At 41.0% G+C, this 144,179-nt stretch overlaps 2 protein-coding genes across 3 annotated transcripts; one reads left to right on the top strand and one right to left on the bottom strand.

Annotated features, from left to right (window-relative positions):
• Positions 1-28,992: 28,992 nt before the first annotated feature.
• On the top strand, positions 28,993-131,220 carry WDPCP (WD repeat containing planar cell polarity effector). Of its 2 annotated transcripts, none has more exons than XM_086630973.1 (17): positions 28,993-29,053; positions 30,781-30,825; positions 31,742-31,792; positions 34,325-34,395; positions 34,636-34,695; positions 41,802-41,916; positions 44,805-44,938; positions 49,313-49,504; positions 58,142-58,751; positions 62,948-63,136; positions 65,695-65,818; positions 84,070-84,133; positions 89,983-90,085; positions 115,631-115,766; positions 123,284-123,384; positions 124,943-124,971; positions 131,170-131,220. In XM_086630973.1, the coding sequence occupies exons 1-17, from the start codon at positions 28,993-28,995 to the stop codon at positions 131,218-131,220; spliced, it is 2,136 nt and encodes a 711-aa protein (XP_086487099.1). The 2 variants fall into 2 exon arrangements, with proteins under 2 accessions (XP_086487099.1, XP_086487091.1); XM_086630965.1 differs by lacking the exon at positions 131,170-131,220 and adding an exon at positions 129,066-129,150 and having other exon boundaries at positions 124,943-124,970.
• Positions 131,221-137,657: 6,437 nt separating this feature from the next.
• OTX1 (orthodenticle homeobox 1) lies at positions 137,658-139,931 on the bottom strand. The gene is made up of 3 exons (XM_086630956.1): positions 139,835-139,931; positions 139,095-139,246; positions 137,658-138,416 (listed from the first exon to the last, which is right to left on the bottom strand). Exons 1-3 carry the CDS (start codon positions 139,929-139,931, stop codon positions 137,658-137,660), a joined length of 1,008 nt encoding a protein of 335 aa, XP_086487082.1.
• Positions 139,932-144,179: the final 4,248 nt, after the last annotated feature.

Raw genomic sequence — 144,179 nt, 5'->3', positions numbered from 1 at the left:
TGGCTTTCAAGATTTTTAAAGTGTTTTTAAGGGTTTTTTAAGTCTTGGAAAGTAGAGAAAATGACCATTGTCTTATAATGGACATTGTGATCTTCTCCTCCACATCCCTGTTTGCACTCAACCTAAATTATTATGTGCATGGCTCTGGGAGATTGGGAATAACTTGCAAAATCCCAATGACAGCTGCTATGGAAGCACACAAGTGCATGGGAACATTGTAATGCACTTAAGAATTATTTTTTTAAATCCATAAAAAATGTCACAAGTTTCCTAAGTACAGTGTTAAGAAATTCCCTGAAGTGGTGGTGTTTGTTTTTTAAATGGCAGGTATTAACTCAGGTTGAGCAAAAACAGTGGCCTGGAGGAGAAAATTACAAAGTTCTTTGCAATGTCATGGATATTTTTTCTATTTTCCAACATAAATTCTAACTATTCTTGTCTTGTTAGGATTGTCTTGATAACAAATAAGCTGTACTGTTCCTGGTCGATTTTTTTCAATGCTGTTCTCTTGCACTTCTATTGCTTCATGCAGTCCCTCTGTTACTCTTGTGAAAGAATGACTGTGATAGGTTTTAGTAAAGTTTATAAAGCTGGTTCTTAAGGTAAAAGCCACCATTTATTGCAAGTCCATCATTTGGAACATCCTCTTCAGGACACTGCTTACTAAGTACAATCCTAATTCTTGGTCTTTAAAATAACAAACCATCCACAAAAGTCTTTGTTCTCCTAATGTTGCCACATTAGAAGCCTTCCCAAACATAGTGCTATGCCTTTTCCACCAAAGTGGATTTTTGATGGGCTTTCCCTCTTCCATCTGCTGGTCTTCACAATGTTTTCCCCCTGTTGCACACACGATTAATAAGAAAAAGGAAGAGTTGAGCCCTACAGAGAGGGAGTTGGGTTGAACTGACTGGAATTAAAAAGAGGCATATGCATTTACAATGTGTGTTGGCTGACTTGGGACAACATCCTGGAAGTTTCCCATATCCACATGTTTGGTATATGTACCGAATTTGCTTGAAAAATAATAATAAAATAAAACTTTCTTAGGCAGTTCCTTTCACTTAAGGTAAGTTTCAGAGACATCTGTATTCACACTCTTGTGATGATGGCAACAATATTAATATCGATGTCATTAATAGCAATGGCTACTGAATATTGATTGTATTGGAATAAATTTTGAAGTTGTCTTTGTGTTGTGAAAAAATTTCTATTTAAGTTGCATAAAAGTCAGTCTTTATTGTAACTTGAAGACAGAAAAAGAAGAAGAATGTTGTTATAGCAATATTGAATTTGAGCTTTTATCTCTTTGTTCTCATTGGGCAAATAATTATCTTAGCAGATTTGAAAATGGGAATTTCACCCCACAACTTTGTTTTATATAAATATAAAAGCATGCATGTATTTACAGTCAAGAGAATAGGTACTACTTGGTCTCCAAATAAAATACTGGTTTCTGAGAGACAGATCAAGAACTGAGTAGCACGGACGGGTGCTTTGCGGCTTAAATTGAAACTAAGCACAAAAAATGTGCAGCTTGCCTCTTTTGCCCATAATAGGGTCAACATTGGGATCCATGATCCCTTTGATCTTTACATAAAACAGATGAAAATGCATAAATTGCTTCTAATCAGAGATGAATTAAAGGAAAATAGCCTCCCGGAGGACAAAGCACCCCAGGCACCCATCAACAGCCTTACCAAATGACAGACCTGGAGGAGACTTCAAAGCTGCAAACACAACTGCCAATGAAATCCACCAAGAATCTAGATGCCATTTAAAAAAAAAATAAAATAACCATTTTCACAGTTTACAAGTGCCCAGAACTCTCTCTTCAAGAAAAATGACAGAAACAAACTACACGGACTTGCTTTTTAAGCTGCTAAATTTTCTTTTAGAAGAGTTGATAAAGGCAAGACTCACTTGTTTAATTTAGTCCAAAAATGTGTTCAGACATGACAAACATTGGTAATTTTTGTGTCAGATAGGGTTTACTCGATTTGAGTGGCGTATTGTTTTGAAGCTGAAGTATATGTTTTTAATGGAGGCAGATCAGACATTTATTGTAATTGCTTCCTTGGTTGTCATCTGTATGTGTCACTGTGAACACAAGCACAGTTAACATTCCTCGAACTGCAGAAGAAGGAGTAAATGTAATGGAATATCAGGCTTGATTTTGGAAATGAGGGAAGATTTGAGGCAATAATTTTATCGTGACCAGTTTTCTCTTTGTGGAAAAAAGAATAATTGTATCCTGAGTTAAATCAGAATTCAGATCCTCTTCTAGGTCAGGTTAGTCATTTAAATACTGTTTAGATATAAATATTGGTAATGTTAAATATAAGAAACAGCCTTGAATAAAAAATACTAATTGCTGGGTTGTTTCAAGAGAGAGGTAACCTAAACATAAAATTTTTACTGTTTTTTTGGTACCAAAACTACATTTAGCATTTTTAAGGACAGAGAATAAGCACAATTTTATGGAGTACTAAAATACCACTTTTGATAGAGACTGATGTGGTCCCTTCAAAATAAATATTGTTTTAGGAGGGATTTTAGCTGCTGCCAATTGTATATTTTGCTTAGGTGTTGTGTACAGCGTAACATTTGTATCCAAGCCCACATAAATTTTAGAGTCACTTAGACACACATAAAGAACAAATGACACTTCCAAATATGTAACTGCATATGAAATTATTCACTGAACTGAACGATTTGCTGTAGGTGAGGTCAGAAAGGTTGCCTAATTCTGTGTTCTAAGAACTTATTTTCAGTTGCTTATGACTTTAATTGCTGTAACTGAAGTATGTGTTGTGTATTTGTCTAGGGCTGTTGGTTTTTGGAAGAAGGAAGGAAAAAGATTTTGACAGTCTGTCTAAGGATGAAGCTATGAAAAATTGCTGAGGGCTTTCTTTTAAATTTTTTTGAGGTTTTTCCCACATCCCAAAGTCAAAAAATATCTCTGTTTTTGGAGCAGACATTTTAAATTAGGTTTTGAAAAACTGGAGTTTGCCTATGTCTTGTGAGACCTTCGAGGTCAACAGTTGGCTTTCCAAAGCTTACATCTTCGCTGAATGCACTTGTCTTACTCCTGGGCCACTGACCAGACTGCACGTGAGCCTTCCTCACGGAGAGAATGAGCAGAGATTGACTCCTGGCACAAGGGACACAGCTGGACTTTCTTCATAAAGACTGATCCTGACTGATCCTTTCAATATCTGGACTGACATGGCATAAGGCTGTAAGGCAGAGCAGGAAGATTGCCTTGTTCTGTCAGGTGGGATGAGAGCTACAAAGAGAAGAGAGAAAGTGAAGTCTAAAAAAGAAGAAAAATCAAATGTCTTGAATGTAGTAGTGCCGAGCAAGAGCCTGCCTGATTATGGACTTTTTCCTAGCGTCAAAAAAGAGTTCTGTGCTTACACAGAGAATCATCCCCATTCCCATAGCTTTCGCTCTGACAGTTTTTCTGCCTAACAGCAAAACCTAATACTGAGTCATGGACTGATCAGTATATAAAGCCTAAAAACAAAGTCAGTCACTCTTTCCTTCTGTGAGTACCGGGAAAGTTGTTGCAGATAGCATGCTTCAGCATCATTGTTTGGTTCTCCTTTCTTAAACTTTTTATCACTGTGGATCCTGTGATTCAGGCTGGGCCTCATGTTGTGGGGACTTCAGTGTGTGTCACAGCCTTGGCCAAGAGAAATCTCACTTCACTGTGAGTGAAAGTGGGTGGTGGAATGCAGCAGTAATGTCTTCCTTCTATACCATACTGAGTAGCACAGGTACAAATCGATACCGCTAGGCAATACAACAGCTTAGCATGCCTTTTTTTTTTTTTTTTTTGAGAAGCTTGTTTTCTCAAATCCCCTTTCTAGATGCAAGGAAATTTTTGCTATTTACTTCATATTGGCTATGTAAATCTACTTGGAAAGGAAAGATGATGTCTGACCATCTGCATTAAGCAATGAGCAAGATGGACTTGTCAAACTCTTAGCAATATCTTCAGGCTTCCCTTGAGATGGGAGTATGTGTTAATCAACCAGGTAGAGTGCCAAGCGCTGCTACTTCTAAACTGGGGCTCAGGGATCTGATTCACAGTCCCTGTGATGGTTGTTCTGGTTAGTGCTCTGCCTCTGCTTCGGGGACAATTCAGTTGCTTATGTAGCATCTCCACAAATTACAGGTTGGCGAATTAAGAAAAAATGAAATTGGTGCTAGCGTACTGTTGGCACTGAGCTGTACCTTGCATCAGTTCAGAACTGTGAAATACTCATTTCACAACTAGCTGAGCCACCCGGCAACAGGGTGAGAACTGCTTCGTCCCCAAGAAGAAGAGAATTAGAACAACTGGAATGAAAGCTATTGGATCTGTTCTGTGATACTCTGCCCTGTTCAAGAATTGGCACCCTGAACTAGAGCAATTGTATCCTTTGTCTTCTTGCTCAGTCTTTCAGTGTCCACATTCAAAAGCGATGTAGATTAAAACCAAACAATTCAGTGCCTTGCGTACTGCAATACTTAGCTGTCCGGAGATGTCCAGTTCACCTTCTGGATACACTGTCCAGCACCAAAGATATTTTTTAAGAGATTTATTTACAGGATTCCTCTACCTGCATGGAAATCAAAGTTTTTGCAATTGGGATTTTTCTACTTAAAAGAACCCAAACAAGGACTTAAACAGTTCTCAAAAACTTTTAAACTTCTTCAGATCTAGTAGATTGCGTTGAACTGGAGTCGTAGCTCTGACACGTGCATGCAAATTCAATTGCATTTTGCACGCAATCAATGACAATTCTCTCCAATGATGATAATTTGATCAGGAATATGTATTCAGTTGTTCTGCTGATTCATATTTACTTTAGGAATTGGGTAGTGGCAGTCTCATGTGAAAGGCATTCATCCTAGTGGAGATTTCTGTGGAGTCCCTGCCATGCTTCCATTGTACAAGCCCAATCTTGAAGAGCTTGTAGTGTATCTGCTTGTGAAAATACCATTCTTTTTTTTCATCATTGTCTTTGTCATCATCATCACCTTTGTTCGCATTTTGTCATCTTTATGGCCTTTCAGTCCACAGAGATGGAGTTACTGGGTTAACTTGTGCTCATTTCTGCCTAAATTTGCCTTTCGATTTTCATCTGACACAGTACACCTCATTTTTCTAGGCTATGACCAAACAGTGCAGTGAATTTAAATTTTCAGATTACCTATGATCCCATTTTATTTAGAAAGGACAAAAACATTTGTCACAGTCTTCAGTTTGTTTACTCCTTTGCCTTCAGCAGGTGAACTGATAACCTTCATCGCTCTGTTTCCAGCTTCCTTTTCTTCAGAAAGAAAAAAAGAGGAGAAAATTCTTCTGTTTACCTGCCTATAACTCGGTGCAAGATACTTGGGGCTTGCTGATGCACTGCTGCTGTCTTGACCTCCCAGAGCAGCTTACATACAGAAGGTTGTTTCCCCTTGTGGAGAACGGAGAATGGACAGAACACGAGAATAAAAGTGTGCAAGCATGGCTCAGTTTTTGAGGAACATCTCACTGTGAGATGTTTCTAGTTGTTCTAGACTCTGCTGATTATAAAACCAAATTGAATAATCTCAGGTTATAGTCTGTCATTAATGTAAACTGGCTGGTTTTGGGTTCTCTTAATGTGTGGGTTGTTCAGACGCTCTTACGCAATGCCTGTGGTATTGCAGTCCATGGGGATGAACAACAGGGAAAAGAATGAGCGTAGATGTCTCGGAGTAAACCATCTCTGCCCAGTCAAAGCTTTTAGATAGTCAATAGAAGATGGGCTTACTTGGCAACACTGCCCACTCAACCTCTACTGCTCTACTGGGGAGAAACAGGAGGACTGTTTCAGTCACCTTCTGAGGTGTCCTCTCCTCGTGGAAGAGTGTCTCCTCCTGTTATGTCCAACTGTGTCCATCTGAAAACACCGTACAGATATCAGTGGTTCACATTGTATCTCTCCTGCAACTGTAAAAGAGGCATCTCTTTGGCAGCCCTGCCAGCTGACACAACTCTTGATCTATTCTTGCATTGCTACCATAATTGCACTGGTGAACTATCGTAGAGTTACCTGATGAGCTTGTTCAGAGAACTGAACAAGTTTTAAATTGAAGATTTTTTTTCATGTGGCCTTATAAACAGTTGTATTAGCACAACTGAAGGAAGATCAACAGCTTTGGCTTTTCTTAAAGAGGGTCCATTCTCAGGACCCTCTGTGCTGGCGATCTGGATGTTGCAGCACAGTTGCTGACAATCACTTTTGTGCTATCTCGTAGTGAACAAGGTGATGTTATTCTTAAGGTTGAGAAGGTTTTGCAATCTAAAGAACAAGTTGGGGTACTGGGTATCTAACTAACCAAACTGTTTTTATTAAGAATCTATTCTGGAATTTTGGAGATGCCTGTTATGAAGCCCATTACCACCTGGCATCATCTTTTAAGAGTAATATGACGTCGTGTCCTCCTGTATATAAAACACACCCCTGGTTTCCCCCTTTGCCGTGCCTCCCTTAATCCACTGACTTGAATTCCTGGAGCTCCCTTGAAAGTATAATGCTAAAAAATTTTGGCAAAATGTTTATAAAGAATGTGCACAAAAAGACTGCACAAAAAAGGGTTCAAGAAAACTGTTTTCCTAATATTGGTGACTCAAGGGAATGTGGGACCACTAAATCAGGGACCTCAAATATTATGCAGTGGAATTCTCTGTAAATATCTGAGAAAAAGTGTAGGTATTTTTTGATAAAATTTGACTTTATAAATTTTGTCTTTTATTTACATTGAGCAAATGTGACTTGAATATAGCCAGCAGTTTAAAAGAGATCTGTTTTTTGAAAGTAAATTACATGAAGGCTTGCAGAAGATAAAGAAGAAATTAGGAGGTGGAAAAGTAGAATAGAGAAGAGGATTACATCTGAAGCAAAGGTTAGGTTCATGAGGAGGAGCATATGAGATGGAGGAGAAATATTAATCATTCAGATTAGGAAAAGTAGGTGAGATTAATGAGATGGGAATGTTTCTGCAGTGCAAGTCCTTCAGTACTACAAGAAGGGCAAAGAATTTCTGCACTATATGTTGCAGGCGAGGTGTTGAAGAAGTCTTTCTCATGTGGCTTAGGTTGCTTTAACCACCATGGAATTAAGCAAAGATTCAGAGATAGAAAACATACCTGTGCTTTCTTTCATTAGCACTAAGCATTTCAAAATGTACCTGTTACCTAAAACACTCAGTATGAGAACTGTACTTGGGATCAGCTGTGCCTATAATAATGGAGAGAAAGTGCTTGTTCGGCTTGGGAACTCTGATTGGGGTCCTTGTTCTGCCTCCAACTCAAAGCAAGCGAGTTGGGAAGGTTATTCCAAATTCCTGTATCCGGTGTGCATTGGACTAAGTCTGTATGGGAATAATAGGATGGTTTTATTTGAAATGCCGGAGACCGAAGAACATGATGCACATTGCCTTAGGAGGGGGCTGAAAGGGTCAGGTACTGCCTAATCAGCATGGAGAACAGGGAGACTGGAGCATCCTAAGCAGGAATGAAACAAGTAGGAATGAAACTTTTGTGGACCTTGTTTGCTAAAACTGTTGGTTTGTTTTGTTTTTTTTTTTTTCTACTGAGCAGTTGTGAACAAAGTGGTGTTTTTTTCCACCAAAGGCCAGAGATTTACTTTTTTTAAGGTCCAGCCTAGTTATGTTAGCAGATGTGTTTCAAAGATGAAGATCCACCCTGCAAAATCTGGAATTGTTTTAAAGAAAAAATTAATAAGAGTTTTAAGCAACTGAACCATTATTTTTGCTGCGAGGTTACCTCACTTTCCACCTCCAGGAAGAAAAAAATGTCAACCTGGTGAATGTTTGTTTGTATTTCAGCTCACACAGATGAAATTTTTCATAGATTCATAGATTTCTAGGTTGGAAAAGACCTTAGAGATCATCGAGACTAATTGTCCCTAATCCCCATTAAACCATATCCCCAAGTAGATCATCCACCCTATTCTTAAACACATCCATGGATGGGGACTCGACCACCTCCCTGGGCAGCCTATTCCAGTGGCTGACAAGCCTTTCAGAGAAGAAATACTTTCTAACATCCAACCTGAATCTCCCCTGACTAAGCTTATACCCATTTCCTCTTGTTCTGTCACCCATCACTAATGTAAAGAGCCCTTCCCCCACCTCCCCACCATCCCTTCTCAACTATTTGTAGGCTGTAATCACGTCTCCCCTCAGCCTCCTCTTCTGCAGGCTAAACAGCCCCAACTCCCTCAGCCGCTCCTCATAAGTTTTATTTTCCAGACCCTTGACCAGTTTAGTCGCCCTTCTTTAGACCCACTCCAGGAGCTCAATCTCTCTCTTAAAGCGAGGGGCCCAAAACTGGACACAATATTCCAGGTGTGGCCTCACCAGTGCCGAGTACAGGGGCAGGATCACTTCCCTATTCCTGCTGGTTACACTATTCTTGATACACGCCAGTATCCCATTGGCCTTTTTGGCCACCTGGGCACACTGCTGGCTCATATCAAGCTGGTAGTCAACCAACACCCCCAGGTCCTTCTCCGCCAGGCAGCTCTCCAGCCACTCTTCCCCGAGCCTATAGTGATGCTTGGGGTTTTTATACCCAGTGATTTCAAAATTATTCACAACTTTAAGTGCACTTGTAAAAGGTGTAAGGTGGTTTGACGCTTCTAAATGGCAAGGCTGCCAGCCTGCCCGTAACAATAACAGACAAGCTTGGGCACTGGATGACACATTTTTTTTTAAATGATAATGCCTGCCTTTAATCTGCAAAGTAAGCATTTTTTCAACACTTACGTTTTTTCAGGAAGTTTACTTTCTTGGATAATGGTTTAAGAGACATATATGTGTAGTTTGATTTGCACTTCAGCAAATGCTTAAATTCTGCTTTAGAGACAATTGTATTGGCTTTGATCACAAAACAGGTCTTTCATCGGTACCTAAGCGTATCTTCTGAGTGAAAACCAACTGGTGACTAAGCTAAGGGTATGCTGGCAGATATTGTGTTGTAGGTGATTTTGGGTGCGAAAGACACAAAGGCAAACCTGCAGAAAATGAGATGAGTCTCGTTTGAAAGAAATGTGCTCTCATTTGAATCGTTACATTTTTCATCAGCTGTGAGTGCAAGGAAAGAAGTCGAGGTCAGTGTAAGGATTGAAAATTGGTATTTTAAACACTAGGTGGTGCCATTGTGTAAAGTTGTGTTTCTGTTCAGTTCCCGAAGTCAGAGAGGGTGAAAACGGTGTTTAAAAACTTGTGAGAAATGTGTACAGAGAAGTTAGCAGTTGCAAACGGAAGAATTGTAACGCAGGATGAATGAGAGGGTGCCTGCGGTTCTGGTTTTGTGATATGCAGGAGGAAAAGGAATATCTCAGGAAAGAGCTGTGTGATAAATTGTTATTTTAAGTCTGCTTGCAAGTATTTGCCTTTTTTGATTTCGGAGGGGGAGAGAGAACTTAACTGGCACTGTGTGAATCTAGGAGCCATCTCCTAGCAGCTTTGTATTGTTAGTTTATCAAAACAAGCTTCCCTTGTGTTGCTTCAAATGCACCCTAAAATGCCTTAGGATTAAAGCAATCATCTGTAATACAATATCTGTGTCTTATCGTTGATTGGCTCAAAACATGAAATACAGCTTTTTTTTTTTCTTGGAACAGTCAATGTGTTTCCTTCGTTGTCTGCTTTACCAAAATTCTGCATTCCTTGCCTAATCCTGAGATATTAAAATAATTAAGTGGGATAGTCACAGTTTCACTAATGAAGCGTAATTGAGCTTTGGAATACTTTGACATTAAAATTGAAAAGAAAACATAAAAATGGCTTTGCTGAGCATATGCACATTATTTCTATGTATTGCTACCTGTTTTAAGCAGTAAATGGGGAGCTTGCTTGCCTAAGGACGGTTGGACTGTCCTGCTAACAGCTTTATTAGCTGCAAATCTTTATCACAGAGTGTGTGCAACTCTGTTTATTGGATCTGTGAAAAGAGTTAACTCCAAATGAAATAATCATTATAACTTTAAGGTGCAAAAATTTGATTGCATCAATGTTTATTCTTTTAGGTAAAGTGGTCAAAAGCAAATCAAAGTTTTGCAATAGCCATTCCAATCTGGTTGTTGTATGTAAATGATACATTTTTAATTAACTTGTTGGAAGAAATGTGTTTGACTTTATTCAGTAAATGCTATAGAATTGTTCCTATTGAGTCAGATAAAATGTGATTTCATGTGCTTCGTTATTTAAATATCAGGTTCTAATAACAATTTATGTGACCTAGAAAACACCAAAGTGCTGGCATCAATTTTTAAATTACTTCTTTCTTTCAGACCAAGAACCCTGTTCTGTAATAATATCTTACACGCAGGGTTGCTTATTATAGATGTTGCGTGTACTTTAACTGCTGTGCGAAGCACCTCTCCCATGTAATTACACAAACATATTCTTAATTAATATGACTTGTGTTAGCGTGATCGAGCAATGGAATATTTTTAAGTGCGTGTTTTGCAATCCTGAAAGAAGGCTGACAAATGAGGAATGTAGTTAACTAAATATCGCAAATCTCATGAAAAAATCCTTGGAAAGGACAAAGGCCAGGACAGCTATGAGACTTCATCGCAATGAATTGCCTTAAAAAGCCCTAATATGTGTATTGATGCAGGAATTGCAGTATCCCAGGCTCTTCTTGATCCTGAAGGATCTATATAGAAAGGTTGTTGTCAGATATGAAGAGCACTTGGGGAAACCGGAATAGTTTGTTTGCTCCATGTGGAGCAACTTGACAATATCAAGCCTCCTTATAACTTCAGAATGCTAGAGTAACATATTTTGTGTTCCCTAACCACTGACTATCCTGGATGGAGGACCTATAGTGCAATGTTATGCTGCTCAGTTCCATGCTATGGATCAATTTCTTTTTCACATGTTTATGCAGTTTTTTCGTATGTTATTGCCCGGAATGCTGGCAGAAATGTTAAGACTGGGAATGAGCTGGAAAACACATGTAGTTCCTCTCCCTATGTCCGTTAATTTTGCCGTTCTATTTTGAACTGCTGTAAGGCAGCACAGAGTAAGAGTATATGTATCATAGATCATGATAATCATTAATGCAAATAAGACTGTGCACGTGCGTGTGTAGTCATGTAAAGAGATGTTTTTGGCTCTGTGATCTCATAAAGTTTTTGAAGTTGTGGTCATACAGCTAATGAAGGAGGAGGAGTGGGTAGATGAATAGAGTAGTTACTTCCTGAGGAGGTTTATCTGAAGCAGCTTTATTTGGTGGAGCGCTGCCTTAGGGCTAGATTAGCTTGTTGCTGATATCTGTATGGGGAAGCAGTGTAATGGTGCACAATTTGGATGACCAGTGGTGTAAGCCAAAGTTCAGCATAACATAGGTCACTATCTGTCTCTGAACTCACTCCAGAGCTGCTGCAGATAGACAGGAGAGTTCTTGGCAGCGCCAACAGGTGTTTTGCCATTACTACCCAAAAGCTCGTTACACTTGCTTGATGCCAGTTGGTTGCAAACTAGTTGAATATTGGGAAATCAACTGTTGTGGAAATTTCCGATGCTTTTAGGGAGGAGGCTACTGTGAAACAGAGCAGCAGCAGGATGTTTCATAAATAGAGTGCTCAACATATTTAAGTGGTATTGATAAGACAAAAGTGCCTATCCTCTCTCCCCTTCTCTCATTGCCCTATGCAAACACAAATTTTGATAGGAAAGAATACATTATGGGATGCCACAAGCAGACAGCATCAAGTAAGGACAAATATGCTTAAGCCCCTCCAGCTGATACTGCCATGTGTATCAACAGGGGAGCAGGTCAGAGGAGAACAGGTGTCAGCCATTTAGTCACTATGGATAAACCTTACAAGGTGTCTTGATGCTGGAGTATGTTGTCCTGAGGCAAATTTCCAGGAGATCTTGAAGACTGTGTTCAGAAAACCACTGGACAAACCCAAAAGAGATAGCACTGCTGCTGTTTACCAGGATAGGGTCCCTCTCTGGGGATGCAGCAGTGGAAAAGGAACACCAACTGTGAACCATTGGGAAGGAAATGCTGGACGTGGCAGAAGGCATGCCCAAGTCTTTGCCTTTTATTTTCTCGTGATCTGTGGATGCAAGAAAGGCCTGGCTGCCCTAATGTCTGTGTTTCTCGTGGTACTGAAAAGAGGCATTCCTGGTTGCTGTATTACAGCACTTTAAAGAGAGAGATTTTAGCTGGCCCACAAAGTCTTGGAGCTGTGGAGGGTGCACAGGTATGGATACAAGACCCGCTCAGATGTGAAGCAGCGCAGTAAGGGATGAAACGTGACAGGCTGCCTGAGGAATAAGTAGGAATGTGTTTGTAAAACCATAAAACCAACAAACATTCTCTATAAAGTTACTCCTTTTCATTTAGAGTGACATAAAACATCAAAAATTCAGCTCAATTAAAGTATGAGGACATCACTTTGGGGAGGTCAGCTTAAGTGCCCTATCTATCTGTTTGAATGTCTTTTTTTTAAACAAACCCTGTGTTCTGGTGATTGCCCTTCCTCCTAGATGTATGGCTTCACTAGAGCCACACTCATTTGGCTGAGTTTTCCCATGACTGCTCAATAATAGTACAGAGGGAAACCCACAGAGAATTAATCCAGTCATGGTTGTGCTAATTTCCAAAGAAGCAAGTGAAAATAAGGGGAGTTTGTAATAAATGCAATATAAAACCTGTTTACATGACTGGTTCTCCTCCCCACCCCCATCAGCCTGACCTTACCTCATTCCAGATTCCCCAGTTCTAGCTGAAAGCATTTTTGTGAAGAATGCTACCAGGAAAATTCCCTTTTTTTATCTTGGCTATAAAAGACTTGTATGAAAGACCTTTCAATGGAAAGAGGGAATCTGTCTAAATGTGTTGCTATTGAAAGACGGTTTCTGTTTATAGTGACATAGTTTGATATTCTCAGGAAGACTATACATGTAATCTTTGATCTAGAAATGATTTTAGAAAAGAGTGCATATAAGCTAAAAGAAGTTCTATCTAAATGCACCTTCTTCAGCTGTAGATATTACCTGAAGGATTGTGGTTTTTCTGAGTGAATTTTCTCAAATATTGTTTCATCGCATAATGTCAGGGGGTTTCCTCTGTCTTCAGTTAGCTGGTATATTATTTTCAGATAAAACACTTTGCACCTGCTCCATGTAAATGATTTTTCAGTTCTGTATTCAGGGAGGAAGTGGACTGTCCTCTTTGAGGCTGAAATGCTAACACTCTAATAAACTATTTCTGGGGAAGATGCAGACAATTGGACATTATACCTGACCTATTCCAGTCTGATCTCCAAGAACAGTCAGAATCTTGAAGGAGTCTCAGTGTAGTAATAGGTCAACACCATTTTATGTCTTTATGGGTAGTTGCAGCCCTCAGATAAATAAAGCACTTATGCATGTACTTTAATACCAGTGAAGCCAAAAATTTATAAACATGAATTTCAGTGCTTTGCCAAAGCAAAGCATAGCTTTGGCAAAAAAGTTGTTTTGGCACTTTTTTTTTTTAAGCCGTCATGGAGCTTGAAATGATGTGCTCATCTAGGCAAGTAAGTTTCTAAATTAAAATGGTAAAAATAGCAAGGGTATATTCTTGCAAGTGGGAGTTGAAAAGATGGCAGAAATATGCCCCCCTCTACTCTTCAAAAACAGAGGGCAGCTTCTGGTTTTGATCCTGGAAGCCCTTCCCAGCTTCATATTTTCCTAGTTGATGTAAAAAAAATTATCCTCCACCAACTTTAAACAGTGACTCAGCCACTGCTTGCAGAGGCTTATATTGCCCTAGTTGTATTTTGTCTTTCTGTAGGGATATAGGATGCTTTCCAATTCTTTCAGACTAATGACTTTCCTAAATACTGTCTTTTCTTCAGAAATGTAAGTACAAATACACCCTGTTCTTAACGATACTGAATATTGTTCAAACTGTGCATTGTGTATTTAACTATGAGACAAATACAACTCTCTCTATATTATTTTTTTTAAATATACAATTAACTAAACTCAACCTTTATGCAGTAAACATGCACTTTGGATTATCTTTTCAATGAGAATAATACAGACATTACACCTATTCTGATATGTAGAAGATGATCCATGGGGGAAAAAGATACATGTGTATAAGTCAATTATTTGAGAATAGAGTCTTTAATTTCTTCAGGCTCTATAAAAAGAATTTTGGCATCTGCACGTATTTATTTTAGAGATATAGGGGTAAATCTTCAGCACAGAGCATGGGGAGTTAACCATGGAACATTCATTAACGTTAATGGGATTTCTATGGCTAATTCCCCACACACTGGCTGAAAATTTAGCCCAAAGAGATTTGAAAAGTGATGTTGAGAAGCAAGTTGGTCGGTTAGCCTCATTACTTTCATGTTATTAACTGCTCTATCTGCCACTGGCTTTGTATGAACACTGAGATATTATACTTAACAGTTAATAATAAACGACTGTATGCTAAATACAGATTCTAGTGTGGAGGTAAAATAATGCAGTTATGTGAGCAAATTTGGGGTATTTTCAGAAAAAATAACCTGCAAAGCCATAGAATAGAAGGAAAAAAAAAAAAGGTATTAAGGCATATATTTAGACAGCCCAGGTAGTTTACGTTTCCAGTATCTCTAGTACAGCTTTAGCATGAAAAGAAAGTACAACTTTTTTTTTTTTTTTTACCTTAGTGTTCCACTAGTGGGATGTAAATTCAGACCTGGCTAACTCTGAGCTGGGGGTTGAACCCAATGACTTCCAAGTTCCTTCCAGCCTAAATTATTGTATGATTTGGACTTAGTGTAGCATTTTTCTTAAAGCCTTTTTGGGCTAGTTTTCTTTTGTAAAAGTTAATCGAGATAAGATTGGAAGGTCAGTTTCTGTTTGTCTTAAAATTTGGAAGAATGGTTGAAACCTGGGCAAACACAAAAAGCTATTTCATCTACTAAATTGAGAATATTGCTTTAAAAGGAAATACAAGCTCTAATTTTAAAAGTTCACCAGATTTATGCTGCTCTTTTTTTTTGTGTTAAGTATATGCAACAGAGAATGTGTGTGAAATGTGAGTATGTCTGTGCATGCGTTTGTATACTGACATTTCTATTTCTCTTGTATCTTAGCAGTTTCCCTTCCTTTTTAGGGGATCTATGAATTTGCTTTTCCAGTTATTATTCAGAGCAGTCAGTAGCCAGCCATTAGAGGGTGCTTCTGCACCAAGGAGCTCTCTTTTCTTAAAACCTGATTTACTTTAAAGAAAGCGTGTGTAGATTTAATGAAGAATCATTTTGTATTTCCTAGAATTACCCAATTTCTTCTTTAATTTGCATTACTTAGGGGAGTACTATTCTTGGAATTCAGAGGATTAAAATGCAGATAACTAAAGGTGATTTAGAGAGGGTGGAATCATTCAAAGCAGCAAAATTATTACATTTCATAATTGTTAATGTAAAAAACAAAGAAAATATACATAGACCCCATACAAGTCAAAAATGGGCTGGTCTCTTACCTAATTAATGACAGAGCTGAGCATCTGTACTTTATAACACTTGCTCACAATATTACTGCCTCTTTTAGAAGTAGATTCATTCATTATAACTCCATAGATTTTCAGCAAGAATAGTAAAATAGATGCAGTTTGTAAATTTCTGCCATTTCCAGTAAAGATTTAAAAATAAAAGTCTCAGTAAAATAAAGGTTGTTTTTTTTCTCTACAAATAGTAAATAATGGTATATATTTGCTGTAAGAATGTGCAGACAGCAGAGTAGGGAACTAGTTTTATAGCCATTTAGCCCAAGAATACCATTTTAAAGTCTGCGTTTCTGACCCAGGACATTGGTGCAAGGTGAGTGAAGGAGAATGGAAATAGGAAGATTTCTAAGAGAAAATTCTGCTTTTATGGAATCAATTCCTAAGACTGATTGAATAAAAGCCATTAAATTTCAAAAGTGGCGCATAGTACAATGCAGTACATCTCGGTTATAGGCCCAGTAATGTCTAGGTCGTGAGTGCTCAGCAAAGCAATCTGCCACCTGTAAATCTTTGTCAAAGCCAGCCCATGGAGATGCTGATTCTGAAAATACTCCTCCTGGAGAAGTTGGAACATCTTTGCGCAAATTTTCAGATTCAGGCTAAGAATTTCTGATATGCAGCTGCTTTTGAAAGCTGCCAAAATTTCCAAAGACCTTCTCCAGTAAAATGTCGATTGATAGGTAGAGGAATTGGCACTGAGCTGAGAAAGGGGAGGGATAAAAATCTTCTTCAGGAGCTTCTTAAGAAGCCATGTAGCCTCCAAAGCCTTAAACAAAAAAGGTAGAAAATGTCCCTTCAGACACAAGTGTCCACATTTTTATTGCACCTGTGTATATTGATATGCTCATAGTAGTACATTTGTATCAAGGGCTGCTGGTACTGCTGTCTCCAATTTTACATATATATCACTTAGATATCTTTTCTGAGGTTGTAAGGGCTCTTCTTCTCAAAAGGCGATGTTTATGTTGCAAGAACACATGAAATTACAATCGGTGAATCTCTCTAACATCATATTCCCTAACAACTTGGTAATTTAGTATTTGCATGTATGTTTAAGTAAAATAAATTTCAACATCAGTGGGTGTTCTTTGTGAAGCTAACATGCATTGTTGTATAACTAATTTGATTCTAATTCTTCCAAGAGATCGTACGATACTTATTCATGGGTTTTTTAGCTGTTAAAAGGTGTACATTTTTTCTTTAGTACATGGCCTGTCTTGTTCTGACTCAAGTAATTTTTTTCTAATTTGGGAGTAGAATCCAGGCAAAAGTAAGACGTCTTTCTTATGCATATCCAACAACAGAATAATTGGATGTTGTAAACATCTTGTTCTTTCTATATAAAATTTGGAGCTTCTGAATGAATACGCAGAATGGCTTGGTAGCATGTGATTTCTTTGAAGATATTAGGCATTGAAGGTTATGCCATGTGTCGTTTTGAAGGTAATTGTTCATAGATTTTCAAAGATATTTTTAGATTAGACCTATGACAACAATGTAACAGAGTACTAAGAAATTCTATAATATATCAGTTTATACAATGCCTAGCAAACTTTAGCCCTAATCTGATAAGTGTTTGCTATTATTCTTGTGCGAATCGTAATAGTACCATAATTTGGAACAAAATATTAGTGTATGCACTCTGCTCTCTAGGTGCTTGGACCAATTGACCCAGTAGTAGTTTTTTCTCGGAGCTGAATGATAACAGGATTCAATTTTAAGTTACAAACTTTTTTAAAATTAGCTAGGTGAATTTTTCTGTTGGTAGTGTATTTGAGTAGGTGTTACAAATCACTGGTTGAATTTACAGCTGGTATTTTAAAATTAGAACCAGACAAGTAACAATGACTGCATAAATGAAAACAGGGAGTATGCCTAATCTTATACTTTAGTAAGATAATTACTCCTTCTGGTATTATACTTTATAATTTTAACAGATTTTGGAGGGCTTATTCCTTCAGTAAACATTTCTTATGTTAGCAAAAGCTGCTTTGTATTACTTTTTTTCAACAAGTACCGTAAATCCGTCAGCTAATGATGGGAGTAGAGCTAATAAACATTGTCATGAAAAGAAAGGATAGATGATCAAATATACAGATATGCTAACTCATGACTAAAGATAGTAAGGATGCACATATTTTGATTGTTAATCTCGTCTCCTTCAAATCTGTCCAGTAGGAAAACAAACTCAATATACAGCTGGACAAGTAAGACAGTAAGACTGAAGCCAGATAGAATATCACCAGTATTATATAAAAAAATTGATGGTCATTTCTATGGACAACCAATTCACATTTCTTTCCGTAGTTCAGCTACATGTTGGGAAGATGCTGCAAGATAACTGGTTGTTTCTGAAGTATTAAGAGTAGACTAGAAGTCCAATTTACATTTAAAGAAACATAGCAAACGTACAAATTATTTCACAGAAATTAAGACAGACTACCAGCCTATGCCAACCAAAAATTAGAGCAATTGCATGTATTCTTTCAAGACATGAAACTGGAGTTGGTGAATGAAATTGCTCCTACATCAGTGTCGATATCTAGCTTATCAAATAAAGATACTGTAATTTTCCACTTTTTGAGGCAGAGGAAGCGGATCATAAAGTGGCACCTAACAGTTTTCATCCAGTGGTGATGGTATTATTAGCAGGAGGAAAGTCTTTCTTAAGAAGTGTTGGATGATACCCATTATCTATGTGATCTTTTGCAGATCCTGAAACTCAGTTTATCTTTACTATGGATACTCAAATTTAAAGGGATGGTGCTGGCAGCTACTAAATCTGTTGTCTTTCTGTTGTAGGACAGGTTTGAGAGCAAAAGCGTTCTAAATACTGGTCAAAGGCAACTGCAGGTATCTTACTGTCTTACTTGTCTTACTCTGCTCGTGGAATAGGTAGAATGAGGCTGGACTGAGCTTTTCACTCTTGAAATGCTTTTATTAGAACTGTAGTCAGTTTGGGTCACCAACACAGTCAATTGAAAGAGATTCAGCTCATCAAATTTTTCTTTTATGTGTATGTTCTTGGACAGCACTTAACCACCATGGTAGTCAAACACTGTCATGTGGCTGTCTGTTTTACAGACAGCAGACTGGCAACTCAGACAAGAGGCAGGATTACCTTGGATTCAGAAAGACCACATCCCATTTGGCCACATTCAGATCAGTATCACTGCCAGAGGCAGGAATGCTTAAAACCAGAAGCTTATGTTGTGAGTCAACTGGTGAATTAACTGACCATCTCGAGTTAATTCTGTTTGGCAGGAAAAGTTTCTTTCAGTTTCGGTAACTGAATTGCTTAAATCATCATTTTTTGTTGTAAAAAATACTCAGTTTTGGCTTTATCTGTCTCCTTTCTTTCTTCCTGTCTCTTTCCATATCCTCTCCCCAACTTGCTGTTTGTCTCATACCATGGACTGAACCTATTTTGTTTGCAATTTTTAATTAATTCAGGTAGGTTTCTGAAACTAGCTGTACTTACAGACCAAATGTTTTATTCTCATGGCTCTCCTAAGAGTAGTAGAGTAGTTTGTAGTTCAATATTAAAATCTGTGTACATTTTGTTTTATATATGACCCCACCGCTCAACAGTTTCAAACGTGATTATGAAAATGTAAAACAAATACATTTTTTTCTTCAAAGTTATTTTCCCTAATGCATATCTGCATAATTAGAACATAACATAAACTATACTGTAGTGTTACAATCAGGAATTAATTATTGTAACATGAAATTTTCATTTTTTGTCTTTCCTAACTGCAAAGGTGAATATGGCTTAAAATTGAAAAAATATTAGTCCTTTTCATAGAAACTTGTTTGAAGATCATAAAGGAGTACAAAAGAAGAAAAGCTTTTTGTTTGTGTTTGCAATCAAATCTTTCTTAAAAGGAAGTCTGACACACAGGCATTGTAAGGTTTTTTAATATTACATTGAAGAAAGCAAGATACAAGTCTCACTGGATTAACTGGAATTCAAGTATAGCAGAAAAAAAAACATTTAAAAATAAATACTCGCAAACAAGGAGCTCAATGAGCCTTGGAAATGGCTATTCAAAGGTGATTTTCAAATAATTTCTTGCCTACATCAAACCAAACCAGAAGAAAATAGGTCAACATAAAAAAGCTACTGAAAATTATTTAAATGGTAAAGCATTCTGAAAAAGAATGCAAAAAAAATACATTTAAAGATGTTGTAGATCTAAAAATAACCATTTGTCCTAGTAAATTTATTCAGCTCATACAATGTACTCAGAAACATATTTCTGTTTTTGAAAACAGCTTGCAAATTTGCAAGATTTGTAAATCAACTCAAGTACGTGTTTGCCAATGTGCTTTTGAAAATTCTTTAAACAAGTTCTCAGTTAACATGCGTGGTATAAAATGTTAAAGGCAAGAGCTGTATGGTTCAGTGAGAAATTTGTTGGTACAGCACACAAACAAAAGGAAAACTAAATAGATGTTCATGCTATATTTCTGTGCTGCACTTAAAAAATGAACTGACATCCTTACAGATCGGGTTAGTAGTTTGGTAGATAAATCTGAAATACTGCAGAAAAATATAGAAGAATCTTACTTGTTTAGGTGCAAGTATAGTTAAAATTCAGATTGAGCTATGGTTAGCCCATTGCTTTGGACTGAACTGTTGTTCTGGTTGCTGCTTATTTAATAGTAGCAGCCCATGTTGCAAGGCCACTTGATGAACTAAAATGCTCATGCGTAGAAGTGGAAGTGGAAAGAAACAATTCTGATCTGTTGCTGTCAATAGTACTGCTGTAAACCCACACATTTGCATGATTAATTTCCAGTGTGAACTGGTGTTCTCAGTTTAAAGACCCGCTGATGCAAACCTCCTTCCTTGCAAACAGGAGCTGCAACAACAGCAGGGCAAAAGAGCATGGACTGCCTGTGCTTGAATAATTCGCGGATCCTTTCACCTTTCATTGCTTGTTTATGCTTAGCTTAAAAAAGAGAAATTTTGTTGTTTTCTCTTTTTGCTGACGGTGAGATCTCTGTTAGGAAATTTTATGACCTACTGACCTTTAGTATTGAAAAATTCGTTTATTTACAGCAACAATCACTATCTAAAAGAACAACGTAAAACATTTTGACATTTAGTACTTCTGTACTTGTGTCATGTGTAAGCACTGGCTATCTGTAGTTTGGATCACTTATCTGCCATCTGGTTTATATAAAAGCCTTCAGGGTCTTTATCAAAATGTGTATATGAACTTTTCACTCTGTGAAGTAAAAACCTGCGTCAATTATATCTATTTTCTGTGACCTTCTTAACTTTTCACACCCACTCTGCCAGAGAGCTGTTACAGATGTCATACTTGCCTGCAGTATCAATTGGAGAATGATTAGGAATTAGGAATCTAGCTTCATTAATGTTGTCAGAGGTGTGACTGATACATAAACTAAGTATCTTCTTGACAAACGGCATTACCTCCCTTAAATTAACTCTGCTTCACTGTTGTTAATCTGATTATCTGTTCAGTGACTCAATAGCTGTCTTTCAAAAGAACATACCAATAATACATATTGGAAGTGTGTTTCCGAAGGTAGCGGAGGCGGCAGCGTGGTTTGGGGAGTAGGCAAGAATTTTGTTTCTGATCCTGCCATCGTCTACTCTGGTGACAACTCAGCAAAAATAGTGCCTCAGTTTTGGTCCGTGAATAAGCAGCTAGGTGGCAACAAGTTTTCTCCATGTAGGTTTCCTCTAGTATTTCTGCATGTGTCCTTGAACTTTAGCACCCTCTGTCTAGTAGAGTTTTAGTTTAGAGCTCGGAAGATGAACTGGGCAGCTGTTCCTCAGCCTACAATCCACATCCTGAGCAACGGTCTGCATGGCTTTTTGCCCACATACAACCAATTTGCTTTAAAATAATAATATCTCAAACACCGGTGCTTAATATTAATATGAGTTAAGTCTGGTGGCAGTTTTTTGTGGTTACTGTTTGATGAGATGATCCTACTATAAGCTTTGCCATGGTGGTGAAAGCGACCACTGCAGAACCAGTTGCAAGATCAGGGCTTCAGCATTTTGAATGCAGTTAAAATAGCGGAGTGTAGATGTATTAAGTGCAAGATAATTGTGCAAGAAATAATCTTAATTGATACCGACTGGAGATAAAATGTTTGTTCTGTTTTACAGCATTTACAGAATTTCAGTGTTCTTAGTATGTGTCAAATAGGCTTAATGTTCTTAAGGAGCTATATGTATATTTTGCAGTTAAATATGTAAAAATCGTAAAGTATGAAAACTCAGAAAATATAACTGTCTTTTCAAAAAAGGGCATTGTTTTCAGACTCACAAAACAATAAAACAAACCTCACAAAAATTAATTCAATGGGGCATGATACAACTTCACAGCATATGGGAATAAATTTACAACGTATAATTTTCATGCCAGAATTCTTGAGTTATCAGATAATGTATTTCCTTTCAATGATTATTCTGCAAGCCATATTTAGGCCTTTCTTACAATAGAAGCTTCACTGTGTATTTCAATACAGAGTGCTCTTGTATGTTGTTCACCCGTCTACAAAATAGTTTTTCTATTTAGGTTGGGGAAGTTAGAATAAGGAAAAGAATTTGCTTCATTCATGTGTTTGGCAAAAATATTCTGAGTCATTGAGTTTGAAGAGAAAGAAAGTAGCAACAGAAATAGTTGCCTAGAATAAATGTAGCAACAGTAAACATTTGCCTAGAACTTATTGAACAACTTATTTATGTTTGCTGAAAATGTTTTTAAACCAGTATTATAATATAAATTATTATGCACTGAGTAGATTTATAAGAGCATGCCTGTATTTCTACTTCTTAAAATCAGAGGTTGGTCTCACAGACAGGGGACCTGATTTTCATTTCTACTACAAAATCTACACTTCTTTTCTCAGTGGAAAAGGGATTTAAAGGAGAAGTAAATAAATATAAGAGTAAAGCCCACTGTGGTACTAAAGATAGCAAAGATCTCAGGCAAGGAGCTTCAGTCTTAGGAGCAGAAGTTGTGAGGAGGGGCTGACCTAGGCTCAGAAGAAGTAGCTGCAGGTGAGGAGGAGTCCAAGTTCAACAAGCATGGAAGAAAAAGGGAAGAAGAAGAAAATGATGATGAGCCCAAGCCTGCTTATAAAGGGAAAGGTGACATACTGCAGTGATGATCTGGGAGCAGAGGTGGGTTGGTGAGATACCAGTGGGCCAGCTGCAAGAGGTCCAGTCATGGTGCCAACAGAGCAGAAAGAATAGGGACTTCAGTTGCTCTTGCAGAAGAATCAGTAACCCATTTGATCCAAATGTTACCAGGTCAGTCTTTTATGTTATGTAGCCACAGCATTTTTGATCTGGTCTTGAATGACAGAACAGCATTTACTGTTGTGGTTAATGACAGTCTTACTGCAAATGAGACTCTGACCCTGCCTACCATTTATTGTGCACTGCAGAGCTGCTGTTTACAATAACAGGCATCTCAGACTTTGCCAGTGCAAAGCAAAAGATGAAGACTAGAACCTCTACTTCTCAGAAAATTAAGTTAAATTTCCACAATTAAATGAGTGAAACATTGAAGAATGAAGTGAGAATAGCTTATTTTCCACATAGATGATAGAATTGCGAAGCTGTGCAATCCAAAGAAAGGATTGCACAATGGGAGGGCGGATCAGGATGCCTTCTTTGCACTCTTTTAACTTCTAACCAAATTAAAACGCCATTCTGTTCTATTTCTACAATGTCTTAAATCCAAACATTCGTGAAATTAAGAAGTGCTGTGGCTAAAAATTCAGAGCTGGTCTTACCAATGGACTCATCAAGGAAAGGCCTTAAAACTAATTGGACCTCTGTAGTCGCTAGATTTCTGCACAGGAGCAAGAAACTCTTCACATGTACCTCTTTGCATGATTTTCTCTGAACATTTGGGCCAGTGTCACAGATGAGAAGTAGCCCACTTACTCTCTTGTATCCGTTAGTGAGAAACAAGGACATTTGGCAATTTCTGTATGGCAATTCATTCACCAAGCAACAGGACTGAAGGATTTCTAATTATCTCCCCCTGCCCAGCTGACATGTGCTTTGTGCTTGTCTCTTGTGCAGTAGTGGTATAGCCAATGTATACAATATACGTGTCTTCACAATCCCCACATCTGCCCCCTTTCCCCCATCCACTGCAGTCTCATACCCCCCACACTTTTCCCTACAACCTGCCACGCTTGCTTTCCCCTCTCCTGTCCAGTTCCTCCCCATGTTTGCAGCACTCGTGGCCACCATGCCACCACTATCTTCCAAGAAAAGTGATTAGGGCCTGAGCTATCCCTACGTGTCCCTCAATTCTGGTACTAAGACAATTGTTCCTTGTGCCCACCTGGAGATTTGCACAGCATTTGCAGGAATTACATATTTTTGATAATAAATTTATTTATTTATGAATAAATTAAAACAATGAGAAAGAAACAAATCAGAATGTTAGATTTAGCTTGATCAATAGATTGAAAATTTTAAAAGTTTAGACTGACACACAGACAGAAGGATCATTTTCTTAAGAAACCAAATTAAAACTATGAATATACATATACAAATTTGTCAGTTTAATTGCTGTGCTCCTGACTTTTAGTGGAACAAATTGTAGATGAGAAGGAAGAATCTACGTCGTTTCTGCTTAATGCCAGAATACAAAATCAAGTTTTACAAATTCTCATTATTTTCATAGAATGGTTTGGGTTGTAAGGGACCTTAAAGATCATCTAGTTCCAACTCCCCTGCCATGGGCAGGGACACCTTCTACTAGATTTGGTTGCTCAAAGCCTCATCGAGCGTGGCCTTGAACACTTCCAGGGATGAGGCATCCACAACTTCTCTGGGCAACCTGTTCCAGTGCCTCACCACCCTCAGAGTGAAGAAATTTTACTGACTTTATTGCTGTGTGTGTTTATTATGTATCAAGCAGGCTATGGCTTTATACAGCTGTAGAAAGTGGAAGCCTATCTTGTAAGACTGGGAGAATATTTTGCAATTATTATCTATGGGACCAGGACAGAGAAAAACTTTTACTGGTTTATTTTTAAATGAATAATTACAGTAAATTTTAAGTTGATTTAGCGGAAAATGTACAAGATAATATGTTTAAAATTTTATTTTACATGCTTTAAACAAAGAAATTGTTATATCAACTTAAACGTACAGCAAGTAGCTACTGATCTAGTGCATGTGGTTCCATCTAAACTTTATCTTAGAGTAAAATATTATGTTTGTGAATCATATCTGTGCTGCAGGGAGTTTCTCTTCTTTGTGAAGGAGAAATTGGTCATGAAGAGGAAGAAAAAACTGACAATGATTTCTGCTCCAAATATTGTATCACGGAAACAAGGATGACTTCATGGCTTACCTTGTTTGTTGAACATTTGGTGTCTGAGTTACAAATCAGAGATTGGGAATGAGCTGTAGCGATGCCAGAGATAGGATGTTAGCACTGCAGGGGTGGAGAAAGGGAGGCAAAACTAAGTTCAAGGGTAATTTGTTCTGGAATCTATAGCTAGTAGAGCTGTTGTGTAATTAATCTGAAGTCAAACAAAAAAATACGTGTTTTTCTGAAGTCCATCATGCATGGCTATTACATTTTCCATTTTTCTGAAAAAAAATAGGCCCATAGAACATGAAAGCAGTCTGGAGTAGGAGAAAATAAAAGGGTGGCCTGTGCTGACTGTTATGAAGTAATTGCTGGTATAGTGTTTTTTGCCAAGAAAGTCTGATACCATGTGGGCAGTGAAAATGGATTCTGCAGCATTTTCTTTTATTTGGGCATTTTGTCCTACAACGTCTGCCCAAACTCACGTCTGAAGCGCCTCAGCTAGTATGTATACACATTATTGCAGTGGCTTTGTAACTTCGCTGTGGCATAGAGGTAATGACTTTCTAACTGGCTTTGTGTTTTACCTAGGACCATGTCCCAAACTCCAGTGATATTTTGGAGGGGACATCCCCCTCGTTTTTTGCTCTTTTGCTAGGCACACTGATTTCTGGGAATGCACTGGCCTGCCTTCAATGGAATAAGCAAATGATCATCAAACGCTGTCCTGTAGCTTGGAAGTTACAAGATTTACTCTTAGAGGAGCACTTGGAATAGTGTTGTGACACTGAGCCATGCCTCTAGCGCATAAACTGCCAAGTTCAGATGGTCTGTTGTAGTCAATGATTCCTATTCTCTAGCTCTAGGTCACTCCTAACATGTTTTCAGAGGTCCATGTTCTTGAGAAGCCCTCACTTGAGGATCTGGGCATTGCCTTTCACAAGCACTCCACTCTCCCAGGTATGTAAAGAGGAGAAATACAATATCAGTGGCCTGAACTGCTCATGCAGTGCATCGTTCCTAATTATTTGGTGTGACAGCAGCCATGTTGAAGGTGTCAGAGTGGACTCTAGCTATCAATTTCAGCATTAGTTGATGTTATGAAGTGGCCAGATGGCTATTTTCTGTATCAGTGGTTAAACGGATATTTACTAACTTGAGGATTTTTTTAAACAAAACACTCCTAACACAGATACCGGAGCAGGCTAACCATTGCAGAACATCTCCGTTTGCAACCACCAAAATATTCCTGCCTATTGTTTGTGGAACTACTGTGAAAGCAGACAGTCAATGTTGCATGAGCCAGAAAAAGAACCAGCTATTAAACTAAATTCCGGTTTTACCTTAACAATAGAGTTATTTTATCCCATTTTTCCCAAATTCTAATCAATTTTAAAGAGGGAGGGATGGAGTCCTTAAAAGTCAATGGGAGGAATTTCTGTATTTTTTTCATACCTACCTATTTGCAACAGCAAGTCCTAGCTCATGCAGTTAAAGGAACATTGTAAACTCTGAGAGGCACTTTTCAAATACAGAAAGATCCTTTTGTCATCATCATCCTCATCCCTATTGTGCTGGAATATAATGGTGTGGTAAATGGTGAGATGTAGTTGCATAACTCTGAAAGTTAGCATATATTCCCTCAAAAGGAACAAGAAAGAGTAATTCCTTTGAACAAAATATTCACATATAATGCCATATTTTGTAACAGAAGCAAATTTTCTCTCTTTTTTTTTTTTTTTTCCTCCTCTCTCCCCTGTAGACCATAAATAATCAGAAAGTATTTCAGATTAGAGTATTGTTAGACTGGACCAGTACTTTCTGGGCAGATGTCCATTCTCACTGGCACAACAGTAACCAGCATTCAAATAGTAAGCTGGTTTGTGAGTGCTCAGAGTCCAAAGAAAGGAAGAAGCAAAAAGCTAGACTCAAGATTAGAGTAATTGACAAAATCTCTTTTCCATTTTTAGATACATGGAGAATTTTGCTTCATCTAGGTTATTCAGTGCAGAACTGAAATGCAGTTCTTTAGAAATCTTCGGGGTTTTAACTTTTTTTTTATGTACTTTCTTTTTTTTCTCATTTTTGAGGGCAATTTTTTTTTAAAGTACGTGTCGTGGGCACTGAGTATTTAGTGCTCATTTGAAAGCTTCCTTCTGTTTTTTGGAGAGTTTCCTCCGTGTCTCTAACACTCAGTGAAAAAATAAGGACTTGAAAGTCTTCTCTGATCTGTCAGTTTGGAAGGCACACAGCAGCGTTAAAACATTATGGGATAGCTTTATATTCAGTAGGAGGACACAACTAAAAGGGCCCATGGAGCCTACATAGAAGAGCTTTGGAGTAACTTGTGAAATTTGTTACTTTATTTGTCATGCCAAAGTCTCGTAGTCTTACCTCGTCTTCTGGGCAGATGTGCCTTCTCTCCAGCTGAAGAGCATCTGTTAATCAAAGGTTTGGGGTTTTGTGGGGTTGTTTTTGGTTTTGTTTTTTAAGTCAAACCATGATAGGATTCTGAGAAGTTCACTCAATTTGATGACTCCTATTAGTGAGAGATTCTAATCTAGGATCTATGGGCCTTGGAGAATGCAAATTTTGTTTCACTTGTTAAAGTAAGAAAGTAAAGCAAGAGAAAACAAATAAGAAAATTATAACGTACAATCTCCTTTTACTGTAGTCCGTATGGAAAATGAGGGGCTGCCCTCATCCATATTTATACCAAAAATGGTTCCCATGTTCAACAGACCACCATGCCACTAAGCTCCTTTCATTTTTTTTTCCAAACCTCATTCTCACCTGAGATGAAAGTATATTCCATTTACTAGCCATGTGTTGTGAGCTTGTATTTTTTACTTTTTTTTTTGATAGAACTATGGGATTTAGTAAGTCAGCAAGACTTTTGGTACGTTTGGGGATCGGTGTAAAGAAAATGCTATTTCCACTTGATGCTATTTCAGTGGATTAGGCAGTGCATCAAAACATACATATTATCTTGAGTGATAATACCTCAAGGTTTCATAGCTCTGCTGGGACTAAGATAGCTTCCTGGATGCTACCTGACATTCTTGCACATATTTTTCATCATAGCACTCTTGACGTAAACATCTGATACTCTATGTGATAGGAATTCTGCAATCATCTTGTAATTGATTCATTATCTAGATGGCACTAACGCAAAGGAAATGAAGAGTCCACTTCAAAAAGAAAAAACATTGAAGTACAGTACAATAGCAACAGTGGTTCTTAAGAGTGCTGTGTTTGTGTAAACTCTCCTTCCGAATCCAGCTTTCAGTGGATTCTTGAGTTTAGCAAAAGAAGTGGAGGTAATTGGTCTGATGGCCCACTAATAACTACAGCACTGCAGGAAATTCTCGGGGAACTCTGTTGGTTACTGTGTCTCAGAAGATTTGCAATGCTCCGTTGGAACAACACATCCTCTAGTGGGAATATTCAGATGGATTGTAAAAAAAAAATAGGAAAAAGTTTATAACTGTAGTCAATGTACATAATAATTCAACTCCTATATTTTACATACTTAGTGTTTGTTGTTTTGTCCATTTTGATTGATTTAATGTGATTTATTTAGAAAGACGTCATTTTTTATGTTTAGCACTATAACTGATACCTGCAAATACCATGTGTTCAAAACTGTTTCTTGACTATATTGACACTTCCCAATGTACAGTGTTTAAAAAGTTTGGCCTGAAAGTCAAGTTCTCCTATCTAAACCAGATCTTGAAGTAGTGGCTTCACTTTTGCATATAGATTATAATATGTATATGAGAAGCATCAAGCACAAAGTTATTTACTTTAGTGAGAACAGCTGTAAATTTATACAAATGTTGATTTGTCTCTGTATATGATGTGTGTATAGACATATGTACATTTCTTACCCTATTCTTTCCCATACGTTACTTATTTTATTGCATTTGAAAACTGCAACTTACATATAACAAAACATCATCGGTGCTAGGTTCTTCTAGCGCATAGTTTCCAAAATACTTGCAGTTTCACTAGTGAGAGAGGGTAATTAATTTGTTCATGTGATTTCTTTCCTTTTTCCAATAGTGCTAAGTCTCCATCTGCCACCAGATGTCTTTCTGCCTGACTGAGATGTTTCTGTGGTCTTTGAAGACTAACTTACGTATTAGAGGTGAGCTGTAACCTGTTACCAAAACAAAACAGCAAAGCTTGTTGATGAATATTAAACTGATACAAAATCTGAATACCTAATTAAGTGGTTTTTATACTCGAGAGAAAGAAAATCAGGCAGCAATATGATGTTTCAACTTCATCGGCTTCTTTGCTTATCTCATCATAGAACTGGAGCACCCTTGCAAGTAAAAAATGTTAAGATTATGTTTAATTGGATGCATTTTCCTTTTTAGGAAGCTATGCCCTACTTGACTTTAAGCTTCAGTTTAATGACTAGTTTGGGTGAATGAAGATCAAGTGATTTGTGGAGGCATTGTGATTTGTACTTAGCATGAAAATAAAAAAGTATTGCATCTCTGAGTATTTTGCATGATTGCTTGAAATTTTATACTTGCAAGGATATATTTATCTTATTAATTGATTGTTCCAGGAGACACATGACTAATTACTAGCCATGTAGAAGTTACCTTCATTCATCTTGCCTTGCTATTGCTAAAATGCAATATTAAAAAAAAACCTCACTGGTTTATAAGTGGACCATATCAAAATATTATTTGTGACACTTCATGCCAATTGTAGTGTACAATACTTTTGCTGAAATACTATTTTGAATATTATTGACAATTCGATTGAATATGAGTGAATATTCAGTTGAATGATATTATTCAAATATTGACTCAGTATGTCTTGGCATCTCATCTTTGTGTGAGAACTGTTCTGTAGCAACAACAATATAAAAAAAGTCGAAAGCTGTATTTCGCAGAAAAGTCTGGTGGTTTAAGTAAACACATAGTTGTGATTTATTGTAATTAAAGGTGTTCTCTGGCCTGCTGTGCCTATTTTCCACCTTTGACCTTCTCGCTTCCTCTCTATTTATTCATTGCCTTCAAACCTCCTTCTAAAATTCTGAGGCAGAAGGGAGGACTGCTGTCTTGTTTTAAATGCTGCTTGCCATTGCAGTGCCTTCCTACATTCCTCCACGTAAGGAATTTCTCCCGGTGGTGTATCTCTGTCTGGGTTTAGAAGGAGATAGGTGCAGTGCCAGCCTAATTATTTTAAACCAATGCAACTTAAAGCCGTACTTAGATCTACTTGATGGAGCTTGCTGTGGCACACCTAAGTATTTACCAGCCAGGCACATCAGGAGCTGGCTGGTGTGACTTGCAGTCCCAATGTGCCTGAAACATCCGAATTTCATTGCCATGGGAACCAGATAGATGATAATACCTATAGATTAAAAATACGGGATCCTTCGAAAGGTCAGCTTTATGAGTTCATGAATCTGAAAAAAGAAAAAAATCCTGTTGTCTTGAGCTCAGCTGTGTTAGTCATCAGAAAACATTTTAAGTTATTCTAAGGTACACTTTTCATGGTGATCCTTACCTTTCCTTGTGAAACAACACAGAAGATGCTAATTAGGAAGGTGATAAAAATGCTTTTGCATATTGGCAGCTGGAAGAGTATCAAAGTGCATATGAAGGATATGACAGCTCCAAATAAATGTAAGGACCTGTCACATTCTCCTTCGGCCCTTGCTTGGTGGTTCATGAAAGTCGTACTGGTATTCAGACTCTATGCTGTAGTTTTTCCTCTGTCACTTGTATTTTAGCACCTAACGCTCTGCTCCAGGTAGCAAAAATTGAGATGCTGAACTTTGTTTGCTAAGTTGTGTTTTGTTTCCAGTGTCACATCGACAATTAAATATGTTTTCATTCAATTGTATAGATGACGATATTGGGATCCATCAGTACTATGACAAGAAAGAACCAGGTAAAATTAAATAACCATAACTAAAACTAAACAAAACTTCCAAATATTCAAACTTTGACACCAACTGCTTGCTCTGAAAAATGCAACTTCGAATTTCTTGTTCATATATGCCTTTTTATTTCTATAGAGTAAGAACACAGAAAGATTCTCTCTCCCAAGTTATGTCAGAGTGTTTAAAAACTTTTTTATTCCACAGGCGAAAAAATGGGGAAAAATCTTTACAAAAAAAAAAGCAACCTTTATGTCATTAGAAAGCTCAGTGGTATTTTCTACTGTAAATTCTTATCTTTTATATTGTATTTTATATTCTATTCAGCCCTTTCCCCTGGGTCCAAGCCCACTGCGGTGGCTGGGTGTTTGCTGGAATCCCAGCAGAGGGCATCGCGAACGCGCCGGAGTGCCAGCCCCGGCCTCCTGCCTCCCCAGCTGGTATCTGAAATGGCCATTTCAGAGCGAACGATCAATTTTCTTTATCTGATTAATCCCATTAATCCTCGAAGTTTCGCGATGGGCCAAAAGGTCTGTTCGGCTAGAGTTACTTCCTCTGTGCGGCCAGGTTAGAGCGGAGGCTCGTGTGGGCATCCCGCGGGCCGAGTTTCGTGGTTAATACGCTGCATCTCCATGGCTCTGCTGACAGACTGACTCAGCTTCTCTTCTGGGTTCAGTTGCAGCTCACTGCCCTATCTGATGAGGCTGGAGGCTCAGAAACGCCGGCCCACCTGTTGGGCTGCATAAGCCTTTCTTTCACTGCAAATTTAAGATATCTGCCTCACGAGGTGAAAACATCAGGGCTGTCTTAATTTTTTGTAAATCTCTGTGTTTTATCAAACTGTGTGAATCTTCGCTCTACTATTAATATTTGCTGACAGCAGTCGTACGGATTATCGTTCATCTTTTCATCCTTTCGTTCCTTTAGCACCACAGGTGAAGCATCGTTACTTAGAAGAGAAGCAAAAGCTAGCAGAATGTAAGGACATTTTCTGAGTTTCTTGTTACAGTAAAATCAAATTATTAATTTGGATTGGCCATGCCTCTGGAAAAGCATTAGAATAACCTCAGGCTGCTTCCAGTGTAACTTTCTGCAGTGCCATCTAAGACAGTCACAGAAATACACAGCAGAAAACAACTGAAAAGTTGTGATTATTCCTTCCTGGTATATTTGCGATCTGTTTTTTTTCTGTGTCACTATGCACAGTAGTGTGTTTTGCTTCTCAAATCCATTGTCAAGAGGAATCACAAAAATAATCACAATCCAGACTTTTTCCTTATGAAATTTACTCAGCAGATGAGCAATAAACGTTTTTCCAATCATCTCTTGAACTAAAATACCAACTGCCTCAAAACCGAAAATTGTAACTAAAATACTTTCAGCCGAAATCAAATTCCAGCTTAATAATCAGCTGCCTTCATGGCACACTTTTAGCTTTGAAACATTTACACTGTTCCTAAATTACCTGGTTAAAAGCAATTTCAGTTTATGCTATCACACAGCAGTACTGTGACAGATTTTTTTATTAGTACGGATTTTTTTATTAGTACAGATTTTTTTTATTAGTACAAAGATTTTTTTATTAGTACAAAGATTTTTTTATCAGTACAACTTTTCTTTAACTCAAATTTTACAACTCCTGCATAGTTATTATTGCTCAGAGCATTCACTAACGTTCAAGTGTTATTACATGACAACTCTGAAAAATCTAATTGATTTTTAGACAACTTCACAAAGTAAGATGCATGCTGCAAGAGTTACCTTAACATTTTATCTTATCATAATGACAACTCGCATGGAATTGCGCGTGTGTTTGAAGGCAAAACATGTTCTGGAAGAATAAGTTATTTGCAACACCATAAGGTGTGTTTTGGAGCAGGTTGAAGCCCCACTGGGGATGATTATAAACGTGCTCACAGCCGTGTGGTAAATCTACACCCGCTGTGGAGGGTTGTGTGTCAGTCAGAATCAATACAGCTCTGTAAAGGTGGGGAGGTGAGAAAGGGTTATGAGTAGGGAGGAGCATAATGGATTTACATCCCTCGTGCTCTGCGTAGCATGATCTTCCAGCCGCTGCCTGTACGAGAAAGAGAAGCGGGCCCGGATAAACCCCGTTATACAGAAGCCCCAACTGTTACCTCTTATACGTGTGACATGTGAAAGGAACACAAGCTACTGTGCTTTCTTGCTGTAAATATAGGGGTGGCCTAGGCATAAAGCACTGTATAGCACACTTCTTAAAGAGAAGCACTGGGTAACTTTATTCACAGCTGCTGATTTGTATATATAGTTCGGTATCTGTACAGGCAATTTTCCAGTTTGCATCTGTGGATTAATATTCCAGTATTTATGAAGGCACCCATTGAAAATGTGATCTTACATGCCTAATTAATATTATCATAACAGTTCCACCAACACTGGCTTCAGTCCAATAAAATACAAAGAGAAGTTGTATGTTGGTGTGCTCTTTTGTTGATATATGAAATCCTTCATTTTTTCACTCTGTAGCACTTCTATTGTAAGCTCCTTTTTGCAGGGAGGTTTAAACATAACTGTTAAGTCATTCAGTCTGGAAGTTGGCATACAAACTGACAGCTTGGAGCTCAAAACTTTTGAGTTTTTCTTTAAAGGAAATCAGGTTTCCTTTAAATAGGCTAGATTTTAAAAAGACAATGTGTTCTACTTTCTCATGGTTTTTATTGTATGCTTATGAACAGAAAACTGCTCACTTTTAAATGATGAAATCTCACAAGTTGTTAGAGCCTGATTCTTGGCTGTGAAACAAGCCAATTACGAGCAACTCTGGAGAAAGCTTTGCCTCCTGGTTTCTGGATTAATGTTATAGGCCAGAATTTTCACAATAGTTTGCTGAACGTTAATACATTCATTAAAGGACTGTAGCAGTCGTGCAGTTTCTTGTTTGCTTGACTTGGCAGATTCTTCAGACCGAATTTTCAAGAACAAATACTATAAATAACTGTACTTCATAATATAAGTTATGGTGTTCACAATTACCTGTTGTTAATACCTCAATATGTGCATATATTCCTGCATCTATATTTTGCAGACACGTCAGTGCCTGCTTTTTGAAATTAGGCAATGAAATGCTAGTTCAAAATAATAGCATCTGTTTAGGATTCGATAACTTGAATCTGAGTTAACATACGGATTGTGAGATGCTTTCTCATCACAAGTGCTTAGCAGCTGGGTAAGATATTACATCTTGAGAGCTTTGTACACAATTGCTATGGTGAAGTCATGGTCAGCATGGATGTTTCATGCTAACTGTTCCTGCGACAGAGCCTGTCAAAAGGCTGTCAATTGACAATACGAACCAATAGAGACCATAGCCATTAGTTTGGGTTTTCCACAGAAAGGAACACTCAACTTGAAGAACTTTTTGTTATATATAACTATATGTTTGTACACACACACGTATATACAGTCACCTATATATATACACATTTCTCTATCATCATCTTTTTTTTTTTCCCCACTTTTATTTGTCAGCTCGAGATTATCCTTGGATACTGAAAAATAAGCGACCAGACAAACTGCGAGATACACTCAAGGAGGTAGAGGTATGTTTCAAGTACGGCAACGTATAATCCAGTTTTCAAACCTCTTTCAACAGCTTTAATTTTCATAAAGATCCAGCTCTCTCAGTGATGATAAATGTGCTTTTGTCTGGCGAGCTGTTCTAAAACAGCTGCATCTTTGTGTGGCATGCTTCATCTATAAACTCGAAAATCAGAAGTATGTTAACCGATAGTGGCAATGTGTACTGCCAACTCCACTCTCTGTTTTCTGTTGTCCTTTAGGACTTAATGCAAAACAGTCAATGTGTGCTGAGCAAATGGAAGAACAAACATACCTGTCAGGTAAAATGTTTTGACAAGCTCTTGCAATGTTCAGTCAATGGAGCCGAACAGCCGTTCAGTGATTGATGCAATAGTTTTAAAATGTTAACTAACACAGAAAATCGTTGGGTTTTTTCAATGTATGTGCTTTTATTACCTGGGTTGTGTTTATTTAAATTTCTAACCTGAAATACATTCTACAAAACAAAAATCTGGTTTTTATCAACAAGAAAAATTACGTTATAAGGCCCTGATTCTGTGAGATTATTATTTGGGGAAACTCAAAGCATCCTCTGCCTCAGAATAGCAGGCTAAGGGAGCAGTTAAAAATATATAGACAGGTCTGGAATCTATGTTATATTACATTTTTATATCTTAATTATTTACATGTCTGTTGCAAATCTTTTTACTTTGTGTAAAATATGGGAGGGAAGCTATAATTCTAAACCAGCTAGATCATTAATCAAGTTACTGAACAAAAGATATTGTGGCATGTGGCACACATGTAGCTACGTTCTCTGTCTATATAAACTCCACATGTTGTATACAAGAAACAGGTTTTCGCATCCTTGTTAACACAGAACAGTAGAGTAGGTGGGAGATGTGAACATGGAACATGCTCTGGCTCCTTAATCATGAGCTTGTTCTGAAAAACGTAATGTAAAAAGTAATGTATTTTATAAGTTTCTGAAATCTTCATTGTTCATGAGGAATGTGCATCATATTTGAAGCTGCTTTGGCATGGGAAATACTTGTAAAAATTGCTAATGCTGTTTCTAAAAAAAAATTTTGTGTTCTAACTTTTATGCCTTTCAGATTCACAGTTTTTTTCTTCTAATTCAAGTAGTTTCTCGTATGTGTGTCAGCAGGACGAATATTAAATATTCAAACATTATGCAGAAGAAATGCCAGAAATGTCTTTAAGAATAGCAAAAATTTTAAATACGTGACATGCCAAATAGTATATATAGTCTTTTTGTATGAATAATAAAGATATTATTGTATAAGCTACATTTGCCTATCGGATCTTATCACTAGTAAATGTATATCATTTGTGTACAGATTACATAGTATATACCTGTGAATGTCAGTCTTCTAGAACTGATTTAAATATTAATTGTATGCTAATTTAGAGGACTCATTTTTTTCTGTTATTGTTCTGATTAGGAAAGGAGTTTGGTTAAGAAATTCAGAGTCAACTAGTCATGAGTATATTTGTCTGCTTCCCAGTTTGCTGTCTCTTCATTTGCTTTCCCTGTCCATTCACCCTTATCATTTTCATTCCCCTCCTATCTATCTGCATCCACCCGCATTCCTTACCAATACATATTCTGGAACAGTGAATTTCTTGCCAAAATTTGATTGTCTTGCCTTTGTAATATGACGCCTTTGGTTGACCATCAGCTCTGTACAAAACTTTTTTTTTTTTTAAGTAGCATCCTTGCTAACGCACGATTGGTACATTGCAAGTTTCGTATTTACTTCCTTGTCCATTGCCAAAAAAAAAATCCATTGACTTTGATTTTTGCAGTCCCAAGTACACATTCTAGTACTGCTTAAAGCTTCTGAAAGAGACGATGTGCCAGTTCATGTAAACATAACCTAGACAACAGGTATTTTTGTCAAGGAGCTTGCTCTCCTATTTAACAGAGCTTAGTTGAGCCCTAAAGGACTGAGGTCTTTTCTTCAGCTCTGTTCCTGTTTCTTCCAATAGGATCTGAGTGCACACCATTGCTGTGTGGTACTTCTGAACCCCAACTTCGATGACCTGTGATGAGTTGCTGAAATAATCCTGTAATCTTCAGTTAGTTGATGTTAAAGGAAAATAAATAGACTATAGAAGGATGATGGGAAAAAAGGCAAGAATTCTTTACAATAAGATGCCACTGTATTGTTTATAATTAAATAAACAATTTACTCCTCCACTTTCCCTGCCAAGGAGTAATAATCTAAGGAATTAATTTTATCAATATTGTTTGATTTACTCAACTCAGCTCTGGCTGCTTCCCTTCCTCTTGATCTCCTTCTATGATTCTTTGGAATGCTTTTAAGTTTTGCCACAAAGTCGTGAAATCAATCCTATGAAATGATGTAGCCAAAACATTTTCTTTTCAACTTTTTTTGATTTTTACATTTGCATTACAATGTTGAATTAAAAACATGCCAACACTGAATTATTTTATTGTGTAAAAGCCAAGCACTAGTTGTGAATCATATCTGTTACCTGCTAATGAAAAAGATGTATATATTCCTTGCTAAATTACTTTGATTTGATTTAATTTGATTTGTGTTGCAATTTACATATGTGTATGAATCGTTTTCATATTACCATCATTGACATACGTAGAACAGGATTCTGAATTGAGATAACGCAGCAATATTTTCTGACATGGCTTGTTATATCAGCTGGAAGGCCCATAAGCAAACTGATTCAGCAAGGCATTTGGTGACGTACAGTAGCACATCTGATCTCAAAATCAAGACATTCTGGCTAGAATACGTGAGAAGCTAGTACCCATCACCAGTCAGTAAGAGAACACGGTCCTCGTATTAAATCGTTTTGGTTTCTTTTGATCACAGCCATTAATGTGTTGTGTGGTTTCAGAGATTTGGAGCTAGAAGTACAAATGCATTGATTATTGTGAAACAGTAACGTGTAACAACAATAACTTCATCTGTAATAAGGCATGCAACAGAGTAATTACAGTAGGGTGGCTAAGAAAGCAATCTGGAATGACGAGGTGGGGAAAAACCCTGGGAACCTGCTTGAACAAGAAACGCTTTGCAACTTTTTCTCCTTTTGCATATTCCTTTGTCAGTTGGTCTCTGCAAGGGAAAACGGTTTGCAGCAATATTTTTACAGGCATATTTTCCTTCTCTTCCAATTTTAATCAGATAGAAGCAAATCCTGGCTTTGCTCTGCAGGTATCTTTTTAGGTAGAAGGGCTGATAAGCAGCTAAGCTGCATGAATGAGGAGTCAAGGGCTAAGACTTCCAAGGATAAAGGAATCTGCTTAAGTACATGCTTAAGTTCTACTAAAGTCCTTAAGTCATGAGCCTGTACTTAAGTGCCTTGCTTAATAAAAAGTAACTCAGATACTTATTGGAGCACTTTGCTGTTGGAGAAGGGAACGATTAAGTCTTCTCCTGAGTATCCTCTTCTCCTTCTGTCCTTCTTGATGACTTTGCGCCTTGTGTAAATAATGCCTCTTACGTTTGATTTTGTTCTTTAGCAATGACGGGCAATTCCCTTGAGCAGTACTTTTTGGCATTGGATCACTCTGTATCTGTGTTCAAGTCAAGTTAGCAGTCTTCCCCGTTTGCTTTATATTCATTCGTGCTTATGAGTGGACTGCTGCCATCCACCAAAATATGGGCTTGAGTGTGCAAGCTCGTGAAAAACAGCACCTAAATCTTATTATCATGTAACAGTCTTTGCATAGACTGCACAGTGAGTAAGGAATTGAAATAGTGAAGTTTCAATTTCAGCACATAAGTATTTTCTCTTTTACAGAATATTTTTGATGAAAGATAATATAGACTCATAGAATCCTTTAGGTTGGAAAAGACCTTTAAGGTCGAGTCCCACCACTAACCTTACACTACCAGGTCCACCACTAAACCATGTCTCTAAGCACCACATCTACATATCTTTTAAATACCTCCAGGGGTGGTGACTCAACCACTTCCCTGCTTTATTTAAATACCTACTTGTATTTCATGGTAATCTTCAAGAACTGTTTTTAAAAAAGCCCCTACTCTAATCCAAAGGATTTTTAAAGGGAGATGGAAGAAATACTAACCTTACATGGCCATATAGTGTGTAAGGTCTCTGATTTGCTTTTTAAATTCAGACTCTAAAGTTCCTAGAGGGAAGGTCTTAAACTTGTGGAGCACAGGTATATTACCAACCATTGTAAGTTATTATAGCAAAAAAATTGTTAAGTTAAAATTTAAGTTTTGCCCAAATATCTCAGACTTCTGTGGAGAATAATGGCAAATAATGTTTTACTGTAAGAATAAAGGAGGAGGGAGCACAATGGGAGAAACGATAAAAGCAATGGAAATTATGTTCTTTTTACCTACTTGCAGTCATTCTATTGTGCCATACTGGTAGCATAGAGAGACATCTATGCAATATTGAAAATACATAGCATCGGTTTAATGACTAGTATCATAGATGTAAAGCAAAGCACACCCCTTAGCACAATATTTTATATTTATATAAATGTCTGTCGTCATATGCTGGAGCAGTTTTCATAGATTTCTATTCCAGCTCTGTAAGAGGTGTGATTTATGTCATTTACTGGGAAGTAAATATGTAGGCATAAAGTGAATTTACATCCTGAAACATTTAAGAGTTGAAGAATCCTGACCTTATTTGTTACTCTCAAGCCGAGAGTTTGCAAGCATGTCTCTCTACAGCGGATGGACATATTAGATGTCAGCAGAATGACAAACATGTGGCCTCATTCAACAATGCAGACATTCAAGATCACTGACCATCGACAGATCAAAACACCTTTTTTCCTGTGTTTTGCCTCTCCACTTTACCTGGAGGGGGGGCATATATCCGTACTCTGTCAGGCAAACCTAGAAGCTAAAAACAGATTTCTGATTCACTTAGATTATCCTCCCAGGTTACTCCAGGATACTCTTCTCAGTTCCTCCAAGGAAAGGAAGCATGACAGCAACCTACCATCACAGTAACGTTTTCTGGGGGAAAAACATAGCTCTCAAGCAAAGGCATTGTGGAAGACACAAGTTGGAGAGTTTATTTATGTGACTGCACCAGCTCTCTTCTTGGCACATAACTCTGAGGATTTGAGGATTTGTCAACTTCTGGGTTTCAACCCTCACTTTTTCAACTAGGTTCTTCGGGCAGTTATAGCTAACCGTAGTCAAACCTTGCTGGACTTAACATTATCAAGTTGGAAATAAATTGTGATTTTATCTAATCTAGCTTCAACGTAAGGATAAATTGAAGTTTTGAAAGATCATAATAAAAGCTGCACAAGTGTAACTGTGTCTAACGTTTTTACTAGGACAAAACCTTAAAGGACATCTGTCATGACAGGAAATATTGAAACATTGACAATTTATATTTATCAAACAAATACATGATTAGGCTTTGGCAGATCATTTGTTCTCAACAAATTCATTCACATCACAGGTATTTTTTGTTTCTACTTCAGATATCACTCAAATTTCTTTTCAAACTACTGTGAATTGACAGGAAAGTAGATTGGAAAAATGTTGATTAAAGATATTAGTCGGGGCAAGAAGATAATTTGTTTAAATATGCTTGTCCTGTTCTTTGCTTCAGAGAGCACAGAGCTTTAGTAATATAGCAAAATATGTATAATGCAGCGTTTTGGTAGCTAAATTATTGAGAGGAGAGCATCGCACAAGAGGCAAGCTCAAATATATCACTAGATTCCTGTCCCCAGTACTTTTTATTTATTATACAATCCAGTAGATCTCATTGCAAGGAAGTTCACCTGGTGTTCATGTGCCAGTGTGTTGTACTAAAAAGTATATTGCAACCATGTTTGTCTCACAGCTCTAGCATAAAACAAACAGGGATTTTTATGCCAAATTTTACTACAAGAGCAACCATTTCTCTAGTAGTAAGTTTTGTAAAAGAACGGAGATTTCTTTTAAAATTGGCTATTAGGTAGAAGTAAGAGCTGGAGTCACGGATTTCTGGTCTTTGGTAAGCCCTCTGTATGTTTCTGCAGTGGTCTTTCCTCTGAGAATTCCTGTGGCAGAAAGGATTGTTCAGCAACTTTAGGGCTGCTATAGCCTCTGCTGAACAAATAATGATTTTTTTTTTAATTTTTTTTTTTTACTGATTAGAGAGAGATGAACCTAGCTGCCAGAATGAGTCCTTCAGAACTGCTGCCATGTAGCAGGAATGAGAGCTGGCCCAAAACTTTAATGTAGACACTGAGGTCATCTAGTCTAGCAGCTTGCAAGATCAGAGATGGTGATGGAAGAAGAATTAAAATACACTTGTGTTTTCAGTACTGCATGTGAAGACTGAAGTCACAGTAGTGATTTTTTTCGGTGTTTCTACATCAAGGTTTCTGTAGATCCCAAGTTTGGCAATAAGTTAAACAATTAATCTGGTCAGAATTTTTTTTTATGAACTCTTGACTTCGTCTTTTTTCATATTATTAAGAAAACAATATCTCTCTAATAAAGCTTTTCGTTACTCCTGCTACTGGAGTAACTTGGCAAAGTGAGATCAACGCACAGTGGAGCAGGGAATTTTATGGTGTATGTTTTCTGAATTTCTTTGCTGTAATAGTTGCATTCAGAAAATGGCTAAGTTTAATTATGCAAAAATAAATGGCTTTCATAACTCCTCCCACTGAGCATTCTCTCTCATACAAGATACGGTGTCAGAAGGAGCTGAGAAGTACTGTGACTTAGTCTTCAAGTTTTTATGTGTCATTTAATTGAGATTAATTAGGCAGAAATAAGCCTCTTGACTATTCTGTCCAATGATTTACGTTCCTTCTTTCTGAGAGAGACATCTATAACCTATGCCAAGGTGTATACGGATTGATTAGGAGCCCACAGCTATCACTGTGGTAGGGCACCATTATTTAAGTCAAACAATGTATGAATCATCAAAAACAACAAGGACAGCAAAAAGCTGCTGGTTTGAATCTGTGATAATAATATAAAATTACCAGAAGCCCAACTTTGTATGTTTTTTCATGCAGACTAGGCAGTTATTTTATACAGGAAAAAACAGGTCCATGGATGACAGAGTGATCAGCATCATTCATATATTCATTCAAGACAGAATTTTTATCTTCGTTTTTAACAAACTAATTCAGTGCATTTTCTGCAACACGTGGGGACTTCGCATGCATCTTCAAGTGTACAGCAATTGTGGTTCTTGTACCTGTATAATTCAGTGTCATATTACACCTCTCCTTTTCATTGAAAAAGCTTTCAAAGTCATTATAAGACATCTTCACATCAATGAAAAGTCTTTTTTGTAATTTCGAAAATTAGATTACTACGTAATGGACAGTTGCTAATATGTACCTTGGAACATTTCACTTTATTAATGATTCTTGATGTCTTGTTTTCTCGCTATTTGGATTTAGCTCCTCTTTCACTCAGGTATATTGGTGTCCCTAAGCCTTTCTGGGCCACAGCTGGAGAAAGTGGTGATTGACAGGACCCTGGTGGGGAAGCTCATCTCTGACACCATCAGTGACGGTAATTACACCCACGTGCAAATCAATTGCCTACATTAACAATAGAGTAGAGAAACGGTATGTCAACAGGTAGACTAATTATTGCCACTGGGGACTTGCAAACACAACAAGTAATTGCATGTAAAGCCATAGTTACAACCCTCAGGACTAAGAACACTTTAAGAATAATATTCAACATCAAAGTTTTCCGACTTGTCAAATACTGAATGGGTTTCTAAAATTCACTTTCTTACACATTTTAATCACTGTGAACATGCCATTTGAACTTGTCATGTTTATCTCATAAGTGGTAGAGTGGGATGGAACCAAACATTAGCCAACTGATTAATTATATGGAATAGTTATTAAAATATTTACTTATTAGAAAAGGCTGGACAAAAGTAATTACATGGAGGTGTTCTGATTTAGTTTCTAGATTTTCAGAATCTCACTATTGTTATTAACTAGTGACTGCTAAAAATGACGTTTTAGTTTAATGCAGAAGAAAACTTATGAGAATGTACCCGTTTTCAGCAGATTCATAGTACGACTATAGCTTTTTCAACATGTGTCTATAGAGCTCCACTGAGAACCCAACCAGGTGTCACAGTTCTTATTTTAACAATTGTGTATACATAGAAATGGATAAGATTAAGATCTGTGAAAATTACTTACAAAATATTGTAATTCTAACTCAGAGTAGCGTGCCTCTTAATATTTGGAATAAAGGTCAGATTATGTGCACAAAATACAGAATTAAGATTGCATTTATAATCTTCTTGCCTCTAATAAAATATTCCTAATTTTTATTATTTATAGGCAAGATCTAAAAATAAATTTGATTAGAAATTATAGAAAAATTGCTTTCTTAACAGAATTTCTCATTTTCTAAATTATTTTGAGACACTGAAGTCTTACAGTATTAGTATATAGAATACTAACTACACTGCCTGCCTTTTTAGGGTAATATGTCTCTGTGGCATATGGGTCCTATCTGAATAACGATCTAACTATCCCCATAGTTGCATTCATGTCAATCCGGTCTCCACTCCTGCCCCAGACAACTACGGATACTGAACATCAAGGGACCACTAGTCTCGTTCTCACCTGTCCAGGGATCTTTGAATCCTGCTTTCTTTCCTTCAACTGAAACAGATTTCAGAAGCACCTGAGGTGTGCTGTAGGTCATCTTTAATGTGAACTGTCTGTGATGATATAAAAATATTTTAACTATGTACATACTGAGGATACTCTACTCAGTAGCTTTGAATTTCCATGTGCATTTAGGATCTCGGTTATAACTTCTGATTCACCATGTCAGATACTTTACCACCATTTCTTTTTTTTTTTTTTTTCAAAGCTAGTGTTAACCTACATTTCAAAAGCAATCACAGAATCACAGAATCACAGAATGTTAGGGATTGGAAGGGACCTCAAAGGATCATCTAATCCAATCCCCCTGCCTGAGCAGGACCACCTAGATCAGATCACACAAGAGCGCGTCCAGGCGGGTTTTGAACATTTCCAGAGAAGGAGACTCCACAACCTCTCTGGGCAGCCTGTTACCCTTACTGGGAAGAAGTTCTTCCTCATGTTTAAGCGGAACCTCCTATGTTCCAGCTTATATCCATTTCCCCTTGTCCTATCATTGGATGCCAGTGAGAAGAGCCTGGCTCCATCCTCATGACAGTCACCCTTTACATATTTATAAACATTAATTATTTGGCTTTAAACTTTGTCCTTTAGCATTTGCATACCAGGTACTTCAAAGCTGTGCCAGTACATGACTATTGGAAAATGCAGTTGGTTGTAAATCAGACTAAACCAAAGCAAAGCTGAGTAGACAGTTTTCAATGCTTATATGTGAGACTAAACTGTCAATCTACTTAAGAATATTTAAAATACATTTGAGAATCTATGATATTAGTCACAAATGCTTTTGTTTGTTTGTTTTTCAAGGGTTGTTCCACAGGGTTTAGATTTGTTTGTTTGTTTTTAAATCCGGTTCCACTTTTCTTGACAATTTCCTTCTAGCAGAGATTTCTGAGTTTACTTTCTGCAAACAACTTGCTAGCTTTACTTTAAACCTGATTCTAATTGACAATTCTTCAGTGACCTGATACTAATTACCCTGACGACTCATTTCATTCTCAGACATCTCTTTAAATGTGGACACTGCTTGAATATCTGGATAACACTTGGGAAAAATCCGAGATACTGTTGTCTAATTAATTTTCATTGTCAAGTTAGTTATTCTCTTTTATATTGAGCTATTTTCATCTAGCACCCCCTTATGATAACAATGGGGATTCCACTGCACTTTTCCAGACTCCGAGCGAGTCTGTTTCATCTTGGTTACCTGTATTGTTTCGGTACCCTCATGTGAAGCTGTCAACAAATTCAGAACTCCTCTAAAGCATAGTCGTGTATGTAATGGCCTCCTTGATGTCTGCAGCAGCACCCGGAACCTTACAACGTCAACATACCAGATACACCTCAAGTACTGATTTGCATTTATCATTCTTAACACAAGCTACATTGTATTAGGTGCATTTCCAAAATACTGGTGGGTGTTACCATAAGAAAAAAAAAAATCGAAGGCTGAAACAAGATTAAAATTAATGTGGAAGAGCATAAAACCTATATTCGAATGTAGTGGTAACTTGATATGAGATAATTTATTCGGGTTTATGTAATCAGAGTACTCCCTAGGCTTTATTTCTCGCTTCCAAGAAGGTCCTGGCAGGATGACACATTGATGTCTTTTAGGAGATTACAGGGGCTTCAGTGTAATATTTAAGACACTGTCTTGAAAAAATTGCTTTTTGCAATGTCTCAGTGGAGGGTTCAGTAATTTGTTTTGTTACTAGAAACAGGTATTACAGTAGTGACAATTTTTTTTTGTTTCAGCTATTCTTACAGACAATTTCATCATCTTGTCGTTTGAGAATCATAACCAACTCTGCTTTATTCAGTTTACAAAGAAGATGGATTCTCCCAATGTAAACAAAAGACTGGAAAAACTGTCTTGTTTGGACTTTAAGGTATAGTTGTCAATGGTGACTGTAAATACTGCAGTAACCTTACATTATGAATCACTGGTACTCGCTGCTATTGTATACCAGTATAAGTTGCAAACCTTTATATAACTGACCGGAAGAATTCAAATTCTAAAAATAGCAGTTATTGAAAAGTCCCAAAAAATTACATGGCATTCTGAGTTAATGAGTTAAAATACTGTGCCAGGAGAGATCAAATTTTCTACTGTATTTAGGTTAAGGCCTCAGACACACAGTTGAGTTACCCCTGCTTAACAGATTACCTCATGTCAGTTGAGCAGCAGTAACTGACCCTTTGCACATTCTCGGCATCTAACAAGCGTGAAGCAAAATCTGTAATGGTAAACATCAGTGTAAAAGGTTTAAGCTAACGTGTTTTACCTCTTGTTTGCTGTGGGCTAAAAATGCATGCATGGTCAGTTACTATGGCTCAGCTGATACACACGAACTCATGAAGCTATGATAATTCAGTCATCTGTCTGAGCTCCAAGGCTGTTGTAATTCTTTGTAGAAATCTTTGTTTTCCCTCTAGTTTCAGTAATCGTATTGCTGGGAGAGTTGGTTTTACGATTAAGCCACTGAGCTAGGACTCAAAATAGAGACATACACAGTTTCTCACCACTGACAAACTGTGTTTGTGACCTTAGACAAGTGAGTTGGTGCCTCTGTGTCTCAATTCATACTTACACAGTGAAGATTAAAGTTCTCCTTTTTTCCAGCCCTTTATGTATGGGTGTGTCTATACCACAGTCACTGCAATGATAGATAGTCCAGATAGCTGAGCTGGCTTTAAACTAGCTAGTTGGGATGTCAGTAGAAACCAGCTCATCTCAAGCTCAATTACACTGTCTTGGATGGATGAGACTGTGTACACCTAACTTATTTCGACCATAAGCTCTTTGGCATCAGAGCAATGGCTGACCTGAGGTGGAAGTGAACGCTGCAACAGTACGAAAAAGTAATCAGCCAAAGGCAATTAACTTTGAACAGGCAGAGCAGGAAAGGGGCTGCATCCGATTCCCTGCAAAAGTGAAGAAGACACAAGCCTTTGCCCAAGAAAGGTAGAAAGATGTAGTGAGCAAAAGAGAGTGCGTTTGTTTCAGAGTGGATAAATATTAAGGAAAACAATCTTGTGCTAGCAAATATTTTCCCCTTGACAACCTCTCAGTAATTTTCTTTCTCACATAAGGGAGTTTGTATCTCCAAGGCAAGCTTTTTAAGGATGTGTTTAATTTAAGTTTTGCCATATTACGTTTTAACTTGCTTGGTAGAAATACTTTCTGCTAGGATGAATATCTAATACATTTTCCAGGCTGTTTCAGTTCAGGGCCTCTTTTCAGCAATGACTTGTGTTTGCGAGATTGATCCAACCTCTATAACGTGGATTTGAGACAGTTCACTGTTCACCAGGAACTGAGCTGATACGTAGTTTGCTTTAAAATTATGTGCACTTGTGCCTGGCCTACGGTGATTCTTAAGGTTGTCCTTTAGACACAAGGTGGGTGGGGGTTAATAGCTCTAAACTTTAATGAAGCAGCTGTGGGGAGCTGAGGACTACTGTCATCATTTAATTGTGAGAGCCATAGCTCTTAATTTATGTTTAGAAAATATATTTTCATTCTGGGTATTGCTGGGCACGTTTTGGATCTAATGTTTATGGCATTTTTTGCCTTGGGAAAGAAAAAAAGCCTAATCCATAGAAAACTCTCTCTGCCCTAGGAAACTAGAAATATTCGCTGTACTCCTTAATAGGGTTGTTATGTTCAGTTCTTTGCTGACACAGCTGAGCTTCTGGAAACGCCTCCATGTTCAATGTTAACTTTGCTTTCTCTTGAAATCAGTGGGAATCACTATGGATTATTTCTTTGCCAGCTGAAAAAAGGCATTTGCATTTTTTAATTGAATGTTCTTTTGTCTGAGGCTTGCTAGTTAGGCAGCTAAATATGATTTTTATTATCTTCAAAATTGCACAAGTGTGAGCCAGCAGAAAGTATTATTCACTGTTGCAATAATATTATGTCAGCTCTCTGCATTGGATTAGAGTTCTTCATGGCTACTTTTGGTCAAACTTACAAAAGCTAAAAGACCACAGACAGTCAACAGTAGTGTCCCTATCAGTAGTAACAAAAGAAACAAAAGATAGTCCTCGATTGCAAATGTGCAAACTTGTAACAATACACGCTTTAGAAAAAACAGTTCCTTAGTGTTGACTGACTGAGAAATTGAACTAAAAGGTAGCTTGCACTGGTGTAAAACTACCACGGGATTAAAATATGGAGCTAAGATTCAGGAAATTTGAGTGTGGCTTTCATCTCCGCCTCTGACTTTTGGCGTAGCCTTGAGAAATGTACATTGTATTTAGGTTTAAATTCCCATTCCTAAAGCGAGGGAGATTCTTGCTTACAATCGTATGTAATGATATGATTAAATTTCTGTCATATTCACATTGTAATTTCTTTGGTTGCTGGACGGAAGCAACTTCACATTGTTCACTGTCCAGGCTCATGATGGGCAAGATTGACAGGGAATGCGGGGCAGTACCAGACTGCCAGAGTGCTATTAATAATAAGAACAAGTCAACCATGCTTACCTCCTCACGGTTTGATATTTATCCAAAAGTTGTTTTTTTACACAATGCATACCCAAAGGGAAGAATTACTTTATCTTCTTCTTTTCTAAACGATATCACCTTGGATTTTATTTACACTTTAAAAAAGAAAGGAAGACATTGTATGAATCACTACAGTCTTGAAGACCAGCAAAATAGAAAAACAACTATTATCGCTTGGCTTTTCTCGGTAGCATTAGTCCACAAGAGATTTGTGGCTGCTATTACATGTGAAAGTACTATGAACAGTTAACACTGCAATACAGCCCGAATTAATATCTGTGAAAGTATTTGTGTTTTTCCATCCTAATAGATATGTTGTCACCAAATTAACCACTTATATATAGGTTTAATTTAAGTATCAGCTACCTGTTAACTTTTGTGTATGTTTTATCTTTACACTTCTGAAGAATATTTTGACAAGTGAAACACAAGATATTCTGAAAACATTGACCTTTTGCAAGTTTTTCCCATCCGTGTGTTTTTTTAATCCATTTCAATTTACTGAAGGAGGAGATGGTACAAGGAGTTAAATGTTTACCATGAGAGAACAACATTGGTAATTACTTTGATTTCAGTTCCTTTTGATGTGTATTCAGGGGATGAAGAGGTCAATAATATTATGACCATGCAAATAGAAAAGGGTTCTTTTTGACCATATAAAAAACAGCAAAGGATTATTAAAGCATTAACCTTGATTTTAATGGCCTTCGTTGAGTGGTGAGATCACAATTTGGATGAGCCTGATTATTTACTAAATACAATACATAAATGCAACGGGTTCTTAACACCCATTGCACTCTGGCATTATCGCATTACTGCCATCCTTTGTTGCCTTGCAGACAGGAATATGAAAGCAATCTGTCATGTAGTGAGACTGGCTCCAGAAGCATTTCTCTGATAAGAAGACCCCCTGCCCTTTGCTAGTGTCTGGTCCAGTAGGCTTAGCCATGCGCTTAATCCCCAGAAAGTGGTTCGATTATTGCTGACCAGCAATGGCAAGATAGTTTTTTTTTCCCTTAGCTATCAACCTTCCATTAATTCCTTAAGCAGAAATGCGGTGCAATCTATATTTCCTTGGCATGTGTCACCCAGATGGTGCACTGCTCATGTTTTCAAATAACCATGCTCCAAAATAACAGAGTTTGAATAATAAATTCCACAAATCCTTCCTGAGAAAGAGGCACAATTCTCAAGAGCTGCATAAACTTTACGCATGATGCTGTAGCTCATCCACATTATGCAGAAAAGTATATATTCTCTTGCAAAGCGGATGTTTGTATCTGGATTCCTTAATTTAGGGAGGAAAAAGAAAGATATATGTTTGCTCAAACACTGTAGAATATATTTAATATTTGATTATGTCTTAAACACTAGCCTTAGCTCCCTGGTCAGCTTTGCAGAACTTGTCATTTAATATGGCTAAGCTTAAATCCTATGTGTAGGTCGATGCTGTCAAGCAACCATGACTGTACTTTTTGGTATTGATTGGAGTCATTGCAGTAAATTCCTTCTTAACTCACATTCCTTTCCTTCCCAATCCCCTCCCCGTAGATAAAAGTGTGAGCATGTCTTTTTCTGTCCGAGGAGATATTTTTTACATTTACAGACAGCCTATATGAAGATATATGTATGCAGTCCTCTGTGTATATATACATTCTCTTTCACACATCCAAAGTAAATGCTCCCAATTGCTTCTACTATGCTGTTTTATCACTTCAAGTATTTCCTGCATTTTTTTCTTCCATCAGATTTCTTATATTGATATACTTGGACCAGAAGGTAGAAGGATGAAACGTCACCTGGCAATAAACTGTATGCAAGACATGGTCATTTGCTGGTGGTCAGCAACTAGTGATGGAGCATGGCCTTGGTCTCCTATTTCCTGTGAGAGGGACAGAGCCAACCTATTGCTATTAGGCTGTGCACATGGCAAATTGGAGGTAAAGTCCTGAAATCTCTTGTTATGTGATTTTTTCGGATTTGCTAAAGAAGTAACTGTTCAACTTAAATGCATATTCAGGTAGATACAAAGAACAGATGATAAAAACATAGGAAAGGAAGATCAGCCATTCTAATCTTAAAAATAAAAGTTCATTATTTATTGAAAAAGCAACTTATTTAGTATGTTTACTGTTTTCACATCAAAATTGGCAGTCTGAGAAATGTAGCAAGGAATTTAGGTCTTTATAATGGAATAGCTGTAGAGCTGCTAACACAGAAAATAAAAAAGTGTCAGAGTACCACTCGAAAACTCTAATCTGAGTTAGAAACTGTAGCTATTGCATGCTTGTCTAATGCAATTTTACACTGTCTGCAATTTTAACTGATAGGCATTTTACATCTGTTTTAAATGTTTTATTATAAAATTTTAGCCATACCCAGATGCTTCTTCAATTGTTGCTATGAGTATTGATCAAATCAGGGACTGTTTTTTTTTTTCTTAAAGAAAAAGTCAAAATTCCCCATCTACAGGTGGGAATGTAAGCTACAAGTTAGAACAAGGCAACAAGCTGACCCTCTTCCTGACACTTGCTTAGCTTACCTTTTTAGGCAGATGTTTCAATTTCCTCTATTTCGTTTCTGTTTCATCTATTTAAGAATATTTGAATCCAGTTTCTTATGTTAGGTAAAAACTTAAAAATGAAGCTATCTGGGCATACTCTAAAAAGAACTGGGCCCTGAATTTAAAATATAAAAGCTGTTCTGGACTAGCATCTTGTATAGGTTCTCCTGTATTTGGAGTTTTATTTTCTGTTTCACTTAAGCCACCACTAATATGGACTAAAAACTGTGGAATAGCTCTGCTGGATTAGCTATAATGGGCTATTTCCCTGTAGGGAAAAACCCTAAGCAACACTTTAGAATAAACTGCTCTTATAAACAACATTCTGTTCTCTTTAATTAGGGAAGATGTAAATGTTTTAACATCTTGGAATTATTACTTCGATAACTAATATTAATTTCAGTGAGGTTTGTTTTTTTTTTCCCTTGGGATTTTCTATATATTGAAAGCAAGCAAGAAAATGTAGTTGAGACAGCTTTTCTGTCTCATTTCAGTCATTAGTCATTGTAGAATTCAAGTTTAAATTACCTCCAGTTCTGCCTTCTTGATTTCCTTTCAATTGACCTCTCTCCACTAGCGGTCATCTTTGGCTCATCTCTCTGCTCTGCCTGATGTACACCTGCCGCTCTCGATTCCCCCTGCAGCTATGCCCCATCACATATAAAAATTACTCTGGTAGCTAAAATGCGTGTCCGTTCTTTCTAAGTTTTTTTTCAGCCTCGTCCCCGTGCCGGTTTGATATTATGAAACTTCACGCTACTAACATTTCAGATCTTATTTCTTACCATGACTTCCGTATGTCCAGGTTCTGACAGCGACATTCCCATGCCCCTTGTTTCCTTCCCATGTCTTCCAGAAAGCTCCCTAATGCCAACATAGCAGTTTGCAATCTCTATTTTCTGAGACGTTTTTTAGAGACTCATTTCTTCTAAGAAATTAACAGAAACCACCCTGTCAGTTTAAAGCTTTCTCCATTTCATTTTCTATATTAGAGGGAGATTTCCAAATTACAGCCTTGCTCTGCATCTCTCCGTACACCTTGGTTTATCCTTTTCTGGTTTAGACTCTAAATTGCTCAGGCCTGAGGCTGTCTAGTATAGTCCCAAGCACATCACTGGTGTTTAACACAATAATGATAATAAGCATTCACTGAGCCTTTAGGCCTAAGCTCATCATGCTTTTAATTTAGCCCATATTGTAATACAAATATAAGAAAATTATTTCTAAAAACAGAACTGCCAAATTTAACTGTTCAGTTGCTTTTCCTTTTCTGATTCTTTGCCTGTACTTGTCCGTTCTAATTTGAAGATCTTCAGAAGAAATTTCTTTTCCTGTGTTTGTCAATAAAATACCAAGCACTATGCCAGGGCTATGGAAAACTTAGTTATATATAGATAAGAAAGTGGCTTGCTAGTTGTCAGTTAGTCTGTTCCATGTACTCACGTGTTGGATGCTCAGTTGGCTGCTCTGTAAGGCTCAAGACACTCTGGCTATACGCTTTCCCTAAGTATCTGTGATGTGTAACATATGGTATGTTTGGAGTCTTTTTCTTGATTTCTCTGGTGCTTCTTATGGATAGTAGTGAAATTTCTGTGGATGGATGGGGGATGTCATAACCCAGCAGCTCTAGAAGTAGCATCAACCCCCAATCTGCAATTAACTGAGGTATGTTTTTCCCCTACAGAGTCTTGGAAGGGAACTTTAACTTATCACCTTTAACTTCTGAGGATCATTCGATAGCTTAAACATGACCGAAAACATAGTTAGCATTTGTGGACAGCTTTTAAACAGTTACTCTGTAGGTCAGATACCACAAAAGTACAGTTTTCTGTAAGCATGCCTATCTGCCTCTCTTTGACTATACTCCCTTACCATTTCTAGTGTTCCTCAGGTATATACCTAGAATAAAAATATGGCATCCCATTGTTATGCATTAAAGTAAATCCGTATTTTATCATATTTGACCAATAATATGAATTTTCTCCCAGTAAATGATTATTGTCAACAGAAGAAGAATGAGAAACATGAGCCGATTCAGTTTGGAGCTTACCAAAAGAAGTGTAGTAAAATAATACCACCACCATTTTACTTGAAAATAGTAGTATCACTTGGATGAAACAGCATTATTATCTAAAATTAACAGGAAAGCAGGAGTTGCTGGATGCCTAGCCCATAAAGAGCTGGCTGGCATATTGGGTTTATGAAAAAGTAAATCAAACCCGAGGGAACGAATGGGTGCTACCCACAGCCATTCTACAGCACCTTGGTGCTGACTTATGAAAACCACAAAAAGATCTGCCAGCTACTGACGTTCTCGTTGTGGCAGAGCAAAGGTAAATGGGGCACTTAGGTGCTACTTCTTCCTCCCTGGAAGAATTTTCCAAGTGATATTTGTTGCCCACCAGAAGAGTGCCTGTTAGGATGAGGACAGGAATAGCTCTGGGACAAGGCAACTCAACCCCCCATCATGATAATATGCCGTAACTGTATGTTCTGCACAGGGGTAATTCACATCACATATACAATGTTTGGGGTGTTGTGTACTTAAACAGCTTTTCAACTTAGTGGAGGAAATACATTTTACATTTTAAATACACTATAGATTTGATTTGAAATGTGCTGTGTGGCTTTATGTTGTAACATTTGCTACTATTAAAGTTAAAGGTAGATATTAATCCTCTAAAAACAGAAAGAACTTTTTCCTGGCAAACTTTGGCTTGTTTTACTCCATTTTTTGTCTGAGATCAGTGTTCACTATATTGAATGCTGTGAGAAATAAAAGTGCTTTTCTCTTTAACGTATGACTTTGCGACGTTAGTGTGCGATGTACATTTATATACACGCATGCACGTTGCTGCAGGAGATTTGTCTGTTGAACCTTTGTCTGCTTTCTTGTGTGCGTTTGTTTCCTTCAGTAAACTCATCCATCCTTCGATTTATTTATTTAATTATTTGGGTTTCGTTTGTTTCTTCTTTGTTAAAGTACCAATGATCAAGGATGTTATTTAAATTGTCTCCCTGTGGAGATAATGCTGGTATTTTGATTTCAAAACCAGAAGAGGAATCTTCCAGAAATCATTTCAAACAATTTGCTATGAATAAATAGGATCTGATGTGAAATCACCCTTGGATTAAATGCTTTGAGAGAAAGTCATGTTAAAATCAACATGAACTTTATTCTGCAAACATAAATTAACAGGAGGTGATGATGCCAGGGCTCAGTTACTGTAGTACTTTGCATTTGTCTTTGCCATGTTTATTTTCACTCCATTTAGTGCTAGTGTGAATCACCGAAATTATACTTCAATCTTGTGGAAAAAATAATTTAACTGAGAGAGAATATTATTTTTCTTTCTCCCAAAAAATAATATTTAATAGTTATTGCTTCCACATTGTGCCTCAAACTTGTGAAATAAACACAGCAGATCTTTTATGAGTGAGCTATCCTACAATTACTGTAGCACTCAGAAAAACATCTACGATGTGTGACTGAATAGCTGAAATACCTCACACACGTACAGCAAAGAATGTAAAATCCTTGATGTCCCATTGGGTTAAAAGTTCAATGAATAATATGGGATAAAGATGATGATGATAAATTTTGAAAGAAAATAAGAATAAATGTTGGCTGGAGATCTAAATAATAAGATTGCATGTGAGACTGTAAATACAATGCAGCCAAATAAGTAACCTAGAGTAGGAGTCTTGCATTTTTATTTTAGAAATGTTTAAATATAGGGTTGGGTTTTTTTCTTCTGCCTTCACGGTGCTGTATTTAAAACTATTTTACACTCTAGTGTGCACTACACTTTCCACTCTACATTTCTAATTAAAGTGTTTGTTGTTATTTGAAGCCTCACTGTGTGAAATTAAATAAGAATTTTTTTAACATCCATAAAATAAATCAAACGTTTTTCCCATCTGAAAGACAAACGATTCAGTCACAGCAAGCTTATTTCTCTGTTTCTTTTGTTTTCTTTTTTTATCTGCCTGGTAAGCCAATTTTCTGCTTAAGAACTACCAGTTAAAACTCTTATTTGTTTTGATATGTGGATTTTATCCTTTCCCAGCACTCTATGCAAAATACTTCAATTTTAAGTGTTTAAAGATTTGCACTGAGAAGAGTGATACTGCCCACACAAGCTAGTGCTATTATTTCTTTCAAACATAAAATGAAAGAAAGTACTTTAACTAGCATAATTCAGTCCCCTTATTTACAAAGATTAACAGATTCCTTACTTGGATTGTTAAGAATTTCTGACTCCAGGATTTGAGAACTTGACATACGTAGTGTCTCTCGTACTGCTGAGTAGCTGATGCAGAGCACAGACCAGTACTGCAAGGGGAGAACAATGTAAATGTGCAGTAGTGCTGCACGACTGCCACATTAACAAGGGAAATACACATAAATTATGTGGACAGTATTTAAATACATTTACTGTATATTTGTAGCATACACGTCACAAAACTGGAAAGGACTTTTAAAATTTCTTAAATTTTATTTATTTATTTTACAGAAAACAATTGGTTTTACTTCATCCACAGTACTTCAAGAGATCTTCCCTTGGAATCCAAGGCTAAGTGCTTAGTCCTAAGACTTATGGAAAGCACTCAGCGTTGAATGGGATTATACACCCTGCCGTGTGATATCGTGGCTCTGTCTTTTTAGATCCCCTGCCCTGTCCCCTCCTCTGCAAATCTACAGTTGTCCTACCCACTTCTAAGGAAACTCTTCCAGCTTTTGCCTTCCTGTTCCCCAAACAAATGTTTTGTTAACTTCAAGATATATTGCTATTTTAATGTTGCCCTTTAGGGTTCTAGAGAATGCTCACCAGGAAGGAATCTCAGCAGACTCCTTTAAATAGACTGCTAAAGCACTGTGCGCGCTACGTTTACTAGCATGTGGCTACTTACCAGATAGAAAAACAATTGGCAGGTGACGGAGTACCATCTTCTTGGAAAAAAAAAAAAAGATGTTTTGATGGTTAGACTTCTTATCTTTCAAAAGCATTATCTTAGCCTTATTAACACATTTCTTTAGTTGTATATCTCTCTGCTTTAGTTTTCCAGTTAGTGGCATGAAGAATTAATAATAAAAGTCATTTCTGACAGAGGAACTCAAATCTTCCCTCTCAGATGAAAGAGAATATTTTTTTTTTCCCCCTTCAGAGTGCCAAATACCAGTTACATTCAGCAAAACTGGAAACCAGAACAAAGAAGTCTCTCGGTTTGGTACTCTTCCTCCAAGAGGCACATGAGGCCACTGATGCATGAGAAGCAGCTTATCTGTTCCAATCTAAGGAGAAATGTTTCTCTTGTTTTCAGCCAGAATAAGAACAGCAGTGTCTAGGAAAGTTTCCTTTAAGCCTAATTTGTTTAAACATTATGTCAAAACTTCTGTTTTGAAATGCAGCAAATATTCTTTCTCTCCTCGCAAGAACTTTTCCCTAGTTTAGAATTACCTTATATACAGCAACCAGCCCTACCCTAGACTTCATTTCAAGGATCTGCTCTAAAAATTATGTGAAACTAGGAAACTTCTCTTCTCAAGGCTCATTAAATAGGCCTTCCAAAATATAAGGTTCCACTTTCTTTTAAATTCAAAGTAGTGAGCAACATTTTGTCCCAATTCTCTAACAAGGCAGAACGAAGTTATTAATCTGATTCAGTTTGGTTCCTGACTCTCAAACGATCAGATGACAACATTTACATTTCTGTGACTATTTCCATTGCTATTTTCCAGCAATCACTCCTTCAGATTTCTAAAAGCCATTTTTCATGTGTTTTTGTCTCCATTGTCTTAAACTTCAAGGCCAGTCTTTCTTCTGTCTTTCATCTCTCATAGGCTTGATTATTCTGTAGATCTTCATGACTTTCTTGTAGCTTATGAGGAGATGTCCAGAGAGGAACACTGGTTTTGGATCAAAATATGTAGATGAATAATGCAGTGCATTGAAACCTGCCACAGGAAGACAGAAATCTGAGTCCCAGAGGGCCTCAAGGCTCATTTCGCTGAAGTTATGGAAGCTTTGAAGACTTGCTTGGGCAAGATTTCTATTTCACATATTTGAAAGGCAGCTTACCTGGATCTCTATACATACTCTTAGGGAAAACTGCAGTACAAACAATAACACTTCACCTTGTCTTTATTTGGGGTCACAGATATCTGTGGTCACAGTAATCCTTTGTCCACAATAACCTCTTTTACACATTTCCTTGCTGTGCAATTTAACACCCTAATAAGCTACACATTTCAGCAGTTCTAACATCTGCACAGTAGCCACTGCACATTTTGTGGGCATAAATGACTAGTTGCAGAGGCTCAGTCATTGGCGGGGGAATGGTGGAGATGAGAAGTTTTTCAGACTATTTAAGTAATTTAATCTTTTATTTCCTCTTTGCCATATATTTTCATTGATAACTGCTCTTCATTGAAATCAGTTTACTTACGAAAACCAAGTTGGCTGCATTGGCTTCTGATTTAAACAGTTTTGCACTGAGTGGTTCTTTGAATGTCCCTAGCTACTCATCTTAAACTATCTAAGACTTTTGTGTTTAACCAGCAGCCACAGAATTGCAATAATCCTTTTTTTCTTTCTTTTCAGTTAGAAACTGTTTTACTGAAAAAATAAGTAAACTATCAGAACAAAACATCCTAATCAGTCCAATCAACATCCCGAATAACTTGTTTATCAATTCATCAGTTGCTTCTGAAGAAACGGGTGGTATGCCAAAAAAAAAAATCTTAATTTCTTATTCTCCTCCTTTACAGGATGAAAGGCTAAATTATATGTTCAGTTGGTCTTGCGATCTGTGGAAATCAACTTCAAATTGCTTTAACATTGTGTGTGCATTTCTGTTTTCAGCCTGAAATTTCCAGATTTCCTCCCTCGCCCTCTCTCTACCTTTTAATCACATTTGTTACCCTTTTCTGTGTAAATGGTACTTGCATCCCACCTGGCTCAAAAGAAGGGGCTTCCAAAATTAGTGGCGGGTCAGCAGCTTTAGTTTATAGTGTGAAGAATGCTTTGGGTATATCTGAGGGTGGGGTTTGGCTCAGTCTGACATTTTCCTTTCACCCTTTATTTCTGCATGAACAAACACCATCAAGTTTCTGACTGACTTCTAGTACTCTCATTTTTCTAGAGACATTAGTTTTCTTTCTCCTTCAGAGAAATAGCTTTTCATAAGCCAATTTTTAAGTTATTCACAGCTAGTATTTCTCCCACACTTCCCTGCTCACATCCTGTTTAATACCTCATGCTCAAACCCACGTATTATAGGACATGAATCTCCATCGCTTTATGGTACTTCCTGTGTTTCCACACTACAAATTCTTGCTCTTTACCACCTGATGTCTTTGCATCATATTCTGCCTTTGTGTTCTTCTTCCAGTTCATTCAACCTTCAAGTGCCCCTAAATAGTCCCCCTTTTCTGCTATCACAAATTTATTTATTCTACATCTAATGCTATATGGCACCAAAGAACATCTACCACCTACTCATTTGGCGATGTAGAGAATACATTGTTTAAACATGCCATTGTTTCTACCACTGCAGTGTAATATCTTCTGTCACCATGGCCCAGAATAAATGATCAAAAATGCTCTATGTGTGATGCTCAGAGTAACCTATTATATTTTTTCCAGAAATTTTGTGATTTCTACTCCATTTGTGAATAATCAGTTATTCTTTTATATCAGTCAACTGCTTGTTTCTCCTCTTACCAACACTGTTAGGACCATCCCCTCTTTTATCCTCTATTCTGCTAGCCTATTATATACGCTGGACAAACAAATGTGGCTCAAACTATATTGCAGGTTTTTTTAATCAAAGAAATTAACCTTTTAAAAGTTAAACCAGTAGATTTTTACAACTCCATTTCTAAAATGCCTATTTGTTTTAGCTTATTGACCTATGAGAAAGCATACTTGCAACAGTCTATTTTTTATATCATCAAAGTAAGAATAAGTTTTTTAGAAATGACTACCGAAACGTTTTGGATTTTTTTCAGGTTCTGAGTTATGTCCGTACAGAATGGGATCCACTGGATGCTAGCTTCAGCACTAATCAGCCTTATCAGGTTTACACAGTAGAGCACTCCATCTCTGCAGAGAAAGAGCCCATGGCTGACAGCTGCGTCTACAAGTGTGTTAGGAACAAAATTCAGTGTGCAGCAGTCACCAGAATACCACTACGATCCAAGGCCATCAGCTGTTGCAGAGACGCTGCAGAAGACAAACTAGTTCTGGGTTGTGAAGATTCGTCGATAATTCTGTATGAAGCCTACAACCAAGTGACTCTGATAGCCCAAGCAGAACTGCTGCCTGCGTTAATAACCTACCACCCTTCTGGAGCCATATTCGTGGTTGGCAGCTCTCAAGGGGAGCTGCAACTTTTTGACACAGCACTATCCCCAATTAAAATACAGCTCTTGGCAGAAGACTATTCACCTGTGGCAACTCTGCAATTCAGTAAACACTTTGATGTGCCTAGCAGCCTCATCCAGATCCAGTGGACTGCTCCTCATGTTGCATCTGCCAGCACTGACGGCACAGGTATTCATGAGCTTTTGCTGGTTAGATTCGACAAAGGACCCTTAGGAGTACTTCACTTTAAACTTGGTAAGTTACTGAGCACATCTATTGAACCTTGAGCTCTCAGGGAAACATCTGTACCTTGCAAGATTTTTGTAGTTAGAAAGCAACACCCTCCTTTTAGATATATGGGACCATAGCCTTAAAAGCACGTAGTTCCAATGACATTTGAAGATCTGAACCAAGGAATTAATTATGTTTCACAGTTACCTAGTGTCTTTTCATAAGGGGTCTGACAGCATAGGACCGCGATCTGTTGTTGGATCAGGGTCCCATTGTGTTCCTTGCTACTCTAATAAAGCGTAACAATTTCTCATATTGAAAATTCTTTTATTCTGTAGTATATAATTTTTGGAATTGTATTCATTCTGTAGTAATTCCCCTGACAAGCTGAAATAAGCTATATTTAATAATAGGATAGTAATGCTCTTGTCTTTCTGAAATTATTTTTTGTGTGTGTGATGCAACTGTCCCTTCCATTACAATGTGTGTTTGTCCCAGTACTCCGTTCTTCCTGACTTCAGTACATGAAGTTACACCATTTCTTTTCTTGAAGACTTTTCACACAGGAAGGAAGGTTTTTCTTACCTTCAGAGAAGTTTGGTCTCTCGATTAATTTGCCAGGACTTGTGGAAAAAAAGAAATAATAATACTAATTTTAGAATTTGTATAGCACTTCTCATTTTAGGTGTAAGGAGACTTTAAGAGAGTAAAATCTTACAATCTTCATTTTACAAACAGAATAACAAGAAGCAGTAAAGAAAAGCTAAAAGGCTTTCCAAGAGTTACACAACGCGTCAGTGGCTGAACTAACACTAAAACCCCTGCAGTTGCTCATCAGCAAGAACTGCATTCATTCCATTCAAGGCAGGCAAGCTACAGTGGTGCAAACCCACTGTGAGAGCTAAAAAAACAATCATGCTTAAATCTTCTGACTACCAAGCCAGTGTTTCAGCAGAGCAGACAGCCATGTCGAATATACTCATCCTGGAAAATTTCATTATTTTGCCCACTGTCTGTCCAAGGAAACAGGATTGTCTGTGTTGATCTTTAACAGGATTTTTTTATGATTCATTTGTATAAAGCTACTGAGATTAGGAAGAAACCTTTTTTAAAAACAAACAAACAAACAAACCAACAAAAAACACCAACTAGATGACAATAAGGTTTGAAAATCTACTTTATTTCTTTACTTATTGAGACATGCATATGCTTTTATGGGGGAAAACCCTGTCTAAAAGTACTGCAGACCTAAAGATTTGAAAAACTGAATTAAAAAACTTAACTAAGTATGCCACTGCAAAAAGGTGAACTAGTACAATAGGATGTTAGCAACAAAAAATGTTGGATTGACTTACAGTTGTGTAGTTTTAAAAGAGCTGATCCAGATTATTACTGTTATCCAAAAATACTGTTAAAAAATTGTGTACAAGTTATCATTTATTTTGAGATAATTCAGCTGCATTATGTTCAATGACAGGTTTAATACTTGCAGAGTACCCAGAACACTAATTATAACAGCTATTTGATGTTTTTGTGCATGTTGGCCGTTAAAAAAAAAACACCTCTAAATTACCTCTTACCTGTCAAGCAGAAGGCACTCCACCCACATCTACCTTGCTTTTCTTTGGTCTTCCCTTGTGGGGTTTTCTCACAACAGCTTTCCAGAAAGCACAGCTTTCCCTTTGCTATCTTTAGCACATTTATGTTCTTACGAAGGCAAACAGGCTCTCAGTGCAGGGATTTAGAGGCCTTTCCTGCTAATTGCCAGCTTGTAAACTTAATTGGACTGTCTCCCTGGGCACCGTTCCTAAATCAATTAGGCAGTGAGTTGGCTGTCACCTCTTTTTCCCAAGCAGGTTGCTTGGAAGCGTACCACCCAGGAGAAGTCAAGCATCCAAATGGGAAGATGTTGACCTCTACAGCTGAAAGTTATCACATTTTAAAATTCATTCTGTATAATTGATGTAAAATCTCTTCTAGGAAGAAGGCAAAGCTCTTTCTATCCCTCTCTCTCTGCCTTCCTCTCTCCCTCCCTTCCCTCCTCCCTTCCTCTTTGTAGTCCACTGTGCAAAAATATGCTATTCTCTATTGTATCCTGCTTTTCAGCTTTACCCCTCTTCTCCTCCACATGATCAAGGTAATGCTGTGTTGATTAGTCAGCCCCTCTTCCCAACCTCAGCAGTTTTTAGGTCTCTGCTATTTAAGAAATAATGCAAATATAAATTATACAGAAAATTTAGGAGTCCCTGACAGCAAAACCCAGACAGGCATTCAGGACTGAAATAAAATCCATAATTAACTCATGGCTAGAAATTGTTTCCCATAAAAGTCTGTTAAGAAACTGTGTCAATGAGAACAGGCAAATATGTTTTTAACTTCCAGCTGACATATTATGATTTTGGACAAGTTCTATGAATTCTCCATGGTGCTGTCTAGCCAGATTTATTTCAGGAAAAGATTCATATTAAATTTAGCCTCAAACATTAATAGCAAATATTTTTGGTGTCTAATGCCAAACTCATTTTCAAAAGCATTGCGGCTTCTTGTCGTTGATGTCAACCCAGATCTTGGATAACGCCAAACTTGGTACTGGTGCCAGTGGTTCAGCGTTGCTGGCCTCAAAAGACATTTTAAATGTAGTATTATATTTATTTAGCATGCAAATAAGTATTTTCATTTTCACTTAGTGATTAATGTGAAGATTGCCCAACCTATATAATACTTTAAAAACACCAAACGTTTAGGAAGAAGTAAGTCTACCATAACAATTAGATATTATCACACATACACAGGTTTGACACGGCTATTACACAGTGTAATGTTCATAGGCTTTAATATATGCAAATGTGAAGTGAAACACAATAGGCACCCGTGTATTTTCTTTAATGACGCTACAAAACTAAAGTGTTTCTCTGTTACGATAAATAAATACATAAGCTTTTTTCCCCCAAAGTGTCAGATCTGTATATGCAAGTCCTCTGCAGGTTACTGGTCCTTGAGCTATAGTCAGATACTTTCCTCTACATTTTTTTCCTCGATTCTTATTTTACATCAAGAACAATATTCACAACTACGTTTATGAAAATTTTGTGAGGTGTGTTTTCTATGTATCAGGTCTGCTTTTCTCTCTTCGCAGACTTTTATTTCCCCAGCCATCCTGTCACTTTAATATCAGTATTGAAATTCAGCTTGTTCCCTGTCTCATCAGAATTAAAATTAGTTTTGCCAATCTACATCAGAATATAAATTGAGAAAATAAAAAAATAACAATATGTTTTTATTTAAAGAGAGCAGAAGAGTAAATTTATTCTGGTCTCTTTCTAATGTCTGGAGCAGTAGTGATAAAGAATACTCTAGCACAGCGACCCAAAGCAAGCAAGGACTGCTAAATTGCTGTGTATGGCCTATGTCACACCATCATATGGGTAGTCAGAGACAATAAATAACATTATTCTCTGCAGCTTTTCAGCCACCTTTTCTGTTCAGAAGCTGAGACCTACAAGTGAAGAAAATTTGAGAGTCTTTTAGTTTCTACTTTTCAGACAGAGAGTGCTGTAGATAACCCATGTTCTCATGGAGCGAGCAATGTGTGTCTTGTTTTTTCCCCTTATGACAAGTGTGTTCTTGGTTTCGTGTGCAACTGTGATTCCAAGGTCCCTAAATATTGGTGTTTTTCATGATATCCCCTCACAGAAAAAATGCTTTCCACTTAGAGAATTTTGCCAAGCTAGAAGTAAGTTTTAGAGCAATTGCAACATGGAGAGTAATTGAGTAACTGCTGCTTTAAAGTTTGAGCTGCTGTAAACTTGTAGGCATAGGTACATTTCTGTGAGACAGATGCTACTTTCAGGAAGGAGGTGCTAGAAACCTGAGTTTATTACCTCCAATACGATAATGATAAACTGGGAACAAGCTTTTTCTACCATGTTTAAACCAAACTTCATTACATGATGTTGTCACTAATAGGCGTTGGCCGCGTTCACTCAGCTTCTGTGTGTGAAGTTCACCGATGGTTTTTCTCAGCTATCCAAAGCACCATCAGTCTAAATATACTGAGATAATAAGAAGCTATCTCGTATAAAAATTTAATAGTGAAACCCATTAACTTAGACTTCCTAATTTTAAACAACAGCAATTATTTTTAACTGTACTGAAAAGTAGTCAGCTACTGGTTTACATACTCATAACACTATCTTTGGTTTTAATATTTCCTGTAAAAGGTGTGATCACAAGAGGACAGCTGGGCCTTGTGGAAATCATCCACCAGTACATTCGTTACGATGAGATACACGAGGCAATTAACGTCCTGAACACCATGAACTGGAACACGATCGGTCGTCAGTGTTACATATGCCTCAGTGCTATTGTCAATCACCTTCTTAAACAAAAGCTCACACCAGACAGAGAAGGTAAGGGACTGACTGTATTTTTAATGTATTTTTATGGTGTCTTTGTAATTCATATGTGGATTATGACAATATGTTGACTTTATAAAGAAGACCATAGCGAGAATGCCGGCAGTGAGCCAGGTTATGGTACTCCATAATCAAATGTCGTATGTAGACAAGTCATTTCAATAAAATCTGGAGCAATGTGTTGATTGCATTTCAGTTCATTTGTATCACTAGTGATATTAAAATAATGTGTATTTTAACACATATATGTGGTATAGGTGTGACAATATTTACAGTGCTGTCTTATATGTGCTGTAACGTTTATTACACTGCATAACTTTAGCTTATGTTACAGACTAATGTTAATTAACATAAGATTCAAATGTTTTTCATATGTTCACACTGAGACAGCACTAAGGAGGAATGACAAGAGATTTTAGTGTGGTTTTTAAGGTGCTTTCAAAGAGTCTTTCTTTACAAGGTCCAAAGGCTTTGAATACACTATCCTCTGCTGCCTCCTTTAGGACTGCAGCATTTGTCCTCACTGTAATCTTCTGGCCCCCTGCAGTAGTAGCCGGGGTCCCTCACAAGAAATGATGGATTTTAGGTTCAGCCTTGTCTCTACTGAAGCCTGGTGTGATGCCTTCCTCTTGATTTGCTGTCTATCTTGAAACTCAGTAGCCTTCAAGATTTGAAGTGCCTTGATTTAGTGAAGGTGTTATCCTCCAGTCTTGCAGGCAGACAGCTGGGGACCAGGCATCTTCTGTGGCAAGAAAGAATATGTAGGATTCTGGTGTGTTTGATGATAGAAAAACTCCAAGGTGTCCTACATTGCTACCAAACCATCAGCTATCCCATTTTGGGGGATCTGATTAAAAAAATCTCTACATTGCAGACACGGCGTATCAATTCTAAATAAAACCTGCTTTTAAAAGGACCATGAAAAGGGCTGGTTTTCAAACTCTTGTAAAAATATGCACATTATAAATAGATGCCTGTGTGTTTCCCCCCATGCAGCTCCCTAACGTGGTTTACAGCAGACGGAATTTCATTTTGTGCAGGAGTTATTCTATATGAATATAACAAATTTGGCATGGTAATTTGTTTTCTTTTTTATTAGCAAAACACAGTGGGGCCTTTTATTTATAGCGATGGGGCAGTTATCTTTGAGATCTTTATTCTGCCTTCAACATCAAGCTGGGCTATCTAATGAATCTATAACTGTGCTAGTAGTTACTCGTATTCAGAAGTACAAAACATGCTGTCAAGAAAACAGCAATGGCAAGAGAGTATGGCTTGTTTTTGCAAAGGTACTGCTGTATTCAATTTTAATCTAAATTGACTGCTGCTTTGAAAGAAAATACCTTTAAAGTTCAACTTATCTTACTGTCTAGATTTAAGATAACACAAAACCTGATTTACTAACAGTTTGCCTGTGTTCCTAACACAGTACTATTAGCACATTCAGTGCTATCAAGCCTAATGAAGTAAGATGTAACTGTACTTGGAAATAAAGAACCATTACCACTAAATACAGAAATGGCTAGTTCAAACAAACATTAATAACTGCAAATCAATGAGATTTTGTCTGCCTAATGAGACAATAGGTTATATTTTGCTTTTAAAGCCCACGCAAAATTCTGATTAGCAGTAGCAGTTTGCACGTTCGCTCTGAAGGGAGAACCTACATAGCAAATATATACCAAATTCTCCCTGCTCTGCCTATAAGGGCTTGTGCTCTGATTATAATTGTAACTTGTCCTACAAGGACCTGTTAACTCTTAAGCAGAAAACACATAACATAAATATTATTGACCATTAAATTTCCTTTCAGCTAAACATATGGGACAGAAATGTATACTGTGTATTTTCTTGTATTATTCATAATTTTGTCTTAAAAACATATAAACAAATGCCTAAGAGATCCAGCTGTGGAGTATAGCAGTCAGAAAGTATTTAAAGCGGAGAAAGCTTCTGTAACAAAAGGGCTTTATTTTATTGATTATAAGAGAGGTTATCCTGTTTCCCACCACTACACGCTGTAGGAGAGTCAAACCCTTAGGGTTTCTAGAGCCATTTATTTAAAGTTTTTAAAGAACTGTTGGCTGAAGAGGTTCCTTAGACCTCAAGGCCATCACAAGAAAGGTTCTGTCACCCGCTGACCTAACACAGTAATGCCTGGAAAACTGAACTTCCTTGTTGTTTGCCTAGGAGGACAAAGATGATTTGAGCTAATTGACGGTTGATCTCTACTGGACAAACTCGTTCAAACTGTATTACTCTTATGAGTCACTTTTAATTGTAAGCTGCTGGTGAGAACTTGATGTGTTATAGACTTCTTCATCCTTTTTGACAGCTTTTGTTGCTCAAAGTCATTGTCAACTCTGCCTCAAAGTGAAAGTTTATATGCACACTTGTGTTTGTACAATCTGTCATATTTTAATTTCATCTGTCCTACAACTGCATTACATTTCATCAGTGTTTGAGAAATTTGACTGACTGCAAACATGAGTAACCTGGTGTAATTGAAACAGTTTCACTTGTTTCATTGCTGCTGTGTTTGAACTTCACAGCACAGCTTGAGGCAAGCCTTGGAACCTTTTATGCTCCAACAAGACCCCTCTTGGATACAACTGTGCTGGAGTACAGGGACCCAATCAGCAGATACGCAAGAAGGTTCTTCCACCACCTGCTCAGGTGAATGACAGTTTCAACTTCTATCAACTTAAAATTAATTGCATATTTCAATAACCTCTTACTTTAATGTGGTTAAAATTTTCCAAGAGGACCACCCCTGAAAAAAATGCATTCGTCGTTACTGTTTGTTTAACTCGCACTTCGTTCCTTTCAGATATGGTGTTGCAGATAAAATGCTATTCAGAGCTCTTCTATCATCAATGCACTTTAAATGCATCACCCTTTCCCTTTTAGCATGACAGAAGAAAGATAGCATGCTTTTGAGAGATTTATATTCCCCCACTACTTGCAGGTTAACTGTTGAAACAACTTACGAACTTGGAGAAAACACCGACTTTAAACAGATGCTAAAACGCAAATGAATGGTGCATGGTCCGAGACATTTTTGTCTTTGCACCATTGAAACCGAAGCATTTTGTTATTCTCAAAGTTTTCATACAGAAATTCATATTCTGATAATTTTCATAAAATAAAATGTAATTTTCATAAAATAAAATGGTAATTTCCATTAAAATAAGAGGAGAAAATGAAACGTTGCATGTGTCTGTAAGTTATGTGGCATTAGAAGAGTCATAACACCAAATTCAGCTAGAATTTATAGTACATTGGTTTATTGCTATGTTTCTCCTTCATAATAAATTAATATCCTAAATTTCAATCAGTTACGAATATCAATATATAGCAGTTTAACCTGTTCATATGTTCAACCACAAATACAGCTAAAATATTCCCTCTGAGAATTATCCAGTGGGTGAAAATAAGGAGAAATTACCTTCTGAATGCTACAGTGTTTGTAACACCTTGTTGAGGAGGAGTGTAGATGGACATAGTGAGAAGACTTGCAATGCACCCTTTTTCGGTGATTCATCCAGATTATATACACTGTCTGCATATGCAGAGCTAAGAACTGCAAGTTACTTTGATAGTACAGTTTGTGCTTCTTTCAAATCTTAACGAGAAATATTTTATATGATCTTCTGCATTTTGAATCTGAATAAGATCACCTTTCTGCTAAAGAGGTCCATTCCAATGGGGAAATTATTCTAAGTAGAAGAACGCTCCGAATATCTGCATAATATGCACCAGCCTTTCACTGAAGTTTTCTTAATAGATGCGGCCACAATAGTGGGTACAAACTCTGGTTTTGCCTTTCTCCTAGAAACCAGCAGGGAGGATCTGTTGCTACAATGGCCAACTGTAGTGGCTGCAGGCCAGTTGCCTGCAGAGGACAAATGCGGAAAGAATGCCTCAGAGATTGCTGAGAGGTGTAACTAGAGTGCTCTTGCATCTGCAAGGGAAAGATGTATTCCCTCTGACTCAGGATTTGCTTCCAAATGCTAGCAGGCATGCAGAGGCATGGGGCTCTGGCGAAGCTATCAGCCCTTGGGGCTGCTGAACACAGCTGAAACACTGACTCAATCCCCCTAGCAAACAAGAAGCTTCAGCGTCAGAATGCTGCTTGGGCAGCGTGGGGCACAGACAGGAGGTGTGTAGAAGAGTCTCCCCGTATCTTTTACCTCCACTGTAAAGCAGCCTTTGAACAATCTACGCTTGTGGCAGGTTTTGGAACAAATGTGTGTTATTTTGCTGTTTCTCTATTGTCAAAGGGATTTGTATTCAACTGAATCAAAGTGATAGGATCATGTGATTGCTGCAGAACAGATGGTAATGCTTAAAGCTTATCTAAGAAGACATAATCTAAGTACAAAATGAAATGTTCAAAAATGGGAGATTTATCAGATAGAAAGCAAGGAGATGGTGTTCAGAGCTGATCTTTATTGTATTAAAGTGGCTGTGCCTTAATTGGTGTTTATTTTCTTTTAGATGTTTTCTTCAGTGACTAGAATGATTTGAATGTAGGCTAAGCAGAGAGTACTACAGATTTATTGGAGGGATGGTAAGCCATGGTTCTGGGTGAGAGAATGCCATCTAGGCACGATGCAATGTCTAGGAGAATCATAGGGAGGCACAACGCTCACTAATTCTTTCAGGCACGCAAAAGTTGCAGCTGCTGCTATTACATCCATCTGTGAGGTGCCAGCAAGGCAAGCCACTTCTGCCAGCCTGCATTTGCAATTGTAGATTCAGAACAGGAAGAAAAGTAAGAAGAGAATTATGCTCTTGCCTTTTCAGGTCACCATATTATGCCCACGAGGACACTGAAAATGGAGTAGTCCTCCCACTGCCTGTTTGTCAGAGACAGCAACTGTATGTGGGTGTCAGAAAGACTACATATTAAGTCAGTTATATGCTCTCTATCTCAACCCTTTTTGTTTGATTTATTCACTTTTTTACCCTTATTCGTATAGCACTAAATACTTGCAGGCTAGTTACAAATAGTTAACAAATCTCTTAAGAGTGAATTTTTGTTACTGCAGATGTGTCTGCATGACCAAACAAGAAGACATGAATGCAGATGCACTGCAAACTGTCAGTGCCAACTTGATGCAGCACTAAGGGACATTTGTTACTGTCTTGCAAGCATCAGGAGACAAAAGCAAAGTGATCACTTCGTACCCAATTGCAGCAAGAAGTGGAGGGAAGCTTAGCGCTTCCTAAATTATGTGCACTATAAGTATGGCTGATATTCAAAAAGTATTTCTTGGAATAGAGCAGGGCCTTCCACAATTCCTTTGGGCTTCAGAGAGAGCAAGCAGCAGTTGCACAGAAGGTAAATCTAGAGGATAAGGAGCTAAAACACGCAAGGAGAAGCTCAGAAGTGGGCTAGCTAGAGAGAGGAAAGTGGGGTTAGGAACATGAGTAGAAGAGAACGGACTGGGGACAAAGGCCTGAAGGCAGGGATGGGGACATACAAAGTCCTGCAAAAGGGCAGAGTGAGAGTACAGAGCAAAATGGGGGAAGACAGTTTAGGATGTCTGTGGTGGGCTATAGAGACCAGACATACGAGGGGTGGACAGGGAAGGGCGGAGTCTTTCATACAAAATTAAAGCATTTAAATGTTTCTAGATCTAAATCTGAAAAATGTTCATATAAACAAAAGTTTTCACCCCCCTCTCCAGCTTTCCCTTGAATGCCCCACCAATCTGCCTTAAGCCTTTTCTAGAAGGACCCACTCTTGGGAGAGAAATATTAATTCATTCTACATGCTGAGACAATCTTTGACCTGCCTGCTGAGTCTGCCAAAAAGGTGCCAGTTGTTGTTGTACTTTTAAAGATGTGAGTGTCCGTATTTACTAGAATTGAGAAATGCAGTTACCTTTTCAGAAAGGCTATCCTCACCTAGTAATAATCATGTGCCAATGATTTTAATCTTTACTGCAGACTGAAAGGTTGTATGTACAGTTGCAAATAACTGGAGACATCCATTTTCACATTATCAGTGAGATCATAAGCTAACGATTTTTCTGCCATCAGAGAGAACAGTTTCTAGAAAATGTGGAATGCTGTGATGGTAGGTTCCCTCTTTGAGGTATCGGGCACTTCAGCAAGAAGCTGTGTCACTACTGGCTATATTGCAAGTCTGGGTTAGAAAATGCTGCTGCAACCTGAGGTGGGCCAAGGAACACTAACAGCACAACTGAAATGCATCACAATTAGAAGGAAGGAAAATGCCTTGCAACATATTTGACGCAGCTGTGTTATTTGTATCCATCGTTATAAAAGCCAGGTTCTTAAATTTGCAAACCATGCAGCATATTCAGCTTCCACTAAGATGGAAGCTTAGAGCCCTGAATATAGAATATGGAATACCTCCAAAAACAGGCGTTCAGTATACAAAATTAAAATTAAAGGCCTCCTAATTATATGCCGGGGATCCATTACAACAGTATTTATGGAATGAATAATTATTTTCACTTTAAATTCTTATCTATAATTAAAAAACACAGGAACTGAATTACAAGTGTAGAAATATATCTTAGGTGTTCCTTGCCTCTTGAGTAGCACTCTGGTATTTTATTATGATGTCACTGCTTGTAATAACATAATGCATTATAGCATTATGTAAAATGTTGAGCAGAGGTGAATTTATTAGGAACCCTTGGGGAGCTGTAACCTTCTTGCCCCCACCCTTTTGTTGAGCGCTGCCCAGTAAGTGTATTTGTGTAATGGGGGAGTGGCTGCACAACCTCCTGCCTCTGTATAACAGCCTCATCTAGCCGTGTACAGAACATGGAATGGGATGGAATAGTTTTTCACTCGTTAACTGTGGCATCGCTGACTCATGGCTTTGCTTCACTCTGATCAAGCATTCGTAAACTGTACTTGTCATGTTTTCTAATGCATGAAATTATCTTGTTTGTTTGACACACACACAGAGGCACAAACACCCGCCCGCTCTGTTTTGTTCAAATGTTTCTGTCTCTCTCAGACAGACTGAGGAAGTAGCGTAGCATGAGCTGGGGGTAAAGGCTGGGCTGGAAAGTAAAGTCTGACATGCAGCTCAGGAGTCGTATAATTAGAATGCAGCCACAGCTCCATGTTTCTCCTGTGCCCTTTCCTCCTTTGTAATTCTGCTTTGGTGTTTGTGAATACACAGTTTCAGGATCTTGTTGCTTTTTTTTTTACGTGGAAGAATACTAAGATTCAAAACTATTTGGGCCTTTCCATCTGATAATTCCATTAAGAGAATGTAATTGGTTTTTTTTTTTCCCATAGTACAAATATGCTTCCCTACAAAGTAAAGCTCTGTTGTAAATAGCAAGATAGTGCATTTGCTTCTTTCAAGAGCAGAGTGCAGCTCTGATCACGTTCACTGGTTGAATTTTGGATGGATTCATGAAAGATTGTTCCTTTATCTGAATACAAAAATGAAAACCTTCACCATAGTTTTACTGACTGTTTTTACTCCTTTGCAGATCTCAGAAGTGGTGTGTACACTTCCCGGTGTTCAATGTAAGATGCTACTGGTTAAATGCAAAGAAGAGTTTAGCTACATGTTGGGTAGGCCATTCAAAAAGTGGTCTGACTTTACACACAGAACTTGATAGAGCTCCTTTGTAAATAAACATTCGTAAAGGAGATGAGAAAGTAGGTGGTTGTTAGCATCAGGGGAGATCTGCTTCCAGCCAGTACTGATTTTTATGAATCACTTCACTGTTCAAGAGTTCTGAAGTGGACTGCTATACTACCTGACATGATGCCTTGACACAGTCAGTTATCTCTTAAGTCCAAGACAGCCTTTGAAAAGCTAAAATAAAGCTCTTTTGCCCTGCAGGTACATCACTTATGCAGTACTAACTACCCGTTGGTAAGCAGGTTCCCGTGTCACTACACTGCAATCTGCTAAGTAGATATTCACTGTGAGTATTCCATCCTAAATAGGACCTTAAATCAAAGGTGAAAAAATGCCTCAACTCCATAGGAATAGTTCCCAATCCCATCTGCTGCTGACTGTATGGAACTGAGGGACAGAGTGAGCAAAGAGCTTTTATGATCTTTTTTAAGAGCACCCTAAAAGTAGAATCTGTAATTATGCTGGTACATAGTGTGTCACAAAATATGTATAAACATTAATGATGACATGGTTCAGGACTAAGAATGTCTTTTATATTCATAAGGTAACCTATTAGGCATTAAATGATGCCTTCAGATAAAATGACCGCTGATGTCAGTCAGGTTCTCTATGGTGGCCACATGAACAGAATTCATCTCTACAGGAGTAAGTTCAGTAGCAGCATTCTGACTCAAGCAGCACCTTCTGGAGAGGACTTTGAAGAGTCATTTTTTTGTCATCTTATGAAAACGATCAAAACCAAAGGTTTTCATATTACCATGGTACTAATAAATGAGAATTTCAATTGCTATGATGGAACTGCACATGAAAAGATTCCCCTGGTCATACTTCTTGACCTGTTTTAGAAGCACGAAATAAAGGCACTTATTTAATGGAACTAGATTATTTTTGCAGTTAAAGAGGTTAAATATCTCAGGAAAAGTTTAGAATATATTTGCTTCAGTCCTATGTTGCTAATGATTTATTTTTTCTTAAATCAGCTTCACAACAGTTTTCAATTTCAGTCAGATGCTTTGATGCCACAGGAATGGCTCCAGGATTTAATTCTCTAGTGGTGATTACAATATAAGAAATATTGAGCAAAATATTGGGAAGGGGGGACAGGACGACAAATGACATGACATAGTTGCTTGAGAATAAAATCCCATGAAGATAAACCACAATAAATGTCAGACATTTAGGCAAGATTTTCTACTGAACCTAATGGGAGATGTTGCTTGGAGCATGGGAAAAATGGCCCCTCCCACACACTTAGAGCAGCCCCAGAGCTGTTCTAATATGGAGCCATTTCCCACAGCCACCAAGAGATGGCTGTTTGGTGGCCCAGAGTGCCGTAAGTCCTCCAGTTCTCTGCTACATCCCCACCCATGGGACTGCACTAGAAAAAAGGAACAGAGAATAGCTACGCTGGACTAATGTTCTTTGTGCCAAGGCTATTCCCACATCCTGATTAATCTGACTTTGATATTGTTACTTTTAGAAGCTGAGCCCACATGGAGACCATTGTTTTGTTGTGTTGTGTTGTGTAACTGATAATCTGCCTCCATAAGGTGGCTTTTTCTTGCTCTACCAGCTGTGCAATTCCCCTGAAAGGAATCTGAGGGGCTTTGGGCACACATCAAATGCAGAAAAAAATGAAATATACCATATTCATGGACAAAAACTCAAGAATAATTTCTTAACAACATATCTCCACCCTTGAGCAGCTGCAGTAAGTCAGCCTCAGCTTTCCTTTGCAGGTGATCAGTTTCTCCCTCCCCATCAACTCTACCTTGTTGCTAATGGTGTCTCCTTCTGGAGTGACACTCAAAAATCTCGTCTTAAGGTCCTGATCAAGAACCTGAATTTAAGATGCTGGAATTTTTTCCCCCGGCAATCTTTCCAGATTGATTCATGTCTCATCTCTTTACCAAGACACTTTTCCTCCATTCATTGTCAGAGTCTTCCCGAGCCCCACCATTACACTTCACTTTTCTGTATCTGGACCATCTGACAAAATTCTGTCTTGAGCTCAGCTCGTCAGTTCAGAACACAACAGGACTTGGCAATATGTAATTCATTTGTTGTGTGCAAAAATGGTTTGTTTTGCTCTGTAAAGAGCTTTGTTTTTTCTGACTTTTCTCCCACTTCCGTCCAGTACTCTCCACAAAGAGCTAATTGAACAATCAGTCAGCCCTAGGCTTCCTGTCTTCAAATGCAGAGCCCCCTTTTATGGTTCCTCAGAACCGAAGAGCCTGCTAAGGAAAGGATACCATAAGTAAAATTTAGAACAAAAGTCAGCAATAGTCAATTGTCCAATAACTGGATATAGTGTCTCAGGGGTGCATCTCACCTCTCCTGACTTAATGTAGAATTTAGATGTCCTACACACTGATCTGGGCTTCCTCTGTAGTTAGCGTAAAGACATGGACACCCAAAGCATGAGTAATCTCATCGGAGGGAGATGTCTAAGATAAGCGTGAAGAATCAAATGCCAGTGCCTATCCCTATCAATTAACTGTAAAGGGAGCCTACCTGATTAGCTTAAATTAGCCATGTAAAGGTGAGCTGTTTGAAGATAAATGGAATGATTTGCACTGTAAATGTCTAGCTCCTGTATCACATTATTACTGGCCAGTTAACAGAAAGATCTTAGATGCTCAGATATAGTTTCTGCAATAGAAGGAGAGAGGCACAAAGACTAGCAAAAATATATGAAAAAAACGTTTGCAGAAAGATATAAAAAACAGGTATGAATACAAGTCTCTTTAAAATTCTCCTTTTGACAAGTTGGCCAGGATAGGAGAGGATGGGGGTGTTTCTTAGTTTACACTGGTAAGTGTTGAAGTATCGGTAAAAGAGGTTATACAGTAATAAATGACCAGCACTAGGTAAAATTAATACAGAATTTCTAAAGGTAGTCAAGCATAAAATAGCTGAAATACACGCTGTGGTGTATAACCTCTTATTTAGAATGACCTTAGCACCTGAGGACCAGAACATGGAAAATACGATGTCAGTTTTCAAAACACAGTCTGGAGAGACCTTGAAGAACTATAGCCCTCTAAGTCCAACCTTCATACCAGTGAAATTAGTAGAAACTGTATCAAAAAAAAAAAAAAACAACCAACCAAAAACGTGAACATACAGACAAATACTTTGTACTGGGGGAGAGTCAGCAGGATTTCTGTAAAGGCGAGTCATGTCTCAAAACTTTGAATTCTTTGATGTCAGCAACCATGTCGGTAATGGATATCCAGCTGCTACTGATGAAAGTTTGACCATTGAAGACCTTTTTGGAAGGTCTCCCACCAAAACGTCTTAAAGAAACTAAGCTTCCACAGGATAAGAGGAAAGCTCCCCTTTCATAGGTAAGTAATTCATTAAAAGGAAACGGAGTAAGAGTAAATGATCAGTTGCCAATGGAGGTCACCAATGGAAATTATAAGTATAGCAGATCTGTACTCCTAAGTAGCCTGGCAAAGGAGCAAATAGTAAAGTGCTAGCATTTGCTAATGATACTAAATTATTAAGACTAGTAAAGATAGGGCTTGCTGTGAAGAACAGCAAAAGGGCTTCAGAGGACTCAGTGACATAATGTCAAAATTGAAGATCAAGTTAAATGTAAATAAATTCAAAGTGAAGCACGTGGCGGTGGTGACTCCTAACTTCACGTATAAAATTATGAAGTCAGAACTCGCCATTATTCTGGAAGAAGAATGTGGTCTTGTAACTCTCTGACTATAAAATAGTCAGTTCGGTGCTCAGCACAAGTACAAAAAGCAAATTGGATGCCAAGAATTCTTAGAAAAGAAATAGACAACAAACAAGTGAACTTCAGTTCACTTGAATTTTGTGTGTAGTTTTGGAGTCCCATAATCTGTAAAAGAATATAGTAGAACTCAAAAAGATTTTAAAAAGTCAACCAGGGTGATTAAAGGCATGAAACAGCTTCAGTGAATGACTAAGTAGACTAGAGCTCCTCAACCCAAAGAAGAGGTGACTGAGATAGAGATCTATTAAATTGTGTTGAGGAAGAGGACAGTAAATGACTGCTCACTGCTTCTTCTAATACAAAAACTAGGGGTCATGAAGTGAAGCTAGCACGTGGCAGTTTCAAAATATAGTGATTCTTCATGTAACATATAATTAACATATGAAGCTCCTTACCGCAGGATGTTGTGGATGATAAAATTGTATATGAGTTGAAAGGCAAGGTTCAGAGACGAGAAATTCACTGAGGAATACCGACATAGAAACCACCTCTGTCTCAGCAAATCCCTGAACCACAAATTGTTGGAGACCAGGAGACTAGTTAGGGGAATATCACCATGTGCTTGCCCTACTTTATATTCTTTCCTAGGCGCCTAGCTCTTGGTGAGATATTAGGTTAGATGTACCTTTGGTCTGAGCAAATGATCATTTTTACATTTTATGTCCTCGTACCTGATGTTGTGCAGAAAAAGCTTAAAATACTCAGTAGTTTTCCATTTGCTCCTTCAAAAATGTGACAAAATTCATACGATCAAATTTCTAGAGAATTTCTTGTCTGTCTCTCCTGTGGCTATATTTGCTGTAGTGGACTTCTTATGTGTGGGAATTTTGTGAGCATTACCACTGCATTATTTTATTATAAAGAAATAATATTGGCTATTGAAAATCCTAGATTAAAAAAGTAAACATACTGTAATGGACCTGTAACTCAACAAGTGATTCAAAATTTGGCCCTGCACCATGACTTTGTAATTAGATATTTCTCTTTAGGTAGCCAGCTCTAGAAAATATTGAGCTAATGTATTTTCTCTGAGAAGTCTTAGCACTAAAAAAACACATCTTATCCAATATCAGGCATGACGGAGAATTGACCCTGTACCTCATGGAAAGTCAAGGAGGAAAAGGGCCTGTTCATCTTAACTTTAATACCAAATTTCTGTCTGCTGCCATTTGAAATTGCAGAGATATCACCCATATACAACAGGGATTTATTTTGGAGGCAGCAACTCATCCTTAACCGTAGCAATGATACTGGGCGTCTGTTATAGAGACGTCTTTAGTGTGTAGACATGCTGATATGTTTGCTCAATAAAATCCAGCTTTCAAGACATACTGTTAAGTTTACATGATCACCAGAGTGAGAGGGATAAAGCTGGAAAAGAAGAAAAGCAGAAGCGAATAAATGCAATAAAGGCTAGGATTTAACAGACAGGGTTGAGTAAAATAAATGTGAAACAACAGGTGTCACTGACTCTTATCAGCATTTTTAATTAACATCTGTTTTTAGCCCAGAGTACTTTGGAAGAGTATGTTGGAGTGTGTCTGTATTTAAAGATAAAGATAGACTGTTGAGGAGTTGCTAAGTAGTAAGAGGTTGGGGGAGCGGAGAGGTTTGGGAGTGGGGGGAGGCTGTGTTGGCTAGGTTGGTGTTACTTGCAGCTCAGAGAAACCTGAGGGAAAGCCCCCATGATAAAACTGAAAGGTAGGGAAATATTGCTATGGCAACAAAATACATTCTCTTAAAGGAAAATGAGTATGAAAAAGGGAAGTACAGAGTGTGGGGTATTCAAAAGAAGTACACAATACAAGAAGAGAAAAGGCCGAATCTAGTTTAAAAAGAATCAAACCATCATGGTTTCAATGTATATAATAATAATTTAAGATAGTAATAAATAGCTGATCTCTAGATTTTTGTAGCACCTACTATTGACAGGCTCAGAGCACTTGACAAACACGAAAGAATTATGCTACACAGTAGGAAAACATTGCTGTTGCTTCCATCAGTCATCCTCTTCAGTGACTAACCCCATTCTTTTAGAACCCAGGCTAGCGTGGTTGACCAACATCACCTGGGAAGTGTATGACACAAATGTTCATAGAATCAGGATCCGTTAACTAATACTTCTTTGGCTTAAACATGAGATAGTTCAATAGTTTTAAACTAGTGCTACTTATAGTTAATATAGCAAAGGTCAACAAATAAATTATGTTGCTTTTTTAATAGCTAAAACTACTACTTTTTCTAGAATATGTCATACATCTAGACTATTTCTTACTAAATACGTATATGAAGAGTTCAAATGGTGCCTTCTTACTAAACTACTTCATTCAAAAATTAACTTGATTCCCTTGAAAATCCAACTCAAAAATGCCTTAACAGCTCTTCTTTGAACATAGAAAGTCTGTTCTGAGAAGAAGCATTTATGTTTAACATAGAGTCATCTGGACTGTTTCACACAAGAACAGATTTAGGTTTCCTAGAGCAGAATATCATCCTAGAAGATAGGAATCACATGGTAAGATTTTTTTTTTTTTTTGAGTTGGGAATGTCTTCAAGATTCACAGTCAGTTACAGCCCTCGAGGGCTTTCTCTGGCCAGGGAGTCATACTGTCTGGCTCCCCTTATTAGCTTTCTCTTTCCTCCTATTTTTTTAATCTGGTTGCTTGGTTTGTTTTCTTGCTTCATACCAGAGGATACCCTTTGATGTGAAGGACATTTGATTCTACACCCAATGATCTATGAAGTTATAGGTGGACTTCCTTTACTTCAGAGACACATAATTTGACAGTATAGTTCAAGTGACAGAGATTTTGGGTGACTTGAGATATTTGTGCCCATTTGAAATTTTCTGTGGTTATTCACTAACTTTTACTTGAGACGTATTTATGTGTGACCTTTGAAAGGTTCCGTAAGGGATTTCCTTTTAAACAAGTCACTCAGGCCCCAAATCCAGCACTTCACTTAACATGCCCATATTTAGGGCCCATAGAAAATTATAGGTCATAAACCCTTATATTAATGCTTTGCTAAATTTGGGCCGGAAGGAATGTATAGATTATACCTGAACAACCTTTAGAGCTTCTGCATCTAAAATACAATTTAGAAGATTAAACCTTGACTCACATACATACAGACCTGGTGGCTGTTTCTCCATTGGCCTTTGGTGTGCTCTGCAGCACCTTCTCTTCATCAGTATGAGAGTATGTTAGAAGGCAACAAGGTTGTGGATCACTCTCAGAGGTTTGTGTGTCCTGTTCAAAAGAGCTTATAATCTAAAAAACTAGTAGCATAATAGCAGGAGGTTGGCAAAATGATACCACTAGCATCTCAGAGGTCATAACTTACTAATGCATCCATTTATTCTTCTGTCAGTTCCTTATGAACTTAGAGAATCACTGATGAATCTCAACCAACTTTTCAGAGTCTCAGAAGTTTTGTGAAAATCAGCAACCAGTTAGGGTTAAATAGGATGCAGATAATTATCACCATCGCCAAAAGCTACAGCAAAAGTTCAGAAGATGTTCTGCCAATCGAAACATGCACTGCCTAACACCAAAGACAGTCTATGTTGTCTCTTGCTCGAACCATTGTCGGGAGGAAGCTGAGCGTACCCTGTTGGGAGAAGAAGTGTATGTTGGCAGGGCATATAGGGAACAGGTAGGCTTACAGTGCTGAGGCTGGTGTAGGAGGAAGTATAGGAAACTAATCAACAGTACTCTTTGCTGTTCACAGAATATATTCTTTTAAAAAGCAGCGGTTGTGGTTTACATTTCTGATTGTGATACGTGAAACTTTTGGTATGCCTTTGAACATACATTGGTGTTAAAATAGTCTAGCTGCAGTAAACTAATACCCAGCAATTAATTAATTTTTGCCAAAGGAGATCAGTAATATCAGGGATAGTCTGTTTTCCAGATTCATTATCCAAACAAATAATATGAGAGTATCAAGTAAATTCAAAAGTTATGAGACCAAGTCCCCCAAATCATGAGATTCTGAAACACAAACTTACAGTCTGGGGAGAGAGGGAAAGGTAGGTTCTTAGGACAGTTCCTGGTCTTTGGGCTACATTCAGTGGTCTGATTTTCTCTGCAACTGTCTTATTGAAAATAAGGTGTCCTACTGAACTCATTAGGGTAAAATCGTATTAGGTTTTGGTTGACTTTTGTTTAAAGTGGTTTGATTTTTTTAATGAAATGTGAGATCTTGATGTATTTATTGCTCTCCAGGAGCTCTAAGTAAAGAGCCAGTATTACAGCGTTCTCTATAAAATGAAGCATATAAATCTTTGACTAATACAATATTTTATAGACGAAAGGTTACATAACAATCTAAGTCTTCAGAATTTACTGAAATTTTGTTTCAAAATAATTCCTTGAAAGTCAATAGAATTTCAGGGTTGTCATTTTAAGGATGAGCTGAAGTTGCACTATCTATACCTGACTTCATTACACATTAGTATTTTTCTTGTGAAATATATAAGACCTTAAGCCTTGGGCCAAGGTTTTTTAAATGGGCTTTGAAGCTGTATTCTGAAATACAGCTACATGTCTAAATCAGTAGGGTTATATTCAACAGTTGGTTGAAAATCAATCTGTCCCCATTTAAATCAACCACATAGCAACCTAGCCACACACTTTTTACATTCTTTAACCCGATAATCTGTAATTATTCTGCCTTAGAATTCCATTGAAACAGGGTGCAGAGTCATTTTACAGACATTGTTCTTTATTTTAATATTGTCTAATTTAAAGGAAAATATTTCAGATAATAACATTTTTTCAGGAAAAAAAAAAAAGCATGAAAACTATTTCTGTTCCAAAAATTGCTGATATGAGAACTTATGGGAAACAGCTCCTTTTATGAATAATTATTATTATTGTGTTTAAGAAATGGGCAAGATGCCTAGAAATTGAATGAAAGAATGAGCTATTAAATTGAAATATTAAATGAAATAACTGAATTAAAAGTGATCATGTAAACCCTGCAGTAAATGTTGGGAGCTGTAGCTGATTGAACATATTTTCATCATCTGTTTTGTATGCTTAAATACAATTGCCTGATGTAAGTAAACACTTGATTGATATTCTGAATACTTTAAAATCTGCATATGCATCACAGAATACTGAACAATTAAAACTTAATTTCAGTGTAGTTTGATTACATGTAAATTATTTCAATATTCATTTTTTCCTGTTCTGTTTGCTCAGTGCATATTTAATATTCACTTTTTGAATGCATATCACCCTTGATTGGACTGTGAGATGAGGAGAACTCTGAAATTTCTTCTGTTAAAAAGGATTGCCTTATAAATATTATTTGTGCCACAGCTCTTCCCCTGCAGATTATTTTCTAAATGTTGTGTACCCTTATTGAAGACAAGGAAAAAAAACTGCTGCAGCCCTCCTTTATCAGCCCAGCACAAGGAATATGCTTACATGGTCGATGGGCATGTCTAAGAAGGCTTGTTGGTTGTAACTAGTCCCTAAAGAAATGTTTCCATCTTTTCTGCACTGTATTTCTCTCTTGCTTGCATGAGCTGTCTCTCCCTTCCCCTCCTCCTCCCTCCATGTGATTTTTTTTTTCTGGTTCCTGAACTTCTTATGAGACGTTTTAATATTATTCGTAAATACTACAAATATTTTCAAGTTGACCATTTTCAGCCTGAAAAATGTGTCTCTGTCGTTTAAGTGACCTCATTCAGTTTAGGTGTTGTGGAATACGTTGTTTTGATCTATAGTATTTAAAATTACATTATTTATGAACGTCCAACAAGAGGAAATCCTGGGCATTTGATTCTCTTTTTATTTATGCCAGTGAAAAGAATAGCCTCTCTGAAGTTAATAGATAACATTATTTTTTTATTATTATTTATGTATTTTATTTAAAAATTTTACTTTCAGTGAAGCCACATTCTCAGAATACAAGCAAGCAGGAGGTCTGCCACTCCACCATGGAAGGCAGGTCTGGATTCTTCTCTGCCTCGACCATTTTTGACCTGCATGAGCCTTGTCATATCACTCATGTTTCCCCTTTGTTTCCTTGTCCATACAACAGACGTACTAATAGACAGCTTTTAAAACTTTTGTAGGATACGTGGAAAGGTTGCCGAAGTGCCTACAACAGTATTATTTTATTATATGAGAATTTCAACTTAATATTGTACGTGCTAAACAGCTTGCAGGGAAATGTTTTCCTATCTGTCCTATATAGCTAATCGCAGTTTGAGAGTTTTAATCTTGAAGGTCATATTTCTGTTGGCTGTCACTTTGACCAAACAAGTGGCTGAACTTCATGGTTTACAGGCAGATTTCCTTATCTCTCTTTTTCAAGAGACGTATAAGTCTTGATTGCTGGAGCTATTTTGAAGCAAGCAATAAGTAACAAAGTGGAGGGAGGGGTGGGAAGACACTCACTTCAAGACTGATACCCTGTAGATGCCATTTTAGAAAGCAAATATTGTACCTTGTAATTGTAGCACAAGGGAAAAAGGGAGGCTGTTTTGCTTGGGGGTTTTTGTTTGTTTGTTTGTTTAAGGAGCTGATAAACTGCAAGTGAAGTGTGCTAGCAATAGCAAGAGGTCTTCCCACAATAAAATATGCTTATAAAACAGACATTCTTAGCTGGAGGTTGGTCTCATGCCGTACAGAACTCTCTCTAATTGTTCCTCTAGAATAAAAACACCGCAACTCCCATGCCAAAATAACAAGTATCTTCTAGTAAAGCTAGTTTAAAAAAACCTGGACATTCTTGACTGATTTAATACTGTTTGCCTAAGTAATGCAAACTTGTCACTCTTGTTTGAAACCTCCACCTTATTTTAAAGCAATTCCATTTATAATAATTTGTGAAGTATCTGTGATTGTTATTTCTGGCTCTCTTGGTTTGTGAAGAGCATTTCTTGGATAGTCTTTTTTTTCTCTCTTTTTTTTCCACGGTACAGATCTGAAAATAATGAGCTAACTTCACAGTTTTATGAATAGGGGCCGTAATGAGACTGAAGTATGTATGTTGATTAAAGGAAAAAAAAATTGAAATCTTTGTGAAACAGCAAAGAAATGACAGCTTTAAGGCCATGATTCCATTCTGCAGGTCAATCAAACGAAGAAATTCCTTTCCATTTTTTGGTTGCAGGCATTTTTGCCTTGGCTAAAGCAAATATCATTCAAATAGTCTGTATAGTTGTAACTTCGGAAAAACAAAGTAATGATGCAGACATTCTTTTTAGCTAGTCGAATAGCCGGTTTCTGTTTGGTTTCCAGTTTCCCCTCTAAGTACTAAGAATGTATATTTAATCCATAATTGAAAAGAAAAATGTGCCAGAAAAAGATACACACGATAGCTATTCAAGATACACATATTTTAACATGTACTTATTTGTCTTAATTAAAGCATAGCTTCAGAAGCAGCATTGCAACACAATGGATTTTAATGGAAAATCCTTCATAGAAAGCATGTTGAAAAGCTTCAGATACGTAGATGTGCATGATAAAACGGTAGTGCACGGCCTGTTCCCCAGTGATCAAGAGGTTAACCTTAATTCGTCTCTTCCCCTCCCTTGAACAGGTTCTGTGAGGAGGGCTGCAAATTAGTGCTTGGAAGAAACAGCAGGGAGATTAGCTCTAGGGGTGAAAGGACTCCCCACTCCAGCTCTTAGGAACCTCACCTGGAGAGTGCATTTCCTTTTCTACTTAAGCTAACGTATTATGCCTTCTCCTCATGAATGTTGTTCTTTGAGGAGAAGTCCTTGCTGGCTCTATCTTGCAATCTGCTGAATCATCCCAAGTGTGCAGTAGAAGAGAAGAGAGCGATAAGGTTATAGCAAGAGGGAGAAAACCACTTCAGCTTTGACCAGAAACAGAAATCCCAGTATGGTACATCATATGGGACTCCTTCACCCACCCAAGGGAAGGATTCCCATGTTTCCCTTGTGCTGACACTGGACTGAAGAAGAGCTACAGCCTTACTCATTGTTTCCTAAGATACCCTCGAAGTACAGAACTCTATAAATACTGGCATCCAGATGATGCTGTCTGACAATATCCGTTGGCTGAGCACAAACGACACCTTTCTAACACTGAGAAATCACAATGCTGCTTTATCCACACTGGGGCAAAGAAGTCATCTCCTTCCCAAACTTCAAGCATCTACAACTGATCTATTGGTGAAACTGTTAACAGGTGAAAAGGGGGAAACTTTACCAGTAATGGGAAAAATACAGAAATTGTCCTATGTGGAATCAGTCTTTTACTTCGCAACTGAAATAAAATTGGGGTGTTTTGTTGGTTTGCATATCTAAAGATAATCACCAAATCTATTTTTCTAGGCATTTTTAAACAGCTTAAAATGTGCAGTAGAAGAAAATGGGTACAAATAGAAGCACTTTCTCACAGTACAGATTGATTGTCAAATAGTGGTTATCTACATATAGTAAAAGAGAGGCATTAGCCCAGTGTAGAATTTCCCATCATGATTAGCGTTTGCCAGTGCAATGTTGTATATACTCTCAGAAAGCTTCCGATGGATGGCCTGTTTTCTCCCTCTTCTGTGGAATTTCCAAGAATTGCAAACAAGAGGATATATACTGTCTTCCACGGTATCTCCATCCCATGTAGGTATTTGTTGTAGTTACCAGGAGATGATGTGTGGTCTCTGGGTAGGAAGAAGGTGGCAGTTTGTGTTATTATAAATGGAAGGAGCTGCTGCTCAGCAAGCCTTCAACCCACCAAAGTAATGGTCTCAATATGCCATGGTACAGCTCACCTGGGTTAACAGTGAAGTTCCACATCCACACGGTTCCCTTCCTACTCTGCTGTATCTCTGGTGATACTCAGGTGGTGCCTTCTAGAGCACATTTAGAGGTAATTTTTGCTTGTGGATTTTGGTTGTTTTCCCCTTGTTTTACCTCATTGACACAATCTTCTTCACCATAGGATCTTCAGAAAACTCTCGAGAGTCTGTGCTAATACTGGGCTGAGGGAGTTAGAAGGCAAAACAGTGTCACCCCCTACCTTTTTCAGTCCCCAGGTGTTCATGACTGTTTAGCATGATGCGTCTGGATTATAATTTTAGAGAACTGTATTGAGGGATCTGTGAGGACAAAACTCAATGCAAACTTCTTCAAGGACCTCTGCAGTCTTGTGAGATTTGGGACTAGTCTTTTCTGTAGGGGATTCTGAGGTTCATACTCATGTTACTGGGACTAGCATTTATCTATGTCGTGGCTGGTATCTTTCAAAGGATCAGTTTGTTGTGATCTGCAGTACTTTCAGCTCCCTTCAGGTTCAACTAGATCTGATGGAACTCAACACTGAACACTCGCTGAAGGTTTTAAACGATGAAGAAGGTGGTCACTCTCCTACCTCATAGTTCTGCAATCTGAGTATGAGCGTATCAAGTTTCCTCAGTAAAGCTTTGGCATCACTTTTGATAAGAATTGAAGGATTTCATCTGCCCATTAACAAAATTTGGTGCAGCTCTTAAGTTCTCCTCAGCAAGTGACATGTTTCCTTCTTCTTGCAGGTATCAGAGATTTGAAAAAGCATTTCTGCTAGCTGTTGACATAGGTGCTCGGGACCTGTTTATGGTGAGTCACTTCTGGAGGCAGAGGCTGTTGCCAGGATGTTAATTGTCAGCTTTTGTGCACATTAAAATGGATCCATGTCATTTGCAGTCTCAGACACACACTGAAGACAGAACTATTTTACCTGGTTTGCCCCGTGCCATCATGAGGCTCGTCAATAGGAACTGAGTGTCTTTAGAGTCATTGACATTTTCCCTAGCGTGGCCTAAGGTCTGTTCTTTATTGTCCAGGAATTAATGTATATGTTTTTGAACTTTCCCCTTCTTCATCTGTCCTGATGTGGGTGAATGTCATCTTTCACTCTAATAAGCTTATACGTTTCTAATCCGTTCCTTTAAGAAGTACAACTGCTGAGTCCTGGACACAAGAGCTGGCCATATCCTGGGGATCCTGAATGCTCTTAGTTTGTCTCTTAGGGTTTTGTGAAAAGTGACAAATTATGAACGCTTCTACAGGTACTTTTAAAACAACAAAGCTCAGCAGCGTCAACCCAAGGGTTTTCCATTTCATGCACTCTCTGCCCCCTCCCATTTAATTAGCTACAAAAGTAAAATTAACCAGCTCTTAAAAGGTCCTCTGTGTGAGCTCTGCAGGAGGCTCTTGTTTTATAAGATCTTGCACCACAATGTCACAGTGAGGTCAGATGGACAAAGCCAATCGTGCTTTCCTAGTCTCTCAGCATGTTGCTGCTCCACAGCTGATTTCATTGTTTTCAAAGAAACAATAGGAAAGGGGCTTGTTGAAAAAAAGGCCCTTTGAACGATTGGTTTGCTTGACTCTTTTGCATAATGAAGACATTCTGTTGTTTAAATTAAGCTTTGACACTAGATGTTAATATCATTTATCCCATTAAGTCACTTGCCCTGCTAGTTTGATCTTGATATTTAAATTGTATGTTAAATTACACAATTAAATCCTGCTTTTATGGGTTATGAAAATTCCCTTCTAATTATATAAAAAGTTGTGTGAACCTTTTGATGTTTTTTTCACAGCTCTAATCATCTGGCTTGTTTCATCTAATTAGAAAGATGTGAATGCTGCGATAAACTTTTCTAAGTATGCATCAAAAGAATGTGATGGAAATGTCAGACTTTTAGGGAATTCATTACATGTTTTATGTTTACTCTCCTCAATTTTTCCTCTTTTTATCTCAGCTTTTTCATTTTCTCTTTTTATTTAATGTAGCTTCTTCAATACAAATTTTATACATAATCAGGCTAAGCACTGCAGCCATATATAAGATTCAGACTGTAACCTATCTGTGGCAGGTTACAGCTTTTTGTCGGGGACCCTCTCGCCATACAGATAATGAATTCTCCCTCAGTAAGTTCAGCCATTCTGGCAGAACAAATGACCCAGCATTTGGCCTGTCATCTCAAGGGCCCTCTCTCATATGACTGAGAGCGTTTCCTACGTGATCTTTTTCTCTCTCCTTCCCTTCGCTGACAGTAGGACTGAGAGACCACCTCTGTCACAGGGTGAAGAACAGCAGTGTTGAGTCAAGAGATGGGTGAAAAGCAGCTAACAAGAGGGAGGGACTGTCAGTACCTGGCTCCACAAGTGATGACATCATCCTCTCAACAAAAAGGTTCTCCAGCTTTCTTCAAGAGGAGTTTCAATGTTCACAGGGAAATTAGCTCCATCCTTTCCTACTCTTCCTTGTTTTTCCTTTCCCCTCTCACACCTACTCTCCATTTCCCATCTCACCAATGCTTTTAAACATATATTTCCACATGGTTTCTCCTGACTTACATTACTGTGAGATCAAACTCAGTTCTATATTGTCCTTGTTCGGCTTGCATTGCCTTTGAGATTCCTCATAGTTTCCCCTAAATTATGCAACAAGCAGCACACACACACACGCCTCTTTGAATCCTCTGTTAACTCTCTGCCTCCTCTGGGGAAATATCCTTTTGTTAATTCATCACCTAAGTGAAGTACTAATGAACAAACTTTACAATAAGCTAACAGTGGCACTGCTGCAAGATTACTAAGTACAGGACTCAAGAAGTTTAAAGGTGCATAGCTCATAAAAAGCATTTATTTGTGCCACGGTAATTTCTAGGGAATTGGGCTTCACTGCACTAAATACTGTGTGAAAATTAGGTAACTTGTTCCCTGAAAGCTTACAGTCCTTCTAGGTGCTGGTATAACAATACTGGTGCTAATATAGCAATACTACTGCTAAGCAATGTTTGTGCATCCTTCACTTCTGCTTAACACCAAATAATTTGTATGTATTGTTTATATAGGTCAAAATGCAATTAACAACATACGACTTGACTTTACCTATATTTAAAGCATTTATAATTATGTGCAGTACAAGTAACTAATATATAGGTCAATTATTTGCACTGTTGATTTACAGACCAACCAAATCTGTTTATAAAACTTCAGATGGCTCTAGGAGTCACACCACCGTATTTCCAATTAATTTAATGGGATTTCAAGAAGAAATGGTAGACTAAAGGAAGGTCTCTGATGACATAAGCGAAATGAGAAAGAAAAAACTATTTATTAAAGGGTAACAAAGAAGGAACAAAGAAGGAAAGGACAGAGAGGAGCAGATATAACAGAGACTGGGGAGGATCTAAATGTTGAATACATATCTTCTGAGACTTCTAAGGAAATGTCCTACGTCTTGGAGAATTTATCCTGAGCGTCTTTTTCACTAAACAGGGCTCTGCAGCATTCCTGTTATTTGTTTTGAGATTGTGAAGAATTTTGAGAAAATGCTATCTGAGGGCTAATTTCTTTCATAGAAATGAACAAGGAAAAAAAAAAAAGAGACTTAAAAGTTAGTCCTGTAGCTATAGCGTCACTAGTATGATGCCATAACAAGACACACAGATACTGCTGTGTCTCCCCATAAGCTTTACCCTCACGTCACATCTTAGTCCATCAATTATTATCATCTCCAACAAAGATCAATTAAAAAAAAAAAAAAAAAAAGGACATAATGTGGTGAACAACAGCTACATTTATTGGACAGTGACTGATCCAATCTGTGACAGAAAAGATCAAGCAATAGAAGGGTTGTTAGCTTGAAATCCTTTTGTAGTATGCGCCAGCTCTCAGCTGCTGGAAATTCAAAAGGCCATCCCACGTACCAAAGGTAGCAAAAATGCAAGGAAAAGGCACTTTAATAAAACTGTCAGATCTTAGGTGATACACTGATGAGGAAAGTGCATGTTTCGAAGAAACGTTGGAATTTTGCCCAGAAATATCCTATAGACAATTGCACATCAGTGACTTCTGACAAATGACTTCTGCTCACCAAGGGCCAGCTCTGTGAGTCACAAAGATGAGGGTAAAAAGGAAGTAGTCCGAAAAGTAATCAAACTGTTAAATGATAAAATACAGCCCTTTTAGCAAACTCCTGATAAACAGCTGGGAATTGGTTTTTTTTTTCACCATTGTTTTTGAGAAGGACGTGATCTTTGAACTGATAAATTCTTAGATAATTGTGTGAAAAAATCTGTGATGAATATTCAGCTAATTCAGTTTATTTCTTTTCTGTCTTTCTTTAAGTCACTCTGTAATCAAGTGTTTCTTCTTTCTCTTTTGTTTATTTTTCTGATTTTGTTCTACTCAGACATTTATAAATTCTTAGAAAAATCCAATTTTGCTGGCTTCTTTTAATGAGGAACACCTAAATTTGATCTGAAATTGTCTAATTAGCAGTTTTTACATTTGTAATCTTTTCTTTCTAAAGCTTGTTTAGAGATAGATACAAGAGCCACTGTTCTTAAAAAAAGTCTGTATGGCAGCAGCTTGAGAAACTGTGAAGAAAGCTTACCAGCCTGCTGCTATATCTTTATTTCTCACAAAGCCTTTCTTAGTTAGTGATGGATATGTAGCATCTTTACACTTCTTTACTCAAAACAGAGAACATGGGCAAAAACAAGATCTGAAAGTAACAGACGTTTTGATACACACAGCATGCACAACCTCTTGACTGAAAGAACTTTGTCATTTTCTGCAGTTGTTTCCATTCCCTCCCCAAGTTTATTATTTAAAATTGCATTTAAGAATACAATACTTGTCGTAGTTTAAACTACAAAAAGAAAGTCATTAAGCGTTGTCAGAATTTATTTTAAATTAGTGAACACAATCTGCCTATGCATTCAAATCTTTGTAAGCTCAGACTTGTTCAAGAGCCCCTAGGTTTTCTATTGTTATCTAAATAAGCTGACAATATCTACTGTTCGATCTTCATAGAAATCATACCTTGCTACTCAGGCCCTTTTCTCCTGACAGCCATGTCAGACCTGCAAAGAGAGGAAGTAGAGAGTTCGCAACAAGTTCGTAACTCCTTACTTTGCCCCAAGACACTTGCACGGTTTTTGAGTCACACCTGTGTTTGTAATTAGAAAATGTTGCCATCTCCTCCAGACTGTTGGGATCCTGCAAGTCAGTAACAGGTTTTCCTGCATAATCATTTTCACTTTGCCTAACATACTCAGTTTGCTTCTTACTTTTGGTTTGTTTTTTTTTTTTTTTTCCAAAATTAAATGAGGCAATAATAAAAGCAGCATCTTTTTCTCCTGTCTAACACTATTACTCTTACTTTTTTCATCCCGCTTCTCTTTCTAGAGTAAGGTCACTTTTTCCTTTAAGAGCTTCTGTCGTATTGATGAAAGTGACAGTAAACTCACACTGAGAAGGACAGTTTCACCTGAAATCTTCTGCATCAGTGAGAATATAGTTGCTTTTATGGTATGCAGAGGTCAATATTTCAAGCAAACACTTCTTTTCCCTTTAAATTCCTGCATGCAGATAGAGTCCAGAACAATGGCCAGGAATGACTTAAATCTTTGGATACCAATTGACATCTTCAGCAAAGAAGTGGAGAAAAACAACTTTGCCAACTGTTCTTGGTTTTCCCTCACTTCATCTGTCTCAGTTCATGCACAGAACAGCCTGTGGCCATGACGCCAAAGGAGAAAGGGGTTAATGGTCTCTCTTTATTAATGGTCAAGGATGAAACCTTACTTCAAGGGCCGAAACCAAGGGCAGTGAGACTGTAATTTGTCAGCGGGAATATATTCTTCCACAAATTGTGCTGTATGTAGTACAGGTGGTTTTCACCTCAAAGCTTAATGTATAATGTAAAGCTTTGCAGTTCAGCATGTAATGATACACCCCTGCTGTAGCACTCTGATTTTTGACCCTGGCTTAAGAACTAGATCCAGAGTATTGACAACTATTCATGCTAGACAACAACATTTTTTGAAAGCCCCTCGTGGTCCAAGAGTGACTCAGGAACCATGTCACCTGTGTGGGTGTAAAAACCATTGAGCAACCATTGTTGCTCTTATTACCTTCAATATCAGTACAAAGAGAACAACCATTACCTTACTCAAAGAACAGTAAGTGTAACATGACAACCTCCAAACAAAAATTAGTCGCAAAAGAAATTTACCCCCAAACTCATGTACTAGGTGGAAACCTTAACACACTTCAAATAGGGCTGTCAGCAAGAAGAGTTCCAGTACTTCAGATCTGGTTTACACAGAGCCACCTCCTATCAACCTTCTCTTAATTCATGTTGCACCAACAGAAGTTACCTTAAAAGCCGAGAGATTGGTTTCTTTCATACACTGAGTCAACAGCTTCACTTTTATCAGTGCACGATTGGTCAGTGTTTTATTCATTGCTGTATTCAACAGCACGAGTAAGATAATAAATTTGCATTGGGAGAGAATTAAAATGTAATGGTAGATTCATCAGTTCCATCTGTGTTTGTGATCTAAATAATAAAAGAGCCTCTTTCTTTCAAAATCCCTTTTGTTACTCCTGTGAGATTCATTTTAGATTAATCTTTTTTTCTCTCTCTTTTATTTCCAAAGGACATCCATTACCTTGCACTAGATAAGGGTGAATTGGCACTAGCTGAAGTAGCAAAGAAAAAGGCTAATGACATTGATGCTGAATCAATAACTACAAGAATTGGTAAGAATTAATGGTGTTTAAAAAGCCTTTTTTGTTTTAATCAATACTTGTCCTGTACAACACCGTGTTGTATTTGTAGGGGGGTTATTGTTTCAATTGCATTGTTTTCTTTGAAAGCGAGACAGTATTTTTATTCTTAACTAAAGGGAGAGGCTTATAACAATAACATAGCTTTGCCTTTCAGTACCCACGTGAGGATTGTGTCAATGCAATAGCTATGAAGCAAAAAAAGATTTATACTGTGGCTATATAGAAAAGTTCAGGCTGTACAAACTGAACTGAGCACAAGAGGTAAGGGGCTGAATCTGAAAATCTTTGTTCATACCAGTGTTAAAGGCCAGGTATGGCAATCTCATTCACCTCTAAACATTTGCTCGTGCACACTGTGCCAGTAACTGGAGTCACATCATGAGTACTTTGGCAGCATTCAGATGGAGTATTAACTGATGTGAACACAGGCTCATATCCTGGCTTTAAAGTAACGGCTTTACATGCAGTAGGATTCTTGCAGTTCCCTAAGGAATATTGATGCAAAAACTGCAGGGTTAGACTCAAACACAGGCAACTTTTCAGGCAGGGGAACACATAACTCGTTCACTTTCTTCTTATGTTTCCTCTGAATTGTCATGAAGAGATGTATGTAAATGTGTAGACCATTCCAATTTCGGGCCTATAGCACAAACCAAGCATAAGGGGTCTAAGTCTAGGTAGCTGACCTTCCGCAGAGGGAAAGTAGACAAAGGGAAAAAAAACACCACCAAATGTTCATTTAAAATATGCACAGTGCTGCTTTGCTTACTCTACTGCCTCTTTGAGTATTAGAGGAAATCACTGAGCTTTTGTCCTTGTCCCATGCCAAGAAGTAGAATATGATTCAGACTCAGAAGGAGTCACAAAACCTTTGAGATCTTCGGTAACATAGGGTTCTTTTCGGACCGTATGTCTTGGTGTTTACTCAGAGCCTACAAGTAAATGCCATTCAAATATATTGAAATGAAGAGAAGTGGTATGTGTATTTGTGTGGCTATTTCTATATAGTGTATAAATCCGTGGCTTTCAAGGCTGTGCAATACAGTATCACCTCCTTCCCTCTGCAGCGCAGCAGAAATCAAGCAGTGCCTGTGCTGAACTCTTTTCTTCAGGGTCTTTAATTTTCAAGCTTAAGTCACATCAAGCATTTTTTTCTCCACAGCTGGGCCTTTGGGCAAGCCCTTACACCACCAGAATTGCAAAAAAATGACATTTGTTCTGGTCGTCTGTTACTAGACCTTCTTAAAAGTGTACAGTTACCTCTCCCTTGCTTTCTCTTGTCTTACTTCTCAGTAGTTGTCCTTTGCATCTAATATAACTAAGATACCTAAGACCTACCTCTGATCACTATCTATTCTCTTAAACTTAATCCAGAAAATTTAAGCCTCGATCTGTGTCTTCATTTAATTCCTTGCAAACTAATGCTATTACTAGATTTCTGAAGTTGGGCTGTTTTTAAGTTTACTGAGGGCCTTATATAGTATTCTAGACATATACACAAAGAGAGGGATAGGGAAGAAACCTGAGGGGATCACAAATGTCTTACTTGCATATCAGATGTAATAAACGTGTTACTGCAGTCGTTCAGTTACAAATGTGCAGGCACACAGTCTTCCCCTCCTTCAGAGCAGTCCTACAGTTACCTCTGTAATGCCCCATAAGCATAAATTATTAAAGTCATTTTATATGATAAAGTCTTTAAAGTGTTCTTATTTGCTGAATAATTAACTATCAGAGTAATTGAAAATACTTTTCAATGCCCCTGGGACAAACTGTCACTGAGATTCAGTCTATAAACAGTAATGAATTTGCATTCAGTTCATTTTATATGAAAATAAACAGGAATCTCCCATGAGTTCGTTTCATTGCAGATTGGATCTCACCTTAAACACATGAAGTCTCAGCCACATGTTTTGTTTTATTATACTTTATTCCAACGTACTGTCTTGATGATGTTTTTATTTCATAAACTGTTGTTAGCAAAGAAGGTGTCATGAGACATGAACTTTGTGGACCCAGTGAAAACAAAAGATAACAAGTGCTTTATAAGCATACTACTGTATTTATCTAACATTTTGAAAGGGGGAGAAAAACTCATTGCAGAGCCAGAAGCTTTAAAATGCAGTTTCAGTCAAGCCTCTGTCCCCTAAACATCTCCTAAGCTCAGCCGTCTTCATCTAGTCCCTGCTGCTTTCAGCCACTCAGTTCACCAGCGGTCACATTTCCCAGATCAAACCCCAAACTTCTTCAGCACCTACTTCAGGCTTTTACCAGAAGGCAGCAACCTAAGCAAACAGAGACAGCCAGGTGGAATCAGTGCTACTGATCCCAAGTTGTAATGAACACCTCCCTGGATAATATCTGGCCTCTACAGCATATTTCATATATATATTGCAGTGTAATATTTGGTCCTAAATAGTACAAATTTGAACCGTTCTCATATATCAACATCTGATGATATTTCCTGAGCTAGCCCATCCCCAAAACTCTGCTCAACGTTACTTGAAAATAACGTGAGTCAGTGTTCCTGGCTGATTCCCAAGCCCTTGAGAGTGTTCCATCTTGCCCCAGATATATTTAATTTGTCAAGATATTTCTGTTTACAGGGCTCACTTCAAACGTAATATATTTCAAACTCAGACTTTTGGAAACATTTCAAGCACTTACAAATAATGTAGAACGACAATATAATTTCAGCTTAAATGTATAGATGTCATCCAGAGTTCTGTAGTCATTGATAGATTCCTCGCATGTATTAGATCAAGATTTGTGTCAAGATAAAACTAGGAATAGATTATTTTAAAATTTTCTAAATTTTAGCTCTTCTCAGTTCCTCACATGATCGTGCTTTGCTATACACTGTTTTGAAGAAGCCACCATCAAAGCTAAGAATGTCTGGGTGTGTGTGGTAGAAACACCTGTAGACCTCCAGAGGATAGTAGTTTCGTGACAATATTGCTAAGCAAGATGAAGTGTCAAGTGAGCTTGCTGCTGTTCCCTGCTATGGTTTTGGCAGAATCGGGTATTTTGTTCAACTGATTAAAATCTTCTAAAGAAAATTATTCTCATAAGATTTTACGTTTGACACCCTGTGAAAATGCATCTTGAGGCGTGAGAAGATTGAAATAATGGTACCATACATCTTGGAGACCGCGTTAGCTGTCTCCTCTTTCCCCTCTCCCATTTGATCAGCAGACCAGTGGCCATAGATATTGTGGTTTCCTCTGCCAAAGATTTCCTGTTTAATTATTTCTGTAGAAGATCTATGGGTTCCTTAACAAGGTCAAGGAGTTCTCATTTAGTCTGAAATATGTCTGTGCACTTGATTAAAACAGAGAGGACTTTCTTCAATATTGACAATATTTCTAGGCTTACTAATAAATTCTGTTTAGGGGTGTAGCCTCACATTTACGCTCCTGGAATGCAAGTAACCAGGTTCAGTATTGGCCATGGTGCATCTGTTCAGTGCTGTAAACTGTAGGTTGCTAATGTAAAACTTGAGTTGCAAAGAACTGACATGGCACAGCCTGTAAGAAATGCCATACCTAATAACGATCACGGAGGTGAAGAACTCAGCCTTTCAGTCATCATTGCTCAATGAATATCCAACGAAGAGCATATGTAGTCAGTGTCAGAAAGTTTCCCAAGGCCAACTTCCAACAAATTACATTAGGGCCTAGCAAGATGATTTTAACCTTCAAATCGATAGCTTTCACCCAAAAGGGATTCGTGTTCTTACAAGACAGATAACTGCTGCATAGTTGACAGGCAAATTGGGAAACGTTGTATTTCTACTTAGAATTAAATTCAGGATATTAGTAACACTAATATTTAGGCAACATTTCTAACAGAGGTATTTTAATAAAAACACTGATGTTGAGATAATTGCATTGTTCTGAAATGCTAGATGAGACTGACTAACATTTTGGTGGTTCAGTAATGTCTCATGAAAGCACTTGAGGTTTTTCCACTTAAAATAGAATTTTAAAACATTTCTGGAAATATTCCATAGTGTTTCCAAGTGAGGTAGGAAATCTTATCAGTTCTCACAGAGACTGAGGTCTAATTTCCCACACTATTCATAAACTGACATTCAAAATGTAGAGGCCTTAAATGTTTCACCTTACTGGCAAGGAACATCACCAGTTTGATCTTTAAGTGGAGAATTCATTCATTTCTTCTTAGTTCTGTGATGGTATTTTATATTGAATGGCTTACATGTTCTTTGTGATAGTTAAGAATGACACGTGCTATAGTGTTTTGTCTTCCGTACAGTGTGCCTGAGATCCCGGTCTGGTCTTCCATACAGTCTGCTACCTCCAAATCAATTGTAATTTGCTCAGATCTTCCCCTATTCCTGACAGTCCTGGCAAGCCTGCTTGCATTTCAAGACCATGTTTAGAATTGTCCCCCTGTTTTTGTAACCTTCTCTGGCTCTGCATAAGCCTAGTGGATAACATTTGTTCCTCTTCTCATTCGTTATGACTCCTTTCATGTATCAAGCAATAGACTTCTTCCTTACTCTCATGTACCCTCTCTGACACTGATAACAAAGCCTTCTTGATTTCCTACTCTTCCTTGGCACACACATCTTTCTCTTGCTATTAAGTTTCAAGTTGACTGAGAATCTTAGCCTTTTATTCCATGGCATGATTGTCATTTCACTGCATAACATGTTTATGATGTGTTTAAAAGGTATTATCCAATACACAGATGGACTGTGATCTGGAAAGACTCGGGGGACACCTGTTTATGCTACATTTTTTTGGAGCTCTGCTCCCTTCAGTGTGTTAAATCTCCTCTTTATTTATTTAGATTTTCACTTTAAGTCAATCAAAACCTCTGGAGCCAAATCCTTTGCTTTTGTATTTCTAATAATGTGACTTTTTCCCCAGAGAGCCAGAAAAACATTTTTAATGAAAAATGTTTTTTAAGTATGATTGGCAGTTAACCTATGGCAAGAAATTATTTTCCACAAGCACTTTTTTAATTTTGTGCCACACAAGATGAGTGTCTTTGAAGATCCATAGTAATTTTAAGTGATTTAACTGTGCTCATGTGTACGCTCTCCTGCATGTATTAAACCACACACAGCATTTGATGCAAAGCCCACTAAACACAATGAAAAGATTCCAGCCATCTTCAATGGGCTTTGGATGGGGGAATTTTAGCAAGTAATAAGCTCACATGTATGCCTGGTTTTACCAGAACTCCTGCCCTCTACAGAAAAAATGACAAAGACCCTGGTTTGGAAGGATGCTCTACTTGATGTAGACTGCTTGGGTCCCCTGACTTCAAGAGGAGCAGGTGGCACCCAGCCCTCATGGCATGGAAGCCTACTGCAATGGTATTTCTGAATTCATTGCCTGGCATACCTGTCTCATTGGGAGTGTAACAACATGCTCCCGTACAACTAAGTGGATCTGCAGAATCTTCTTCTTTACTCTGATGTTTAGCTTTTCATTAATTACTTTTTTAGTTTTCCAACTGAGGATTTTACTCCATTGAGAGGTTACGGGCACTAATTGCTCCCCTTGTTGTGTTCTTTTTGAGAATTGGAGTCATTTGTTTTACTTAAGGTCTATAGTAATGCCAAACTATTTTTGGCTCCGCCTCATCTCACCTCTCCGCTTGCTTGTGTCGTGATGTCAGTTTTGATCTATACCTTCCCACTGCTAGACAGCTTTGCCTAAAGACATAATCCTCAGCCCCTAATAATTATAAGTACATCAAAGGCTAGCTCGTTTGCTTAGCTGCAGAGGTCTACACAAAGATCTGTGTATCTTCACTTGAAAGAGATTTATAGTTTTGTGTCAAGCTTTAGAATTATCATGGCATTCCATTTTTTCCACTTCTTTATTGTGACATATTCTTGCTCACTACAGAACCTGATTTAAAAAGCACCACTGAAATGAAGTGCTGAAATGAAGAAACTATTCTCCTTAGTATTTTAATTTTAATGATCCCTATATTTTGTAATACGTCAGCAGTAAAATTATGCCCTATTTAATCTGAAAAAGTCTTACCAAGAAGTCATAGATTAACTATTTTTTGCCTTCATTTTAAATGATGTGTTGAGTAGAAAGAAAAAAAAAAAAGTAACTGGAAGAGCCACCTTTAGGGAGTTAATTTTTTTGTTTCTATAGCTACATACTATGACTGGTTTATAAATACACAAAAATCACAGTATTTCCAAAATTTTTTTGTTTCTATAGCTACATACTATGACTGGTTTATAAATACACAAAAATCACAGTATTTCCAAATTCTGAAAATTGAAAGGTGTTTTCTGCGTCTGATCTGTATTTATTCTACTAACTATTAGGTTATTGCAAGGTATGTGAGGTCTCTCATCTCAGATCTTTTCAGTATATTTCCATCTTATCCTATAACCTCAAGCAAAGTTGATGCACATAGACAATAGAGAATGGATGTTGCTAATTACCGAGTAAACAACTTATTTTCTGTGGCAACATATCAAGAAGTAAGTTACAAAAGTGAAAACAATTCACAGAGAGATTCCTTGCATGAGGATGTTACACAATAAAGAATAGTTGAGCATAAAAGATCTCTATGGGATGCCCATGGCATGGCATTGAAGTAAGGAGAAGCAAGTCAGTACTTAAGTATCCGTTGACTTGATAGCTAGGAATTTAAGCAGTTGACTGAAGTCAATTTAAATAAAAAGCACACATAGTTAAAATAACTATTGAAGCAAACTATCAAAGAAACTGATGCAGTGAAAGCATCTTTGCGTGGAGGCTAAATGAATACCTCTCTGGGAAATAGGTTTTAGCCAAATACAATTTATGCATTAGTCAAACACAAGTTTTTCTGGCTTGATGTAGGATACCTGGATGAAATTTAATAGCCTCTAATTCACTGTAGGTCAAACTAGATGATTTACACTATATCATTATAGTATAATATTCATATGTGCTGGATTCCAGTCTTGCCTACAGCTCTGTGAAAAAGCCCCTGGTAAATCTCCCATTAGCTTCAAAAGGCCCACATGTAGGCTAAAAGACTGCAGTTAAAAGCCACATAATGTATATTCACACATCTCACAGTGTGCACGTGTGTGTGTACATAAGTGGGTGTTATATTTACACATACACAGCCAAACTCTGGCTAGTCATAAAAATAGCTCCAAATCCGAACACAAGCGCCAGATTAATTATTACGTATTTATATTTTGCTTCATGACACCAGCAGCCACAGAATCCGCTGCTGCTTTTTTTTCTGAAGGAACAAGACGTAATCACAGCAGGAGGTGCTTTCATAATTGCTGTAGCCGGCTGAGAGCTGCCCATCTGTACGTCCACGGCGTGTCAGAGGCGTGTTTGTCTCACACACCCTAGAGCCATCCTTGAGCCTCTCGTTTTCCGATAGGGAATGCGCCGGTTGCATTTCTACGCACTGAAAAGAGTTGGCAAACACATATTTGCATGGCAGTTGGTATGTGTTTTGTCCTGTTTGTTCTGCATAACGTAACGTGATGTGACAGGCTGCAATTCATCGCATCAGTGGCATGACAGCGGAGGAATTGAAAAGAGGTATAATGGTGGGCTGAGGCGAGGTGTCAATTTAATGTTCAATTGTAATATTTCTATCATTAAGTCTTCTTATAATGGCCTACCAAAAAATTATCACCAAATATTCCCCGTGCGGGTGAGTTTTAGAAGTAGTGATCAGGTACAGTATAGTCAACATCAGGAGAAGGCTGTAGATTCCTGTGCTCAGAAGGAGCAACTCTTGAAATTATGAGAATCTTTACACGTCTGGTTTCTGATCAAACAAACAAACAAAAACGTTGAAGGACTATTTATTTATTGCCTCCTCTTACACTACCCTTCCTAGTCACACCACAGGCTCTTTAGTGGGGACACCATGGAATTGCCCACGGCAAAATCAGAGGTGAAGGCTGTTTTCCTCCAAAGACTCCTACACAAGAGACTGCTTGACAGTTCACCCCTGAAAAACTCCCACAACAAAAGCAAAGGTATTTGATGACCCGATGTTAGCTCTTGGTGAACGCTTTCAGCCTAAGAAAACCAAGTTCTCTGTTAAAATCCCATCTCAGGGCTGATGACATTCTAATCAGGATGTCGCTGGTGAAAGTCGTAGGGAAAAGCTCAGCAAAGCCTGAGAGTAAGCTTTGCAGCCATTGCTGTTGTCAGTCTTGCGTTTTCTAATTTCTGGCCAAACTTGGCCAGAAGAAGAAAAGAAATGGACTGTTTAAGAAAAAGCGTTGGTGAAAAACTGATCAACAGTGCCTAACCCAGGGCAGTAAGTACATGCAGAATTAATGACTATTTTCTTCCCTCAACCTACACTCTGTGTTTCATTTCAGCTATTTGAGATATCTTTTCCCTACATATCCTTCCTGTTGGTTAGTCTGCACCGAGACTTTTTTTTTACTTTAAATCTGAATACCATGAGACTGCTGCAACTCTTGAACTCATGCATGAATAGTATCAGCCCTTCAATAATATTTTTTACCGCATTCAAGATACCAAAAGTCCTAAATTATGCTAGATTTCAAACTGTAAAACTGAGTCTTAAAAATATATTGTGAGGCAGAATTGATTATCTCTGCAATGTTGATATTATGAAATGGCAAAATGTTATATAATATGATGAAAAGATATCATTAATAATAGCTTACAAGTAAGTGTGGTGATCATTATAATTAGTAACTTACTGCAGGTCCCACCTTTTCATCTTTGTGATAACTGAAGGTGCAAGAGTCGCTTGATTTCTGCCTTCTGCCCTGCCAGTCCAGAGCCTGGTGGTACCACCCGCCTTCCACAGGAGCTTGGGGCTCCCCAGCACCGGTGTCCCTACTTCTCCTCCGCCCTCTGGGAGAGCACGGTTTCCCCCCTCTCTTGCCCATATTTACAGCGATCCCATTCAAATTTGTCCACAAGGCTGTGTTTGATGTCAGCACAGAGGCTCCCGATGCCTGACTCCACCAGCCCTGTCCGGATGGTGCTCAGAGCTCAGGCTTCTCATAAGGAACTAGTGGCAGGAGTTACGAGGACTTTCTTGCTGTCCTTCACCAGTGATGACTCTGAGCACAGCTTTAAGTCCTTGCATGCCAGAAGATTAGTCAAAAGTCAGGGTATAGTTCTCACATAAATTAGATCCCATGGATTAACCACTTAACTGGTATTTTTAAAGTTTTCACTGTAAAGGAAAATGGAAAACAATATTCATTTCTGCAGAATTATGTTAAAAACCTATGCATGACTTCTATTTTTTTCTAGAAATATAACACTGTTTCATAACAACTGCTAGCTTATGTTTTTTTCCTTGATGCAACCTACCTTGTGCTACATCGTACTATAGTTACTCATATACCTCTGATAAATTTAGTCATTTCCTTTGCTAATGTTCTTACTTGCTGAAAATCTCCCCTGGAGATATCCAAATACGCCTGGAGTGCACCAGGTGATGAGCAGATTCTAAACCCATTCCAGAGACCTTGCAGAATAACCCCAGGACTGGATCTTACATCACCTGCAAGCATTGCTGCTCGTGGACCATCAGGAGCCCTACATGAGCTCACCCTTTGACTGCACCGTGCAACCCATGGAAGGAAGGGTTTGGGACTCGGTCTAAACTTCTCCTGAGTCATCATTTGAAGTTCATTGCTAAATTTCACCACACCTCTGCTTAAATAACACAAACTTTTATTAACCAGATGAAAGATTATGGCTACAATTAATTATTTATTTTACTGTATAGGATGCATTGTGGCCAAAGAAAAACATCTACAAAGTGCTTACCTTAGGCCCTTGCTTTTAGCCACCAAATGGTGAGATGTTTAGCTCACAGCTGCGGATACAGAGCCTGTGTAGGCACAGTCTGCTGCAGTGTAAGCCCAGATCGTCCTGCTGGCTGCGCTGCTGTTGCCTTTTAGGTATGTAAGGGAAGAACTAGGACCACAGCACTCCACTCTGATCACCGTAATAAACAGAATTTTAACAGTAAAACATTCTGGAAAAATTCCTGATTTCTTCAAAAATTCCTGAAGGAAGCATGAGCTTTAGTCAAGGCCTTATTTTCATATATTATTATCAACTACCCTGTCTCAACCTATTCCCTTTTCTGTTTGAGAGCTTTGCTGCCCACTTGTCAGAAACAACATAGCAGGTCAGGGACTGGACGAAATTAAACCTTTCCAGATGCCACCAACCTACTGGATGACTTTGGCCAGCTCATTCCAGCTTTCATCGCTTTTGTTTTCCTTCGAGGACTGCGTGAGCTCTTTGTGACAGGCTGCCCATCCTTCCGGCAGCATCCGAGCCCCATGCCACAGCCCCTCGCTCTTGTCTTGCTAATTCCAGACTGCTTCTCTTCGCTGGTGTCGCGTTTCCAGCACTGCCCTCCCTGAGGTTAACCACACAGTCAGGTGAAGGCCGTTTGCTAAGCTCACTTATTTTCTATAATTTGAAGGAATTTTTAGCACATAGGGTAAAAACACACCCCTACGAAATCAGCCGTAGTACTCTAGTTCATATCTACCATTAGGTGTCAGTGTGACAACAACCATGATACATGAAGGCTATGCTGGGGCGTGCAGGGATCCCATCCCAAACTTCTCATTTTTGATTCAGGGCAAATACAATATGCAACTGAAGGAGGTTGAAGAAAGCAAGAAACATTTTATTTCGGGTTTTTCCATCACCTAATTGAAGTTATTTACTGACAGATAAGTCCGTTTGCATTTCATTCAGTGTGTCTCAGGTTCTTGGCGCTGCAGTTGTCAAAGAGGTGCAATATTTACAAAATCAGGACAAGAGCTTCTGCACACACTGATCTGACACTCTATTTTGGGGCAAAAGAAACAGTCAATACTATTAGCAATTTGCAGTCCACAGGAGGTAAACTGCTTTGCCCATATGCAAATATTAAATTACTCGTGTCAGTTGATGCCTGCTGATGTTGATGTTTTAATGGGTTTCCACATAAATTGGTTAAAATATTGTATTAGAAAAACAACTGGAAGTTCCACTCATTCAGAAGAAAAGGATAAAATCTTTAAAACTAGTTTTAAAGCAACTTTTTGGGTCTGAAATACTACCGTATTTTGGTGTGTCAGCGGTATGCGTGCTGAAATCGTAAAAACATGACATATATTAAGGAGTTTGCAATTGGTTTTAAACAAAGTTTCAGGCACTTCCCAAAATGAGATGACAGACATAGCAAACACTTCTTCCTTACATGAAAGTTTGAAAGTTAGTACAGTTTTAAAATGAAAATCAGTTTTGGGAAAAAATGTATTTTGAGAAAAAAATTAATTTTAAAAATATTCTCCAGTTGCCTCTAGTATTGAGAACACTTCAAGTACTTGTAGGATAGCATTTTTTTCTCTTATGTTTGGAATTGGAAATGTTTCCACCATTAAATTTAATCGGATTTAGATCAGGTCAACATAATGGCTGAATCAACTTGGCCTTCACGAGGATCAGGGAATCTGTTGTGCAAGAAGATCATTTGGATTCAGCTTTGCCTTCCTCTTTTCTCTTTTGAGATGGAAGAGATTGTGACAATCGCTTAAGTTTGAGTTTGGTTTTTTTTTCTATATTGACAGAGGTTGGATTAGATGATCTCTAAGGTCCCTTCCAGCCTATGCCATTCTATGATTCTATGATTCTGTGATTAAATCTTGAGTAGTAGCACCATGCTGCTGTGATAAGCATCTGAGCATGCTGCCTTTTCTTTTAGCTACTTCCAGTTTTCTAGTAACTGCATGACACGGGAATGGTTAGTCCTGAACATGCACTGCACAGCCCAGAGAAATCCTAGCCAAGGCAAGGATCTTCAGGTACCATCTCTGCTACAAGTCCCCAAGTTGGATAGCTGCAGTTCTCTTTACAAGAGCAGAGGCCTCCAAAATTTGGTAGCCCTGCCCCCCTTCAAGTTAAGGGTGGGGAAAGAAAAATCTCACACGCCAATTTGACCTTGTCTTTATAATAGATAATTATAGGCATTAGGAATAGAAAAGATGCCCAAATAAATGGCTCCATCCACCTGCTAATACAAGATTGTGAAGTAATCCTTGACCATTTTCATATTAAGAGTTGCCACGATGATGTTCTTCCACTCCTTATGCTGCTCAACTTGCCTAGAAAGCTGTTTCCTATACATCAGTTTATTTGCACCGACTCCCTTTCACTTTGTGCTTTTAAATAGCAGTGATTAAACCTTTCTGTATATTGGTACTGGTGGGGGCTTGAAAGTTCCTGCTATCCTACACGTCTATTTTGACTTCAGAAATATAAATTTAAGAGCTTCTTGTTTTTACGTGTGGTTCAGACCATGTTCTTCTTCTTGTTTGTGATACGAAGGGAGAAGATGAATCTGCCAGCTGGGCTAGCAGTTTGAGATGCCCCCAGCGCTGGCCATTGTCGCTAGCTGTACCCCCTGCTCCATCGGGCCTCAGGGTAGGTATATGTAGAGGCTCCGGGGGCAGGCACAACCTGCTTACTTGGCACTCTCACCCAGAGTTAGTTTAGGTGAGTCTAAAGGTAATTTTGCTGATTTTGAAGCAAAATCATTAGTAAAATAGACCTGAAAGCACCAGAAAGCTGTGAGCCTGCTTTAAACTGAGCAATATTCTCATAGCAAGAGTATTGCTTCAAGCAGCTCTTTATAGATCAGAAAGAATCATGGTGACAGTTTCCCTCTGTCCGATCCCTTCTCCCTGCAATGGGCTGAGTTCCCACTTGCAGCCTAAACCAGTCCAAAAATGTCCCATGAAACGTGAAGTGCAAGGAAGTTTCCACCTGAAGTCAGAGAAGAGGCAGAGGGAGCAGGGTCAGGCTGTAAGGAAGGACTACAAGGACACAGTAATAACCAGGTAGATAATAAACATCTCTGGGTGATGCACGTCTGTGTGAGAAGGGCTGGTGGTGGCATGTAAGGAAAGCAAAAGATCACTGCAGCAATTCGGGAATGTGGAAACATGCTTTGGAAGAGCAAACTTTCCTTGTTGAACATTAGTTGCTTTCCATGGACACAAAATGCACTTGAAGTGATGAAAGGAGTGGCTAACAAGCAATGCTGTATTCAACAGGTGTCAGAGAACACAATCTGGGTTAATTACCTTCTCTTTAAAAAAAAAAATAATAAATGTTTTTTTCTGAAAAGATGAGCCTCTATCTGAGACAGAATCTTGTCTCCAAACTCCTCCTGTCTACATCAATGAGAAGAGGAGCAAGAAAGAGAATGAAATGGGGCAGTGAGGAGACTCCAGCAGGGCCCACGGTGATTTTTTTTCCCTGGCGTCAGGCGTCAGCTCTTTGCAGTGCTTCCCATGGACTTTCCTCCTGGTTACGTTGAGAAGCACAAGCAATGCCAGGAGCTGCCCACAGCTCCCTGCGGGGCTCTGAGCTTCCAAAGTGGCAGCCGCAGCCGCTGCTCCTGCTGATGGAGTTTATTTAAAGAGGCAGCCAGAAAGTACTTGTGTTTGCAGAAGGCAGCATGTAGTGTACACTACCTCTGACAGGATTTTTTTTAAAAAAAACCCAAACCACTCTGGTATTCATGCCACTCTGTAATTGAGGGATACCAGTCAGATGAAGATCTTCCCAGGGAGTGGAAGGAACAGCCTGGGAATGAAAAACCTGCTGTTTCTACAAGGTCTCATTTCCCTTTCGAAAAGGTGCACAAAGTATAGTGTGTCCCCTTTCCAAAGCTTTTCCCTCTGCATTAGTGTCTTCTAATGGTAAGGGGTGGGAAGGAAAGTGTCAACCCATCAGTCAGGGTTTGCAGGTGCCGATACGGTCACATCGGCTTTCAAGGCCTTTGGGCAGCCAAACCACAGAATGTGCTGGTGGTTATCAGCAAGTCCGTGCAGCAAAGCGCTGGAGCGGGTGAGTGACGGGCCGTGAATGCCTATCAGGGAGAACCTGCCCTTATATCTGCTTCAGTGGCTTTATTAGCCACACCTTTCTTGTAAATTGTGAAGTGTCAGTCAGGGTGCTCCGGAGATGGTTAAAACAAGATGTGCTCTAATACCCCAACTTCTTTTATGTCCTAGTGCCTTGAGGTGCATTTAGAAAATGCATCCAATTTTTATCTCATATTGTACGATTTAGCCAAGAGACACTGAACAGCGCACTGTATAAGGGTCATTGGGAGAGCTTAGCAACAGGATATCAGTATGTGTGTTGTGTGTGTGCATGTGTGTGCAAACACACAACTTGCATCTACACACGTCCCAATAAAGTTTTAGACTTTGTGGGTTTAAGCTAATGTGTTGGTTACCTACTGCGCAGCGTGTTTTCTGTACATTGCACCAGAGTTGCTGATTTTCTGTGCAGATACAAACACACACAGGCCCCATAAAAACTTGGCTCTCATTTTGTGAAAACTTACCCAGGAAATTCCCAACTTAGTATCCTAATTCTTAAAGCCCTAAAGGTATTATAGAAAGTCAGTATTTTTAACGGGACTGAAAAAAACATATAAGCATTTTCAATTTTGGTACATGGAAGGCCAACTCCTGTTAAACTCTGCAGTTATTAAGCTCGTTGATATCAGAGTAAGTTTAGTCTCTACAACCTTCCAGCATGAGTAACATTTTTTTCCACGAAACCCACTGACTATGAGCACATTAGTCTGGCAGAGGCCAGAAAGCGATACTGTTTTGCAGTTTGGGCTTTGTTTACAGATAGTATTCCCATTTTTCCATTATTTGGATTAGGCAGCTAACTGGTCCCAAGTTTTTCTTCATTAAAAGAAGAAGAAAAAAACCTTCTTTTAATAAGTATATGCTTCACACTTTCAAACTTCAATAGCATAGAATTTTTCACTTGATCAGAAAGCTGATTTAATTTGCTGCTAGGTTAAATGCTAAAGGTTTCAGTCTTATGACCATGAATTCTCAAATTAAATTCAGTGCATTGCTTAAATTTCTAGCTGCAGTGCATTTAGCCTAATTGCTTTGGTAAGTTGGATGCTTAGTAACTACTACTCTTCTGAATTTTCGTCTTTAAAGGCGAGCTATGAAATAAGCCTGAGGGGCACAGGTGGGCTAGCCTGCTCTTTGGGATTCACCTGTGGGGTCTTTGGATATCTCTTCCAGTCTGACCGCATCCTCAGACCACGTCTGATGAGGCTGTTCTGCTGACAAGGGAGAGCATTTAAACACCTGTAGGTTTTAGCTGTTTAAGCCCAAATCGGGTTTGAAGCGACAAGAAAGGCTGAGCAAAATGGTTCAGATTTCAGTCAGTTGTCAACTAAATGTGTGCACTGGGCCTTCAACTATTTGGCCAGACACATCTTGATTGCTTAGCTTTTGTTTTCACCCTTGGAAAGTCAGCTGGATAATACCCTGTAGCCAAAATCTATTCTGTGGGCTGGGGGGGGGGGGGGGGCGGGGTGTGCGGTGAGAGGGAGATTTAACAAAAAACAGAGTTATATATTTATGCGTTTCCTAATTTTTGTAAGCCAAACTATTTGCAGTCATCTTCTGTTTTCTTGCAATGTTAAATATAAAACTCATAGGGACTTAAAATGATTGCACCGATGCAATCTTTAAGATGGGCTCTTCTCCTTGGGGGTGAGTGGCAATGCAAACATGGAGGCAACGGGGGCAATAGAGGAAACTTCCACCAGCTGCGCTCGGCAGGGGCAAGCCTCAAGTGTCTAGTTTTTTCCTCTGTGTTTACAGCATTTTTAAGGCTTTGAGTTCTCACGCAGCATATATGTCATTAAATGGCTGATGCCTCTTTGCACACGTTGTTGTGATGGCCTGTGGCAACCTGAATTAATTGTTTCAGTAGTTGATGGTGGTTACTCGCCATAATTATTATAATTTGCATTTATAAAAACATCTTTCATCTAAGGATCTCAAAATGCTTTTGCGCACATTTAATTAAGCTTCACAACATCCTGTGAGGTGTCAAGAGTGTTGTTATATCCCTTTTTACACAGGTTTCTCCAAGAAAACAAGGTCAGTCTCTAACGTGACTGGTATTTGGTTCACATCACACTTGCATGGGACAGAGCAACCAGCACAGCTGCAGGAATTAGGGGTGCTGATCTAGGTCACTTTGCATCTCCCACATAGCTCTTGCTGCTGCCACGCTGTGTGGACACATGCACTAAGCCACCACAAACACAGTCAGAGCAACCTCAGCCCAGATTTCCAGTCTGAGATGGCCCTTTCTTTCCCAGGAGCACTCAACAGCAGAAAAGTCTTGAGAAGAAAAACAAGTAAGCACAAGATGACATAACCCATCCTGCAAAGAGCTGTTCTTTCTGTTATTTTCTTAACATTTAAGCCTGTCTTTGCAATCTGCACACAGCAAGATGTTTCTACTGGAGCCGAAGCCAAGAAACTAGCTGCAAGCAATGTAAAGTTACCCTTTATCAGTCACTCTCTTGATCTAGAAGAGGCTGCACGCACTTCATCTCCAGCCCCTGCCAGCCTTAGACCTGACCTTATGGGCAATCAACACTTCTGAGATCTACTAAACCCTAGATTACCATCTGACTGTGGTATTTAAAAGTGAGGATCAACTCAAGCAAGACAGACTGGGAACTTGAGGGGACAACTGGAAGAGACAGTTTTCAAAAGCTCATTTCTTCTTCAAACACATGACTATGTTGTTTAAATCGAACCTGGCTCTCTGTAAGCTCTGTTGATCACCATATTAGCCCTGAGGAAGTTAGGTCTAAGTAAGTGCTTGCAAATTGAGTAAGAAGTCCTGGGCCATACCTTCACAAGTTCTTTACCATCCCATCAATTTCTAAGGGCTTGTTTACGTGTGGCAATGACCAGATTAGCTATTTTGAAAGAACTCTGCCCATGGATGCACTTATTCCAAAATAAAAGCCACTTTGCTTTTCTAATTACGTGGACTTACAGGTAGAGAATGATTATTGTGAATAACATGAGAAAGAAAGTAACTTCATTCCTCAGTAGACCATTCAGCAGGAATATTCTGAAACGAGCTGTCTGGCTAATTTCTCATGTCGATGCGTTTTAAGGCACTGGCATAGTCACACACTCATCAACAACCAATTTTGTTTTCAGTGCATCCTTTTCCCGGAGAGGGTGTGCCAATGCAAGGCGAGAGTCAGGTTGTCTTTGTCAAAGGTCTTGCATACTTCTCTGTCTTTACCTGACACTATTTCTGCTTAACCTAGCAGCATGAGATAACTGTTGAAGACATTCCTGCTTTTTGTAACACCAAAAAGCACTCCAGGAGCACAAATGGAAGAGACTTCAGCGTGTCCTACTCTACTCGTAGGAGATGCCAGTAGCAGCAGAGGCTTTGCCCTGGCTTTTTCGGAGGAGAACCCCAGTGAAGCCCAGGCAAAGTTGATCCAGCTCCCCAACTTAAGCATGTCTGGAGCGTCATTTGGGGATGGTATTGCTCATCCCCACCTCTTTTCAATTCTCCTGAGTCAATGTACAGGATTTATTCTGGTCCACATTTCTCTTGTGGGGAAAGGAATACCTGGCAGCCAGAGGAGAAGGTCTGACCCAAGAACATAATGTCATTTCATTTTACCTGTTGTCTACTTCCCTTTCAAGCAGAAATAGAGGATGGACATTGGGCTAAGCCTGCATTTTTACTGAAGCTGTCTTCTGTTTTTTCTCTCCTCCGAACTTGTTCATGTCTACTGCTGCATAGAAAAGAAAAATGCAATAGTGACCTGGGGCTTGGGAGAATACAGTGCCATGGGAATCACAGCATCAGGCCCATGGAGGGTTTTTTTCTTGCTGCTACCAGAAAACCTTCAATAATGTCAAATCAGTACTTTTCGTGTCTGTTTCTTTTTTTTGGAGAGGGACAAGTAAAAATTCTGCTTGTGTTACCTCACATTCCAGGAATGGAGACTCGGTGGGTACTATATTTTCCTTTTCGGACCTCAGTCACTCCCAAAGATTCCAGATGAACTCTGCCTGCCCAGGCACCAGAGTCAGTGCCCGGGGGAATTTCTTGGTATCTAAGGGATATGCAGGATGTGTACTCGCATGCCCTTGCTGCCTCTCAACTCCAGCTGTACATGCAGTTTTGCTTTAGGAACCTGTACCTCCAGTATTGCAATATCTTTTTCAGTCTCTGTCATCAAGAGTTTAAATACAGTTCAGATCAGTGTTAGTGGCCCAGCTCCAAATGAGGAGAATTGCTGCAATTCGTTATCTTGACAAATTAACTGGTCTGAGGCAATTCCTTTTTAAGAGAGATACAATTAGCTAACTCTTGAACTCTAGCCTTGCTCCAGCGCTGTGGCATAGTTATGCACCTGCTCAGAAAGTGTTGATACTACAACTAAGACTTTCCCACCTGTAAGTGTAATTTCTGCACTAAGAGCCTTAGTGTTATACGGCCGTGCCTTGCTGTCCTCGTGCCGCTCTCGTACTCCACTGTAGCATGGGATAACGATGCAGACCTCATTTGTAACGAACTCTGACCTCAGCTGATTAAGAAAAAGACTGAAGACCAAGGTGGTCTTGTCATATAGCCTCTAGAGGAGAGTCAGTGCTGGAAATGCAGAGTCCTTGACACAAAACCACCGGAAGGGCCTGGCATGGAGAGTGTTATATCAGAGAGGCACATCACCAGTTGTCCTATCCTCTGGTTTGAGTACAGCTTCCTGGTCCAGTAGAAAAAGGCAGCTGTGTAGAAAACAGTAGCCCGTGCAGACCCAAACCGGAGATTTTCTTTTGAAAAGGAAGTACCCTTCTAGTGGTGTTTTCTCCCTGAGATTTGGGCAGGAGTTTGTCGTTGCAGTCCCTCAGTCCTCATATACCCAGTGAAAAGTGGGTTGCCATCAGGTACAGTACCCTCCTCTTGATGTGGACAGGAATTGATGCTCCAGAGAAGGAAGAGTGACCTCCAGCTTTGCCCTGGTTTCCCTCACCTCCTGGCCTGGAGGAGAAGCTCCCTTCTGCCTTTCTACCAAGCAATGAAAATACATCCAGAGCTACATATTGTTTTTCCAACCCAGTGTGGGCAGATGCACTTCTCACCCATTTCCCTGTAGAAAGCAACTCCTTCTGCCCCTCAGCCGTAGCTCACCTGTGGGCATCGTCTTCCCTTGCACAAGAGCTCCCAGGTGCTAAAACTTATCCCTTAACCATTTGTCCAAACTATTCCCTTTGGAAACTCTGTTTGGGATAAAGCTGTCCTGCAGAAGGCTTGTGTTTGCCTAGAGCCTCTTTGCGTGGACTTGGTGGTTGGGAGTTTCCTTGGGCTCCTCTTTGAACTCCAAGCCTTTAGCATCCAAAACATTTAACCCTCAATTTCTTTTCTACTTTATCAGTTTGGCCAGCTTCCAGCTGGCAGCATTTATTCGCAGGCTTCCATCCTGCATCTTGTGTTTGCAGATGTATTTCTCTTTCAATTAACCCCCTGAAATGGTTTTCTTCTCCCCTGAGCCTACCTGCCTCCAGTCTGGCCAGCACATCTCCCTGCTCTGGATGCCTGGAGGGTGGAAGCCGGGAGCAGAGACGCTCGGTCCTTGGGCTGGAAGTGCCAAGCTGAGGGTGTGCCCCGTACACGGGCGTCACAAAGAGCAGCTGAAGGAACACGCAAGTTTGGCAGCACCTGCTTTGCCCGTTGTGGGTTGGGGCTTGCAATGCCCAAGGCACTTTTGCCTCTGCGGAGTCTCTAGAGCATCACTTAAGAATAATCAGGTCTTCCCTGAATGCTTTTGCTGAGATGCTCTGGAGCATGCACCCACGTTTCCATGTCTCTTCTCACCAGCAGCTTTTGCCTAGCTTTCCTTTGGAACAAGTATTTCTAGATAGTCACTTAAAATGAAAAAAAAAAAAGACAAAAAAAAAAAATCTGGTCTAAAGTACCACTTACCAAACAAATAAAATGCCTAGTCACCAGGAATGCCCTCCCTCCTATGCCTGCTGTAATTACTGAGCAATAGCAACCTTAGGTTGCTCATCTTGTGTCTTGGCACTCCAGCTTGTTAACGTGCATTGGCAGCAAAGAGGAGAGCTGCTTGCCTGCTGCCAAGATTACTAGGCAAACTTCACATGGTTCGGGAAACCTGATAAAATCTAGAGGTGCAAGATCTCTATTGCTGGGACACTAGTCAAGCCTTTGAAGTGAAAGGGCCTGGAATTGAAACAAATCTTTGGTTATTCAGTCTCTTGCAGCTGTTGACCCGTCACAGCTTGGTACTACCACATCTGGATTACCCTGTAAGACACATCTTTTTGTTTCAAATTAAATAATATTGGCACTGCTAGAGCGGTTCCTAAGGAACCTGATTACTTAGGCTCCGGGGAGATATAAAATTAACTATTTAGCCTATATAGTGGTTAGCTTAATTTTGTGTATGATTCTAGCAGAGCAAATGAGTAGTAGAGATTGAAATCTCAGCCAGAGCTAGTAAAGACTTGGCATTTCCATTTGCAGAAAGTTTTAAAGCCAGGTTACACTGCAAGCTGGAGAAGACTACTAAGTGAAATATAACTGTCTATGCTACAGAAAAAAAAAAAAAAAGAGCTGTTGTTCATAAATGTTAACCACTTCTTTAGTTTTATCATATAACTTGTATTTTAATTCTTAAATTTCCTGGCACACCCAGTGGAACAGTTTTGTTGCTGCTAATACGCCTAATACCCAGCTAGTGAAATAATGACATGTTATGCTACCATTAAGAGTTGCTTCTACTTAGCAGTGATTGAAGTGCCTTATCTTTTCAGGTATCAAATTGTTAAATTACAACACAAATGGAAGATACTCTGATTTAATGTACCTTTTCCAGCTCTCCCAGCAGTAACAGCTGTTCTCAATGAGTTTTAAAAGTACTATAAAAACAGTATTTTGACAATTCATGTTTGTCGAATGAAAACATGTCAGCACTGTGAATTAACGAAACAACACAAAAATAATCTAAAAATAAGAAGCCATGGAAAACTAGACCAAAAGAAACAGAGATGTTTTAGAGTTATATTTTTCCACATACACAAAGCTGTGTAGTTTCACTGCAGGAATTTGTTGAAACTAAACAATGTTATTAGAATCTGTTTATTTAGAAAGACGTTTTCAGGAAAACAATGTTAGCCAGAGAAGGAGCTGACCACACTCAAGTCAGCAATGGAAGTTCCCACTAATTTTGATACCAGAAGAGTTTTACCCAGTGGCTTTAGAAAAACGTTCGTGCAGTTTGACAAAACCTGGGGCAGAGTTAAGGTGGAGCAACTTGATAATGCGTGAGATCGTGCTCAATCTCATGCTTCCTGCAGCAGTTATTTGCTTTAAAAAAAAAAAACACAACACAACCCTTCTCCCCCCCCCAAAAAAAAAACAAAAAAGCATGAAAGCTTGATTTCAACAGGTCAAAATAAAAAAAAAAGTTAATGCATAATAAAAGGAGATATGAACTTATTCACATGGAAATAGCTATTCAATTAAAAAAAAAATGTTTAAATGCCTAAAAAATAGTGTGATTGTTTGGGTTATTACTGAACTCTACTGTTTTCCAGCACTCTCTTAGCTTAACCATTTGCTTTTCTTCAGACCCTTGATTTGTTTTGTTCAGAAAATCTCTACTATTTACTTCTTTTTTTTTTTAAAAAAAAAGAGCAGTATATCTGAAGTCTATGTGGTTCACTGGGAGTTCATTGGGATATATTTGCAACTCCTGAAGCAAAAAACCTGATATTTTATCTTTAGGAGTTACATTTTTTGAACTTATTGAATTTTTCAAAGATCAGCATGAAGAGTTCTGATTAAATGCTTGCTTCAGCGTTTTAAAGGCTTCTTGTGTCCCTGTTGCCTAAGGAGGTCGTACGTTACGATTGCTCTGTAAACATCAGATTGTACAGAATTGGCTCCGCGAGCCGTGCTGGACACACAAAGAAGAAGTCAAATGGCTTATCTCTCCCTTATCAACTAGTTTATTTTTCATGCCCAAAAAAGGCCATATTTTTAAGAGAGCAGCTGCTACTTTGTAAATAATTTCATGGCTTCTGTTAAGTAGAGCTGTCAATTTTGCAAACAATGTTAAAAGATTTTCATTTTACCACAGGATTGCATGTTTTTAAATGCAATTTTATCCCCGAAAGTCCAGTGGAGGATATTGGAGAATGGAAACGGCTTCTGATTTGCAGACACAGACCCCAAAGAGAATAGATATGGTTAAATAATGACACATACATGAGCAGGGAAGTCATGAGATCTCGTCACCTGTGTGTAGTGTTCAGAGAGTATCCTGCACATTAAAACGTAGGAAAACTTAGTGGACTTGTAAAGAAACATATTTGACTATTTCAGACAGGCACCAGATTTAGCAGTAGCAACTATCAGCAAATGTTGGAAATGCAGAATGTGCATTGTACAGTTGTGTGTGTAAAACATTATCCTAATATTGATCGTGACAATGGGATTTTGTAGATAAAGATTTTTAGCACAATATAATTCATATTATTGCATCTGATAAATGACTTTAATGATGAAACAACAATGTTAGCTGCGATACCAACGCTCAAGTTCTTAAAATTCAAATTCAGATTCAAATCCCCAGATCCTAACATGATAAGCAAATACTAGGTTAGAATTAAAAACAGCAAGAGTTTATTGTGCAATAAGCCAAAGGAAGATCCCAGAGTACCTGAATATTAAATCTTAGGTGCAACTGGAGATACCTCCAATGGTAGCACAAAGTCAAGTCTTTATTAAGCACTACACCCTAGCCAGAGCCCTCATCTAGATGTGAGGACCACCACCCTCTCCCAGATCCATGGCTTTGTTGCCAAAATCCTTCCCTTTTTAATTAAATGTGGTATATGTTGCCTCTGGTTTGGGAAGGGCTGTGTTGTTTAAACAATATTCCTTGCGCATTTGTTTTTCCTTCTGTAGCACTTCTCACAGGGAACACAGTCCGATGTCCCACAACAAAAAAGTTTATTTCTTTACTCTAGAGCTCGTATCTGATGGTTTTGTGGCTTTGAACCACTCCTGGCATCTGATCCTATCTCATGTTCTACTGCAACGCTGCAGCTGTAAACCCAGACCAGAGTAGGTTCAATCCTCATAACTGGAGGTCAGTTTCAGATATTTAATTTAGATATGAAAGTGCAAAGAAATCTATTTGCACTCCTGTGGGTAAGAACCCCTCTCATCCTCGAGTTTTGGCTACAAGTGTGCTTGCATATGACAGACTCCTCTGTTTTCCATGAGGTTGCTATGGATCTTGGATCCAGTAGCATTAGTTAACAAAGTGTAGCTGTGCTGCATCCACAGCTCAAACTAGCAAAGTCAGTGGCCACAGTTATAATTGCTCGTAGCGTTCATATACGAGAAATATGCCACACGAGGACTGGATACATCCAAATTGTAGCCCATTCCACATTACAAAAGTGCTAGGTCTCACCCAGAGCACGTGCGTGAGTTACACTGAAGTGATGGACATGAGACAGCTGTGATTTATTCAGATCTGGTTCCCAACAGGTACGAGAAAATCCACATTAATAGTATGACGGAAAGAGATCAAGACAAAGCTGACCCAATCCTATTGTGTTTGGATCAAGACAAAGCTGACCCAATCCTATTGTGTTTGGATCAAGACAAAGCTGACCCAATCCTATTGTATTTCCTTTCTCAATACACGCTCCTCTCTCAGCATCTCTTAGGGTTTTACGTTCTGAAAAGCCACTGCTCCTTGGAGCTAGTTCAGCCGCAGGAGGGATGTCTAAGGAGAAGCCATGTACATCATATATTGGTGAAAGTTTGTCACTTTAAGGGAGTAAGTTATGTAGGCCTTAGGCATTACTGAGTAGATGGGAAAAGAAAAAAAAAAGAGGAAAAAAAGATGAATTACACCAGGTTGACTCACGCTGTACATCCTAGCTTTGACATTCAGAAAACCAAAAGGTTTAACATTTCCCTCCTTACTTTTAGCTTTCTAAGGCCAGGTGAAAGGGGAGGCTCTTCAGGACCAAAGACTCGGTTCACCAGAGCTATGTTCCCAAGCAGAGGCTGCCAAAGTTTGTCCCACAAGAGCTGTGGTGGATTTTGCCTACACACACACCAACAGGAATTTTGTTTCAGCCCTTTCCCAGAGTTCTTCATACATATCAAAAGCAGTTTCTCCTGTGCCTTTTAAAGTTCTCCATATTGTTCCCCTCCTTCTCCTGGCTGCTTGTTCTGCAACAGGCTCCAAGAAGAGATCTCCAAAGACCTACTTTACCTGCACTTGATTTACGTTTCCTAGACATAGAGCATCGCTCGTACAACTTTTCTCCCATCTTTTTTCTCTCTTCGGATTTTTTTATTCAAGATAGATGAGAAATTACATCAGGGCCAGTTTATCTCCTGTATTTATTGCAACGTCGTGTGCATGCTTGGAGGTTGGTTGCCCCTGACCGAGTTGGTTGTTTTCAGCAATTCCCCACATTGCTCCATATGTGGGAAATGACAGTACAGGTGGAAAATATCAGTTACCTGAGAAAGCCAAATTGGTTGCCACACTTCACCCTCTCTCACACCGCAGATGCTAATAATATTTAGGTAGAATGAAGAGTAGAAATAGTCTGCAGGAACCTTAACAGAGATAGCTTTCTGGGACTCAGAGATTCAGAAACGCTTACAAGTAGATTTGCCCTCCTAAGCTGGTGAGCGTTCTGGGTCTCTGGCCAAAATGTAAACTAGCAGTACAGCAACGCTCGCAGGAGCATTTTATTGCTCGCACTGCCCATGGTGTTGCCATGGGTATCGTGCCGATTAGCTTATGCAGGATCCAGGAAGGCAGAGAACAAGGGGAGAAAAACAGGATTAAAAAAGAAAAAAAAATTCAAAAAGGTCTTACAATTTTGAGAAAAATCTTTTAAAGTCTTTATCTGTAACAGGATTTTTTTCTTTAATCCAAACTCTACTAGCCTGGGGTTTGATTAATTTTTTTAATTATTTAAGTCTCACACCTAGAATATGCAATTTATCCTCTATATTTTTAATTGGTTTGGGTATTTTCAAACAATTTCCTTCCCCAAAGATCTCAGACTGGAAGTTGGGAATTGGAGGTCCCTCCTTCACCTACCTGAAGACTTTGGGTCTTGATTGTGAACCAAAATATTTTGAAACAAAGATAAGAAAAGTCTTTATTTTTAAAGAAAGGAGTTACACATACCCTTATGGAGGAACAGTCCAACTGATAAGACTTTGACCTGTATGGCAGCAGTGAAATACTCACATGCAGCAGCCTTTGGCAGCCAGCTAGACCTTCTGTAGTTGACAACTTATAGAAGGCATTTCTTCCTGGCTAACTAAAGCCAACACATACTTCCTCCCTCCCTTCTAAAAACTCTTGGATGTATTATTGTTGCTGATCATTAGCTACCTGGCCTCCTTTTCAAGGGGAAAAGTCGAGAGTGGAAGCTGTATAAACATGGTTTTCCATTTGATTTGATCCATTAGAAGAGAGGACACCCTTGTCCTTATTGACATCTAAGGCAAACAGTTGGCAACTTGATTGGTACTTTTAAATTAAGTAAGCCTGATATCATATCTTGATTCATCTTAGCAGAACTTCTGGGGCAGTCAGGTGAAGAAGATCCATCTCATGAAGCTTTCATTGACCGTCCTTCAGAGCACGGAAGAGAGCGCAACCCACCTGCTCCCAGTCCAGCCATCGGAACGCCGGCGCAGAGCTGCTCCCGCAGGTGAGCAGCACAGGAAGGGTCACGCGGGCAACTCGTGTCCGTCAAAGATGTTTCATAAGGCCAAGGAAAATCCTGTATTTCTGTAACAGAGAATGGAAGGGAAGGGGGGAATAATTAACTAAAATACTTTTGAAATGTATGTTTGATGTTCTGAACTTTCCTGACAACCTCAGTTGACATCTGCATCATGACTGTAAATAAAACATGAAGACACTAAGCAGGAACTAAGAAAAACCTCAGATGCCAGAAGGACATGACTTGGACACAAAGCAGTCTCCAGAAACATAGACAGTTTGTGAGCATTTAACATGGGCTAGCAGAACCATTTTCAAATTAACCCATTTGAGCAAATGCAGCCTTCCTTGATGAACAAGCAGAAGAGAGAAATACAACAATGGAAATGCAGCAAATTAACAGTTACAGGTGGTAAATAGAACTTTTAAAAACCTAACATGAATCGTTACAGATTTCTGTAAACTCATCACTAGCCTGTGATCAAAGTCCTTGGGATGATCTTCCAAGAGTTACCTTCTTCCAAACTTTATTAAAACCTGAAACTTACATATTGTGAGAGAAACAGCAGGTCTGACAACTGGGGATTTTTTCAGTGTTTTTGCTGCTAGTGAACCCGCACACCACCTTGCAACCAACGAGAAATTACAATGAAACAGCTCTTCTGCAAAGATTAAAAAGCATTTATTTCTCTTATTTTTCTTCATGCATTCGTGATAGAAAAGAAAGGATTGTTTGTTCCCAGTGAGTATATAGATGCAGTTATTTTTATTTTCTGTGCCTACTGTATGTAAGAATATTTTTAGTAAATCTAGTATGAGGACAACGTTGAACTTCCACGTTGGCAAATCATCCTAACCATTTGTATGTAACTGTGCTGAACACTCTGTATGGGCTAGAAACACATTTCTTTCTCCTTCTGGAAATCTGTTACGTAGCTTACTGTCTTTCCTCACATGAAGAGATTGAACTTTTGCAGTATTAGATATAATATCCGTTACACCAGCTGCACACCGCTAGTGAAATATTTATTTTATGCATAACCTGCAATTTTTAGGATACAGAACATCGTCTCAAGCTTTCGGAGGTATCGAATGGATTTGGAGATGGGGCCTGCTTTTAAAAATATAGTGCACAATTGTTCTGTCTTAGCTTTCGGGGTGCAGATAGCACTGATATGGGCAAATAATAAAGGCAGTAAGATCATGCTGGAGACTATATTGACTACAGAGGACTTTCCAAGTGCTCCAACAAAAGGATCTCCTTTAACAGAGCGCTAGAGCAGAGACTAATCCCAGCATGCCTCTGATCCCAAGGTATAAACATGCTATCCTCCCTTCAGCTCACCTTTTCCCTTTCGGAGGTTGCTATGACTCACACGTCTCTGGCAGTCCCACGTCTGCCTTCGTCAGGCGTCTTGGGAGAAAGATTGCAGAGTCCAACTTTACTCCTACTCCTCGTCTCCCCGACTTGACCGCGTTCGCCCATGCCAGCCCAGGTGGGTCACTGAAAGTTGCTGAGCCTCACGAGTGGCTCTTTGCAATCGTCGGAGCTGCAAAAACTGCCGGGATTTCCCGAGGCTTTTGTTTGCCTTTTGCCAGGTTGGTGAGTATAAAGCAAGCTCCACACCCACGCGACGAGCTCCTCCGCCTGCTGACACCCCATGCTTGCAGCTGACCTCCCCCAGGAGCACCCAGAGTTTTAGTTGCCTCTTGCAGAGCTGTGAAAGAAAACTTCTCACGGCTCCCGGGGCTGGCCGCAGCTGCTTGAAGCCTGCCAGCACAAATTTGAGTTTTAAAGGCACTCCCTATGACAACACCAACTGGCTGGGAAAGTCACCTGCTGAGGCACAGGTGACTCCAACAGCCTCTTCTCTATGCTTAAAAAACCCACAGACGGTTACAAGCACGTAACTGTGGCTTGTGTTTTGCCTCCAGTTTCAGAGTTTGTTTTCTATAATACATCTGTGCCAAGTCCGCATCAGACTTCTTCATCTGAAGAAATTTGTATAAAAAAGGAAATTCCTGAGTGTTAGGAGCCTACGTAAATAGGGAAATCTTTGGTTCTGCAGTCATCGCAATATTTCACCTCTGTGGCCAAGATACTCCAGCGTTACTAGAGATTTGGCTGCGTACTCTGAGATATCGGCAGAGGACACAGTTCATAGTGGGTAGATGATTATGCAGCACTTGAGGAAATTTGTTGATCTAACATGTTGATCTAGCATGTGAACCCAAAATTAAATTGTGTTTGTTTTCTGCTGCCTCAGTGAATTCACCCCAAAAAATGGCGACAAGAACGCTGTACTAAAACGCAGTGAAGTTTATGAAATCGCAGCTGCATGGTGCTTGCAGCTACACATCTTAGTAAGTGCACAGCAACATTATTATTATAACCAATTTTTCACATCACAAATTCATATCTGACATTTTGACTGTCCACTTCTTCCCCGCCTCCAACCACTACCTGCAGTTTCAAAATCAATACTCAGGACACGTTCTCCCTCCTGGAAAAGCCCTTCCTTGTTTGTTAGCTTGGTCATTTTTTGTTTCATTATTGACTTTCTCCATTTCTCATGCTGTTTAATGCTAGTCTTCGGTGTTTATGTATTCTGCTCACCAGTGAGATAAATGTACATCCTGAATCATTTCCTATTTACTTCTGAAGTCTTTCCCCTCAAGAAAAAAAAAAAAAAAAAATATTTTTGTAATAGATTTACTACTGTTCTCTGTTCCCTAACCCCATGCACAGTGCAGCCTCTTGTCTTGGCCAAGTCACTTCAACCACATTTGATGTGTATTACTCTAGGGAACTTGTTGACTTACCTCCTCAGCATCATTTAAATCCATGCGATATTGCCTCTGAGGACTTGATTTGTAGTCTAGGGAGCAAGGTTATTCTATAGCTTTTGTTTGCTTCATCTCTCTGTGTGTTGGCATATTGTGACTTCCTACAGCAAATGTCCTTGCTGATGGTGTGACAAGAGTCAACTCAGATCTGGACTCTTTCTTCTCTTCCAGAGTCTTTTGTTTGTCTACCTTGGCTTTGTGTCTTTGTACTGGCTAGTCACACCAAAACCATGAAATCGACCTACATTACTGTGTTTCTAACACTACCACCCCTGTCAGATCCAGATACTGTCTCAAATCTGTATCTTACCCGAGTTTCTGGAGTCTCATCTCCTGCACATACCCAGACTTCTTTCTTTCCTGTGTTTAAACTTTGACAGAACCTTTGTTTTGGGACAGCCAAGGCGTATCTCATGAATTAGACCTAGGCAGAAGCCCTGGGCAAGGGCTCTGTGAAGACTAGCAGAAGATGTTTCTGTTTAACTTACTTAACAAACCTCGTTACTGATGCCCTTCAGGGAGCCTAACATCTGCATATGTGTAACAGAAGCCCAGTTTTCAGGCTGCATGATTAACAAATCACTTCAATTAACTCTTCACATCATCGTCTCCTTTGCCTGATAAGGAAAGCCGTAGCCTGGGATGGAGACAAGGGCAGAAAAGGCTGGAACCAAAATGATAATTCATAAAATAGTCTCAAGGGTTTATTTGATTGAGAAGTTATTCTAGGCAAAGTCTAGCTTCCCTTCTTGCCTTAACAGTCAGAAAGCAGAGAACTTAATTTGAGACTAAATCATGTTTTACAGAGAGAGAAAATTGGCTTAACTCCATGACGTTTTGTTGAAGTAGCAATAGTGTTGCTGTCAGTGGAGAACTGGAATCAACTTTCCAAATCGTGTACAGGCACAGAGTATGTTATTTCAGGACAACGCATTTGCTGTATGGTTTCTTCCACTCTAACATGAACAAGACAGTTACCACCAACAAGAACAATACCACCAACAATGCATGGTCTAGTGAATAATTTTACAAGAAAAAGCTTTCGTCTCTGGCTTACGTTTCCCATTGACCACTGCCATTCTCTCCTTCCAAGTGTCAGGTATGTTATAGCCTAGCAGTTCTTGTCCTCTCGTTATTCTTGATATCTGTTTATGAAAATGTTTTGATCAGTATAATGTTTTTGCTGCCTGTAAATGAGGAAAATATTTTCAGAAAGTATGGACACTGTTGTTCAGAGGACCAAGGTAGCACATCAGTCCTCTCAGCAAGGTGCTAAAGGAACTGATTGACTCCCTGTGGGTCAGCTCATTTCTAGATGAGTCAACTAGTGAGTGCCTGCGACCGTGCCAGAGTCTGACACATAAGAGTCTGCACAGAGCTACTGCTGCACTCACTCCTCATGGTGCCATTGGCATTGGTAACTGCGGTGTGGCTTTCCTCCCCATCAGTGTGTCATTCTGTTTCCTTACCATAATGCATTGGGGATTTAAATATCTTGCATTTGTTGGTAGTGTCAAGGGGTGTGTGAAACTGGGATTTTTTTAGCTTATTATCCATCTACCTTGTCCCCATCCCCCAAACCAGAACTACTATTTTAATTAGGATATCTCTTATTTTAATACAAATGATTAGGAGAGAAAGCAAAAGTATGTATCGTTACAGCGATTTTTATCATAAAACTTCCCTGATGCCTATGTACTTAAAAATACACGTATTTCTACTGCTCTACAAGGTTTTTATTTAAGCTCAGAAGCACATTTTTATATTTTGAATCTGTAGCATCACTGGTCAAACCTCAGGAAGCGTTAAGAGAAAACTACCCGACTGTCTTTCATATCTGTATACGTTGGTTATTAAATCAGCATAAAAAGAGATATTAATTAGAATTAGAGTTATCTCACTGCATCCCCTTTTGCATGTCACGTAAAAAAAAAATAAAAATTAAACCGATTTCTTACTCTTACTTCATTGTTTCGTGCAATTAAACAAAATAAGCATTTAGCACCCTCAGGGCACTTCTGGTCGTTCCTCCACTGTCAATTATCTTTTTCAAAAGTCCTCTTTAACCAGGAAGCAAACTTGATCTTAAAATAGAAGGAATATAGGCTGAGAAATACAGCCTGCCACAGGTCCACATGTAATCCTACAAGCTGCTCTATCGGTCCTAGCAATTTTCAGTTCCAAAGTAACTCTATTAAGAGGTGTGCTGTGGGGATGTGGTGATTTGGTGTAGGAAACTCATCATGGAGGTGGGATCCAGCAGCTCAGCAGTGCTAATCCTGCCTGGTTTCTGCGGCCTCTCTTCTCATTATTTGCCTTTGCTCAGCCCTGGTGAAGGCAACAGGAGCTTCACGTGCATCAAGAACGCAACAGCAGGCAAACACGCGTGGCTCTGCGCGAAGTTGCACTCTCAATTTCTACATCTGTAAAACTGAGATAATATATTGCTGACTTAAAAGTGATGTTGGGCAACTTAATTAGTCAACATGTGTGCAGCACCTTGAAAATACAAAATTAACTCTTATTATCCCATAAGTACTCGAGGTGGATCGAGGTGCACGCTATGGCCTCTTGATTCTAGACAAAGGTTCTCTTGATTAAATTAGATTGCTAACGTATTACGGCGTTAGCTTACTTGAAGAAAGAAAAGTTTGAAAAAGCAATTTGGCTTCGTCACATGAGCGGCATGTATACTTAATGGAAATTTTTCCAGCATTCACAAAACAAAGAAAAATCAATAAAATGTCTGCCAACTGTTCCACTGAAAACATTTTATAATCTATAGCGCCGAGAATCCCAAGCCAAGATAAACCAGCGTTGCTGACAGAAAATACTGACAATTATTTTACATTGATTCAACTTGGCCCAGCCCAGACTGACCTTGTTTATTCATCTCAGTCTCTTAATTCATATTAACTTGGCATCAAAATGGGACTTGTGGCATGTGGGCTGAAGACCCATTTCTGTATCTTAGACTCAGATAAATGTAGAGCATTGAGTACTTCTAGTGCCTTGAGCTCTTAGGTAGATTTATATGCATTAGACAGAACTGGTTAAGTTCCTTTTATCCCCGCTGGGCTTTTCACGTCTGTTGACTGTAAAACTAGAAGCTCAGTAGAAGTAACATCTTCTTCTAAGCCTTGGGATATACATGAAATCCTCCCAGTACTGGTCAATTTTAAAGACACGTGCAAAGAGGATGGAGGGGTTTAAGCTCTTTTAGAACATAAAAATAGAAGGGTTATGGCAATTTGGCAGCCAAAAAAGCAATTTGCAGGTCTCGGCAGAATCCGAGGCTGTGTATAAGAAAGCTGATCAAGACACTACAGAGGAGATAATGGGGTCGAAGAGCAGAAGAATCCCTCCGTTTTTGCCACCAGCATAATCTGGTCTCCAATGAAGTTTCTTAGTTTCTTTTGCTGAACCAATAAAGCTTAGCGTGATGGGAGAGTTGCATTACTGCAGCTTAAAAATGTCTCGGGAAAGCTGATGAGGAGAGTTGCTTTTAGTTGCTTTACAGATGCCCAGCTGCTTGCATAACTGTCACCCAACTGGTAGCGGGAAGACAAAGACAGAGAGAAAATCTGAGCTTTTTTTTTAGTTATTTATGTTCTCATCAGTAATAACACGCTTTTTATGCCTGGAATGTATTATTCGTATCATGAAAGCTGAGTGAGATTTCATATTGTGGCAGTTAAATTGGGTGCTGCACAGAAGGGTTTGCATTTTCATTCTCCCAGCTACGCTGCCGTCCTATCTGAAAGCCACCCTTGAGTAAAACACTACTTGAGTTGAACATGACTACATCCATGGAGGGGAAAAATCCACCCAAACGAGGAGAGTCACTCCCCAAAGGGGATCCCAGCCGGCCTGGCTTGAGAGATTTAGTTTATTTTTTCTGTTAGACTCCTCCTTGCCAAAGGCAACCCTCCCTTAGACCTCGCCTGGCACTTGGCATTTTGCAGATGGTGGGACCAGCAGCGAGTCAGCAAGCCAAGATAGCACAAGATAACCTCCAAATTTCCAGTTCCACTGCCTTGGGAATGGATTGCCTTTCCACACGCCTACGTAAGCAGAGATTAACGACGAGTGAAGAAAGCAAGACTAGCGAAACCAAAAAAAAAGAAAAAAAATTCACCTGCATTTTCTGTAACACATAGCTAGTGTTTTCCTCCCTGCAGCTCCTTCATGACTTGGATTTCAGTGATGGAAGTGGTGTGGGGACAGGATTTAACTGCAAAAATCACAGAAAATCAGCGTTGCCCTTTGGGTCAGACATCCTCCTCTCCTGGCGTCTACCCGACCGCCTCCATGCAAGGCTGCCACAGTGCCAGGTGCCTGCTGCATGTGTTGTACATCCCCAGCCTGTCCTGCTTAACAAAACCTTAATTGCTCAAAAAAACACCAGCTTTACACCACATCTTTGAATGACAGGACAGTGCTGGAGCAACTGCACAGCCAAATGAGTGATGCTAGTGACGCTCAGTCAACAAATGTACTGGCATCCGATAAAAAAGAGCTACAGTTTGTACACAGCCGCTGTGTACTTGAAAAGATAGAAAACAAGCAAAACAGCTTTGGTCTGCTATGCAGCATCTCCCCAACTCTTCAGTCCTTGCTCCCTCCCATCCTATCACTTCTGTTTTGTTTTCAAAGACCCACCAGCTGCAGAGAGGCAGAGGACACTGAGCGTAAGCCTGGAGTGGATGGTCCCACCACATCCCGGATGGAGAAACCCTCTTCCAGCAGCCAGAAGGGTAAGTGAACGAGTCATTTTCAAATATGCACAAGGGTATGAAGCTAGAAATAATGATGATTGATATCTTGAAAAAAGAATTTGGATCTAGGAAGAAAAATAAGGCAGTGGCATTGCAGCACGAGCTTGGTTTGTGTATGCTTAGCAGGGAGAGACACGAGGACTCGGCTAATGGCTCTCGCAATGTAGAATAAATTGTCTGAGTGTTTGAATCTTCTTATCTTGCAGCACTATTCACAATTTGGCAAAAACAGGCGAAGTGTTTATAAGTTTCAGTTGTCGTTGCTCTGTTTTTTGGTGTGTGATGGCCAGGTCCTCAGCAGCAGAGCCTCACCAGTTATATGGCTAGTAGAGCGGCATTTTACACCACTTCTGCAGGGGGTTCTGGAGGAAACAGACGTGGCTGTCTTGCTTTGGCAGTATTCAGTATCTCCATCATAGCAGATTCAAAGCAGTGCAATGGTGTATTAGAGGAGCAGTCCAGCACCAGACAGTTGTGGTTAAAGAGTCGTTCTGTAAAGTCAGCCAGGCAGGGATCTGTAAGAGTATTTGCACAAGGGGTGGGACAAGGATTTTTGTCTTCTGCCTTGTCCGGGTATCCTGTCACTATAGTGAGAGGTATGTAGGAACTGAGCCAGTCTCTAGGCACAGTGACACAGAAAGTCATGGCACAACTGCGGTTCCTATAGCCACGACTAAAATAATAGATAGTTTCAAACACGCCAGCTATGGATACGCTTCCACCTTACAGTGGGGCTGAACTACCACTTTGCTACCATTGAAATGGGAAGGTCCTGCTTCCCCCTCACCGCCACCTTCTGCCTACATTCATGGGATCACACAGGGGGCTGCCAGCACATTAGCCCAACCGAAAAAATTATTTGTTTTCCTTCCCGTGGGCTTTTGTCCATCCCCTGAGCCGAACTGCCTTGCCTGGGATCAGAGGACACCACAGACAGCACCAAGTGAGGGGCAGAAGCACGTTGCCTGCAGCAGGACTTCTTTTTGATGTTGGCAGCTGTTAATTCAGCTCAAGCTGTAACATGAAGCCTCATCCTCAAGCACCTCCAGCAGCAACCTGATAGCACACGGGCTGCAAAACCCTCCCGAGACACAAGCACTCGGGCAGGCAGCCCACTCCGAGCTCTGCCACCCTACAGCTACAGGTACAGGTAGAGAGGTGTGCTGCAGCCACAGCTCTGTCACAATGCCTGCATCCCACTCCTGCAACAGCTCCTCACCGAGTCAGAATGTTGTAGGAATCTTGATCCGTCACTGGCCTTGCGTCTCCACACTGCCCTATCTGCAAAAATCACAGTTGCTTTAACTTGGTGTAGCGTTTGGGGGAATATAGGTATCCTACATGTATAGACTTGTATAAGCAATATACTAAATATTTTACTTCATCCATTGAATAATAGGGTATAAAATAGCTGTGCCCTATCAAAAAAGTGAAAGAGTTACCTAATACCGTGCCCTTGTTTGTTTGGGTTTTTCAGTGAGTTCAATAGAATGTAAATAACATGGTGATGATCTTTTTTTTTTCTTTTTTTTTTCAGGAAATTTGAGAGCGGTTCCTACAGAGCAGGTAACGCATTTCTGATTTATTTTTTTATTCCTGCTTATTATTATTTACTCTATTTTGCAGCTTCCTGAAACTCCCTGAGCCTGTCCCTGCAAGCTGTCTGCCTGCAGGGCTCTTGCTGAAATTGGTAGAAATGCTTCTATACCGCGCTGCTAGAGCGGGGCTTCGTCTGCGGCTTTGAATAGAGCGCAGCGCATAAAAGTTGAAAATTATTATTATCCGATGCCTGTTGGATGGGACCTAAGAAAGAACTTATTGTCCTCCATGCACGTTCATCTTACGTGAACTAGCCAGCGCTCGTATTGGCGCTTTCACGAGTGAGAGACCACAGTAAAGAGAAGTGAAATACTACCCTATGGTTTCATGATCGCTTTAAGCTGATTTAACTGCAAGGTTCTGCCAAAAAAGGTGGACCAGCCCTTCCCCCCACCACCAGCCTCCAGTCCTATGTCCTCCTCCCTCTCTCACACTGGCTCGGGCACTTGTGTACTTCCAGCCTGCAAGAAGTTCACTGCAGCAGGAGAGGAAAAGAACTCCACATGGGCAGGGAGACCCTACTCCGTGCCCCAGATCCTTCAGCTACCCCTGTCTCCCGTCAGGACATTCCCTCCCAGCCCGGTTTGGTGCCCTAGGTGGTTGGGTGTCAATGGGGGTGCATACAGAGCACATACGTAGGGCGATCCTGTCTCCAGAGCTGATGAGTCAGAAGTGTGCGGCACTGACGCGCTCCTTCGGTTCTACTTTAAAGGAAAAAATGAAATAAAATAAAAGCAGACTCACGGCAGCATGGATGGAGACACAAGAGTGCCTGTATTTTAGCTTCCTCCCAATTACAGTTCTTGTTGAAACTCTTATTTTTGAGGCCGAAGTATTCCTCGTTTGGCCTAAATTCAACCAGATCATTAAAGGGAAAAAAAAAAAAGAAAGGAAATGCTTCAAACTCCCAGCAGAGCAGGATGGCACTTATTTATTTCTTTCATTACAAAACCAGTCCGTGCCAAGTAAAATCATGCTCTAAGAGCTGTTCTACCAGTCCCAAAGCGCTGGAGAACAACACGCGTCGGCCCCACCTCTGCAGCCTCCCGTGGGCCCCTGCGCATTTCACCGGGTGGAGGATGGGGAAAGTCTGGGGAGCAGGTGGCAGAGTTTGCCACATCGGGGTCGTGCTGGTGGGGAAACCCCTGGACTCAAAGGATGTCCCCAGTGGCCTTCCGATGGATTTGGTGGCTTCACAATACAGCATGAAGTATAATATAGCAGCGGTGACAGTCTGGAGGCATTGATGGCATTCCTGGGTTTGCAGCTGGGTTATCCAGCGGTTTACTGCTCCTTCCCTGAGCTGTGCGTAAGGTGCTCCTTGCCCCCACATTAGCGGCTGAATTCATAACTGGAAGTTCTGGACTCTCACATTAAAATCCACGAGCACAAACTCTGTATAATGGGAGTGATACAAAGAACAAAACTTTGCCATCACATCTTCAAGGACTTACACAAGGGAGTGGTTAAAGCGTCTTTGGGTTCCAAAAAGTGAACTGAGCAGTCACCATTGCTGAAAGCTACTGGGTCAAAGTGTGGCCTCTGCGACCTCAGTGGCGGTGCCCTGATTTCACCGTGCATTGCGGAGCTGCTTGTGCACAGGAAAATGGGGCACCTCCATCCTTACTGAGCTGCTCTGTTTCTCACAGGACCAAGGGAAGGGAGGCAGCAGCTCTGACAAGCACTTGGGCTGCAGAGGGAAACAACTTGCTAGGTAAGGGGGAGCCAGTTGTGCACACCAGGTTTTTTGGAGGAGGAAAACCATCCACGCAACACTAACTTTGCACTTCTAGGAATACGTTTCCAACACCATCCTGTCCTGACTTTTAATGTTGTGTGGAAATTTGGAAGTCTTGCAGCAATTGAGTAGCAATACAGGAACAAGCACCCAGCAAATCAGAGCAACTCCGTTCTAGCTGGACTGACCTCTTGCTTTAATCCAACCCATGCCAAATCCAACCCAAACCCACCATCAGCAGTAGCTCTACACCCAGACACTGCCACCAGCCTGCTGCATCGGTGCCAGCATTTGATGGACAGTCCATCTCCAAGGTCCCACTTTCACCCTCCTGCTCCCCTGGGCTGGCATCCCTCCACCACCACTTCCTGCACGTTGCTTCAGAGGGAGCCCTCACAATACCGGGCTCGGTGCCACGCAAGGGGAGCACACCCAAAACCCAGCCCTTCTTGCACAGTCAATTCTGCAGGAAGATCTCTGCAACTGCAAGCTGGAGCATTTGCTTTGCCCCCCTTCACCAGTTCATTTGCGAAAGGCTGGAGCCAGAAGTGACCTATCCCCAGAGCAAATGGCCATGGAGGCGTCAGTGGGGATGTATCCAACATGGACCCTGTCTTTTGTAGGTGCATCATAACACGCATCGTCCTTGCTTGCTGCTGCTCTCAGCTATGAGGAAGCTTCTCCTCCCTGAAACTGTAAAGATCGTGCAACAAAACATTCCCAGTCACCTACCAGGGCAGCTGGCTGTCACGCAGCCAAACGTCACTCAAGGCGTGGAGCTAGATTTGCTTTCTAGAGGAAAGTCTTCACCCTATAGCATGCGAGAGACAGTTCACAGGCAAGACCGTGCTACCGCAGGGGCCACTGTTGTCCCCCCAGCAGTGCCAGTGGCTTTGTGCCAGCACGGGACACATGTCCCCGCTGAAGCCCCTTGGAGCATGGATGATGATGGGCGAGGGCTGCTGTGGTGATCTCAGCTTGCAGGTAGGATAAATGAAGACCACATTGCTTTGCCAAGCTGACTTGGGATCAGCACTGGCCAAAGGATCCCATCACTGGGTACAAAGGTGAGGACAACATATGTAGTTGCCAGAGGAGGGAGGATAAGCTGCAGCTTCTCTTGCCCTGTGCATGGCTTGGTTGGGTACAACTCTTCAAGCAACAGGGGCAAAGCAAATGAGAAGTGAGCATCCCATCTGCAGTATTTGGTGGGCCCAGGAGTTGGTGTTCATGTTGAGGTCTGTCTTCCAGGAAAGACTGGAGATTGGAGGGGGGGGGTAGCCTCAAGGGCCATGCTGCTTGAGACCCAGCCTACTCTTGCTGCTTTGAGCAGGGTGATCTCCAGAGATCCCTCCTGGCCTGCGTTATTCTGGAATTTGATAGCCTTGAACAAACTATGTAGGTTGGTTCAAAGAGTTTCCGTTCAGCAGCACCCAGCCTTTGATAAGCAAAACTAAGCCTCCAAACACTCTGGTCACCAACCTCGGTACAAACAAGACCCTTTGGAAAACGTGAATCTCAAATGCTCTGTCATTTCTGGACTGATCTTATTTATGGTAACTTGAGATGCTGAAGCCAATGGTGCCTTATGGCTATTGAATGGTTATTTTAATATATTCTCACTCAGCTAATACCTATCAGTCAGAAAAAAAGTTTTCTATGATGATCTCCAAGAGAAACAAGACATTTCCAGTGAAAGGCAGCAGTACCTATGGATCCTAACAACAAGCATGTCCTTCCACATTAGCTATTCTTGCAGCCTGGAATGGGGCAGTATCTGCCTGAAAAAAAACCCAGATGTTTAAAGTGATTCCCCAAGGCTCCTTCATTTGTTCCTCTCTCTCCCACTCTTGTCCTGTCCCACCTTCATCATGCCCTTGAGAGTAACCCCCAGGAGAAAAAGCGTAGCTGTAGTTATACAGCAGTGTGAGGAAGAGGTTTCTCTGTATTCCCTGCTCCAGGAGACTAAAGGGATGCTCCGTTCTGCTTCAGACCCGGGGAGACCAAGCAAACCACTGCCTCCATCCTGCTATCCCTGCAGGTCCGAGATGGCTTAGTGGCTTTTCAATTACAGGGTGTGCCTTCCCATACCACTCCTCCCTTCGCCTGCCGGAGCGGGACCACATCATTACCATGCAAAGCCCCACAATCTGAATTCTCCAGGGCACAAGTGGATGCTCTCCTGTCAGGATATTCATGTTTTCCTGCTCTGGATGACTAGCTGCTCATTACCATAGGCAGCAGCACTGCAGTGCTGGCTTCCCCTGTTCCTGGACAGCCCTTTTCCTGTGCTATGAGAATCAACTCTCATCAAATTATTACGGCTTCTTTTGTTGCTGGGGTGCTACATCAGAAAAGATGCAGATGTCAGAAGAGGGTTCCAGTCATTATCGCTCTTCAGCCTTTGATGAACATTAAACACCTCTACAAGCTTGATGCCACATCACAGACTTCCCACACGACACCGCCAAGTCTGCTTTAGTGTGACCAGAGAGGTTTGCAAATAGGTTTTTTTAAAAGTATTTTTTTAAAAAGCAGCTAGGTGGGTCTGCAGAGCTGGATTCTTGTTAACCTCTCCCCAGACAGAGGCACAAATCACGAGTCACAAAACACAGGTCAGATTCCTATCTGATCCTTGCACGACCCTGAGCCTTGAACAACAGGGACCTCCCCAAACCGCCTTGGACTCTAAATGATCAAACATGATGTGTTGGTTTTTTATCTCCAGCCTGCATTCACCTGCCCACCTGTTCCTTTGGTCCCCAGAGCAAGCACCAGCAGAAATCCCTCTGCATCAAGCACTGGCACAGCTCTAGGGAAAAAAGAGCCGCTTTCAGCCACTGATGCTCCTCAAGGATTTACTGTTGTGGCTGCCCTGAAAAAAAGAAAAAAATTGTTCGTATTTTTTGGAGTCTCCAACTACAAGTGTCCTTCAAAGAGCAGGGAGAGTCTATGGAAAGCTTGCAGCCATTCAAAAAACAAGGTGTACACACACACACAGAGCTCCCACGGGGGCTGCTACCAAGTAATGCAACTCATAATCTCCTTGAAGACACCCTGCCTAAGAAGCAGACTTGGCAGTGAAGCCATGCTTCAAGTTTCAGCGCTGGAATAACCCAGTGGGGTCTGGGATGGAAGCGCTGGTTTGACCAGGACGTTGGGGATGCTTGTTTGTCATCTTCAAACCACCTCCAAGAATTAACAGGGGGTCGTGTTGTGGCAAGGCCACCCTCTGCCATCTCCCTGCAAGGGAAGTGCCAGGCGATGGGCTGGAAACAAAACTCAACCATCCACGTGGTGCTCGTTTAGAGCTGTCGCACTTTTTCCGCTCCCTCCGTGCTGAGGTCGGGAGGTTGTGCACAGGAACGCTGTTTCGGAGGGTGATCTATCTCACATGCCATGAGATGGAGCTGCTGCTCTGGTAAAGGTTCCTTATGAAGCTGTGAGAGTTGTTCGGGGAATTTATTTTTTTTCCTCTTTCCTGAAGTCAAGGAGCAGCAAGTCACTCACAGGAGTCCTGTCCGCCCTTGCCAGTGCTCCCGCAGCCCTGACAGCACCTCCTGGGGCCGAGCCCACCCCTGTTCCCACACCAGCCAGCCTGTCTTGCCCTCCGAGACAGGACAAACACACATTTCCCTTTGTTTTCAGCTCCACACCTAGTTTTTTTTCTTTGCATCATGAAGGGCTGGCTACTCACCTGTAATTCAAAAGAAAGCAATGACTCACTAGACTACGGCGCTTTCCAAGGCGAAGTATTTCATGCATTTTGCAGGCACGCTAGTCCATGTTATGAAATAACCTCTATTTGTGGCACATATTCTCCCCATCATTGTGTCCTTTGCAAAACCAGAGGGCTGGGGTTTCCACCCTGCACAGGCACTGAGTGCAGAAAGGGGATTTGTGCTTAAATCATGTATTCGCATCATATGAGGAATGCAGAACACCATCCCTGCATAGCTTCCAAAACCTGGCTCGCTCCCCACTGGCATTAACCCAGCCTCGTGGTGTTCGCGCTATCTTCTAATTAGAAGGTAACAAAAATCTAAAGTTTCACTTTCGCCAAGAAGCTTCCAGGCGCCGGGGAAGGGGCTCAAAGGCAGGCGGAGCCTCGGCTCCCAGCCCCGTGTCCACTGCAGGGGATGCGGTGAGCTGCCACTGGAGCTCCAGCCCCTGGTTTCCCCGAGAGCATCAGGGGAGAGGAAGATTGCAAAGGGGCTTAAAAAAAGGGGAGAGATGCCTTACCTTGCATGAAGAGGCAGCCTCCACCACTTTAGGGCTGCATCCTCCGTTCCCAGGCCAAAATTGGACGGAGTCTGCAATTGTCTCTCCCCCCCCCGGGTTGAGATGGTGTTTCCGATACCCGTGTTTCCATCCCTCATTGCGTGTCCCTGCCGCCTGCCTGATCCTGCCTGTCTTTTCGTCCGCAGGAGCCTGGAGACAGCGGCTCTCTCAAAGTCGTGCACTTCGGGCTGGTGTGACCAAGCGTGGGACCCCCCCTTGCTGCCAAAGCAAAGAAGGGGAAACCTCCCCTAGGTGGTGAAGTTCACAGAAAGTCCTTCAGCGAACTCCCAGCTGGCCCTGGATCCAGCCACCAGCAGAAGATGAAGCACCAGGCTTATAAAAAGTTCTGCCCTTAGACCTCCAAATTATTTCTAGGTTAGCATGAATGCATCTGTGCACCCCACGTTTGCTTACGGAGAGCAGTTTGGTGACGTTTTCATTGTGTCACTCAAAGGCATTAAAAAGCAAAGTCATTGCAGATCCCGATTTACTGTACAAACGCAATGCTGAAAAATTTGGGGGGAGGCGGGTTATTGGACAAATCCATAAACTTCTCAGGGGAAAGTCTGTAGTTCTCTGTGCATTATATATTTTAACAATCTTCACTTGGAAGCAGATTTGAATTTCCACTTAAGGCTCTGAAAACTGTCCTATTGAGATACCAGCAGATAAAATCTTCACTCAGGATACTTCTGTGAAAGAGCAGCCTTTCACAGTCGGCAGCATTTTTCGAAGAATGCTCTCAATTTTCATATCTAGATATATCATCTTAGTTGAATAACCATTATTTTGCCTTGAAAAAAAGACGCGGAGCCTCTTAAACATCATTCCGTTGGAGTCCAGATTTTAATCTGCCGCCTCTAACCACGAGGAGAAAATGCACTGAGAAGGTAACGTAACCTGTTCCAGCCCTCTGGGTTTTTTGTGACCGTGAAGAGAGGGGAGAGCATCGTCGCAGGTCTTTCCTCCCGCCGTTTGATCAGGCGCCGCGTGTACGGACGAAGATTTTTGTACTCTACTGTAGGCACGTGTGTGGGTTAAGCTTGATCTCTTTTGGGAGCGCTGGATGGTCGCAACCCAAAGCTGGTGAGCTTCTTGAAACTGGTTTTGTACAACAACCAAATTTGGACGATGAATGGACTGAAAATAAAAGCACGGTGTGAAAAAAAAAAAAAACAACAAAAAACAAAACAAACCACAAGCTATTAGAAGTATTTTATTAACAAAAATCTACATTTAGCCAAATAAAATATCTGTGCTAACTATCGGTCAGCCATTTTTCCCCTGTGAGCCAAAATCCTGCTGAATTTCTGCTGCACGATGGGCAATTTTGATGGCACCAGAAAAACTCCCAACCCATTTTGACACTTTATCCGAATCGGAGCTTTTCCATGAGCGTATTCGAAGGAGACTTTTTGCTTTGCAGGTTGAAGGGAGCGAACGGGCTGCGACGTGTAGGTTTTTGTACACTCAACAGGGTAAGATTAATAAAGCAAGCTTTGAAACAGAGCGGGCTGCTGCATCGCCTCCCCGCGCAGAGCCGTGCCTGTCGTGGCTGTGCTTCGCGCAGCACTTGGAGGAGAGCGTTTCTTTAATGTCCTGGCGATTTAAATATGGTTTCTGAAATACCCCCGGCGCGACGGCGGACCGCGGCGATCGCGCGCTTGCTCTGCACGAGATGCTGCGACGCGTCGCTTCGCCGTACAGCTATTTTGCTGAATTGCAGCCATATTTCTGTCAGTACAAGTGATGGTCTATATGAGGGATTAATCTGACACCAGACAGTGATTCTTAATCCTTCAGTATATCATAATCTATTTACTTTGCATGCTAAGAGGATTTCGGCTTAAAAATATACAGGAAGTGATACTAGAAATGTACATAAGATCCAGAATGCCATTTCCTAAAATTGTAGTTTTTCATTCAAAAAAAAAAAAACAACATCCTTTTGTGGCTTTCTTCGAAAAGTCCTGTCTGTCCTGGAAAAAAAAAAAAAAAAAGTGTTGAATAGGGGTTTAACTGGAAATAGGCATATGTTTTCCTTTAGGCTTCAGCCCTCTGACCGTTTTCACCCTCCTCCTTCCCTGCAGCTTTTTGTGCTCGACCATTCGACATGAAAGAAGAGCTCTCCAGTACAGCAGCTTCCTCGGCTGGGAGTTACACTGGCAGGTTTTTTTTTTTATGGACAAATTCAGAACAGGTTTGGAAGCAGTGTGGGATTTTATGTGCATTAATTGCTACTCAAAGTGCATGAATTAGCAGTGACTGGCTAACGCAGAGGTCAGCACAGGGAAAACCACAAATGGTTGGGTGTGATGGCTCCTTATTCAGCTGTAATCGTCTGGGTTTTTTGCACCCTGCCAGCAAGGCTGTCTACAAAATAACTGTAATAAGTCGTGTTAGTGGGTACATCTCCTGAAATTTATAATGTTAAAATTTATAATTACATGTTTTATATAATTCAATTCATGCTTAGCTGTAACACTTTGTGTCCCTGAAGCACGTCCTGCACCCTGAACGGCGGTCGGCCACCCCAGCCAGCAGCAACCCTGCCCAGCCCCTGCCCACCTGGGCACAGCCAGGTGCCACCCAGAACCTTCACACCGTCGCCTGCCACAGCTCCCCACTGTGCACGGAGGACTTAAAAGCCAGGCTTTCCAGGAGGAGACTCTCCTCAGAGCAAATACTCTGATAACAGCAAATAGATCATAAATTATTTCAAGCCCATGATGCAACAAGCAAAAAAATATTGGTGGCCCAAGCTGGGTAGTATTCTCCTCCCTCTGCCCCCCTTTTCCCCCTCCTCAGGTCCTGGCCCTTGACGTAGAGGCAGAAAAGCACCACGTGCCTTTGGAGCAGGCGCTCGCATGTGGAGACAGCTGCCAGCACTCGGGCGAGAGGCAGGAGCTCGGCTGGGCTCGTGCCAGGGAACCTGGCGTCTCGGCACCGTGGCACCAACCCCTGGGTCGCTGGCAGCACCGTGGTCCAGCAGCAAGCGCTATTGAAAAAAAATATATAAAAATACTAATAGTAGCCACGCACCCAGCAGCCTTCTTGTTGGAGACGTGAGGCACTGAGTCACCCAGGCGGCTTCTTTCACAACCGGGCTGCCCAAAAAAAGCCCTGCCATCCCGCCGGTGCCTGCTCCAGAGCCAGGCACCAGGCAGCCAGCGCCGCTTTACCTGCCAAGACTTGTGCTCGGGATGGCAGCGCCTCGTCAAGCCTTGGGGAGCCCACAGTGGGAGAAGTTGGCTCTGCCGCGCAAGCCGGCGTGCTGCTAGCCAAATGGGGGGATTGGAGAAGGGGAGTGACCCCCTCCAAACCCCATGATGACTGTCCGTGACCCACCGACGGGGGCGAGTCACATCTCGCCTGCCTCGCTGGCACCAGTCCACGGACGGCGGAGGGAGGACGCGGCCGGGCGTTGCGCTGGTTAGTCACCGCGCCGGCTTTCCATGGGGTTGCTACCCAATATGGGAAAAAAATACATATATAAAATGGGATTTTCGCTGTTTTCCAGCAAACTGGCTGTTCCCACGCGAGTCGTGCTCATCAGCCTTTGAAGAAACTCCAGGGCTGGGAGAAATGCAATGACAAAATAAAAATGAAACCAGGCGCTGAGGGCAAAGCCATTATTTGATGTGATCAGGAAAAGGTCTCCTCTGCGCCTCGACGCCAGCTGGGTTCAGTGACTGGCCCCAGGTCTACACAAGCAGGACTGGAAAAAGCCCAGAGCCCGAATTGTGGTGCAGGGGATGCTGGAGAAGCCACTGGGCTGTGGCACAGGGAGCTACTGGGTGCCCGAATTGAGGGGGATTCCCCTGAGGGACACAGGCACCCCTTGAGGACTCAAACCCTGAAGTAGATGCTGGACCCAGCTGCTCTGTGGGGCAGTGGATGAAGAGGTTTAAGACCATGTCATGGAAACCAAGGGAGGAAAATTCAGGCTCCTCTCCCATCTGTGTCTCTCAGCAGCACTGATTTACTGAGTTATAATGAAATACAATTTTTATAGAATCATTTAGGTTGGAAAAGACCTTTCAAATCATCGAGTCCAACCGTTAACATTGCCACTTCCCGCTAAACCGTGTCCTTAAGCACCACGTCTTTTAAGGAAGATGAAGTGTGTGTGTGGGGGGGGGTGTTACACACCTGCTGGCTCTTGTCTCTCAGGTGCTCACTAAATTTGGAGAGCAACTTCAGTTTATTTGTGATTTGTTTTTTTTTAACAGCTCCAGGAGGACTGAGATAAATTTTTCCCTTTAAAAGAAGGTCTTGGGGATGCATAGGCTGGTGGCATTTGGACCCAGCATTCGTGACCTGCCCCCCCTCCCCAAACAGCCACCCTTCGGTGTGAGAAGCGCCTTGCTACTGCTTGCAGAAAAGAACAATTATTTTATATGTAAAAATATATAAAAATACTTAAAGAAATGTATGTATATGTAAGCACTGCAGGACACAACAAGGAAAAGGGCCGTTTAAAGAGAAATTCCCCAAAATTGACTCTGCTGCACCAGTCCCCTCCCATTTCCCAGCAGCTGCAGCAGTTGCCAGCCCTGTTTTCACCCCATTGGGCTGCCGGGGGAGTACAGGGGGTGCAAAGCCTCCCCAAATCAGACACCTAGGGCATACTGGTGCCTCAACACTTCTTGCTCACTGTGGTTCCTGCTGCCCAGGGGTGTCCAGGGACACCAGGGATGGGGGCTCATGGGTGACTCCAGAGCTCCTGGCTGCAGTGTGAGTGCTGCTGCAAGACCACAGGGAGGATGGAAATTTGGGGATCCACCCCCACCACCAGTGCATCTGTGTCCCAGGCAGGGTAGCATTGGCCCTGGTGGTCCCATCGGCTCCGGTCCCATGGAAGTGGGAACAGCCCCAGTACCACAGGGCAGCCTCCAAGAACTGTGGGGATGGTCTGGGGAAAAGAACAAGAAAGAGGGGGAGATTATCAGGAGAAATAATTCACACACCCCCCCCCCCCCATTTCCCGGCTACATCACAGCTGGCAGCCGTTGGGGAGGGAAGCACTGGGAGCCAGGGCTGGGAGCACAGGGTGCCGAGCATCCCTCCATGCACATGCCTGCACAGGGCGGGCAGAGGTCTGTCTGTCTGGGTAGCTGTATGTCCGGGTGGCCCTCACACCCCACCACCCCACTAGATCTGCCCATGAGTCCCGAGGTTGTTTCAGCCAGTGTTTGCCCATCCCACAGTGCAGCGATATCTCAGTAACCAATTAACACCACCAATTAACATAAAAGCAGGTTCCCAGCCCACATCCACAGAAGCAGTGGCGAGGGTCCCCGTCGCCACCCCCCCCCCCCCCCCCCCCCCCCCCCGAGCACTCAAACTCATCACACACACCCTCATCCTGCTGGGACCTCCTGGGAAGTCTTTCCCAGCACCTCAACTCCCCAGGGAAGTTTCCCGGGAAGGGTGTGGGGGGGAAGGAGGACAGGACACCACCGCGTTTATTAGTTTGGATTTTATTGGGGTGGGGGAGGAAGGAAGGGGAGGGGGTTGCCTTACAGTCAAAGGGGTAAGTGTGGGGTTACGGCATCAAAATCACACATACACGGTCCCTCTCCCGTAGCTGCTGGAAAGCACCGGCCTGGGGCGGGATATGGCAGCCAGGGCAGAGCTGCAGCCCAGACCCATGAAAACGCACTGAGGGGCTAGGAAAAAAAAAATAACCCAACCGAAAAACATACCTCCAAAGAGTCATGCCTCCTCAAACCCAAAGCAGAACTACTTTCCCATGCCACTCTCCCCCCAAAAAATAAACCAAAACTTTTTTTAACTGCTTCTTTTTTCTTTTCCTTTTTATTTATTTTTTTTTCCCAAAGTTTTGGTGGTTTTGGTCTGCAGGTTGCGGATCAACTGGGCAGCCTTTTCCCTCCCCCTTTGCCTCCCCCCTGGGCACACCCCTGGGCTGCAGCCCACCCCCCCCTCAGCCCCGGGACGGCGAGGCCGATCTCACGCGGAGCCCTCGAGGACGGACAGAGGACGCAAAAACAGGGAAAGATTCATTTTTAGGGAAGAAAATTAACATTAAAAAAAAAAGTTTTTTTTTTTTTAAAGTTCTGTTCCGTGTTAGACTCTAGATAAATGCCAACCCAACAGCATCAACTAAAAATAATCATGGTCACTGGAACGGACCGAGTATTTACATCGACCCCGCCGCTCCCAGCGGCAAGAGGCTGTACAGGACCAGCAATCCGGGGACTCCCACGCTGGGAAGGTGAGGGTCCCCACATAAAACTGGGGGGGCACCGGCAGGGCAGGAGCCAGCCTGCGCCTCTGCCCGGGGGGGCAGCAGGGGAGACGCTAGGCTTTTTATTTTTTCATTTTTTCTTTTTTTTTTTTTTTTTTTTTTTTTTAAAACTCCTCTTGTGTTGTGTTTAAAAAAATAATAATTATAATAAACCCGCTGGAGGGGCGCAGGAAGCAAATAAATATCAGTCAGTAGAGATGGGGATGGTAGGACCCCCCCGGGGCATCACCACTGCTAACAAAGAGAGGGGAGGAGGAGGACAAAAAGGAAGAGCCAGAGCCAGTGTCCTGACCGGGAGGCAGCAGGGAGACCCCGGGTGGGGGGTCCGTGATGGTTGGGGGGGGACACACAGTGGTCAGCCCCTCACAAGACCTGGAAGCGCCAGGACGCCTGGTCCTTGTAGTCGAGGCAGTCAGGGGAGTTGAAGTTGAGCTTCCAGGAGGCGGCGGCGGCAGCGGCAGGCTCCTTGTAGTCCAGGCAGTCGGAAGAGTTGAAGGGCAACCCGGTGCCACCATAACCCTGGTGGTGGTGGTGATGGTGATGATGGTGGTGGTGGCCCGAGCTCTGGCTCAGCGGGTGGTGGTGGTGATGGCCAGGCACCGAGGAGGGCCCCATGGGGCTGAGCTGGTGGGGATGGTGGTGGGAGTGCATGGGCGCCAGGTAGGAGCTGCAATCAACACCCCCGAAATAGGACGAGGAGGGCGGTGCGGGGTACCCCTGCCCGTACCCCCCGCCTTGGCCGTAGGAAACGGGGTAGCTGGCGGAGGCGGCAGCAGCGGCAGGGCCGGCCCGTTGCATGCAGGATGCAGCGGCTGGCGGCAGGGGCTCAGGCACCGTCACCCCCGCCGGTGCCGCGCCAGGAGAAATGGAAGCCGGGCTCCAGATGGATGACGCTGGAGTGCTGAGAGATGCCGGGGCACCCGCCGGAGCTGATGAGGCCGAACTGGAGGAGGAAGAAGAGGCTGAGCTGGAGGCTGCCGCTGGCGGCGTGAACTGCCCACTACTCTCCGAACCCGAGCTCTCCCGAGCCGGCGAGGATTTCTTCTTGGCCGGACGGCTCTTGGCCCCACCGCCGCTCTGCTGCTGCTGCCGACACTTGGCACGGCGGTTTTTGAACCACACCTGGGGCAAGAAAATGGGGGGCAGGGGGCATGAGCATCGGGGCAAGGAGGGGCAGCGGGGAGAGCAGGGAGCCCCCCACTCTCCCCACTGCCCCTCCTTGCCCCGGGAGTACCCAACCAACCTCACCCCAGCACCAGTTCCACCAGCACCCACGCCCAGCCATTAGCACTGCACGCCCCCGCAAGCCTGAAAAAAAAAAAAAATGCCCCGCCTGGCACCCGGGTCACCCCGCATCCCACCCCAAAGCAAAGATGCCCAGTTGGGGTGTCTCAGCTTGGGCATGTCCCTGTTGCAGTGCCAAAAGCACGGTTTGGGGAGTTGGATCCTGGATGGGGTGCTGCCGGTGTATCCTACCCCACTGGGCATCATCATTTGGGGAGGGAGCACCCCGGTGGTGGAGCTGCTAAGCCCTGGGGCAGGTGGAGAGGGGCAGAAAAATATTAATAAAACCAAAATGAATAAAAGAGAATAAAAAAGAATAATAACCGCCCCCCTCACCCCGGATGTCCCCGCAGCAGGACAGAGAAGTGGACGGAACCCGCACACATCCCACCCCAAGGAAACAGAGATGAGTGCAGATGGAGAGTAGGATCCAAGTCACACCAGCTGAACCGGGGTGCCCTGGCATCCCCCTCCCAAGCCATGACCCCGTGGAATGTCCCCACGCAGGTCCAGTACCTGGACTCGGGATTCGGGCAGGTTGATCTTCAGGGCGACCTCCTCCCGCATGAAGATGTCGGGGTAGCGGGTCTTGGCAAAAAGTGCCTCCAGCACGTCCAGCTGCGAGCGGGTGAAGGTGGTGCGCTCCCGTCGCTGCTTCCGTGGGGTGGCTGGGGGCGAGCACCGCCACACGGGTCACACCGGGACCCCCGAGTACCTCCCGCATCCTCCCTGGCACGACGGGAGCCCCGGCACCCCGGGACAGGGGCCTGCAAAGCATCCCTGCCTCACCCTAAAAAACTGTAGTGTCCCCCGCATGCCCCAGCCCCACAGCAGCCAGGCACGGTCCCCCCACGCCAGACCCCATCCTGCTGCGGGCAAGGGGAGAGGAATGGGGTTGGGGAAGGGTCAGGCTCGGCCCCGGCGGGAGCAACGGAGAAATTTCGTTGTGTCGAAATAAAGCTACTTTTTTTTTTGCTTTGAAAAAGGCTTTTTTATCCTTAAACACTCCTGCGGGAACGAAGGAACCCCGGGGATGGGGAGAAATTCAGCGGGAACCGGCGCTGTCCCCCCACCCCAGGCTGCAGGCAAAGGGGGCACCCACCCCACAGCCCACCCCAAACCATGCAGCCCCATGGGCTCCTCCAAACCCACCCGGGACGGAGCTTTTCCCCACTCCACTTGCTCCTGGGGCACGGCTGGCTGGGTGAGTGGGTGATGGCGGGGATGGGGAGGGGGCCGCGGCGCGGGGCACTCACCCGGGTACCCCACGGAGGGATGCAGCAGGTCCATGGCGGGGCCCGTCAGCCCCAGCCCGTTCATGCCGTAAGGGGGCTGTTTAAGGTAAGACATCATGCTAAAAGCCGGGCAGGTTTTCTCCAAAGTCCCGCAGAAAAAAGAAAGAAAAAAAAAAAAAAAAAAAGAAAAACAAAAGTAGTATGGAGTGGGGAGGGGGAAAAGGAGCAAAAAAAAAAAAAAAGCCCCTACAAAAAGAACCCCCAAAAAAACCCAAACGAGGCAAAAAATTAAAAGCCAACAACAATTAAAAAACGGAGCACTAAATCGGCGTAAAAGGAGTTTTTTTCGTTCCGTCCCGCCGTCACCGCCGCGAGGTCCTCAAGTGATCGCAGGCAAAAAAAAAAAAAGAAAAAAAAAAAAAAGAAAAAAGCAAAAAAATTAAAACAACAACGAGGATCGGAAAACAAAAAGGCGGATTTCTTCCCCGCGCAGAGGCGAGGCCGGAGCGCCTGGAGAGAGAGCGGAGAGAGGCGGGTTAAGGGGTCCGGCCGCCCCGAGTCCTGCCGAGGGGAGCCCCAGGGGCTCGGGGGCCGCGGGACTGCGCGCACCCCGGCGCGGAGGCACCGGGCAGGCGGCCTTTGTCGATTTTATTATTATTATTATTTTATTTTAAACGAAGGCGAGTTGCGTGCAAGTGCCGAAAGGCAACAGTGCCCGGCGATGGGGAGAGATAAAGCAATTATTTAAAAAGATAATTGGATTAGGAATCAAAAGGAGGTACCAGAGGAGGGAAGTATAATTAATTTAAAAGCGAGCAGACGGGGACGTTTTAATTAGAAATGGATAAGAAGTTAAAAAGGGAAAAAGGAAAAAGGCGAGCGCAGGCACCGAGCGGGCGACAGGCGCCGGCAGCCGGGGCCGGGACGGCGGCGGGGCCCGTCCCGGGGCTGGGGGGACGCAACGGCGGAGCCGGGGGGGACACACGGGACCCGGCGGCTGCCGGCTCGGGAGGCAGCGGCCGGGGTCGGTGGCAAAAAGCAGCAGATAAACGCGGAGGGGAGGAAGGGGCGGAGAGACCCCGGGCGGCCCCGCAGAGTCCCGGGGGCGGCTCCGCAGCCGAGGCCGGGACACCCCCCCACCCCCGCCGGTGGCATCGCGGGCATCCCGGCCCGCGGGGGTGGTGAGTGTCTGAGTCGGGGTGAGGGGCACCCCCCGGCAGGCCGGGGCCGGGCGCAGGTCGGGCGGCAGCGCCGTGACCCGGCGTTGCATAACTTTGCCGGGGAGCGCGGCGGAGCGGGACCGTCCCGGGCAGCGAGGGGAGGAAAGCGGGAAATAAAGGGGAAAAAGAAGAAGAGAGAGGGAGGAAAATCCCGGGGCAGCCCCGGCCCGGCCGTGCCCACCCCCCGCACACACACACGCACCCCAGGTGCGGGTGCCGGTGTCGCGGGCCCGCTCCGTCCCGCCGCCGCCCGCCCCATCGGGGAGCGCGGTGCGCGCCTCACCTGCGCGGCCACCTGCGGAGCGACCGCCGCGGCGGGGGCTGCGCGCAGGGCGGAGCGGACGGGGGGCGCGGAGGGGGCGGGCGGGCGGGGGGTGGGGAGGGGGGTCAGGCAGGTGAGAGGCGGGCTGGGGAGGGGGGCTGGAGGGGGAGGGGGGGCCGGTGCCCGAAGCCGAGCCGCGCACCCCCGACTTGTCGGGGCGCCCCGCGTTACCTTGCCGGCGGCCCGCGCTGTCGGGGCGATGGAACCGCGGCCCTGATGAGGATTGATCACCTACCCCCGGCCCTACCCTTGTATGTGCGCGCAAAGCATCTGCGTAACCAGCCCGGCGCCAATCCCCGGCCGCTCCCCGCCTGACTGACAGCCGCCCGGGCAATGGCAGCGCAGGGCGCCGGCTCCCTCCGCGCCCCCCCCTCCCGCCCCGCGCCGCTCCGCGCTCCCCCGCGCAGCCGACGCCGACGCGCCCGGTCCGGCCCGGCCCCGGCGGCGCGGAGAGTTGGCCGGCGGAGTTAAGGGAAGGGGGTGGAGGGCGTGAGGGCTCAAGGCCCTCCGCGCAACCTCCGCGGAGGGAATGGGGAGTGTGGAAATCGTTAGAGAAGTTGTGCGGGGGGAGCCGCTGCGCTCCCGCGCAGCTCTGCCCCCTCTCCTGGGCAGCCCCTTGCGTTGCTCCGCGCCTCCGCCGTCCGAGGGGACCGCGGAAAAGTTTCGGCCGCCGCTTGAGCCGCCGCGGAGAGCGCTCCTGGCGGGGGGAGGCGGTGTGGGGAGCGGGGGGAGCAGCGGGGAGCGGGGTCCCTGCCCTCCCCCCCCCCTTCCCCGGTGTCTGGAGAATAGCCCAAACTTTGTGTTTTAAGATAATAATAAAAAAGCAGCGGCCGCACCTTTCCCCGCGTGTCCTGAATCCAGAGGCTGCTCCGCGCCGCGGGGGGCGAGCGGGCAGGGGCGGCCCGGGGGGCGGCGGGGCGAGAAGCCGGGGCGGGGGGGCGCGGAACGGGACCCAGCGCCCCGTTCAGCGCCGCTCCGCGCCGCTCCGCGCAGCCCGAATCGTTGCCCGCAGCGGCGGCGGAAGCGGAGCGGCGCGGGGCTGGCGCGGAGCTGGCGCGGAGCGGCGGCGTCGGTGCGCGGGGGGGGCGCGGAGCGGAGGCGCTGCAGCCGCGCAAGCTGCGGAGCGGTCCCGGACCACTAACGAGGGCTCCGGTGCGCGGCTTTTGTTGGTCTCCCCAAATCAACTCCTTTTAATTGCAGTTGGAGCTGAAAGCGAGCTAATGTTCAAAGGCGCTGCCCGCCGGCCCCGACCAAAGCGCGGTTTTCCTTCTCCCCCCCTTCCATTTTATTTATTTTTTTTCTTCTTTTCCCCTCTTCTTCCCGGGCGGGGAGGGAACCGTCTGCTCCGGGCGGGCGGGAGACGATGGGCCGAGGCGGGAGAGAGAAAAGGAGGTTTACAAGCTTCTCCGCTCGCCCACAAAAGTCAGCGACACGGGCACTTCTCCCCGCAACAAAGGCGCCGCGGCCCATTCACAAAAAGCAAAGGGAAGAGGAGGAAGGAGGAGGAAGGGTTTAGGGGGGCAGTTCCCCCCACCCTCCAGCTCCCCCTCCCCGTTTTGCCCCAGTCCCGCCGGGGCAGTTCCCGGCCCGGTCTGCGCTCCCCGCTCGCCGCCTTCCCATCACTTCGCCCGGCCGGGGCAGCCCCGGGACAGCAGCGAGCAGCAGCCGCCCCCCGAGGGTGCTCCCCGCACACCGGGGGGGGTTTCTGTGCCCCCCAAACCCTCGCTCAACCACTGCTGTTGCCCAGTCTCCAATTGCGGGCGCCTCCCCGCAGGCTCGGCCGGGGGCTGCGGACAGGGCGGGCGCGGGGCTCGCCGCCCCCCGGGGTGACGGTTCCGGCCCCCCGCCGCGATGCCCCCCCCTTCCCTCCGCCGGACTGAGCCTGCGCCCTCCCCGCTGCGCCCAGGTAAGGTCGGCGGCCGGGTGGGGGCTGCGGGCGGGCAGGGGGCCGGGCTGCGCGTCCCCCCGGCCCCGGCGGCGGGGAAGGGCAGGGCAGGGCAGGGCGGGGGGGGGCAGCTCGGGCCGGCCACGGGGCGGGGGGCTCTGGCGGCCGGTAGCCGGGCTGGGGGCGGGAGGGAGTGGGGCACTTACTTTTCCTGCAGCCCGGGGGCTTACTTTTTTAGCGTTAAAAGCCAGACAAGCACCGGGCCCTCGGCGGGGAGATGCCCACCCGCGGCTCCCCTCGCCCCCCGGGGGCAGCCCTACGCTTCGGGGCTCAGCAGCTCCCGGAGCCCGGCCAGGCAGGCGGCGCCGCGGGCTTTGCCGCCCTCTCCCCTCCCGAGCCTCCGCTGCCCTCCGCGACCGCGGAGCCCTCGGAGCACGTCTCCCCTCCCCAGCCCCTGGGTTTTGGGGAGAGGGCAGAGGCGCACGGAGCTGCCCGCCGCCCCTGCTCTCCCGGCGGCTGGGCGCTCCGCGCATCCTCCTCAACTTCGTACAGGGCCAAACCCACCGGCGGGCACCGGGACAGCCCCCAGCCCACCAGCCCCGGGCCGGAACAGCCCGCGGGCACCGGCGGCCGCTCGCACAAGGCCGGGCTCTTCTCCGCGGGGCTTTTTCTTTTTTGAGGGGACCGCCGAGGAGCGGGTCGCAGTTGTACCCAGAGCCGCCGGCGATGGGGAGGTCCCTCCCGGGACGGCAGCCGCGTCCCCGCCGGGTTTGGGCTCCCTCTGGCCCCGCCGCCAGCTCAGCGTCCTGCGGGTGCGGCCGGAGCGGGGCTTTGGCCGCGCATCCCCCGCGCCGGCCGGCGGCCGGTCGGCATCGACCCCCGCAGCGAAAAGTTTCACCTCCCCCTCCCTGACTTGCCTTTTATTAAAAACAAACGAAA

Source organism: Tauraco erythrolophus, chromosome 2 (assembly GCF_009769465.1).
Source record: "Tauraco erythrolophus isolate bTauEry1 chromosome 2, bTauEry1.pri, whole genome shotgun sequence".
NCBI classification, from domain to species: Eukaryota; Metazoa; Chordata; class Aves; order Musophagiformes; family Musophagidae; genus Tauraco; species Tauraco erythrolophus.
This window is presented reverse-complemented; position numbering and strand designations above follow the sequence as displayed.

Excerpts from the sequence above, each read along its gene's own strand:
- WDPCP (XM_086630965.1), top strand. The coding sequence starts at position 28,993 with ATGTCTTTCTGCCTGACTGAGATGTTTCTGTGGTCTTTGAAGACTAAC. Across the intron at positions 63,137-65,694 it reads GCTCACACCAGACAGAGAAG|CACAGCTTGAGGCAAGCCTT; the intron begins GTAAGGGACTGA and ends TGAACTTCACAG. Across the intron at positions 123,385-124,942 it reads CTCTTCCAGCAGCCAGAAGG|GAAATTTGAGAGCGGTTCCT; the intron begins GTAAGTGAACGA and ends TTTTTTTTTCAG.
- OTX1 (XM_086630956.1), bottom strand. The coding sequence starts at position 139,931 with ATGATGTCTTACCTTAAACAGCCCCCTTACGGCATGAACGGGCTGGGG. Across the intron at positions 139,247-139,834 it reads TCCCTCCGTGGGGTACCCGG|CCACCCCACGGAAGCAGCGA; the intron begins GTGAGTGCCCCG and ends GCTCGCCCCCAG. Across the intron at positions 138,417-139,094 it reads TGCCCGAATCCCGAGTCCAG|GTGTGGTTCAAAAACCGCCG; the intron begins GTACTGGACCTG and ends TTCTTGCCCCAG.